The sequence below is a fragment of the Suncus etruscus genome, chromosome 20 (assembly GCF_024139225.1).
Source record: "Suncus etruscus isolate mSunEtr1 chromosome 20, mSunEtr1.pri.cur, whole genome shotgun sequence".
NCBI classification, from domain to species: Eukaryota; Metazoa; Chordata; class Mammalia; order Eulipotyphla; family Soricidae; genus Suncus; species Suncus etruscus.
Window position 1 is genome coordinate 43,846,535 of NC_064867.1, and position 137,117 is coordinate 43,983,651.

The following is a 137,117-nucleotide window of genomic DNA, read 5'->3' on the forward strand; positions in this document are numbered from 1 at the left end:
CAAGAGTGGCCCCTGAGCACAGAACCAGAAGTAAGTTCCTAGCACTGTTGGATGTGACACTTCCCCAAACAAAAAAAAAAAAAAAGAAAGAAGAAAAAAACAATCATTAAAACAAAAGTTTTCCTCTTTGCTGTAATTGCTTGGGAAATTCCAAGAATTTTATTAGTTCTGTGCCAGAAATGGGAGTAAGTATAAAATATACTTTTCTTATTGCAGATTACAATACCACAGAATGTTCTCTATTTTCCCTCATGATTAAATTGAGGTTCTTTATTTTTGGCAAGAAAGCCATGGAAGCTTTGTTCTGTTACGGATCTTGATTCATTTCGCTTCTGATGATATTAAATTTGACCCTTAAGGTCGTGTATCTGAAGATACCTTCTTTATGCTGAAGATTTTGTATTTTATATTACACACCCAGTGGCGCTCAGGGTGATCGGTGCTGGTGAGTCATTTCTAGCAAGTGCTCAGGGGATCAGGTGATTTTGGGCTCAAACCCAGATTTCCTGCAAGTACATACATACATTTTCCTACAGTACATACATACATACATACAGCTAATTTTTGTTTTGTTTTGTTTTGTTTTGTTTTGTTTTGGCCACACCTGGTGACATTTATGGGTTACTCCTGGCTATAAGCTCAGAAATCGCTCCTGGCTTGGAGGACCATATGGGATACCGGGGAATTGAACCCTGGTCTGTCCTAGGTTAGCACTTGCAAGGCAGCCGCTTATACCACCGCTCTGGCCCCTGTAAATTTTTCTTTCTTGGTTTTTGGGTCACACCCACTGACGCTCAGGGGTTACTCCTGCCTCTGCTCAGAAATCGCTCCTGGCAAGCTTGGGGACCATATGGGATGTTAGAATTGAACCCGGGTCCTTTCCAGGTCCGCTGCATGCAAGGCAAATGCCCTACTGCTGTGCTATATCTCTTCAGCAGCTCTATCTGTAAATTTTAACCACCACTGATGATTACTGCCTGAGTCAATTATTATGTTAGTTTCAAAACATAGCTTCCTTAATTGTTCTTCTATCTACATTAGCTGTATTCTATTGTTATTTCCCTTCTTCATCTATTATTTTTTCCATTCTTTTTATTTTGGGGGGTCACACCCGGCAGCGCTCAAGGGTTACTCCTGGCTCTATGCTCAGAAATCGCAGGGGCCAGGGAGATAGCATGGAGGTAAGGCGTTCGCCTTTCATGCAGAAGGTCATCGGTTTGAATCCCAGCGTCCCATATGGTCCCCCGTGCCTGCCAGGAGCAATTTCTGAGCATAGAGCCAGGAGTGACCCCTGAGCACTGCTGGGTGTGACCCAAAAAACCACAAAAATTGCCCCTGGCAGGCTCGGGGGACCCTATGGGATGCCGGGATTCAAACCACCTTACTTCTGCATGCAAGGCAAACGTGCTACCTCCATGCTATCTCTCCGGCCCCTACCTTTATATTTTATTCTTTACTTTAGGCCACACTTGATAGTGCTTGGGGACTACTCAGCGCTCAGTGCTGGAAGTTGCTCCTGGCTGTTTTGGGGGGCTAAGCAGTGCTTGAGATGGAATTTGGTACCCCAGCATACAAACCTTTAAGTGCTTCAACCCTTCAAGAAGCCTTTCTCACCTCATTCTAACCTTTCACTTTCTCTGTTCATCCTTTCACTGTTTTAAGATGTTTTTCTCCTGAGACTGGAGTGAAAGTAAATATCCACCCTGAACTCCCAACACCACTGGAGCAGTATCTATATTAAAAAGACAAACACAGGGGACCGGAGCCCAGAGCAATAGCGCAGCAGTAGGGCGTTTGCCTCGCATGCGGCTGACCTAGGATGGACCGCGGTTCCATCCCCGGCATCCCTTATGGTCCTCCAAGCCAGGAGCAATTTCTGAGCGCATAGCCAGGAGTAACTCTTGTGACCCAAAAACCAAAAAAACCATAACAAAAAAGACTCAAACTCAGACAGGGACAGAATGCCAAGAAGGGATCAGACTAGAAGCCTCTACAAGCACACTTGGCTAAAACATGGCTAATTCCATGGCATCTACTTTAACCTCAGTTTAACTCAGTGATGACTTGCTGAGATGGGCTGACTGGTTGATCTTCCAAGCAGGTGAGAATGTGGTAAGAGTTAACACAATTTGATATTTCAGTGACAATCATCTCAGCTTTCTTGGAGTGTAAATATCAAACTGGGGTACCAGGGAATGGCATAAAGAACCGGAATACATGCTTTGCATGTGGGTACCCTGGGGTAAATTCCCAGCACCATTAGAATCTCCAAAGCATCACTGACTATATCTCCCTAAGCACTTTTTTGGTTGTGATCCCAAAGGAAAAAAATATACATGCACAGAACAAAATAATGATGTTTTCCAAGGTCATAAATTATGACAGAGGTGGGTGAGGAAATGGGCTACTGTAGAATTTTTTTTCAGAGAAAAATACAGGACAAAACCTAAAAGCACACAAGCATTGTTGTATGTAGCCTTTGGAGGTCCTCAGAGCACCACCAGGTGACCTGGGGAATCCCAAGCACTGTGGGGCATGTCCTCAGGCCCTTGCATTGAACTGCTGGCCCAGTTGGCTGAGAATTGCTGGGATGGAACTGGAGCAGTGGCGCAGCAGTAGGGCATTTACCTTGCACACGACTGACCTAGGACTGACCACAGTTTGATCCCCCAGCATCCCGTATAATCCTCCCAAGCCAGGCGCGATTTCTGAGCAAATAGCCAGGAGTAACCCAAGCGTCACTGGGTGTGGTCCCCCAAACACACATACACACATCAACAAAAACAAAGAAAATCCCATACAATGAAACCTAAGGCATACATGCAACCATTTATGAAACAAACTATTAATATTGAGTGTTATAGTGATTTATCTTGGTTTTGGGCCATATCTAGCAATGTCCAGGGGTTATTCCTGGCTCTACACTCAGGAATTACTCCTAGAGGTATGTGAGGGACCATTACAGCTATACAGGATGCCAGGAACTGAACCCAGGTTGGCTACGTGCAAGGCCAATTCCCTACTCACTGTACTAGCACTCCAACCCATTGGTCTTGGGGGTCCAGGAGTATTTAGCCAACAGTGTGCTGCTCAGGTGATTTGGTGTTGCTTAGTCTAGCAATACTGGTGAGAAGAGCTTGTATGGGGTTCAAGGCCATGTTCCGCCCCTTTAGAGAAAATGTTACTGTCATATTCTTTCTTTATTCTCAAATCAAGTCTGGAACATTAAGATAATATATAATTTGTTTTTATTGTTTTATTTTTTTTTTGGGGGGGGGGTCACACCCAGCAGTGCCCAGGGGTTACTCCTGGCTCTGTGCTCAGAAATCGCTCCTGAGAGGCTCAGGGATCATATGGGATGCTGGGATTCAAAACCGGGTCTGGGGCCGGGCGGTGGCGCTAAAGGTAAGGTGCCTGCCTTACCTGCGCTACCCTAGGACGGACCACGGTTCGATCCCCCGGCGTCCCATATGGTCCCCCAAGCCAGGAGCGACTTCTGAGCGCATAGCCAGGAGTAACCCCTGAGCGTCACCGGGTGTGGCCCAAAAACAAAAAAAAAAAAAAAACCGGGTCTGTCAGGGGTTGGAAGCATGCAAGACAAAAGCCCTTCCTCTGTGCTATAGCTCCAGCCCATTAATTAATTTTAACAAAATTGGATCTCAATTCCCCCCCCCCACACCAAGTGGATTTTCCTCAAAGCATAAGGTCAAACTTCAGAATGTATTTGAATTGCTTAAGGGGCTTATTAAAACTTGAATTGGCAGGCCCATCCCAAATTGTCTCATTAGAGAGATCTGGAAAATTTACATTTCAGGCAATGCCTTCCCTTTTGTTTGTGACCTTTGCTCTAGGAAGGGCATTCTCAGTCTTTGTTCCTTTTGCTTAAGGCCTTGTCTAGGCCCTGCTGGAACAAATTTCCTGGGCAGAGCTAATGCAAAATCCTTAGAATAGAATCTGGGGCCTGTGAGGTGGCACTACAGGGGCGATTTCTGAGCACTTAGCCAGGACCGGTGTGGCCCAAAAAAAAACAAAAAGAAAAAGAATTTAAGACCTTGGGGCCGGAGAGATAGCATGGAGATAAGGCATTTGCCTTGCATGCAGAAGAACAGTGGTTTGAATCCTGGCATCCCATATGGTCCCCCAGCCTGCCACAAGCGAGTTTTGAGTATACAGCCAGAAGTAATCCCTGAGCACTGCTGGGTGTGACCCCCCCCAAAAAAGTTTAAGACCTTCACCCTAAGACTTGTCTTTGAGGAGGCTGAGTAATGGCTCACCAGGGTGGCGCATGTAGTTTGTGTCCCTGACATCGCATGATCCTCCCAAGTACCACCATAAGCTCTCCCTGATCACTAGCTGGGAGTAGCCCTTAAGAGCTACTAGATGTGGCCCCAAAAACAATGCAACAAGGAACATGAGAATTTACCGAGGACCCAGCATTTAGGGTTTTTAGTTGAGAGCAGTAAGAGCCACATCTGGTATTTGTAAATAGGAAGATTTCTTGGAACAGCTGGATGTTGCAGTGTCACCAAGGTGGATAGGTGACATGGCTCAAGAACCAAGTTATTTGAAGGATGGGCTGGAGCAACAGCACAGCAGGCAAGGCGTTTGCCTTACAGGTGGCTGACCCAGGTTTAAACCCATATTATCCCCCAAACCTGCCAGGAGCGATTTCTGAGTGCAGAACAAGGAGTAACCCCTAAGAGCCTCTGGGTGTGACCCAACCTCCCCTCCCAAAAAGAACCAAGTTATTCTGAACAGGTATAAAAGCTCTTTGTTTAGGGCCAGAGCAGTGGCGCAGGATGTAAGGTGCCTGCCTTGCATGCACTAGCCTAGGATGGACTGTGATTTGATGTCCCATATGGTCCCCCAAGCCAGGAGCAATTTCTGAGCACATAGTCAGGAGGAACCCCTGAGCGTCACCCAATGTGGCTGGTTTTTAGGTCACACCTGGAGTCTTTCAGGAGTTACTACCAGCTCTGAGCTCAGAAATCACTCCTGGCAGGCTTGGGGGATCATACAGGATGCCAGGAATCGAATCATCTTCAGTCCTGTATCGGCTGCATGCAAGGCAAATGCCCGACCGCTGTGCTATCTCTCCAGCCCTCAGTCCTAGGAGCATTTCCAACTATTGTCATAATGGTTCCTTCTCTGTCCTAACTGCACTCCTCCTCCCATTTCAGTTGTCTTTGGGTATTATTCTCATACTGTTTTTTTGTTGTTGTCTTTTTATATTGTGATGAAATGAATGCGATTATTCTATGTCTGTGCTTCCCTTCCTCCCTCCCTCCCTTCTTTCTTCAGGGGGCCATATGGAATGCTGGGATTCGAACTGCCATCCATCCTCTGTTGGTTGCAAGCAAGGCAAACGCTTACTGCTGTGCTATCGCTTCAGTTCCTCTTTCTATTTATTTATTTATTTATTTATTTATTTATTTATTTATTTATCTTTCTTTGGTTTTTGAGTCACACCCCCGGCAGCGTTCAGGGGTTACTTCTGGCTCTATGCTCAGAAATCGCTCCTGGGAAGCTCAGGGGACCATATGCGATATCAGGTTTTGAACCACCGACCTTCTGCATGCAAGCAAATGCTTTATCTCCATGCTATCTCTCCGGCCCCTTTTTATAGCTTTCTTTTTTTTGTTTGTTTTTTTGGCCACACCCATTTGATGCTCAGGGGTTACTCCTGGCTAAACATTTCACGAATTTCGTGTCATCTTTGTACGTGCTAATCTCTATACCGTTCCAATTTTAGTATATGTGCTACCAAAACGAGCTCCTATTATCTGTTCTTGAGGTCTTGGGTTGTTTCCAGATTCTGGTTATTGGAAATGAACATGGGAGTGCAAATGCCTTTTGTGTTTTGGGTTCACTAGGGTATATTTCTAGGAGCAAAATTGCTGGTCATATGGAAGCTTAATTTCTAGGTTTTTTAGAAGTGTTCTATTGTTTTCCAAAAAGGCTGAACCAGTCAACATTTCCACAAGCAGTGAATGAGAGTCCTTGTCTCCCTGAATTCGCACCAGCACTGGTTGTTCTTGTCCTTTTTGATGTGTGCCAGTCCCTGTGTTACGAGATGGTATCTCAGTGTTGATTTGATTCGCATTTCCCTGATGATTAATGATGTAGAGCATTTTCTTTGTTTTGTTTTGGTTTGGGGCCATACCTGGCAGTGCTCAGAGTTTCCTCCTGGCTCAGAAATAACTCCTGGGGCCGGGCGGTGGCGCTAAAGGTAAGGTGCCTGCCTTGCCTGCACTAACCTTGGACGGACCGCGGTTCGATCCCCCGGTGTCCCATATGGTCCCCCAAGCCAGGAGCAACTTCTGAGCACATAGCCAGGAGTAACCCCTGAGTGTTACTGGGTGTGGCCCAAAAACAAACAAACAAACAAACAAACAAAAAAAAGAAATAACTCCTGGTAGACTTGGGGAACTATACGGGATGCCAGGGATCAAACCCATGTCAGCAACATGCAAGGCAAACTTCTTACCCCTTGTGCTATCACTCAGGCCCTGTGTAAAGCATTTTTTTTCCATATGCTTTTTGGCTATCTGGATTTTTTTCTTTGAGGAAATTTTTGTTCATCACTTCTCATTTTCTGTCGGACTGGATTTAAAAAAATGTTTATTACTGGGGCCACTGTATGATTTGTGCCTTGCATGAGGCTGACCTGGGTTCAGTTTGGCATCTCCATATGGCCCCCGAGTCTGCCAGAAGTAATTTCCTTTTATTTATTTTTTTTTTGTGGGGGGGGGGTGGTCACATCCAGCAGCGCTCGGGGATTACTCCTGGCTTTACGCTCAGAAATCGCTCCTGCCAGGCTCGGGGGACCATATGGAATGCTGGGATTCGAACCGCTGTCCTTCTGCATGCAAGGCAAATGCTCAACCTCCATGCCATCTCTCTGGCCCCTCAGCATCAATCTTGACCCGCCCAGTTGCTTTCCTATTTGCACCTGCTACATTTCCAAGAATACATCTTCTATTCCAGTGGGTCCCACTTAAGTGTCAAAATTCAGACACCCTGCTTCCATCGTAACAGACATTGACAGAAATGTCCTCTTTTATCTTTCTCTCCCATCCCACACCCACACGGGACGGGACGTCCTGGACATCTGCTCCCAACTAGGGTCTCCCAGCATCTCCAACTCTTATCTGAAGGCCACATGCCTGTAGGCCTACAGCTGACAAAGGGAGGACAGAAAACTCATAAACAGTTTAGCAAAAAACAGAAACTTTCACAGGGAAAGCAGAATTCTCAAGGTCACACACTAATTGATCCTCCTGTTTGTTTTTGGGTCACACCCAGCAGCGCTCAGGGGTTCCTCCTGACTCTACGCTCATAAATCGCTCCTGGCAGGCTCGGGGGACCATATGGGATGCCGGGATTCGAAGCACTGTCCTTCTGCAGGCAAGGCAAACACCTTACTTCCGTGCTATCTCTTCGGCCCCAAATAGTAACTGACTTTTTTTTTTTTGTATTTTTGGGTCACACCTGGCAGTGCTCAGGGGTTACTCCTGGCTCTGTGCTCAGAAAATGCCCGACACTCTCAGAGAATCATATTTGATGCTGGGATTCGAACCACTGTCCTTCTGCATGCAAGGCAAACACCCTACCTTCAAGCTATCTCTACGGCAAAATTGTCTTAATAATAACTTTCATCGAACTGGAGAGATATCACAGCGGTAGGGCATTTGCCTTGCACCCGGCTGACATAGGACCAAAGGTAGTTCAATTCCTGGCAGCTCCTGAGCCTGCCAGGGGCAATTTCTGAGTGCAGAACCAGGAGTAACCCCTCAGCGTCACCCAAACACCCCCCCCAAAAAAAAACCCAAAAAAACTTTCATTTCCATGAACAGGGCAAACTAACAATATAGTCTGAGGAAGCCGATCACAGTAATGACACATTTTTCACCCAATTTTCTATTCTTAGAAACTGCTAAAGTTAGAGCTACTCTTTGCAACTAGCCTAGCTTCGCCTGGTTGTTTTTTCCTTTCAGTCTGTTATCAGTAGCTGCTGCTTGACAATAAATACTCTAGGCTGAAGAATTTCTGGGGGTTGGAGGAGAAGGAAAATGGAGCTTTCCTCCAGATATAGGTATACTTAAACTTTAAAAAAAAAGAAAAGAAAAGAAAAGAAAGCCTTCTTCTGGGGCCAATAACACAGCGGTTTGGGGTGTTTGCCTTATATGCAGCTGATCCCAGCATCCCATATGGCCCCCTGAGCCTGCCAGGAGTAATTTCTGAGCACAGAGCCAGGATAACCCCTGAGCACTGCTGGGTGTGGCTCAAAAACAAAACAAACTCCAAAAAAACTGCTTTGGCCAAATGCTCTAAAAGGGGAATGTTTTGGATTCGAGGCCCAATTTCCATATATCTTGTAAGAAGCTGCTGCCAGCCTTTGGCTTCTCTTTCTCTAGGTTTCTTTTTCTTTTTTTGGGGGGCCACACCCGGCAGTGCTCAGGGGTTACTCCTGGCTGTCTGCTCAGAAATAGCTCCTGGCAGGCACGGGGGACCATATGGGACATCGGGATTCGAACCAACCACCTTTGGTCCTGGATTGGCTGCTTGCAAGGCAAAAGCCGCTGTGTTATCTCTCCAGGCCCTCTCTAGGTTTCTTTCACCTCTTTTCCTGAGGGTTTTGACCCCTTCTGGTCCAAGTTTCCAAAGTTACTTTCCCAATGTCTGATGTCTTATTATTTCTACCAGCCTGAGCGTGTGCACTGGCCCCATTAACATCTTCCTGGTCATCTCTGGGCAACTCACACCGTTGGAAGGAGAGCAGAAATAAGGATAACACAAATAAAAAAAACAATAACACAGGGACTGGACAACAACACAGGAGCTATTTCTTTTTTTTTTTTTTTTTTTTGGTTTTTGGGCCATACCCGTTGACACTCAGGGGTTACTCCTGGCTATGCGCTCAGAAGTTGCTCCTGGCTTGGGGGACCATATGGGACGCCGGGGGATCGAACCGTGGTCCGTCCAAGGCTAGCGCAGGCAAGGCAGGCACCTTACCTCTAGCGCCACCGCCCGGCCCCCACAGGAGCTATTTCTGAGCAGACAGCCAGAAGTAAGCCCTGAGCACTGCCGGGTGTGGCCAAAAAACCAAAACAAAAACAAAAACAAAAAAAAAAACACACACAGAAAAGGCAAGACAGTCTCTCTCTAACTCTGCTGTCATCACAACCTGTTTAAGGGATCAGACATTGTCTCTCTGGTAGGCTTCCTCAAGCTGGTGAAAAGACCTCCTGGCTTGGGGGACCATATGGAACGCCGGGGGATAGAAACGTGGTCCATCCTAGGCTAGCACGGGCGAGGCAGACTTAGCGCTTGCACCACTGCTCTGGCCCCTGGTGAAAAGACCTAAGAGAGTTAGTTCCCCGTAGAATATAATTTAGTGGATATCAAACTTCACAATTCCCCAGAATATCTTCAGGGAGGGAAAGTCAGAATACTGTCAGGGACAAAAGAAGGTAATGGGCCAGAGAGATAGCATGGAGGTAGGGTGTTTGCCTGGCAATGAGAAGGATGGTTGGTTCGAATCCCGGCATCCCATGTGGTCCTCCGAGCCTGCCAGGAGCGATTTCTGAGCATATAGCCAGGAGTACCCCTGAGCGCTGCCGGATGTGACCCAAAAACAAAAAAAGAGGGAAGTTATCTGTTTACCTCTCGTTCCTCAACTTTATGTCTCTCTGCCAGCAGGAATCTCCTCTGGAGTGCAGAGTCGGGGAGCCTGGTGACCTCAGGACTCCCAGAATCTGGGCGCCTCCTACAGACCCAAGTCCTTTTTCACTTCACCAACCAGGGGCTCCTCCGTGTCTCTGAAATTCACTGGGGCCTCCAAATGTTGTAACAGGTGTGCACTTAACCAAATACACCAAGACAGTTCATTCACTGGTTTGTTCGAGGAGGTGGGCTGTGTCCAGACAGTCCAGGTGTCTGATGACATGAGCAGCACATTGGCCTCCTAAGCCATTGCGCAGGGCATTTCTGCTAGGCCATCCTTCTGATTGATGCTCAGTGTTAACGTGTTAGTTTTATGGGGCACATCAAGTACATTAAAAGATATTGGGGTGTAACAGGACAGCCCCTGAAGAGGTTGACTGATGGAGGGATGGAGAATGAGGCCCTTTTCTTCCAGCTCGGAGCACGCGTCTGCCACCCTGTCTAGCCCACGGTTCTGAGGTGAAACGGCGGGTAAACAGCTCACAGACAATCAGGCTCGTGGAAATATTTGCTTTATTCGGATGGACAAAACTGAAGTCCAAAGACTCAGATTCAGTTCCAGCCAGCAAAAAGCCCCCGCTTTCCACAGACCCTTGCTCTTATACTCCAGAGTCAGGTCCCACCCAATGGTGGGATCAGATACCAACCAATGGTGAAAGCAGAATCAGGTCCTACCCTAGGGTGGGGGCAGAATGCCAGGTCACACCCTAGGGTAGGGCACAATCACCAATCAGTTTAGGGTAACATAGTAATCCCCCAAAATATTTACATACACAACAATTCCCCCGTTTGTTTTTAGTAAACAAACAATATTGTCTACAATTATTAAAAGAAAAATTAGTCAATAATAAAAGAGCGGCTGTTTGCATAAGCGCATCCCAGGAAAATGTAAAGAAAAACTTCTAACCTAAGCACAGGGTGTCTAAAACCAGAAACATGTATCAAGGAATCAACTACAAGCTCCTGAGAAGATAAATCTAAGACGTACATAGATCTTTCAAAGAGACACCAGAAAGGTTGTGTAGCAGGCAAGAAGAAGCACCTTTTCTTTATTTGTTGTTGTTGTTGGTGGTGATGGTGGTCGTTTTTGGGTCACACCTGGCAGTGCTCAGGAGTTACTCCTGACTCCACGTTCAGAAATCGCTCCTGGCAGATACCGGCATTTGAACCAATGACCTTCTGCATGAAAGGCCAACGCCTCGCCTCCAGGCTATCTCTCCAGCTCCATTTTCATTCAAATTCAGGTAGACCAGAAAGCCCATCTTTGAGGGCATTGAACTAGGCCTTTATTTCGGAAGAAGAGGCACATACACCCTCTGCACAGTGGGGAGCCACTGCAATGATGATCAATAGGTATCTGAACTTAGTCCAAGTTCTTAATCCTGTCTGAAGTCCATAAGATGTCTGAAATTGATGTCGACTATTTTTAGATGGGAGCTTAAATCACAAACCAAAACAAAATGTTTAAGGCAGAGACCCTCCCTGTGTAAATAAACAACTTGAGGGCCCATCCAAAATGGATGGAACCTTCTATAAACCTAGTATTTTGCCTATGATGCGCCCACGCAAAAAACCCTGAGAACAGACAAAAATATCATTTAGGAAATTATAGACAATAGTATCTAATCACAAACCTAAAGTCAAGAAAGCAAAACCTTAATGTAATACAACATCGATTCCTAATATTAAAAACTAAAATAGAAAAACATTAATTACGATAGTCAAAAGAAGTGTAGTACCAAATATAACTTCAAAGGATTACAGTTATAGGAAAAACAACAGATGAAATTTCTACAGAGTTCAATACCAATCTGTAAATATGAGGGGTCTGGAACTCCAAAAAGACCGGCAGAAGACACTTGATGGGTCTGGAAAAGCAGGTTGAAGCCTTGTACAGGAGATAACATCAAGCTGAATGAAGAAGGAAGGCCAGTACAGTCATCCATGTGTTGGGGCATCCCCAAGCGTTACATCGTTACATCATAAGTTGGTTGGGCTTCTGTATTTCCTTTGGGATCGGTGCAATCTTGGGGTAGCCATTGTAGAAACGGTCAACAATAGCATTGTGTATGTGGATGGAAAACCAGAAATTCAGATAGCACAGTTTAACTGGGATCCAGAGACTGTGGGTCTTGTCCATGGATCTTTTCTCTGGGGTTACATTGTGACACAAATTCCAGGTGGCTTCATTTCCAACAAGTTTGCAGCATATATGGTGTAAAACTCCAACAGTCATGGATTTCTTCTTCCAGCCGAGATCAGGAAGCTTGTAGTTGTGGGTGAAGGAGATGGGTTGCACATGTGAAATCCTGAAAATTAAAATGTTAAGGACTAGGAAGAGAGAAGGAAGGATAAGGAAGACTAATCTGGGGAAGATAAAGTTAGGAAAAAGGAAACTATATACAAAATATGCAGAACAGACAGACACTAAACAAGACATACACACACAGACTTCACAAAAAATATGGCCATAACACTCACTCATACTAAAAAATATTTGTTGGAAAGGATCCAAAATAGAGCAAAAGAAAAGAGAATTCAGCTGAATCAACTAAAAGCTTTTTAAAATGTAATAGCCGACAATTGTTTAGATAAATCATTTCAAATTCACAAAAAAAAAAAATTTTTTTTTTATGGTTTTGCCTAGCAGATCTGAAAGAGAATTTCATACGTAATACAAACATGGACAACTCTACTATACGTGTATATCAGTATATATACAAAGTTATTGTATAACAGTAACTTTATGATAATCAATCATAGGCAAGAAGCACTGTGAAGAAAGTCCACCTAAAATTATCATTATGTCAGCGTCTTAAAACCTAAATTGAGGGAAATAAAGCAATGATGTTAAAATAAAAAGAGTGAAAGTCGTTAAATGAGTATACCTAGAAAGAAAAACAACATTAATATGATGAGAAATTTCTCTTTCAGGTGAACCTTGACTAAATTAAATTGTAAAATTTCATGATTAACTGAGACATAGAGCAATAATGAAATTAAGACATAAATCCATCCTACAAGGAAACACATTGGGGATTCATGATTTTCAATCTATATTCATTGATCATGCCTGTGGAAAGAATCCTAGAGCATTAATAGCAACTGATAAGGAAGTGAAATGATTATCTGGTGTTCATTGTAGATCTTTAAGAAGTATAAAACAGGATGTATGCTGCTGTGGATTTCACCAATGTATTAGGGACTTTTTTGATCTTCTTGTCATCAAAATTGATCCAGTGTTGTTTTGCAGCAATTTTACAGTATGAAGTACAGTGTCCATAGTGAACTTTACCATAATGGTTTGACACCGATGATAAGTTGTATTTCTTAATCTTGCTTTTATTCTCTGAAGTGAATTCCTCTAAATTGAGGTCTTCTAAAGGAAAATCTACATGAGTATGCAATTTTTTTATTTGTTTGCCATCAAAAGCAAAACGTTTCAAGTGTATTATAAGTACTGGTGGCAGTTTCCATAAATACGTTTTCTTTGAAAAATCCCTTCTATTTTTGCAACTGTTGCACAGAACTTTGAACTTTGTTGTCATTTCTTAATTCTTCTTCTTTAAAAAATTCAGAGAGGCATTCCTGTAATGTACATTTATCTGTAGATGTAACAGCCAAAGACAAATGAACAAATGTCTCATAAACCTCAGACTTTTGGTGGCAAGTGAGACACTGGAGTATAGATTTGAATTGTCCTTGAAAGAGATCATAAATAATAGATCTGTGAGCCTTTTGGTGTTCTGGACTAAATTGTTCATAATTTTCATTTCCCATGAGATGTGTAGTTTTGTCTGTCATTAGATTTACAGTAAGCAAGTCCTGATATAATCCCTCTATTAGGAACATCAGTAGTTCGTGAGGATCCTGCTGATTGTGTCCAGCAAACTGGTCATTAAGTAAACCAATTGTTACTTTGAAGCTTTCAGGGTTAATATATCTATGAAATCCATTTCCCATGGTTTTGATGAGCCGACCAAATTCTTCGGCTAATTTACCTTCATGCCCCATCGGATTTTTCTTGTTAATATCCTTTTTATAATGATCTTTATAAAAATACTGAGTTAAGTCTGAAATATTATACAAGCATTGCAATATTGAGTTCATGTAGCAAGAGTTTCCTATATTTTGGAGCCCAGTTAAGACAGGTTCCTGTCTTTCCTTTTGCATCTCGGAGTGTAAGGGTTTATCACTACCATGAGTCTCACTCATTGTATGGTGTGTGACAGCTAAATCGTTCCCTGCCCCAGAGACCTTAGTAATATTACTGCTGTTAGTGTCTGAAGTATTCTGTTTTTTCTCTGAAGGGGAGTTTGTAGTCTGAACCTGATCATTTGTGCTAGCCCGATTTCTAACAAGACGTAATGGAACCCAAAATTTCTTGGGAGGGTCATCATTTATAGAAACATAGGCATAACCCCTTCCTCTTAGGAGAAGATAGCCAGCTATCCATTTTTCATCCTCCTTGATCCAAATAGGTTTATGGGTTGTTTCTTGTCTCTGAATATCTTCTTTAAAATGTCTTTCCGGGCCAGGCGGTGGCGCTAAAGGTGAGGTGCCTGCCTTGCCTGCGCTAGCCTTGGATGGACCGCGGTTCGATCCCCCGGTGTCCCAGATGGTCTCCCAAGCCAGGAGCAACTTCTGAGCACATAGCCAGGAGTAACCCCTGAGGGTTACTGGGTGTGGCCCAAAAACCAAAAAAAAAAAAAAATGTCTTTCCGCTGCAGTGTAGCTTTCCCCTTGGGGTAAGTTAAAGTAATTTAGTGTGATAAGAGTCAAAGATAGCAAATCCGTTGGTGGTAAACCTCTTTTTCTATTTTTTTGCAATTGAGTTTTTAAGGTTCTGTGAGTCCTTTGTACAATGGCCTGTCCCCTACAATTGTAAGGAATTCCTCTGAGATGTCTTATCTGCCATTCCTTACAAAAAAAATTCAAAAGTTTTGCTAACATAGGCTGGCCCATTATCAGTTTTTATAGAATATGGAATACCCATCACAGAGAAACATTGTAAAAGAAAACTAAAAGCAGCCTTAGATTTTTGAGAAGACATGGGAATTGCCCACATAAACCGAGAATAAGTGTCCACCACAACATGAAGATAAGGTTTCCTTGGAAATAAATCTGTTTGAGTTATATCCATTTGCCAAAGTTCGTTAGACTGTAAGCCTCTTGGTTTTGCTCCTGCTATGTGAGTCTTTTTTGTTAACGGTGCACATACGTTGCAGTTTTCTACGATTTCTCTAGCTTGCCTCCATGGAATTTGGTAATTCACATGTAAACGGTGAGCATTTGTGTGTAGGGCTGAATGTTCCTCTATAGGTGATTTAAATATAGGCATTGCTAGCAAGTCAGCAGTTTTATTTCCTTGAGCCATAGGTCCTGGAAGACCTGAGTGGGCTCTAATATGCGTGATGAAGATGGGCTCAGTTCGTTTTTGAAGAAGCTGCTGTAATTGTTTAAGTAAGTTCTGTATGATCGGGTTATTAGCATTAAGGGATGCAGTGGCTATCACATGACATAAATTTACCACATATAAAGAATCAGAAACTATATTCATGGCTTCAGATACATTTTCTAATAGGTAAATTAACGTTGCTAATTCAACTTTCTGTGCAGATTTATATTTGGTATCTATGGTCATATTAATGTTGTCTCCAGTTATTCCTCCTTTTCCATTTTGGGATCCATCAATGTAAAAAAACCTTGGCATTGGGAATAGGGGAATCCCGAACAATTGAAGAAATAACAAACTGAGTTTTCTTTAAAAAGTCCCAAATTTTTCCTGCTGGATAATGGGAGGATATTTCTCCTGTGAAATCTGAGAGGGCCCTTTGTAGAGATTCATTAATTGGCAATATTGACTCAATTTCCTTTTTTGGTACTGGCAAAACTATTATATCTGGGTCAAAACCTAGTAAAGATATAGATCTGAGTCTTGCCTTGATAATAATCTCTGAAATCAGTTGCAAGTAGGGGACAACTGAGCGAGGCTGTTTGTTATGTAAATACACCCACTCCAAAGGTCCTGACTGTTGCATCAAGGCCCCTGTGGGGGTTTCTATAGTAGGGAAGATTAACAGTAATACCTTTTCTCCTGGGATGAATCTTGAGAGAAACGATTTTTGTAATCTGCTCAAGAAGATGTCCAATTCATTTTTGGCAGCTGTTGTTAAATTTCTCGGGCTATCTAAAGCAGGGTCACCCTCCAACGTTTTAAACAGATTAGATAACTCTGCATTTGGGATTCCTAGTGCAGGGCGGAGCCAATTTACGTCACCTAAAAGTCTCTGAAAATCATTAAGCGTTCTGAGGTTTTCTTTTTTGATAGAAAATTTTTGTGGACGTATAGACGTCCGGTCCAAAATAAAACCCAAATATTGATACGGTGGCATTATCTGTATTTTTTCTAAAGCTATTTTCAGTCCTGATGTTTGTAAACAGTCAGTAACATAAGAGTATAATTCCTGTAAATCTGTTTCATTGTTCATTGTGAGCAAGATATCATCTGTATAATGAAATATCATGGCTTGAGGAAATTTTTCACGAGCAGGGCTCAAAACCTTATCTACAAAAAACTGACACATGGTTGGGGAATTCAGCATGCCTTGGGGGAGAACAGTCCATTGGAAACGTCTGCAGGGATGGGTATTATTGAGAGAAGGAACTGAGAATGCAAAACGTTTTTTATCATCTGGGTGGATAGGAATATGGTAGAAGCAGTCTTTCAGATCAATTATAATTAGTGGCCATTCCTTTGGAATAACTACAGGTGATGGTAAACCAGTCTGCAATTTGCCCATAGGTATCATGGATAAATTTATAGCTCTAAGATCCATCAAAAGTCTCCATTTACCGGATTTCTTTTTTATAGTGAATATAGGTGAATTCCATTGAGAAAAAGATGGTTCAATATGTCCTAAACTTAGCTGTTCCTCCACTAATTCTGTCAGCACCTTTAATTTATCAGTTTTAAGGGGCCACTGACCTGTCCAAATTGGTTCATCAGATTTCCATTTTATTTTTATTGGTGCTGGTGTTTTTACGGTAGTGGCCCCCACTAAAAATTTTTGGTTTTTAAATCAAAAGAAGGTTCGGGCTCTTCCGGAGCTAATGGGATGTGGAATTCTGCTTTCCACTGTTTGTGTAGGTCACGGCCCCACAGGGATGGTGAAAATGGGCCCACGTGAGGTCTGATTATTGCTTTTTGATTTTCTGGGCCGTAAAATAGTATAGTCCTCGTACTCAACAGACAGGAACTCAGGCCTCCTATTCCTTCTAGGGAATACGGGATTTCCTGAAGAGGCCAATTTTCTGGCCATTCTTTATCAGAAATTACGGTAACCTGAGCACCCGTATCTATCATTGCATCAAAGGGTTTGCCTTCCAAGTGAAGTTTGATCATTGGGTGTTCATCTTTACATTTAGTAACCAGAGCCACGATTGGGTTTTGAGCAGCACCCGGATCTGTGCTTCCAAAACCTCCAATTCTAGTCTTATCTGAAGTCCCAAATTTGACATAAGGCACTATTACTATCTGGGCAATCGCTTCTCCTTTTTTAAAGGTCCATGTAACTGGTACAGTAATAACTACAATGATTTCTCCCATGGAATCTGAGTCAATGACACCAGTGATTACTGATATACCCTTTATGTTGAGGGAACTTCTGCCAAGAATCAAACCCATACTATCTGGGGGTGGCGGGCCTACAATGCCAGTTTCTAACATGTAAGGGCATGCTCCTGGGTAAATTGTAATGTCCTCTGGGCATAATATGTCTAATCCGGCACTTCCTGAAGTGGAGTGGATTAATTCCCTTATCGTGATGAATTTTCTTGGGCTGGGCTTGGTAGGATTATTGTCTGTGAACTTTGCCCCTGATTTGGAAGGGCCTGGGGGGAGGCCCTGTGGGCGTTTCCCTGCATCTGGTATGTGTGTTCTTGAGGAGCTGAATTTATAAGGAGACGACAATTTCTTTTGATATGTCCCTGTTTTCCACAATGGTAGCAGGCAATTTGCCTCCTGGGGACTGTGTTGAAACCTCTACTTAGGTTATTATTAATGAGGTTTCTGGATCTGCAATCTTTCGCCCAGTGACGACCCCTTTTGCATTTTGGGCAAAGACCTGGTTTCCGGAAAGTGTTCTGTCCCCGAGGGGAGTAAGGCATTGTTCCCTTGGTAACTGGGAAGGTTTGTACTGAGTCTAAGTGGGGTGGGGGTTGGGGTTCCACATAGACATTCCGGCAGGCATAAAGGTAATCATTCATATCTGACTTTTCATTTAATGTATTCAATACTAATCTACAGGCTGAATTTGCATTATGATAGGCCAAAGATTTTACTAGGAAGTTTCTAATCTCCTCATCTTCCACCTGTAACTTCAGAGCATCTTTAATCTTACCTACAAACTCTGCAAATGACTCATAAGGGCCTTGGGTAATTTTTAAAAAGTTTCCTCTACCAATGCTGTTAGAATCAATTTTTTCCCATGATGACAATGCAATCTCCCTGATTAAATTTAAGATTTCCTTAGGTAAAGCTGCTTGTGTCTGAATATTTGCAAATTGATTTTCTGCCATCAATAATTCATACGATAGAGTAACACCTGCCACTTGCTTTTTCATACCATCCGGACTATATAATTTAGCTTTTACGCCTTCTGAATAGTACATTTCCCATTCAGTTCGCTGTTTAGACGACAGGCATATTTCAGCGATTCTTTTAAAATCATACAAAGTCCAAGATGAGTTATGACTCCAAAGTCTTAATAACTCCACACTGTATGGCGATTTTGGCCCATTTTCTTTACATGCTCTTTTAAACCGATCTAATTCTTCCATCTGATAGGGTACATAGTTAGAAACATTTACCCCGTCTATAGGGGATAAGGCCTGATTAGCAAAATTACTCTGAATAGAGCTCTGAGACCGAGCATGTGGTTCATCGTTTGAATCTGCTCTGCTCTGCGATTCAATTTTGTGACTAGAAGGAGGCCTCCCTCGTGGAGTTAGCACTGGAGGTAGATCATTATCTGAGTCACTACTGTCAAGCAATTCACTAGAATCAGGCTTAACATTCTGAGTTGTTTTTCTTCCAGCAAAAATTCCTATATTGTTGATGGTGGGGCTGGATTCGTCAGCCTGCACCTTGGTCTGAGTTTTCGTCAGATAAATTTCCTTATTATCTATACTGGTTTTAGCCTCACCATTTCTACACTTTCTATTTCCTAAATACCAGCAAATAACTATGCTCATAATAATAATGTTAGTCAACACAGAAATTCCACAAACTATGATGGCTAGAGACACTACACTTTTCATTTGAAATATAGACCACAACCATCCAACTGCAGTGATTGTCCTTAGATCAAAACCAATTAGTTTTAAACAAAATGGAATGATCCACTTGTATACTAGAGCACCAATGCGTAAGACTAAGGGTGGTAAAATCCACATGACTAACCACAGAAACCATTTGATGGTCAGCATAGGAAATTTCCAATGAAGTATTTCACTCACAGTTCTGAGGGTCCAGGGTTCAGGTCCCTGTTCGGGCGCCATTATGTAACAGGACAGCCCCTGAAGAGGTTGACTGATGGAGGGATGGAGAATGAGGCCCTTTTCTTCCAGCTCGGAGCACGCGTCTGCCACCCTGTCTAGCCCACGGTTCTGAGGTGAAACGGCGGGTAAACAGCTCGCAGACAATCAGGCTCGTGGAAATATTTGCTTTATTCGGATGGACAAAACTGAAGTCCAAAGACTCAGATTCAGTTCCAGCCAGCAAAAAGCCCCCGCTTTCCACAGACCCTTGCTCTTATACTCCAGAGTCAGGTCCCACCCAATGGTGGGATCAGATACCAACCAATGGTGAAAGCAGAATCAGGTCCTACCCTAGGGTGGGGGCAGAATGCCAGGTCACACCCTAGGGTAGGGCACAATCACCAATCAGTTTAGGGTAACATAGTAATCCCCCAAAATATTTACATACACAACATTGGGGCTACAGTATAGCAAGGATATCTGAAGATAATAGACCATGAATACATCGTGGGAAGTTGAGCACAGCAAGGACATTGGGGGTATATGAACATTTTGATATGTTTTCACTGTGGATACAGAGAGTTTCTTAGCTTGGATAAAACAGGAAAATTTATCCTATGTGCAGAGTGGGCATCTTTTTTGTGTGTTTGTTTTTGGGCCAAACCTGGTGACACTCAGGGGTTACTCCTGGCTTGGGGGACCATATGGGATGCTGGGGATCAGACCAAAGTCCATCTTGGGTCAGCTGTGTACAAGACAAATGCCCTACCGCTGTGCTCTCTCTCTGGCCTTAGAGAGGACATCTTTTTTTTGTTTGTTTTTGCGCCACACCCGATGGTGCTCAGGGGTTACTCCTGGCGGTCTCTGCTCAGAAATAGCTCCTGGCAGGCATGGGGGACCCTATGGGACACCGGGATTCGAACCAACCACCTCTGGTCCTGGATCGGCTGCTTGCAAGGCAAAAGCCGCTGTGCTATCTCTGCGGGGCCAGAGTGGACATCTTTTAAAACTTTCCACCCATTAGTAAAATCATGTCTTTAGAGCACACATTATAAATCCATTATAAATCAAACATATCTATCATAAATTTCCATTGTAACTATACCACTGTCTCCAACTTGTATGTGGGTGATCATGGGATTTCTCAGGCTTCCATAATCTTATGATACAAAATTTTCTCACAGAAAATCTGTTTTGGGGCCCGAGCGATAGTAGCAGGTAGGTTACTTGCATTGCACATGGCCAACCCAGGTTCTATCTCTGGGACCCCTGATGGTTGGAATAATTACTGAACACAGAGGGAGATATAACCTGAGTATTTCTGGGTGTGGTGTTAGCTAATTTTGTGCCATATGTTGCAGTTCTTGGAGGATCCATGAGGCACCAGGGATTGAGCCCCAGAATCTCTGCATGCATGTATTCTAGTCCTATGAATGATCTCAATAGCCGCAGTCAATCTTTCATTTATATCTAACTGGCTCTTTGAGAAACCGGACAATAAAAAAAAAAATCAAGCAATATCTATAGAATTCAAAGAAAAAAATAGCCAAGGGTCCAGGGATGACTGGGGTGGTGGTGTTTACATGCCTGTTCTTGCTTTTGCTCAATCCTTGGCACCACCAGGCTTTGCCCCAGCAGCACTGGTACAACTGCTATGGGGAAGAAATGGTTTGGGAGATGAATCAAATGGCTGAGCTCAGGCTTTGCATGCATGCAGTTGTTTGAAATCTCAGCACCACATGCTCTCCAGAACTACTGGCAGTAGCCTCCAGAGCTGCCAAGTGAGATTCCGAATAAAAACAAAAATGTCAGGGCTGGAGAGATAGCATGGAGGTAGGGCGTTTGTTTGCCTTTCATGCAGAAGGTCATCGGTTTGAATTCCGGCATCCCAGGTCCCAGGTCTCCCGAGCCTGCCTGGAGCGATTTCTGAGAGCGCTGCCGGGTGTGACACAAAAACCAAAAAGAAAAAAAAAGGAAAAAAGGAAAAAAAACAAACCGGAGCCGGAGAGAGAGCATGGAGGCAGGGCGTTTGACTTGCACACAGAAGCTCGGTGGTTTGAATCCCGGCATCCCATAGGGTCCCCGAGCCTGCCAGCAGCAATTTCTGAGTGTAGAGCCAGAAGTGACCAACTGAGCGCTGCTGCGTATGACCCAAAAAAACAAAAACAAAAACCAACCCGGAATGGCTACAAGCATATTTGTATATTGATAAATATATAGGGAAAGTAGGCTTCTAGAATTAGTATTGAAGATCTTTACTTTCTTACTTGGAACTGTACTTCCCATGTTTCCAGATTAACTATTACGTAAAACCAGCTAAAACTCTTTTACTTGGGGGCCGGAGAGATAGCACAATGGCATTTGCCTTGCAAACAGCCAACCCAGGACCTAAGATGGTTGGTTTGAATCCTGGCGTCCCATATGGTTCCCCACCCCATGCCTGCCAGGAGCTATTTCTGAGCATAGAGCCAGGAGTAACCCCTGAGCACAGCCGGGTGTGGACCAAAAACCAAAAAAGAAAAAAAGAAAACTGTTTTACTTGATTACTTCAGTGTAGAACAAGTGGCCATTACCTGTTTGATAGCCACAGACCTAGGACGGAGCAATGCCTGGTGCAGAGCAGCTGCTCATTCCTCAAGAACCAAATGTCCTTTCTGCTCGTCGCTGCCCAACTTAGCAGGGAGCAGCAAAGTCAACGTCACACCAGCATGAAAGTCCAGCAGGCAGGGAGGACATTTGTTTGGCATGCAGAGGACCCAGGCTTGACTCCTGGCATCCAGTATGGGGCGTTGAAGCCACTAGGAGCAATCCCTGAGCACGAAGCAAGAAACCAGTGTGGGCTACTCTCCCCCATTCTCCCCTGCCCCAAACGACCACCAGCCAAAGACAGTTCCAGGCCACAGGCAGTGCTCCAGAGAGATAAGCTGCTTCCCAATTAAGCACTTGACACACAGATATTTGGTCAAAATTAGCAAACTTTATTTGAACTTCAAAAAAATAACAGACAAAAGGCAGATGTAGCTTTTGTTCTTTGCAATAAGCAAATGGAACACAACATACCCGGACCCTGACCTTGACCTTGATTCTGACCCTAAGCCTAACCTTTAGTTAAAACACCCTTTACCCCCAATCAAGTCACAGGCAAAGAGACCCAATTTCGGGCCAGGCCTGGAGTGGGAAGGGTAGGGAAAAACTGCCACAGCACAACTGGAGAACAAGAAAACGTCCAACCGGCAACGGGACCAACAGGGAAACTTGTCCCAGGAGCTACGTACAAGAGGGCCGGGAGCCCAGGGAGGCGGCAGGGGCGGCAAGGGGGGGCAAGAGGACGATGGCGTCGCTCAAGCAGCCCGTCACCCTCAGCCAGCTTGCAGCTCCGTGGCCGGCCTCCCTCAGTTCTCTTCGTCACTGTCATCTGGGCTGATGGCCGGGCTGGTGAGGCTGTACGTGGGGCTGGTGGGGGAGTACCCGGGGGAAGTGGGGGAGTAGGTAGAGCCTTTGGGGGAGGTCGGGGAATAGGTGGGACTAGTGGGCGAGTACTTGGGGGAGGTGGGGGAGTAGGTGGGGCTGGTGGGTGAGTACTTGGGGGACGTGGGGGTGTACACCGGAGAGGTGGGGGAGTAGGTGGGAGAGGTGGGCGAGTATTTTGGGGTCGTGGGTGAGTAAGTGGGGCTGGTAGGAGAGTACTTGGGCGAAGTGGGAGAGTATTTTGGGCTGGTGGGCGAGTACTTGGGAGAAGTCGGGGTGTACTCCGGCGAGCTGGGACTGTAGGAAGGACTGGTCGGAGTATATTTGGGCGAGGTAGGGCTGTAACTGGGAGAGCTCGGGCTGTAGCTGGGCGAGCTCGGGGTGTAGGTGGGCGACTGAGGCGTGTACCGTGGGCTGGACGGCGAGTAGCTCGGGGAAGTCGGGGAGTAGCTCGGCGAGGTGGGGGAGTAGCTCGGAGAGGTGGGACTGTAGTTAGGACTCGTCGGTGTGTAGTTGGGGCTCGTAGGCGAGTAGCTCGGCGATGTTGGACTGTAGCTAGGTGATGTCGGGGTGTAGTTGGGGCTGGTGGGGGAATAGTTGGGACTTGTGGGTGAGTAACTCGGGGAAGTGGGTGAATAGCTGGGTGATGTTGGGGAGTAGCTGGGGGAAGTCGGAGAGTAGCTGGGCGAGGTCGGGGAGTAGCTGGGCGAGGTGGGAGAGTAGCTCGGTGAGGTCGGGGAGTAGCTGGGGGAAGTCGGGGAGTAGCTGGGAGAGGTCGGGGAGTAGCTGGGGGAAGTCGGGGAGTAGCTGGGAGAAGTGGGGGAGTAGCTGGGCGAAGTTGGGGAGTAGCTAGGAGAGGTCGGCGAGTAACTTGGCGAGGTCGGCGAGTAGCTGGGGGAGGTCGGGGAGTAGCTGGGAGACGTGGGGCTGTAGTTGGGACTGGTTGGAGAATAGGATGGAGAAGTCGGGGAGTAAGAAGGCGAAGTGGGCGAGTAGGAGGGACTTTGGGGTGTGTAGCCCCCAGGCGAGCGAGGCTCATAGGCTGGTGATGTTGGCGAGTAGCTAGGAGACATGGCACCACCTGCGGGAAAGAACCGAGGAGTCAAGTGGCGGAGACTCACCCAAAAGGAGGAAATGGACTTGGTCCCCAGAAAAGGAACTTACCTGGTGATGGGATGTACGGACTCGAGGGGCCTGGGGAGCCCGGGGAACCTGGCGTTGGCGACCAGGCAGGAGAGTAACCTGGGCTGAAGCCGCTGGCATCTGAGGCAGCACTGGGAGAGAAGCCAGCTGCCCCTGGGGTCATGCCGCTCCCTGCAGAGGAAGAGCAATGTTTGCTCGAGTGAGTGCTAGAATCCCACGGGACAACTTTTCCAGAGCCCAAGTCAGGTCACTCACCGACACTGGGAGACCAGGAGCAATAGGCGGGGGTCGCGCCCTGGTTCCAGGGGGTCATAGCCGGAGAAATTCCTCCCATAGGGCTGGGTGCTGAGCCAAAGAACATGCCGGTGGCTGCAAAGTTGACAGTGACCCATGAGGACTCACATTTAAGAACCAACCATCCTTCCAGCCCCGCCAGGCTCTGTCGCCACGCCACGCCCGCCCCATACTCACGTCCAGCGGCTCCCAAGCCTGGGATATTGGTGGGGATCTCCATGCCGTACTTGCACTTCTCTGCGTCAAGCAGGAGGTCGAAACAACCAGTGCCAGCTGGAGCTAGCTGGCCCAGCATGATGTTCTCAGACACCCCCTTCATGGGGTCACTCTCCCCGTGTGCAGCTGCTTCCATCAGCACATCCACCTGAGGAACCAGAGCAGGAGCAGGAGAGGCCCCTGAACATCGTGTTCCAGGGGGTTCCCGTACAGCCCAGCCACCCACTAGGCAGGATGGCCAAGGTCCAAGAGCGTCCACTCTGGCAACGCTTTCATTTCTTCCGTCCAAGTTATGCTCTTACCGTTTCCTCAAAGGAGCATTTCATGAGAGGGCCGGTGTCCTGGCGGTTGACCCCGTGTCTGGTGATGGCCATCAAGTGGCCACGGCAGGTCATGGTATCGCACAAGAGCGCCAAGTGTCGGTAGTTGACATAGGAGCCGTCAAAGGAGATGACGTGGTACAGCTCCCGCTCCAGGGCCTTTCGCACAGCTTCTATGCCCAGGACCTGGCGTGGGAGCAGGGATAAGGGTCACTTCTCGGTTTCCACCATCACCCTTATCCTTAGAGGACAGCCAGAACCAAGTGGGTTCAGGCAATGAAAAAGCAAAATATCTGGCTGAGGTGCTTGCATGCACACTTCGTGTCTTCCACACACGGCCAGGAAGGATTCCTGAGCAGAGGCAGGAGTCCACAAACCCTGAGCACCACAGGGCATGGCTCAAAGGCCAACACAAACATCTGGCAGAGAATGCTTGAGTGGACAGACAGCTCAGGGATCAGGGAGTTGGTTGGGTTTTCCCACACACACCCGCAGTGCTCAGGGTCGCTCCTAGTGGTGGGAGAGACCACTGGGGTGACAGGGAGCAAACCTGGCAATGGGCAGGCAGATGCCGTACCCACGGTGCTAGTGCTCTGGCCACGGGGTCAGGGAATTGGGTTCGAGCGAGAGGGAGGTGGTGAAGAAACCCGGCAGTGGGTTCTGGGCACGCACCGTGAAGATCTCCACAATGTCATTGGACGTGGTGCGAACGGGGTCCACGTCCTTCTCGCTCAGCACCCGCATCAAGCTCACGCCATCCGTCTCCAGAATCCACTCCTGCAGGGCCTTGAACTCCCCGTCGTCTGTGATGATGATCTTCTTTTTGTTGTCTGTCTGAGGCAGGTGCATGTACACCTGAGAGGGAACAGAGCGCGCTCAAGTGGAGCCCATGGGAGGAAAGGAAGGATGACTGGTAGGAGGAAGGAAGGGAAGGAAGGACAGGGCGGCTGACCTTGCTGATCTGCTCGATGCCCTGCAGGGTCATGTCCGTCAGCATGTTGGACTCAATGCAGCGCAAGAAAACATCGTCATCCATCTTGTCCACCACCTCTTCCTCCTGAAACGAGAATGAAGTAAGAACTCCCAAATCTGATGGTCTTTTTTCCTGTAAATCGCTTTGCTTTTTGGTTTTGGCTTCCCAGGATTCTATGGGCTAGTACTGTCTGAAGTGCTCAGTAGACTATGCACTGCCAAAGCTCAAGGCACCCAGCACACAAGATTATGTGTAATAACTGAACTTTCTTTTTTTTTTTTTTTTTTTGGTTTTTGGGCCACACCCGGTAACGCTCAGGGGTTACTCCTGGCTATGTGCTCAGAAGTTGCTCCTGGCTTGGGGGACCATATGGGACACCGGGGGATCGAACCGCGGTCCGTCCAAGGCTAGCGCAAGCAAGGCAGGCGCACCTTACCTTTAGCGCCACCGCCCGGCCCATAACTGAACTTTCTCCTGGGCCCCCAGGACTCCCCCTTTCCTTGGTTTCACCACAAAACAGCCTCCTCAAAGACCTGCGTCATTTTAGGTCCCCAGTCTGTACCCCCTTGAGGTCCAGTGAAATTACTTTTAGTTCAGATATGTTTTTGGTGGGGAGGGAATGTTAGGGTGACTCCAATTGTGCTCACAGCTGACTCCTGGCTTTGTCTTCAAGGATCATTCCTATTGATCACTAAGGAGAACCTAATAGCGCTGGGGATCAAATTGGATCAGCCACCTGCAAGGCAAATACTTTTTCCATTGTACTAACTTTTTTTTTGGTTTTTGGGTCACACCGGCAGCGCTCAGGGGTTCCTCCTGGTTCTATGCTCAGAAATAGCTCCTGGCAGGCTCAGGGGACCCCATGGGATGTCGGGATTCGAACCACCGACCTTCTGCATGCAAGGCAAATGCCGTGCTATCTCTCCGGCCCCACCACAACTTATTTTATAAGAGCCTTGCGCAGCAATGAAATAATCTAAGTTCCTTTACCTCTTGCATCTTGTTTTCATCGCTATTCATGATGCGGATCCGAAGCACCAGCTTCTCTGCATTGTCGTCGTTAAAGATGCAATTCAAATCATCACCAAAACCTGGTAGATAGAGGCATGAGCAAGATCACACCTGTGGTAGTGGTTTTTGCTGCTGGCACTCCAATAGGTGCCATCAATACCCAGATACAGAAAGGTTGAAAACTGAACCCCCCCACAATCAATATTCCCTACAGCTCTTCTGGCTTTTCCTTCTCAAGGAATCCCATTCCAACGAGAGGGAAAGCAAAGACTGAGAAAGAAAAAGAAAGGAAGAACTGGAAGAAACTGAAAAAGGAAGATGGTGACGGTGGGCAGCCTACACTGGAGACAGTAACAGTAGAGAGGGAGTCCAGGATTTTTTTTTGAGGGGGTCATATTTGGCAATGCTGAGGATCAAGTCTGGGACCAGCAATGTGCAAAGCAAACGCCTCGCCCGCCCCTCTGTGCTATCACTACTGTCCCCCCCTCACCTCTGTTCAAGGTTTTATGGCCACCTCAATGTCTTGGGGCTATATCTGGTGATACTCAGGGCTCTCCTGGCTCTGCATTCAGGATTTACTTCTGGTAGGGCTTGGAGAACCACACGGGAAGCTGAGGATCTAACTGGGGCCAGCTGCACGCAGGGCAAGTACCCTACTGCCATCCTGTCATGCCGTGCCTCACTGGGAGCCCAGGACTTTAAAGCTGGGCTCACAGCATCCTCATCCTTACCAGCATTGATTTTCTCTGCGATCTGCTCCATGGTCAACTTCCGGTCAGTCATGTGCTTCCGGTCCAGTTCCACCCGCAAAAGCCAGGGTGAAATCCGGGCGACGTCGAAGTCCGGCATCTCATAGTAGACGTTCACCCATTCCTGGTCCTCTGCCACCACTGTGCTCTGGGGGTTGGGGTCGTAGTAAATGGCTGTGTTGGCAGTCACCTTCCTCAACGTCGTGTGTTCCAGGCGGCAGAGAATGTCCTGCGAAGAAAGGAATCTTATGGCACAAGCAAGGGCTCGGGCCTCAAAGATCTCTTCACACCTCCTGTTCAGGGAATTCCAATTTTTGTGGCACCAAGGAACCCATCAGTGAGCAATCCAATCCCTCTGGCCTAGAATCCTTAATTCTTTTTTTTTTTTTTTTTTTTTTTTGTGGTTTTTGGGTCACACCCGGCAGTGCTCAGGGGTTTTTCCTGGCTCTGTGCTCAGAAACTGCTCCTGGCAGGCACGGGGGACCATATGGGACGCCAGGATTCGAACCGATGACCTTCTGCATGAAAGGTAAACGCCTTACCTCCATGCCACCTCTCTGGCCCCGAATCCTTAATTCTTATTTCCTTTCTCCCCGAGATCCCAATACCCCCAAACTTACCTTGGCTCTCTCTGCATCTCGAGCCGACTGGCCCAGCAGAAAGACAGTAAGTGAGGGGGTTTTTGGTTTCTTGGAGATGTTGATGAGCTCCTTCAGCCGAGGCACTCCCAGCGTCACATTCTTGGCAGACACACCGGCATAGTGGAAGGTGTTCAAGGTCATCTGGGTGGCGGGCTCTCCCAGGGACTGTGCAGCCAGAGCTCCCACCATTTCCCCAGGGTGGGCCTACATAACAAGCAAGCGGTCAGCGTCAGAAAAGGAACAAGCCTCTCTACAGACGAATGAAACAGCCAGGCCCGCCCACAGAGGACATAAAGGAGAGGTGCTGGGAAAGCGGACTTTACAAAGTGGGGTGGGAGGAGGAAAACGGGCGTTTTGGAGGCAGAGGAAAGCATTCATTTGCCTTGCACGTGGCCAACCCCGATCCTCGGCAGTACCAGCAAAGCAATACTCAACCGAGCAGAGCCAGTAACCATCTTTAAGTGCTGCTAGCGTGCCCACTTCCTGCTCCATAAGTCTTATCTAAACATCCCCTTCCTCTGATTTTTTTTTATCAGGCCACACCTGGTGACTCAGGGGTTACTCCTGGCTATGTGCTCAGAAATCGCTCCTGGCTTGGGGGACCATATGGTCCGTCCTATGTCAGCCACATGCAAGGCAAACACCCTACTGATGCTATCTGCACGGGCCCCTGACAGTGTTTTTTTTTTGTTTGTTTTTGTTTTTGTTTTTGGGTCACACCCAGCAGCACTCAGGGGTCACTCCTGGCTCTACACTCAGAAATTGCCCGACGGGCTGGGGGACCGTATGGGATGCCGGGATTCGAACCACCATCCTTCTGCATGCAAGGCAAATGCCTTGCCTCCATGCTATCTCTCCGGCACCCTGACAGTGTATTTTTTAAGCACCTGATTTATAACTGCCTCCACCCTCAGGTACTACTATATTCTGTAGAAAAATCCAAGTTTTGGGGTCGGGCGGTGGCGCTGGAGGTAAGGTGCCTGCCTTGCCTGCGCTAGCCTAGGACGGACCGCGGTTCGATCCCCCGGCGTCTCATATGGTCCCCAAGAAGCCAGGAGCAACTTCTGAGCTCATAGCCAGGAGTAACCCCTGAGCGTCACAGGGTGTGGCCCAAAAACCAAAAAAAAAAAAAAAAAAAAAAAAGAGAAAAATCCAAGTTTTAAAAAGTTTTAAAAGCATGTCCAATTGGGGTTGGAGAGATAGCATGGAGGTAAGGAGTTTGCCTTTCATGCAGGAGGTCATCAGTTCGAATCCCAGCGTCCCATATGGTCCCCCGTGCCTGCCAGGAGCAATTTCTGAGCACAAAGCCAGGAATAACCCGAGCACTGCTGGGTATGACCCAAAAACCACACACACACACACACACACACCACACACACACACACACACAAAGCATGTCCAATTAATAGTTTTAAGGAATCTTCCCAAAGCTTTTCTTTCCTGTTTTGAGTTTTGGGGGACCCAGTGATGCTCAGGGACTAGACTTACTTCTCCTGACTCAGCTCAGTCATCACTCCTGATAGTGCTGAGGGACCCATATGGGTATCAGGGATCTAATCAGGATTGGTAAAACCTTAATATCTGTATGATCTCCCTAGCCCTATAACTTACACATTGAAGTGTCTGATCTTTCTGGCCACCAAAATATTTTTCGACACACACCATGTCTCAAAATGTAACTTTTTATTTGGTCTTTGGATCACACCCGGCGGCATTCAGGGGTTACTCCTGGCAGGCACGGGGGACCATATGGGATGCCAGGATCCGAACCACCGTCCCCTGGATCGGCTGCTTGCAAGGCAAATGCCCTATTGCTGTGCTATCTCTTTGGCCCCATAACTTTTTATTTGGAATCATATAGTATAGTCTTTTTTGTTGTTGTTGCTTTGGGTCATTCCTGGCCGCGCTCAGGAGTTACTCCTGGCTCTATGCTCAGAAATCGATGGGGCCGGGCGGTGGCGCTAGAGGTAAGGTGCCTGCCTTACCTGCACTAGCCTAGGACGGACCGCGGTTCGATCCCCGGCGTCCCATATGGTCCCCCAAGCCAGGAGCGACTTCTGAGCGAATAGCCAGGAGTAACCCCTGAGCGTCACCGGGTGTGGCCCAAAAACCAAAAACCAAAAAAAAAAAAAAAAAAAAGAAATCGCTCCTGGCAGGCTGGGGGGACCATATGGGATGCAGGGATTCGAACCACCAACCTTCTGCATGCAAGGCAAACGCCTTACCCTCCATGCTATCTCTCCGGCCCAGTCTTTTAAACTGACTTCATTGATTTATATCATATATATTTAAGGTTCATTACTGTACAACCTGACGACTGGCCAGATGGAAGGTCTCTCCAGCTCCATAACAGACATTTTAAGAAAATAAAGAATAGGGCCCGGAGAGATAGCACAGCGGCGTTTGCCTTGCAAGCAGCCGATCCAGGACCAAAGGTGGTTGGTTCGAATCCCGGTGTCCCATATGGTCCCCCGTGCCTGCCAGGAGCTATTTCTGAGCAGACAGCCAGGAGGAACCCCTGAGCACCGCCGGGTGTGGCCCAAAAACCAAAAAAAAAAAAAAAAAAAAAAGAACTTATGTGAACAGGGCCAGAGAGAGACAAGCAGCCGATTCAGGACCCAAGGTGGTTGGTTCGAATCCCGGCGTCCCATAGGGTCCCCGTGCCTGCCAGGAGCTATTTCTGAGCAGACAGCCAGGAGTGACCCCTGAGCACCGCCGGGTGTGGCCCAAAAACCAAAAAAAGAAAAAAAAAGAAAGAATAGGGTTGGAGGGGCCGAAGAGTTAGCATAGAGGTAGGGCATTTGCCTTGTATCCAGGACAGTGGTTCGAGTCACTGCATCCCATATGGTTTCAGGAGCCTGTCAGGAGCAATTTCTGAGCACAGAGCTAGCAGTAACCCCTGAGCGTTGCCGAGTATGAACCAAAAACCAAACCCCCCCCCCCCCGCACAAAAATACCCCAAACAAACAAAAAGAATAGGGCTGGAGTGATAGTACAGCAGGTAGGGCGTTTGCCTTGTACGTGGCCAACTTGGGACCAACCAGTTTGATTCCCGGCATCCATATGGTCCCCTAAACCTGCCAGGAGCAACCCCTGAGCATTGATGGGTGTAGTCCCGAAACTAAAACAACGTTCCTTGGGCTGAAGTGATAGTACAGTGCTTGCATGTACATATGGTCCTCTGAGCCCTCTAGGTGCAATTCCTGAGTACAGAGCCAGGAGTAACCCGAGCGTCAATGGCTATGGCCCCAAAACAAAACAAACAACAAAGTAACACTCCAATTTCACACCCAAGTTAGGTCACTAATTTCTTTTTTGGGGGTTTTGGGTCACAACTGGCAGCACTCAGCGGTTACTCCTGGCTCTACACTCAGAAATCGCTCCTGGTAGGCTCGGGGGATCATAAGAGATGCCGGGATTCGAACCACTGTCATTCTGCATGCAAGGCAAATGCCCTACCTCCATGCTATCTCTCCGGCCCACTAATTTCTTTTGTCACTGTTACAGTATTTTGTGAAGACCACTTTTATTTTTGTAATGTAAGATCAGCAATCCTGCTACATTAGGTCATTTCAGCTTTCCAAGGAAATCCCCAAACACAACTCGGAACCAACGTCTCTGGAGAGAGCTACTCAAGGCAACTGTGGGCACCGGTGGGCTGCTGTCAGCGCCAAGAAGTCAAAGGCAACAGGGGCGGTCAGGAGCACAACATACTCACAATGGCCTGGTTGAATTTGGACTCAATTTCACCAAGCAGCCAGTCAAAGGCCTCTCCACTGAGCCGAAACTCCTCCGCCATGCGGCGGGAGCACAGCGTGGAGCGCAGGTGGATGTTGAAGAGCAGAGTCGCGTTCTCCTGGGCCTGCCGGCTCAGAGGGTCATCCCCATTCACGATCACCAACTTCTTGCTCAACTCCTTCACTCCTACAAGCCAGAGGGGGGAAGAGATCGAATCACGCCGCCCGCAGACGCCTCGCCCCATCTTGGCACCGAGCCTCGAGGCAGGTACTCACCCTCCACCACCTTGATAGGATGCAGGTCGGAGGGGAGGCGAGGGTTGATGTGAAAGATCTTCTGGGCGTTCCAAATCATGCGCAGCAGGTTACAGGGGAGAACCACCTGCGGCAAGAATGAGGGCAAGGCAAGGCGGGCTCACAAGGCTGAGTCACCGGCTGCAGCAGCATTCCTGAGCCCGGCCCCGCAGTCACACTCACCTTGCTGTCACCAGTTGGGAAGATGACCCTGAGAACCTCCCGGTCCTCGCGCATCCGCTCGAACTCTCGTTCCAGCTCATTCTGAATGTGCGCGTTGCTGAGCACATCCTTGACCAGATCCTCCTGCAGGGTGCGCCGGAGAGCTCGCTCGTTTGTGTAATCGAATCGGAACCTACGAGGGAGGGAGCAACGACGTCAAATCACAAGTGTCACAGGACCCGATTCTGCCCACGGGAACTCCCTTGGGCATCTCAAAAGGGGATGCAGCCTACAGAACAGGGCTGTGGAGGCAAGGATTTCAGGTAGGAATTATCTTGGCAGATCATTTGTTACCGCCAATAAAGCGTAAGCTCGTGCCAGGTGGCCGCCTTTATACCACCGCCAGGGACAAGAGTGGGGACAGATCGCCATTCCCCTTCTCCCACAGTGCTGAGGCTTTCAGAGTTCAGGGGAAAGGGCTCCAAAGGATGCACTTCAGGGGCTACAACAGCAGGGTGATGAGTCTGCATACGCCAATCTGGGTCAATCCCCGACACCCCTCATGGTCCCCAGAGTTCGTCAGAAGTGATCTGGGCTCTGAGCACAGACCCAAGAGTAAAAGCCCCGTGTACAGCCTAGTGTGGCCCAGCTCCCCTCACCCCCAATAAGGGTTGGGGGATACAGAAGAGGATTCTAACTATTCTGGCAAGAACCTTCCACTCGTCACACGCTCACTTTTTCTCAAAAGCCTTGTTGGAGGGCTTAAGGGTCGCCAGATTCTGGAACTCGACGCTCTCGCCGGCCAGGCCGTCCTCGCCATAGCGGAGCTGCACCACCTGGTTGATGGAGTTGCGCACTGTGGCGTCGTACTTCACCATCACCGACTCCATGGACTTGATCAATCGCCGCTGGATGTATCCTGTGGGAGGTGATGTCAGCAGTGGGAAGAGATCAGAAGATGACAATGCCCAAATAACTCTCCTCTGTGTTTATTTTTTTGCCACACCCAGCAGTGATCAGGTGTTACTCCTGGCTTTGTGCTCATAAATTAATACGGATGGCAGGCTCAGGGAACCATATGGGAAGCCAAGGATTGATCCCAGGTCAGCGGCATGCAGGCAAAACCACTGTGCTCCTATTCTTTTTGTTTGTTTCTTGCTTTTTGGGTCACACCCGGTGACGTTTGGGTTCCTCCTGGCTCTGTGCTTAGAAATCACTCCTGGGGCCCGGAGAGATAGCACAATGGCGTTTGCCTTGCAAACAGCCGATCCAGGACCAAAGGTGGTTGGTTCAAATCCCGGTGTCCCATATGGTCCCTTGTGCCTGCCAGGAGCTATTTCTGAGCAGACAGCCAGGAGTAACCCCTGAGCACTGCCGGGTGTGACCCAAAAACCAAAAACCAAAAAAAAAAAAAAAAAAAAAAAAAAAAAGAAATCACTCCTGGCTTGGGGGACCATATGGGACACCGGGGCATCGAACCACGATCTGTCTTAGGTCAGCCATGTGCAAGAAAAACGCCCTACCACTGTGCCACTGCTCAAGACGGGCCTCCTGTCCACTCAGGAGCCTACCCACCTGATCTTCAGAAGCCAGTTTACTCGTCTTTGAGACCAATCAATGAAAGCCATGTCTATGCCAGATGAATCAATGCCCAGCAGACTCAGAACAAGGTTAGCTGCCTCTTTTATATTTTTATTTTTGGTTTTTGGATCACACTCAGCAGTGCTCAGGGGTAAGTTACTCCAGGCTCTGCGCTCAGAAATCAGCCCTGGCAAGCACCGGGGACCCCATGGGATGCTGGGATTCAAACCACCATCCTTCTGCATGCAAGACAAACGCCTTACCTCCGTGCTATCTCTCCGGCCCCCATAACTCTTTTCTACTTTGCACTGAGTCCAAATTACAGCTCTCAATCCCCAGGATGTGGCTCAGCAGATCCCATTTCTCATCCCATAAGATGCCGCTTGGAGTGCCCAGAGCAACACACACTTCTACATCCCCAGAGGATTCTAGCAACATTCCATAAAATGCCTGATTCTGAAGGCCTCACCAGTCTCGGCAGTCTTCACAGCTGTGTCGATGAGCCCTTCACGGCCTCCCATGGCATGGAAGAAGAACTCGGTGGGTGTGAGGCCAGCCAAGTAAGAGTTTTCCACAAAGCCTCGGCTCTCAGGTCCATAATCATCTTTAATGAAGTGAGGCAGGGTTCGGTGCTTGAATCCAAAGGGGATCCGCTTGCCCTCCACGTTCTGCTGCCCGACCACAGCAATGACCTGGGAAATGGCAAAAATGTGGGATATAACTAACGTTCTCCAGAAAGAGTAAGAGTCCTCTATCTTTTCTCTCTGGAGAAGCCTATATTTTCCCTAGTGAAATTATTTTATTTAGGCCCTAGAGATAGTTCAAAGGAGACCAGATTCATAGCATGGCGAATAGGCATTTATTTGCCTTGCCTACAACCAACCTGGGCTCAGTCACCACCATCTCATCACCCGCCCACCCACCACGTGGAAGTGTAAGAGTTTCCCACCTGGGAGATGTTGATCTTGGACCCTTTGGCCCCAGAGACCACCATAGATTTGAAGTTGTTGTATTCAGACAGGGATTTCTGGGCAGAGGAGCCAGTCTTGTCTCGGGCATCGTTGAGAATGCGGTTCACTTGGTTCTCAAAAGTCTGTCGCAGAGTGTTTCCTGGAGTAGGCTCCAGCTCATTGTTATGAGCCTTCTCGATGACCTGGGTGCAAGGCAGGGAGCAGAATTTCAAGGAACATCAGTCCTGATCCGAGTCCCCTAACTTCTATACTGCCTTTGCTTTTACTGACATTTAGTTCATAGTCTCAGGGACAGGCTTAGAATCTTAGTCAGTCATAAACTGCATGCCAAATTGCATTGCACAAGACCTGGGTTCAATTGTCAGCATCAACACATAGATATATTCCCTTTCCCTCCAAAATAAAAATAGAGGGAGAGGGAGATGTGGGTCAGGATGATAGCACAAAGGGCACTCCCAATGCACATGAAGACCTGGATTTTATTTCCAAGACACTATGTGGTTCTCCCTGAGCCCTGTCAGGAGTAATATCTGAGCAGAGGCATGAATCAGTACTGAGCAAAATCAGGTGTGGGACAGACGGACACCCACACCCACACACCCATATTCCCTTTTCCCTCTCACCTCTATTACATCTTGTTTGGCCTTCTTAATAGTGTTCTGAATGTCCTGGTAAGTCTTTGAATCAGCAATCGAGTCCCCAATACCAATGGTATGACCTAGAGGTAAAGAGAAACTCTGAACTCTCAAGAAACAATCCAAAAACTGAATCACAGACAAACGTGTTGATAAAAGAATGCCACACTGGGGCTTGAAGAAGTGTAACTGGTAGAGTACTTGTCTTACTCTACCAGGTTCGTTTAGATCTGAGATTCGATCCCTATGCCCCACATCAGCTCCTGAGTCTACCAGAAGTGATCACTAAGCACAGAGCCAGGTCTAAGTAAGCCTTGAGCACCGCTGGGTACAGCCTCAAATAAAAAACCAAAACCAACAAATAAAACACATGGAAAATAAAGAGGACGCCAAATTGAAGGAAAAGGAAGAAGTGAGGAACAGGAAATGGAAACGAGGTTCAGAAAGGGGGAGGCCGAGCCCTAGACTGACCCTCGATGAGCAGCCAGTTGTTGATGACAGTTTGGATGTTGGAGTAGAAGAGGCGAGTGACGTCGTGGCCCATCTCAAGGTAAGAGATGTGAACCAGGGAACCAGCTGATGTGCCCAGAGACTTCTTGCACAGAATGCCCATGATCAGCTCCCCGTTCTCCACCACCACCTGCAGACAGAACACCAGTCAAGGCTCCCTGGCTGGTTCCTATGTTCAAACGCCATCCCACCCACACAAAAACCAAGCCCTACTTTGGTGTCCCCGGGAGATATGTGTTTGTAAGGGCCACTGTCCTCATCGTCAGGATGTGTGCTGTGGGTGCGGATACAGTTGATGTGGCCCGGAATGATAAGGGAGAAGATCTGTTTGCCTGTCCACAGGGGTCGAGGCTTGAGGATGGCTGGCTGTGGGACTTTCCCGTCCCACGTGGATAGAAACATGAGGAGGTTCATCACTTCACCCTACGAAGATAAAGAGCAAAGAGATAGTAGATTAGAACTGCATGTCTCACCTCTTGGGAATGTCTGGGAGGCCATGTTGCAAGATGACAGGAAAAGCATCTATCAACTTTTTTTTTTTTTTTTTTTTTTTTTTTGGTTTTTGGTTTTTGGGCCACACCCGGCGGTGCTCAGGGGTAATTACTCCTGGCTGTCTGCTCAGAAATAGCTCCTGGCAGGCACGGGGGACCATATGGGACACCTGGATTCGAACCAACCACCTTTGGTCCTGGATCGGCTGCTTGCAAGGCAAACGCCGCTGTGCTATCTCTCCGGGCCCGCATCTATCAACTTTTAAAAAGTTATGGTACAGGGGCCAGAGTGACAGCACAGAAAGGAGGGCATTAGCCTTGCACATAGCTGACCCAGGTTTGGTCTCTAGCACCCCTTATGGTCCCCTGAGCCTGCCAAGAGTAAGCCCTGAGCACCCCCAGGTGTGGCAAAAAAACACAACAAAAACAAAACCCCCAATAGTTAACAGTACAGGAGCCAGAGCAATAGTACAGTGGCTAGGGAACTTGGCTGCAGGCAGCTAACCCAGGTTTGATCCTCAATAACAAATGGTCCCTCTAACCTCCCTACCCAATCCTCTAGAAGCAAGTACTGAGCTTATTCTTCACAAAAACAAGCTAATAATTAAATTATGGTGCAGCCAGAGAGATGATTTAAAAGGCTGGAGCACATGCTTTGCATGAAGTTCAGGCTTTGACTCCCAACACCACATGCTGGTTCCTTAAGCACCAAGTGTGATCTCTCTTAACACAGAGCCAGGGGTAAACCTCGAGCACCATCAGATGAGGCCAATCGAAAAACCACAAACCGGGACCAGAGAGATAGCACAGCAGTAGGGCGTTTGCCTTAGACGCAGAAGGATGGTGGTTCAAATCCCGGCATCCCATATGGTCCCCAGAGCCTGCCAGGAGCGATTTCTGAGCGTAGAGCCAGGAGTGACCCCTGAGTGCTGCCGGGTGTGACCCAAAAACCAATTAAAAAAAAAAAAAAAAAAGCCACAAACCAACATAAACCAATACTCACTGTGACAGAGAAAGAATTTTGAATTTTTCTAAGCCTCCCCCTTCAAAAAAAAAACCTACCCAAAGAGAATTTTGAGTTTTTAACTATCTTAAAAATTACTTTTTGAAAAAAAAAAATAAATAAATAAAAAAAAAATTACTTTTTGTCTGGGCCGGAGAGATAGCATGGAGGGAAGGCATTTGCCTTTCATGCAGAAGGACAGTGGCTCGAATCCCGGCATCCCATATGGTCCCCTGTGCCTGCCAGATGTGACCCCAAAAAATAAACAAACAAAAAAATAAAATAAAATAAATTACTTTTTGTTTTGTTTTAGGATGCCAGCAATCAAACCCAGGTTTGCTGTGTGCAAGGCAAATGCCCTACCCACTGTACTAGGGCTCCAGCTTTTCTTTTCCTTTTTTCTTTAAAAGTCCAAATAACTTTTTTTTTTTTTTTTTTTTTTGGTTTTTGGGCCACACCCGGTAATGCTCAGGGGTTACTCCTGGCTATGCGCTCAGAAGTTGCTCCTGGCTTGGGGGACCATATGGGACACCGGGGGATCGAACCGCGGTCCGTCCAAGGCTAGCGCAGGCAAGGCAGGCACCTTACCTTTAGCGCCACCGCCCGGCCCCCCCAAATAACTTTTAAGAAGTAGGAAATTGTGCCAGAGTGATAGCACAGTGGAAGGACATACGCCTTGCACTTGCTGCCCAAGACGAACCTGGGTTCAATCCCTGGTGTCCCAGATGATCCCCCGAGCCAGAAGCAACCTCTGAGCATCACTAGATGTGGCCCAAAAATCAAAATGGAAACAAAACAACAAAAAACGAAGAATTAGGAAATAAATGAAGATGAAAAATGAAATGAATGACTCATCAAGAGTACTTTTCTTAGCCAGATTCTCATTCAGATTTGAAGAAATAATAAAACTTCATGAATAAAAAGCAGCTTAGGCACTCCACAGACTCTTAAGCCACATTTAAATGGAGAACTAAAATACAAGGGCATCTTAAGACAAGACAAACCCCACAAACACACCAAAATCCCACGGGAAGGTGGCACAAAACTGGGGCTGGAGCGATAGCGCAGAGGGGAGGGTGTTTATCTTGCAAGCAGCTGACCTGGATTTGATTCCCAGCATTCCAATACGATCCCCCAAACCTGCCAGAAGTCACCCGAGCATTGCCAGGTATGTCCCCCACCCAATGATGGCACAAAACTTGTGGCAATAATCTCTCTCAATATCAGTGAATGAACTAATCACATCATTAGAGAAAGACAGGATCAACTAGAAATCTGAACCCAACAAGAAAACAAATTTCAGGGGCCGGCAAGGTGGCGCTAGAGGTAAGGTGTATGCCTTGCAAGCGCTAGCCACAGATCCCATATGGTCCCCCCAAGCCAGGGGCAATTTCTGAGCACTTAGCCAAGAGTAACCCCTGAGCATCAAATGGGTGTGGCCCGAACCCCCCCCCCAAAAAAAAAGTAAGAAAAAAAGAAAGAAAAAATTTCAATAATCAGAGCAAAGAGATTCAAAGTCAAAGGTTGGGAAGACAATTATACATGTCAAAAAACCCCTCAAGGGGCCGGGCGGTGGCGCTAAAGGTAAGGTGCCTGCCTTGCCAGCGCTAGCCTTGGACGGACCGAGGTTCGATCCCCCGGCGTCCCATATGGTCCCCCAAGCCAGGAGCAACTTCTGAGCACATAGCCAGGAGTAACCCCTGAGCGTTACCGGGTGTGGCCCAAAAACCAAAAACCAAAAAAAAAAAAAAAAAAAAACCTCAAAAAAAGCTGAGGTGGCCATACTAGAATCAGACGGATAGACTTCAGACTCAGAAAGATGATACGAGACAGCAAAGATCATTCCTTCATGATCAAGAGGTATGTGTATACCACAAAGAAGTCATACTTCTAAATATATATGCATCTAAGATGAGGGGCCAGCAAAATACTTAAAAATGTTAATACATTTGAAGGAAGACTCTGTAACACAATAGTTGGGAGACTTCAACACTACTCTGTCTCCTCTTGATAGATCGACTGGACTAATGCTCAGTAAGAAAATACTTGCTTTGAAGGACAAAATGAAAGAGAGGGGCTTAGAAGGTATACGCAGCACTTTTTTTTTTTTTTTTGTTTTGTTTTTTTGGGCCACACCCGGCGGTGCTCAGGGGTCACTTCTGGCTGTCTGCTCAGAAATAGCTCCCGGCAGGCACAGGGGACCATATGGGACACCGGGATTCGAACCAACCACCTTTGGTCCTGGATCGGCTGCTTGCAAGGCAAACGCCGCTGTGCTATCTCTCCGGGCCCATATGCAGCACTTTTTCATCTCCCAAAAGTTAAATACATAGTCTTTAGTGCACATGGAACACAAAACATACCTCGACAAAGTCAAAAGGATAGAAATCATACAACTAACTACTTTCCCAGATCAAGAAACACAAAATAGAAGCTAATCACAAACAAAAGGAGAAACAATGGAAAAACCTGGAAACGAAAGAGTTCATTACTATACAATCAGTGGGTCAAAGAGGAAATCAAATGATGCCTGGAAACAAAAGAGAATGAGGATCTAAGATACAATAACTCATGGAACACAGCAAAAGCAGTGTTGAGAGCAAAGTTCAAAGCTTAGCAAAGCATTCATTATGAAGGAAAAAGGGGTTCATATCAACAACTTGACAGCACAATTAAAGAAACTGGAAAATGACCAAAAGGACCACAGCAGAGTAGGGAGCTGAGTTCAATCCCTGGCATTCCATATGGTCCCCCGAATTTGCACTCCCATGTTCATTACAGCACTATTCACAATAGCCACCCAAGTGCCTGAGAACAAGTAAGTGGATAAAGAAATAATGGTCCGTCTACACAATGGAATACTATGCAGCTGTTAGGGGAAAAAGTCATGATGTTTGCTTACATTCGGATAAACACGCTCATTAGGGGTTAATTTCTGGCTCTGTGCTCAGGGGTCATTCCTGGCAGCGCTTGGGGAACCATATGGTACAGCGGGGATTGAACACATGTCGGCCGTGTGCAAGGCAAAAACCCTATTGCTGTGCTATCGCTCTGGCCCCTACCAACCACCTTTTAATGCTTTATCTGATTTAATTAAAAAAACAAAACAAAAAAACAAAACAAACAAACAAAAAAAACAAGACAGGCAAGCGAGGTTGGAGTGGTAGTACAGCAGGCAGGAGTTTGCCTTGCTTGAGCCAATCTGGGTTAGATTCCGAGCATGGCTTTCCCAAGCACTGCCAGGACCGATTCCTGAGAGTAACTCCTGAGCATCACTCACACAAACCAAAGTAGACAAAACGATAACAGGTCCTATTTATTTTCCAGACAACACTTGAAAGTTTCACGACATTTTAAGAAATGAAACAAGCAGCTAAAACCATCTACCTCTTTGATCCCTGATCTTTCTGAAATGGTTTTGCGATCAGTACACCTCAAAGCTTGACACATACTGGTCAGTGCCCAACAGGTCTCCTTCCCAGTTCTGCCTGTCACTCAGGGGCTCTCGCGCTCAAACTAAGTCTCTGACCGGACTACACACCCGCTCCAAGAAGACGTCTCTCTTCGTGAACTTGCGCACCGCGGTGAGCGTATCCTGCACGATGCCCATGACGGGGCGATTGCTCTGGGGGGTGACAATCATGCGCGGCACCATGGCAAGTTCCTGGATCTCTGCCCGAGTCTCCAGAGACTGGGGCAGGTGTAAGTTCATCTCATCCCCATCGAAGTCAGCATTGTATGGTGTTGTCACACTGTAGAGAGAGAATGTGGTTGGGGACCTAATAGAAGTCTGCTATATTTACACACATATAAATGAAACACAAGAAGTTCTGGAAGCGGCTAGGCCCCGTACCTTCGACCCCCAGCCCAGACTGACCTAAGGTTCAGACGAAAGGTAGACCAGGGTAAGATGCGAACCCGATGACCCATCATGGACATTTTGTGCAAAGTTGGCTGGCGGTTGAAGATAACGATGTCCCCGTCACACATGTGTCGTTCCACCTATAGGAACGAGGCATGGGAAGTCTCAGTGGAGGAGAAGAGGAAAGAAGAGGCCCAAAATGTTTCATGTATGGAAGATATTCTTTTTTTTTTGGTTTTTCAGGCCACACCCGATGCTCTGGCTAAGTGCTCAGAAATTGCCCCTGGCTTGGGGGGACCATATGGGATGCCGGGAATCGAACCGAGGTCCTTCCTTGGCTAGCGCTTGCAAGGCAGACACCTTACCTCTAGCGCCACCTCGCCGGCCCCAGGAAGATAGATATTCTAAGGCTATTTCATTCAAAACATTTACTGATCGTGTAGTCTCTTCTGGGGCAGGCCAGTGCTAGATACCAAGTTATCAGAGGGGATTAAAAGAGAGCACCACACGCCTCAGGGATCTTAGTCCAGAGAGAAAAACCATTGGATTGAATATGAAACACTGTGACCCGCTCAGCCCTGGATCCTCTTTCCCTGCTATGTTCTGCATGCCCCAGCGTTTTTTTAAATGCTGCCCTGAATTGAATGCTACAACCACAGTGAAGACAGCTAGAACGGGGAGGTGATTTATAGGGTCACCAGCACATCCCCAGCACCACAAGGAGCCCTAAGAGTCACTGAGACCAAGCATCAAGCTACTAGTCAAGCACTGCTCAAGTGGCACTTGGATGCTCTGAGCATGGTCAGTAACGGCCTAAGAAAATAGTCTTTAAGCCTGGGGCTAGAGAGATGGTGTGTGTATGCTCTATTTGCAAGAGGCTGGGGTTCAATCCCCAGGATACCTGCATGGCTCCCCAACCACTGGTCAGGGGCAGCTCTGAACTTGGCCAGGTATTGTATAACTCCTCCCTGTCCATCCATAAAAAGTCACCCGCCCTGAATCCCAACCAATAGGGAAGCCTCAGCTGACTCACTCCGGGTCAAACCCTCTCTGCCTAGCCCAATTCCACAGAGTGCACTCGACTGAGTCAGATAGGCCCTGAATCATTACGTGCCTTGTAGCCAGTCTGTAGGTGAAGGTCACTGGGCTTGGGGTGGAAGCGGAGGTCAATGCGATCGCCATTGTCTCGAATGATGTATTTGGCCCCTGGGTACTGGCTATTACCTCTGCGCACTAGTTCTTGAAGTCTAAGAATGAAAGAGAGACAATGAACCAAACACCCCCCCAAAAGCCCGTCACCCACACCCAAAGTCCCAAGCAGAATCCAAATTTCTTTTTTTTTGTGTGTGTGGTTTTTGGGTCACACCCAGCAGTGCTCAGGGGACCATATGGGAAGCCGGATTCGAACTGATGACCTGCATGAAAGGCAAACGCGTTACCTCCATGCGATCTCTCCAGCCCCCAGAATCCAAATTTCTAAGATTCAATGTTCTGCCCTCACTCAATCCCAAGTTTTCCCTAGCACAACCTCTGAACTACAGCACACCTGTCGATGTTGAAGGGGGTGACAATCTCAGCAAAGGTCATGTTGGCGGCGATGGAGCGAGGCACGCCAACCTGGTCGATGGAGAGGTTGGGATCTGGGGTGATGACAGTCCGGGCAGAAAAATCCACTCGCTTGCCCATCAGGTTCCCTCGCACGCGGCCTTCCTTGCCTTTCAGTCGCTGTTTTAGGGACTTGAGGGGACGGCCAGACTTCTGCATAGCCTGTGAGGAGACAGAGCGGAGAACACTCCAGCAGTGAGCAAGGCTCCTCTCCTCCAGAGAGTAAAGGCTACATGCTGTCCTCCCGCCTTAGCCCCAAGGCCTTTCGTGGCAGGTACAGGGCACGGGCAGTGTGCTAACTCACACGGGGCAAGCCGGGCAGCTCATTGTCTACCATGGTGGCCACATGGAACTGGAGGAGCTTCACGTCCTCAGCAATGACATGGGCGGCCGCACCGTTCTGCTCATTGCGGCGAAGTTGATTGTTGATCTTCACAATGTCCGCCAGTTTGTGCGTCAAATCATCCTGAGGCAGAACACAGAAGTCAGAACCCAGCACCGCAGTCTCTCACCCTCATACCACCCATACATGCTACCACCTAGCAGAAAGGCGGATACTGCCTAGGGAGAGAGCTGAGCCACAAGCACTTGCCTGGGGATCCCTGGGCATGATCCCCAACAAAGCCACACCACACCACACACGCCCTCACACTCCAGAGGAACGAAGACTGACCTGGTTGCGGGCCGAGCCCTGCATCACCACTGCAGGTCGCACGGAAAGCGGGGGCACGGGCAGCACGGTGACGATCATCCACTCAGGCCGGGCATAGCGAGGCTCCATGCCCAGCACGAAGCACTCCTCGTCTGAGATGCGCTTGAAGATCTCATGCACCCGCTCGGGACTCAGCAGGATCTTCTTCTCCTGGGAATCCTCGTTGACGTGCTTCCACTCGGCGTACAGCTCCAGGCCTGACCGCCTGATCCTGGGCTGATAGCGCCCACAGCCACCGTGGCCCTTCCGGGGACAGAGGACAAAGACTCCATCTCTCTCCCCATAAACACCCAGAACAGGCATTTAGTTCTGGTTTTCCCTCCCTTCTTCCCAGCATCAAAGCACCAAATCACCTTTTCTTTAGTTAAGTCCTCGTCTCCCTCAGGCTGCTCCACACCGAACTTGTTATCCATTTCCTCCCCACCCTCACAGATGTTCTTGCCCTTGCAAAGGTCATAGACGTGAGTAAGCCGCTTCTTAGGCTGTCCCTTCGACTTGGCCAAGATGTCCTTGATCTTCGGGTTATTCTGGGGACAGAGCAGAGCAGAGTCAGGCATCCCTATTCTCTAAGCGGCTGCTCCCACAGACCCATGCCAATCCCCACTTACAGAGTCCACAAGCAATTTAGAGCAGAAAAAGCAGACGCAGCGTAAAACTTTCATCGTCTTCACCAAGAAGCCCACGTGGAACACAGGTTTGGCCAGCTCGATGTGGCCGAAGTGGCCAGGACACTCCGTCATGTTTCCTGTAGAAACACACAAAACCTTCCCCGCTCAGCTCTTCGAAGTCTGTATCTTCAGGTGTCCACCGACAGACCTAGGTTATTTTTCCTAGCAGAATCAATGCCACACCCAGTGGTGCTAGGAACTCTCCTCCTGGCTTTGTGCTCAGGATCACTCCAAGCACTGCTCACTACGTCAGGGTCAAATGGTCTCAGCCGCAAGCTGTGACCTCTGTCATTTCTCTCTCCAGCCCAGATCTACTTTTTTATTTTGGTTTATTTATTTGGTTATCAGGGGACACACCTGATGATGCTCAGGGATTACTTCTGATTTTGCACTCAGAAATGACTCCTAGTCGATTTGGGGGGCCATCTGGGATGCTGAGGATTGCGGTCAAACCCAGATTAGCCCTATGAAAGCCAAACACCCTACCCACATTAGCCCCAAGAGCAACTTTTCTTTAAGGACCCTTCCTGTGTAGCCTTTCAGGATTCCACATCATTTTCCCCAGTACTCACCTGCACATGTCTGGCAGCGGCCAGTTCGTTCGATCACCCCTTGCCTTGGATCCATCAGGCCCCCAAGCTTGGGGCGGCCTCCCTCAGTCGTCTCTGGATATTTGATACCCCCTTCTGTCACTGACATTCGCTTCTGCAGAAAAGAAAAGAGAAGCCAATTAAACAATCTTTCCAACTGTTTCCAATCCTCAGCTGAACACTGTGCTAATGCCTTGAAGAATCCTTCCAAACTACTTTCAGAAAAAAGAATTTGGAGTCATTTAGAGCAGGAGTCTCAAACTCAATTTACCTGGGGGCCGCAGGAGGCAAAGTCAGGGTGAGGCAGGGCCGCAAACAGCCCATGAGCTGTGAGTTTGAGACCCCTGATTTACAGTAATAAGATTGGACGTCAGTGTACGCATACTTCTGGAGATGACAATGACTGCTACCCTGTGTCAAGTTTCACGCATACTTCTGGAGATGACAATGACTGCTACCCTGTGTCAAGTTTCTTCCAGGGGCCAGAGTGATAGCACAGTGGTAGGGCGTCTGCCTTGCACAAGGCTGACCCGGGTCACTTCCCAGCACCCCACACAGCCCCGAGCACCACCAGGAGTGGCCCACCCTTTCCACTGTCTCTATTTTACAGATTACAAAATGGAGAGGATTCAGACCATACAAGTAGAAAGAAAAATGATTTGAATCTGTTTGAATTTGCCTGAGCCCAAGTGTGGCAAAATGAGACAGGGAATTCAAACCCGCAAATTGCTTGCGGTATACTACACCCCTAAACCATTCCTGGTCGACCGACGAGCGACACTCACTTTTACCTTGTTAAACCCACGGCAGAAGCATCCCTTCTGCTTCTCTGTTTTCTAGCTTTCCTTGGCTTCTATTTTCTTTCGTTGGGTTTTTGGATCACATCTAGCAGTGAAGCCTCATCCCTCCATTCTCCCTAGGTAACTTGACCTTACCTGCAAGACCCCTCCCATTCCGGGGAGTGGTCTTGGATGGTTATATAAGGCCTTTGACCCTGGGGATTAGGTTCTCGCACTTTTTGGTCTTTGGCCAGCATGGAGGTCAAAGGGAAGATGGCTGACAGGAGTTAAGATGCAGGGATAGCTAAGAATGGCTGAATGCTTAAAAGGTTATGATCTAGGCCACACATGTGGTGGAAAGGGCATGAATAAAGTTGATGCTTCCTGATGCCTGTCCCTGGATGAGTCTGATTCCGCCGTTCACCTAAACCTGGGACCCACCAGCTGAATGGGGATTGCGGAGCCACGTGGCCTGGGATGGCAGAGAAAAATCCCTCCATCCATCCACCTCCATCCAGCCCCATCGCTAATTATTTAATGCAACATAGCAGCACTCAGGGTGCTGAGAAATCACACCTGGTAGGCTCAGGGGACCAGATGGGATACCAGGGATCTAACCTAGGTCCAACCCGAGTCAGCCGTATGCAGGGCAAAATGCTCTATCGCTGTGCTATTACTCTGGCGCCTATGACTTTTCTACTTTTTCTTTTCTCCTTATACCACAGTAATAGACTTCTGGTCCCTTCTGGTCCCCTATTATCCGGTACATGTTCAGGTCTTTGTACATGCTAGTAGTCTCTGTTCCCAAGACCTGTCCCCACAAGACAGACGGATTGCAAGGCAATATCTCAGGCTCTGAGGAGACCCAGTTTCAATCTGAACAGCACACGGTTCTGAGTAACCTCAGATCTTTTTTTTTTTTTTTTTTTTTTGTGGTTTTTGGGTCACACCCGGCAGTGCTCAGGGGTTATTCCTGGCTCCGTGCTCAGAAATTGCTCCTGGCAGGCACGGGGGACCATATGGGACGCCGGGATTCGAACCGATGACCTTCTGCATGAAAGGCAAATGCCTTACCTCCATGCTATCTCTCCGGCCCCGTAACCTCAGATCTTTAAACCCCAAGTGAGCACCATGCCAGTAATGATTCCAGGAGCGCCAGGTACAGCTCCAAAAATAAAACAATAGGGGCCAGAGACAATACAATATAATGGGTGAGGTACTTGCCAACCTGAGTTCAATTCTCGTATCTCATGGGGTAGCACGAGAACTGCTGGGTATGATAAATAAATAAACAATCACAGAAACAAAGCAGGCTGACGAGGTCCTCATTTTCCATAATGCTCACAAGATCATCTAAAGAGCAGCCAGAGACAGTGCAGAGGTTAAGTCACTGGCTGAGATCCACGTACCACAGAGCACTGACAAGAACGACCGTCACCGAGCAAGGAGTAGCCCCTGAGCAACACCAGTACGGTCCAGCCCCTCACCCGTCGGAAACAGAGGATCTGAAGAAATTATAGACAGGCCTGGTGAGTGACTTAATTTACAAAGCAAGCCACCAGTTCACATTGTATTAGGAGAAAAAAAAGTTTGCTCATCTGAGATGAAAGCAGAAACATGAATCTGGATGAAAGATGAGTCACCTAAGACCTCAGGGAAAGTCAGGAGTTTTCGATTCCTCCTCCTTGAAAGTTCATCCTCACTTTCAGAACAAATTCCGCTGCAGGCCCTGAGACGGGGCAAGGGATTCTCCAGAAACGTGCCAGACCTACATCTCCCAAAGGGGAAGAAGCACCCCATCTCCCCCAAAGGCAGCAGGGGAAGCCAAATACGATTTCTAGGGCTGGAATAATAGTACATAAGGTGCTTAATTCTCAGAACCACACGTGGTCCCCTGAACCTGCCAGGAAAGATCTGAGTGCAAAACCAGGGATAAACCCAGAGCACTGCTGAAACCAAAAATTTTGGTTTCCAGGGGCCTAAGAAAGAGGACAGTGAATGGTTAGAGGTCAACACTGGCAACCCTATGCTCACCAGGACACTGCAAGGGCAATCCCAGAGCATTGCCAGGTGTAACCCCAAAACAAAAACAACTTATCTTCCCAAGGGAAAAATAAGTAATTTTTTTAAAGGGGGGCTAAATGAACTCCAGACACTAATTGTCATGTCGCCAACTCCACTGATTCAAATACAGGTTCTGAGCTACATGATAAATGTTCCATTTGTCCCAAGACCCCCCCCCCCCCCGTAGGTATAAGATAGGGGACAATGGTAGAGAAGTGGCCAGTCTGATGGAGGTGTGGATGGGACATTTTATACATGAAATCCTACTATTAAGAGTACTATGGGGGCGGAGCGGGGAGATAGCACGGAGGTAGGGCATTTGTCTTGCATTCAGAAGGACAGTGGTTCGAATCCGGCATCCCATATGATTCCCCGAGCCTGCCAGGAGCGATTTCTGAGTGGAGAACCAGGAGGAACCCCTGACGTAGACAGGTGTGGGGGCTAGAGAGATAATGCAGCAGGGTAAGGTGCTTGCCTTGCCTTGCACACAGGTGACCCTGGTTTGATCCCCAGCATCTCATATGGTCCCCCAAGCTCACCAGGAGGGATTCCTAAAGGCAGAGCCAAAAGTTATCCCTGAGCACCACCAGATGTGGCCCCAAAACAAAACCAAAACAAGACTGTTATACAAGGGGCAGTTTATTACTAAAACTACATTCCCTTCCCGTCACACTAATTTTCTGTTCTTTTGTGTGGTGGTGCTTGGGGATAAGTTATTCCTGGTTCTGTACTCAGGAATCACTTTTTGCGGCTGGAGTGCTATGAGTACACCTGGGATGCTGGGGGAGCAAAACCAGGCTGGGTGACGGCAAGTGCCCACCCCCTTTGTTAACACTTTGGTTGAGAAGGGGAAGGGGATGGAAGCAAAGCAATCTTTTCTTTTTTGACTACATCCAGCAGTACCGGGGAGCACACATGGGACTCCCACATGCAATGCATGGGATTAGCCTCATTTTCATCAGACTGATAAAACTAGAACCCAGTTCACAAAAACATTATGTCACTGGAAGGGATTTGGTGCCATCTACTGTCGAAAGGGAATTACCTTAGAACTAGGAGTTTGTAAATTCATCAGCTAGCTGTGCTGCTGTTCTTTTTGCTAAAGTTTTAAATATCTCACTGGATCCCTATGAGTTTACTGCAGTGCCTCAACACAATTTGAGAAGAGGATACTAAATCTACTACAGAAAGCCATGTTTAAATAGAAGATTAGATTTGCTGGAAACCACACACGTCAGCATTGTTAAAAAGCACGCCAGGTAGGGCATTCGCCTTGTAGCACAAGGCCGACCTGGGTTCGTTCGATTCCCAGCATCCCATATGGTCCCTTGAACCCACTGAAGACTGCTGGGTGTGACCCAAAACCCAACCCCGCCCCCCCAAAAGAGCAAGGATGGGCATGAAAAGAGAGAAGAGATGGGATAAATAAGGCCTTTTCTTTGCTTAGTAGGTGATCCCCAGCACATACCGTTCCCTGAGCCCCACCAAGAGATCCCTGTGCAAGGAACCTAAACCACTCACTAGGTGGTCCCCTCAGCCTCCCAGGAGCAATTTCTGAGCATGGCCAGGTGTGGCCCAAAAACCAAAAATAGTGCTCGCTTCGGCAGCACATATACCAAAACCCAAAAACAAATAAATAAGAAAGAAAGCACAAGGACTGGAGAAATAATACACCTGGTAGGGAGCTTGCCTAGCATGTAGCTGACCTGGGTTTGATCCGGGGTTCAATCCGGAGCTCTCCAGAATGATTCCTGAGTGAAGAGCCAGAGTAACCCCTAAGCACCTCTAGGGGTGCATTCAAGATAGAGGAGACAAACACTACATGTGTTAAGGAGTTTATCTTGAATCCACCAGGGCTGGAGAGATAAAAAACCAACTTAAATTCAGAACTGTGACTTTCAGACTCTGTCCCACCCCATTTAAATAACTTGACGTCTGTGAGTTTCCTTTTCAGATCAGTTTGTTTTCAAGAAAACCTGCCAGTAAAAGGCTATCTTGTCAGTCCCTTCAGTTGTAGGCTTCCGGTGTCTCCCCAGATCTTTTCCACAGAAAGGAATCCAGAGGACAGATCCTGCGTGGTCGTGCTTATTCGAGTGGGGAGGGCCACCAGCATGGACCTGTGATCCCACATTAGTAATGCGTTCTACCACTTGAGATCCCTGCTGGTCTTGTTCTGTCGGGTTTGACCCCTCATCTCCAGCATCCATTGTGTCTATCATACGCAGACGCTCAACCTTTGTGTTAAGAGGGGCTTGAAAAAAGTACAGGACGAGGCAGACACCAACTGGAATTCCTGGTGCTACATCAATTCCCTCCCCAGCACAGCCAGGGATCACGCCTGACACAGAATCAGGAAAAGCCCCCGAAAACCACCTAAGAGCCCTTCCACAAAATAAAAAAAAAAGTCAAAAATTACCTAAAAAGGAAGGGGGTAAAATCCTGGTCAAACTTAGACCCCCCATATAAATAAATTCATGTGATGTGGGTTGATGTGAATTCGTGAGCTGGAGCCCTTCCTTCCCGACTCACTCTCCAGCCCCACCAACTGTCATGTCTTCACCGGGACTCCAACACGTTAAAAGCTCGCCAGTGCCTTGGTAAAGTTTTTATTTTAATTTAATTAATTTAGGGGCCGGGCGGTGGCGCTGGAGCTAAGGTGCCTGCCTTGCCTGCGCACGGACCGCGGTTCGATCCCCCGGCGTCCCATATGGTCCCCCAAGAAGCCAGGAGCAACTTCTGAGCGCATAGCCAGGAGTAACCCCTGAGCGTCACAGGGTGTGGCCCAAAAACCAAAAAAAAAAAAAAAAAAAAAAAAAAAAATTTAATTAATTTATTTAATTTTTGGTGATTTTCAATCTTTATTAAGAAATATCAAAAGGACCTAGAGATCCACACACAGTTTCACAAAGTTCAAGGGAAGGGAAAGGAAAAAAAGAACAGGCATGTTTAACCCAACAGCTCCCAAGAAAGGTGAACTCGAACTCCTGTCACCTCTCTCCACACGGGCTCACACCACACAGTCCTTTCTTTCCCAGTCACTGGGCCGCAGCCTACAGTAAGGTTCGGGAGCATTCATTCAGACATTACAGATACTTCTTAAACGTCCATCTTGTGATTCTATCTTTGTCCGGCCCTTAAAAGCTGGCCGGTTTATAGAGAAAACACTACTGCAGATGGCAACACAAAAATTTTCACCAAGCCTGCTTGGAAAACATCACAGATTTGAAGTTACGTCAGTGTTTTTCAACCACAGTGTGCCACGATATTATCTTGGTGTGCCGTGGGGGAAAAATTCCAACATAGGTAAGTCAATGTAGGCCCAGAGTTAAAGTATTTTTTTTAACATTTTCTAATGGTGGTGTACCTCTTGATTTATTTTTTTCAATAAAAAAGAAAAGTGTGCCTTGGCACACACACACACACAAACGTTGAAAAACACTCACCATACCATACTGGGTAATTTTTCATTTGAACTTTGGACAGGCCCGGGGTTGGAACCCCAATGTCATCTGTTCACGTTATAAACTACTTGGTCATCTCATCATAAAGTCCTGGTAAAATAATGTCTTTGTGCTTATTGGGTTCCCATCAAAAAGAATTACTTGATAGAGAAGTCAATATAGGCCCGGAGTTAAATTTTTTTTAACATATTCTAATGGTGGTGTGTGCCTCGTGTTTTATTTTTCCATGAAAAAAAGTGGGCCTTGGTACCAAAAAAAATGGGTTGAAAAACACCATAACTATACTGGGTAATTGATTTCATGTTTTTGCTGAACTTTGGGCAGGCCTGGGGATGGAACCCCAACGTCACATTATAAACTCCTATATCTATATCATATATAAACTCCTATATCATCTCATCATAGAGTCATGATAAAATAATGTCTTTGTGCTCATTGGATTCCCATTGAAGAGAATTATAATGTAGATAAGTCAATAGAGGCCCAGAGTTAAATTTTTTTTAACATTTTCTAATGAAAAAAAATAAAAAGTGGGCCTTGGTACCAAAACAAAATGGGTTGAAAAACACTCACCATAACTATACTGGTTAATTCATTCGTTGATTTATTCATTTGAACATTTATTTGGCATGTGGGCCGGCTCGGGGAACCGAACCCGGGTCGGCAGCGTGCAGGGAAAATGTCCCCACCCCTCCCCATCTCCGGCCGAGCCAACTTCCGGCAAGGGAGCCCCGCCCCCGGAAGCGGAAGCGCGCTTACCAGCTCGTCCGGGCTCAGGACTCCGAACTGTACCCGCTTGATGGTGCGCAGTGGGCATGCGCTGTCCCCCGAGGGGGGGCCGCCCCCGTGCATCGCGATGCGCACGCGCGCGCGGCCGCCGCGACTGCGCAGGCGCCGAGCTCGCTACAAAAAGCCAGCGCCGCCGCCGCTCGGGCGCTCAGTCCCCGCCGGGGCGGCCACCTGGAAGGACCTTCCCGGAGAAGGCCCTGAGGAGGAGGAGGCGGCGGAGGACGAGAAGGCGGGAAGAGGGAGGAGGGAGGAAGCGGAGAGGAGGGGGCTGGGAAGCAAACAAAAAACAAAAAAACGAAACAGGAAGGGGGAACGGGGTGAGGAGGAGGAGGAAGAAGAAAAAGAATAAATAATAAGAAAGCAACCGAGTCCCGGGCGGCGGAGGTGCACGGCCGTTTGTGTGTCTGTGTCTGTCTGGAGCGGAGCGGGCGGCCCCCTCTTCAGCCAACCGTCCCGGGCTGCGCTCTCGGCGCTTCTGAGGCGCGAGGTGACCGAATCACGCCTTTTATAGCCTCGGCCCAGAGGCCACGCCCCTTCCCTTCCCGCCCTCCCTTGCGCCGCCGGGGGCGGGGCCCGCCCGTGCTGGCCGGCTCGGGGCGCCCCGCGGCGGGTGGGCGTGCGCATGCGCCTCCTCGGAGGCGGGGGGAGGGGAGCCTTCTTCCTGAGGCCGTCGCTCCCTTCCCGCCTGACATGTAAATGACTTCCGGGTTTCCAGGGTTAAACAGAATCCGCTTTTATTCTACTTTGGGAGCCTGAAGGGAAGGCCTTCCGAGGTCATGAATATGCAACGGATTATTTGCGTATTCATGGATCATTTACATATGTATGTTTCATGCATATGTAAACCAATCAAGATGGCGCCGCCCAGGGCTTGACCGGAAGTTCGGCTGGTGTTATTTTGCTGAGCGCTCCTGCTGGGCCTCTGTGCTGGCAGCTCAGGGCCTGGAGTACTCCATCCTGAGCACTGGCTGTCTGGGGGAGATCATGGGACTTCCACCCTCCAGGAAAAGGAGATTTAAGTCCTGAGCTTGGGACACAACACAGGTCCCCTCTGAGGGATGGATTCATCATGGTGGAGGCATTTCAAGATTAGGATATTTTTTACCCCCCTCCTGCAATGAATGCAACATTTCTGGATTTGAGATTGGGGTGAAGAATTTGGGGGGATCCCAAGGGATGCTCCAGAGAGAGTAGGTGCAGAGCTGCATTGCATCCCTCCCTTCCAAAGAATTGCACTCTACAGAGTAGAGTGATCCTTGGTTGATGTCAGTGCAGGTCATCATCGCCAAGTGGGATGGAGGGATGGATGGAGGAAGGACCATAAATGATGCAGGAGGGACTACATACCACCAACCAAGAGGCAAAACCGTGGCTCGGTGAAAATAAAGGCAATACTATTCCCTTTCCCCACTGCAGCTGTTCATCTCTCAGGCCCTCCCCACTGCTGATGGGAAATGCCACCCTTCTGGGCTGCCCTCCCTTCCTGAACTCTGCTTATCTGCCTTTATAAAACCCTTGTATGCCCTGATCCCCAAACCCAGCCCACACATGACATCTGTCGGTTCCCAGGTAGTCTCTCTCCCCGACACCAGTTCTTTTTGGTCTCTCGGTTTCTCATGATTATATTTTCAGACTCTTCTCTTTACCCCTGCCACCCCACCCCCAACCAACCCCTAGGCTTTTCAGGTCCCACGTCATTCCTCCACCTGCCCATCCCGCTCACAGCTGAGGTTCTGGGCCGTGATGACAAAAATGCTGCCCAATACAACCCCTGCGCCCATGATGTCAGAAAGTGCCACGGTCTCATAGAGGACGTAATACTGCAGCATCAGAGCCACCACCACCTCGGAGTGCAGGACGGCACACACGAGGGCAGGGTGGGTCTTGGTGACCGCGTAGCTCACACACACGAAGGAGACCAGGGCGAGGATGCCCACAGCTCCGACACAGCTCCAGCTCAGAGGGTCGTAGGGCATCACCGGGGTCTGCAATATGAAGAGGCCTGGCACTGCCCCTGCCAGCCCCACCAGGCCAAAAAGGAAGGCCACTGTGGGCAGGCAAGAGGGGAAGTTCAGCGAGCGATAGACCAGGAGGCCTAGAGACAATGCCAGGCCACCCAGGAAAGCCAGCACATAACCCAAGGCCGTGTAGAGACCTGTGGTCCCCTCCTGCAGTGTCCCCAGTCCAGGTCCCACGATGATGATTAATCCCAGGGTGCTGCCCAGCAGTCCACACCAGTCGTAACCACTGAGCCCCTGGCTCTCAAGGCAGAGAGCAAGGAGAGCAGAACAGACCGTGGAGGAACCTTTGCGGACGGTGGCAGCGTTGCCAGCAGGTACCACCTGCACGGCGCTGTAGGCACATCCGATGCTGAGCACATTGAGCAGGGCATGGAGGAAGGCCCGGCCCCGGACGTCAGGAGGCCCCAAGAGCGGGTCACCACGCAGCTGAAGTATCAGGCCAATGGGAAGGTGTAAGAGGCATCGGCAGATGAGCAGCTCCAGCGAGGGCAAGCGAGATGCCTGGTAAGCCATCCGGGAGAAGGGGCCCACGAAGCCAGCAGGCAGGCCCCCGCCGAGCAGTGCCACTAGCAGGCCCTTGGTGGCATCAGAAGGCCAGCAGCGCTGGCTCGAGGGGAGGCTGGATGGAGTGGAGGGTGGAGATGGCTGGGTGAAATCAGGCAGGTTGAAGTAGCAGTTGCTCTCCTGTTAGGTGTTAGGGAGAAAGGAGTTCAGAGATCAGGGCAGGCTTTCTTGTTGAGAAATTGGGGGGTGGGGAGGTTTAGGGCAATAATACAATAGGTATGGCATTTGTTTTGTTTTGTTCCCATTTATTTTCTAGCTGTGCATCCCATACTGTCCCCCAAGCTCTGCCAGGAGTAATTCCTGAGTGCAGAGGGTGGTACCTGGCATGGCCCAAAAACAAACAAACAAAAAAATTATTGGGAGTTAGAAAAGGTTAGAAAGCTAAGTCTTTTTGGGGCCAAAGCGATAGAGCAGCGGTAGGGCGCTTGCTTTTCATGAGGCTGCTATAGGATGGACTGTGGTTCTGGTGTCCCATATGGTTCCCCAAGCCAGGAGCAATTTCTGAGTGCATAGACAGGAGTAACCCCTGACCGTCACCCGGTGTGGCCCCAAAACAGGAAGGAAGGAAGGAAGGAAGGAAGGAAGGAAGGAAGGAAGGAAGGAAGGAAGGAAGGAAGGAAGGAAGGGGAAAAAAGGGCCAGAGAGATAGCATGGAGGTAAGGCATTTGCCTTGCATGCAGAAGAACGGTGGTTCAAATCACGACATCCCATATGGTCCCCTGAGCCTGCCAGGAGCAATTTCTGAGCCTAGAGCCAGGAGTAACCCCTGAGTGCTGCCGGGTGTGACCCAAAAACAAAAAACAACAAAAAAAAGCACTCTCACTTTTTTTTTTTGTTTGTTTCTTGGGCCACACTGGGTGACGCTCAGGGGTTACTCCTGGCTATGCTCTCAGAAATTGCTCCTGGCTTGGGGGAACCCTATGGGACACTGGGGGAATGCTTTACGCCCTGCGCCACTGCTCTGGCCCCAATTTTTCTGATTTTTGCTAAGAGGGTAAAACTGGACCCAAGAATGATCTCTTGGTTTGAGCAGGGAGAGGCCGCCTCAGATGTTTGTGCTATGTCACAAGTTCCGGGAACATCTGGGCACACCACAGTGTCTTTCATTTGGGGGTATTTTAGGGCAGGAGGGGAAAGGGAACAGTCCAGGAGTTTCAGGACCAGGGCTGGAACTCCCTTGGCCCCCACACTCACCATCTTTCCTTGGCCTTCCTCCTCTCATCCTGGCTCAGGGGGCCTGGGCCCTCAGAGCTCCAGCTATTGTGACCTGTTGGAGTGGGGGATCAGATTGTTCCCTAGAACTTTCCTGGGGGTGGGGGGTGGGGGTGGGGGTGGGGTGGGGAGGACCACATGTGTGTGTGACTCTAAAGTTTTCTTTTTTGTTTTTTTTTTTTGGTTTGGTTTGGTTTTTGGGTCACACGCAGCTGTGGTCAGGGGTTCCTCCTGGCTCTGTGCTCAGAAATCGCTCCTGGCAGGCTCGGGGGGACCATATGGGGTGCCAGGATTTGAACCACCATCCTTCTGCATGCAAGGCAAACGCCCTACCACTGTGCTTTCTCTCCAGCCCCTGAAGTTTTCTTGATTCTTTTTATTGCTATCTCTGTGATGAGACCTCTTGGACTTCAAATTCGACTAGTTCACACCTTACTTCGAATTCTTTTTTTTCTCTTTTGTTTGTTTTGTTTTTTTAGGGGAGGCCGCTGGCTCTGCACTCATAAAATCCCTCCTGGCAGGCTCGGGGGACCATATGGGATGCTGGAATTCGAACCACTGTCCTTCTGCATGCAAGGCAAACACCTTACCTCCATGCTATCTCTCTGGCCCCAGATTCTTTTTTCTTTTCTTTTCTTTTTTTTTTTTTTTTTAAGGGGCTCTGTGCTCGGAAATGACTCCTGAGAGGCTTGGGGTGGGGTGGGGGACCATATAGGATGCTGGGGATTGAACCTGCCTTCATCCTAGATCCTGTGTTCTGGCTCAGCCACTGTGCCAGGAGCTACCACTTTTGCAAAACCCTTCCTTCTTTCCTTCCTCTCCCGATTTTAACTTGGGGACTGGGGGGGTGGGGTGGCCCTCTGGGGACTGCGGAATGTGCTCTTCCACCTGCCTGCCCTGCCCAGGAGGAGGCCTGACCTCCCTCCCTCCCTCCCCAAGGCCTCTCTGCATTCTCGCATACCAGCCAGCCTGCATGGAGATGTGGCCGTCCTCGCCTTGGGCACAGAACACCAACTGCCGGGCCTTGCTGGTGGGTGCTGTCAGCCCCCCAAGCATGCCCGATTCGGAGCCTGCACCCCTCCAGGCCGAGCTGTCCCTGGGAATTCGGGGGCTCCGCTCCCTATGCATGCATGCATGTCCCAGCCACTGCCATGTCGTGTCATGTTGTCATGTCATGTCATGTGTGCATGGGGGGAGTGAGCCGCGCAGGCAGGCAGCAAAGGGGGGGTGCGGGCAAAGGGGAATGGAATGGGGGAGGCCCTAGCTGGGAAGTGGGGGGTCAGGCGGATCTGGGGGTTCCTCCAGCTCGGTGCTCAGCTCGGTTCTGCTGGGCTGAGCTGGGCTGGGCTGGGCTGGGGGGGCCCGTTTCCGGGGGTGGGTGGAGTGGAGTGGAGTGGGGGGCCGATGATGTCAGCGGCAGCGGCGGGGCCGGGCCGGGCTTTGGGGGGGCCGGGGAGGGAGCCGGAGCCGGAGCTGGAGACCGGGCGGGCCCGGAGATGAGCCGGGCCTGGAGGACTTGGAGCCATCGCAGTCAGGTGGGCCGGGCTGGGCTGGGCCGAACCCCCTTTCTACTGCCCTGTGGGCTTGGGGGGGACTCAGGGTAGGGGGCGACGTGGGCCTGGAACCCCCAAGCCCTCCGGCGGGTCAGGTTGGGTCGAGCCTGGCTGGGCCAGGGCAGCTCGGAGGGCGATGGCGTAGGAGCCTGAGGCGGGGGAAGGGCGGCTGCTAGCGCCCCAAAATTGGGGTACAGGGGGTGCATAGGCTTCAGGGACCCGGAGACCCGATGCTGCTTGCTTTGGGGGGCCCAGGGACCCCATCTCTGCTCTCTGCGCTGCTCTGATGCCCGGAGGTAGGAGCAGGCGCCTGGGCCCAGGGCTGGAGCCCAAAGGGGGAGACGCCAGAGGAATTGGGGGGGACCCCTTGGCTGGGGGTGACAGGTTCCCCAGTCTTTGCACTGCAAAGACTATGCCCGGACGTGGCTGGGTGGGTGGGTGGGTGAGTGAGGGGTTCCTGTGTTTGGATGCCAGCCCGTGTCTGTGTCCTGGATGGCACGTATGAACTGTTTGTTGTTCATGTCATGTGTCCTGGGTGGCACGTATGAACTGTTGACGAACTTGTTTTCTGCATAGCTCGAGCCTGCTGGACTCTCTAGGGAGCCCCCTCCCCCTTGGTTTGAGTTCCATGTCTGGAGCCCTCACTGAGATGTGGGGTTCACCTTTGGGGTGGGTAGGTGGGTGGGTGGGTGGGTGGTGAGATGGGTCTGCTTGAGAAATCCAGTTGCATGTCTAAAACTCTGAGATCCTGCTGGAAATAGAAAATCCTGAGGGTCCCAGGCACTCAGAGGGGCAGCCCACTGGCCTCGGGTGGTGGAAGGCAGGCACAGGTTGTTTTCACGGGATCTGGGCAGGTTCCGTGTTTGTGACATTCCCCGCTGGATTCTTGGTGACGTTGTTTGTGGGAGCCCGTTCGGTTAGTGCTGCTGGGCTGGGAGGCAGGCTGGTTAGAAAACACTTGTAGGGCGGGAGGTGGCGTGACAAGGGCAATGTGGGCCTCAGACTCCAGAGAGCAGCCACAAGCTGCGTGTGCATGCCTGCCTTCTGCAGTGTGTGTTTTTTTTGGGGGGGGGGGGTAGTGGTGGTTTGGGGACCACACCCAGTGCTGCTTAGGGCTTTCCCCTGGCCCTGCGCTCTAGGATCACTCCTGGCTGGTTAGGGGAGCTGAAGACCGACCAAACTTGGGTGGGCCAACGTAGACACCCTACCCTATCTCTCTAGCCTCATGCCTTCGGAGTCGAGTATGAACGGTCCCGTGGGGTGACGGGGGAAGAGGGGACATGTTCTGAAGAAGGCCAGGGGAAAAATAGGGGACGGAGCAAGGGAGGGTGGTACTCGATAGATGTTGTCATGTTATGTAGCTAGTGTTTGTGCAGGGGCAATGTGTTTGCCCCTCATTTTACCCTCCCAGCACTGTCAGGGTCACAGGGAGGAGAGGCCTAGAGCCTGGGACAGAGTAGCTCTGTGGCCATGTTTACATAAAGGACGGGTGTGACTCTTGTTACTGAGATGGAAAAAAGACTCGAAGTTTCTAGTCGCCTCCTCCTGCTTTACCCACTCTGTCCCCTTCACGGGCATCTCTACTTTTTCGTCTCTTCCGTGGCACGCGCGTGCCACCTATGCGACTGAGAAGGGTCCGAGCACGGGATTTGCTCACAAGTTGGATTTATCAGAGCAGGTTTTCCTGTTGGTGAGCCAGGGAAAGGAGAGCTTCTCCTTGTCCTTTGGATTAGAGATGCCCAGAAGAAGGTGGCAATACAAAGTAGATGTAGGAGGAGAATAAGCACGGATATGTGGCAATTAGAGAACACTGGTGACTGGAGGCACTCAAGATGAGAAAGGAAGATTGCACTAGGCCAAAGCCTTGGAATGCCTACCTGAGGAATTTGAACTTTATTATGGGATGAATAAGGACCTGTGTGGATTTCAAGGCCCAGAAACGATCCTCCTGCATTAATAACTGCACGAGGCTGCATGAAGGAAGTTAAGCCAAAGACAGGAATAAGCTGTGGTCATGCGCCACAAGAACACGAACTGTGGCTGAGCTAGTTTGGAGGCCAGAGGCAGTTCAAAGACTTTCAGAGCTACTCTGAAGCTGAGCCACGGACCAGGCCAGATTTGGTAACCACCGACGGGGTATTGGTAGTGAAGGAAAGAATGAAGTCGGACAGCACGTAGCACTCAGCACCCGAGACCTGTATAGCCATTTCTGTAGCATGCTGGGTGGCCATACACCTCTAGGACAGTGCACTTGGGGAAACATAACATCTGGCTTCATATGGGCCTGCGTTTGAGGTTTATTTATTTGTGGGGGAGGCAGCTACTCCCAGCTCTGTCTGGACTCACGGATCACTCCTAACGGTGCTCAGGATCAAATGATATGCAATACCAGGGATCAAATTGAGTTAACCATGTGCAAGGCAGATGCCTTATAAACCCTTTAGCGACTCTTTAGTCCAGCATTGAATCTTTTTTTGTTTTGGGCCACACCCAACTTGTTCTGGGGGGCTGGAGCAATAGCACAGCTGGTAAGGTGTTTGTTTGCCTTACACATGGCTGACCTGAATATGATCCCCGAAGTCACATATAGTTTCCCAAGCACCATGAGGGCCTCTGAGTACCAGGAGTAACCCCTGAGCACCACTAGTGTGACACAAAATACAAAAAAATAAATCTTAGGGGCCGGCTCGATAGCACAGCAGTAGGGCATTTGCCTTGTACATGTCTGTTCCAGGACAGACCTTGGTTTGATCCCCAGCGTCCCATTTAGTCCCCCGAGTCAGGAGTGATTTCTTAGCGCATAGCCAACAGTAACCCCCGAACGTCACAGGGTGTGGCCCAAAAAGGCAAAACAGAACAAAACAAAACAAAACAAAAACTTTGTTCTGGGCTTACTCCTGGCTCTGTGCTAAACGGAGGATCTTTCTAGGCCGTGGTGGAGGATAAGGGTAGAGGACTACCTTCAGTTGGTTAAATGCAAAGCAAGTGCCAAAGTGTACAAAACTCAAATTCAGCCCCTGCGTTTTTATTTTGATTGTGCTCCTCACAACTTTTATGACCTTGAACAGAGGATATCCCTATGTTAGCCTTAGTTTCAACTATGATATTGAAGTAATAGAAAGACTTTGAGAGGGGGCTGGAGCAATAGCACAGCAGTAGGGCATTTGCCTTGTACGCGGCTGACCCAGGCGGACCTGGATTTGATCCCTGATGTTCCATAAGGTCCCCCGAACCAGGAGCAATTTCTTTTTTTTTTTTTTTTGGACAATAATTTATTGAGGGACATCTTTGAAAACAAGTTAATGCAATGTACAATAAATACTTATTAAATAAATTAACTTGAACCCAAGTTAGCTACAGCCAGACAAATGCCTTAGCCCCTTCTATTGTTCTGGTTCCAACATTTTGAATACTAATGATAATGTTTTTATAAATTTTTTCAGTGCTCTTTTTTTTTAATATATATCTTTATTTAAGCACCATGATTACACGCCAGTTTGTAGTTGGGTTTCAGTCATAGCCATTGGAAGTGTTTCAGGCAACATATGAAGTGGCCCAGAAATGGCTCTTGTCCCAATATTCGTAGTTCCTGGCCACTCATTGCTACACCCAAGATGGTTTCCTTCCTGAGATGGGACAGTTTCTGGTTAAGTTGGTTTAGTTTTGTTTTCGTAGTGCCATGACTCAAATCCAGAGCCTCACACTTGCCAGACACGGAGCTACCTCTCTGGCTCCAAACTCAACCTAAGAAACCTAACAGGCCTCTTTAAAAATCGTGGTGGTCAGCATGCAGCTCAGCTCAGTAGACACTGAGCGAAAAGGGCTGTGGCAGGTGGACAGGCCTGCCGAGGGGCTGAATTCAAACCTTTGTTAGAAGGAGGTGCAGGACTGCTACCTCCTCAAGAAGGAGAAGGAAGGCTCTAGTTTCTTCTTTTTTGGTTTTGTTTTGGGAGCAGACTTTTTGGTACTCAGGATCTGTGCTTGGGAAAAAGCAAAGTGGGGATCACTCCTGGTGGTGATTGGCAGTGGGGGGTGTTGTGTATGTAAATATTTTTGGGATTATTATGTTACTGACCCTACCCTGATCCGGTGATTGTGGCCTACCCTAGGGTGTGACCTGGCATTCTGCCCCCACCCTAGGGTGGTACCTGATTCTGCTTCCACCATTGGGTGGTATCTGATCCCACCATTGGATGGTACCTGATTCTGGGGGATAAAAGCAAGGGTCTGTGGAAGGCGAGAGGCTTTTGGCTGGAATTTATGCTGAGTCTTTGAACTTCAGTCTTGTCCACCGAATAAAGCTAATATTTCCACAAGCCTGACTGTCTGCGAGCTGTTTACCCGCCGTTTCACCTCAGAACCGTCGGCTGGACAGGGTGGCAGACTCGTGGTCCGAGCTAGAGGGGAAAGACCTCATCCTCCACCCCTCTATCAGTCAACCTCTTCAGGGGCTGACTTGCAACAGGGGGAAGGAACCATGTGGTTCTAGGTATCCAGACCTCTGCCGGAGAGATAGCATAGAGGTAAGGCATTTGCCTTTCATGCAGAAGGACAGTGGTTCAAATCCCGGTATCCCATATGGTCCCCCGAGCCTGCCAGGAGCAATTTCTGAGCGTGGAGCCAGGAGTGACCCCTGAGTGCTGCCGGGGAGCGTGGAGCCAGGAGTGACCCCTGAGTGCTGCCCCCCCCAAAAAACAAAAGAAAAAAAAATCCAGACCTCCTCTGTGCAAAGTGTAACTCAGAATCTTGAGCTGTCTATCTGAGCCTCTATTTTTTTATTTTACCCAAAGTTCCGGATGGTCTAGTACAGGCCATAGCGAACATTATTATTATTATTTTTGTTTGTTTTTGGGTCACACCCAGCGGCACTCAGGGCTGGCACTCTCTGCACTCAGAAATTACTCCTGGCAGGCTCAGGGGACCATATGATATGGGATGCCAGGATTCGAACCACCGTCCATTCCTGGATTGGCTGCATGCAAGGCAACACCCTGCCACTGTGCTAATTCTTTTTGTTTTTCTTTTTGTTTTTTTGGGACACACCCAGTGACGCTCAGGGGTTACTCCTGGCTCTACGATTTGAACCACCGTCCTTCTACATGCAAGACAAACGCCCTACCTCCATGTTATCTCTTCAACCTCCTACCCTTTTTTTTTGTTTGTTTTATTTTATTTTATTTATTTTGAGGCTACATCCTGTAGTCTCAGGGCTTACTCCTGGCTCTGCATTCAGCAGTCACTCCTGGCAGGCTTGGGACCATTTGTGGTACCAGGGATCAAACCCAGGTTTTCCATGCACAAGGCAAGCATCCTACCCACTGTACTATCTCTCCTAAATGCATCGTTATCTCTTTCTCTTTATTTTTTTTCACATGTGGTGGTACTTAGGAGTCTGTCTGGCATTGCTTGGGGCATCTAATGGGAGAACCAGTCCTCCTTCCTGCCCCAAAACATGCTCTCTAGTTAGTCTATTGTACTTTCCCCTGACTATTAGTCTCTTATTTTTTATTTTTTGTTTTATTTATTTATTTAGGTTTTTGGGTCACACCGGGCAGCGCTCAGGGGTTACTCCTGGCTCTTCACTCCTGGCAGGCTCGAGGGACCATATGGGATGCTGGGATTTGAACCAATGACCTTCTGCATGAAAGGCAAACGCCTTACCTCCATGCTATCTCTCCGGCCCCCCAGTCTCTTATTTTAGTCAGGGACTCTACCTCTAAGGTAGGGAGGAACAAATGAGATAATGCAAATGAAGCTCTGGCTCTTGGGCTTAGGGAGGCAATGGCCACGATGTCCTGCCAGGGAGTAGAAAGTTGCCTTTCTGTGGTTACCCAATTTATAGCCCAAATCAACACCAGCCTTTCCCCAGAATTCTTGATCCATCCAGCAGCTAATAGGCTGCACTTGACCCCATTTCTGGTGTGTGCCTGGAAGTTGGGAAGGATTAGACTTGAACTTTCACTGTAGGGATTAAGTCCAGAGCCTCACATGTGAGGCATGGACTCTACCACCTGGCTACATCCAGCACCCTGTTGGAACTTTTGAATACTGTCCTTTTATCTCCCAGGAAAACCCAGAGCAATCTTTTGGGAAGATGAAATGGACTGTGGAGGAGAAGCCTTTTAGGCCATCGTAACAACAAGGAAAAGTATTTTTGTCAGGGTGGAAATTGGATGAAGCACTTCTGATGGACATGAGCGGCCATGACTGGGTGTTTGGTCTTTGAGCCACACCCAGTGTGCTTCGGGGTCACTCTTTTTTTTTTTTTTTTTAATATGGAACGCTTCACGAATTTGCGTGTCATCCTTGCGCAGGGGCTATGCTAATCTTCTCTGTATCGTTCCAATTTTAGTATATGTGCTGCCGAAGCGAGCACTCGGGGTCACTCTTGATGTGTGGTGTTCAGTAATCATTCATTCCTGGCAGTTCTGGGGAGGACTATATGGGATGCCAGGGATCATGGTACAGTGCTGGAACTTAAATCTTCAGCTGGAAATGAGTTCTGTAAGCTCTTTGTGCCCATAGGAGAAGCAGCTCTGAGGTGTTTTCAGTGAAATAACCATCACAGCTTGAATTTGGGTTACCTATCCTAACCTTTGGTTAAGCCTTTATGCAAAAGATGAGATTAGGTTGCATTTCTCTCCCCTCAGCTCACCTCTTTTTTGGGGGGGAGGTGGTTAGGGCTAAGTACTTAGGGGACCATATGTGGTCATTCACATGCAAGGCAAATCCCTCAACTTATACTCTCTTTATCGCTCTACTTTCTTTTTTCTTCTACATTTTATTTAGGTTTTTGGGTCACATCCGGCAGCGGCACTCAGGGGTTACCCCTGCTCTGTGCTCAGCAATTGCTCCTGGCAGGCTCGGGGGGTGACAGGGGTTGCCAGGATTCAAACTGGGGTCTGTCCTGTGTTGGCAGCCTGCAAGACAAATGCCTTATCACTGTGCTATCGCTCCAGCCCTTTACTTTCCTTTTTATTCTTTTTTTGTTTGTTTAGGTTTTTTTTGTTTTGTTTTTGTTCTTGAGTCATACACTATTGTGCTTGGGGCCTGAGAGATAGCATGGAGGTAGGGTGTTTGCCTTGCATGCAGTGGTTCGAATCCCGGCATCCCATATGGTCCCCCGAGCCTGCCAGGAGCGATTTCTGAGCACAGAGTCTAGAGTAACCCCTGAGCACCATTGGGTGTGAACCAAAATAAGAAAAAAGAAATTGCTCAGGGGACCATATGGGATGGCCGTGTGCAAGGCAAATACTCTACTGCTGTGCTATAGATCCAGTCCAACTTTTTTTTTTTTTTGGGCCACACCCGTTTGACGCTCAGGGGTTACTCCTGGCTATGCGCTCAGAAGTCGCGCCTGACTTGGGGGACCATATGGGACGCCGGGGGATCGAACCGCGGTCCGTCCTAGGCTAGCATTGGCAAGACAGACACCTTACCTCTAGCGCCACCGCCCAGCCCCCCAACTTTTTATTTTTATTTATTGTTTTTGGGTCCATATCCTGTAATGCTCTGGGCTTTCTCCTGACTTGGATCAGTCTGGTGGGTGGGTTTGGTGGGTTATATGAGGTGCTAGAAATTGCTCCCAGGTCACAGTCGACAGCACTCAGGGACTACTCCTGGCTCTATGTTCAGAAATCGCTCCTGGCAGGCCTGGGGAAACCATATGGGATACCGGGATTCGAACCACCATCCTTCTGCATGCAAGGCAAACGCCTTACCTCCATGCTATCTCTCCAGCCCCAATATAATTCTCTCTTTTTTTTTTTTTTTTTTTTTTGGTTTTTGGGTCACACCCGGCGGTGCTCAGGGGTTACTCCTGGCTGTCTGCTCAGAAATAGCTCCTGGCAGGCACGGGGGACCATATGGGACACCGGGATTCGAACCAACCACCTTTGGTTCTGGATCGGCTGCTTGCAAGGCAAACACCACTGTGCTATCTCTCCCGGGCCCATAATTCTCTTTTTAAACCAAAGTCCCAAGCAACCAGCTCTGAGTGAAAAGTGGGACTCCTCACTCTTGGGCTGGTCATCTTTTCAGTCACCTGCAGAGACTGGAGCAAACTGGGACTTGTGAAGGAGTCTTTGTTGGTCTCCTAGTCCCTTGACCAGGAGCTATTCCCAACTAGGATACAGCAGGCCTTGCTCTATGAATTGGCCACGGCTAATACTGACAGGTGTGTGTGAGAAGGGGATCTCTGGAATATGAGATCTTCTAATAATCTCACTTGTTCATCTAATAAAAATTCAACAGTCTTTTGATATGTAAATGAAGCAATGTCATGAAAGACCACTAAAATCTTTTATTTCCTTTGAGTTGAGAAGATTGGGCCCGAGGGACTTTTTTTTTTTCAGGGGGTTATGGGACCTACACCAGATGGTGCTCAAGACCCTAACCAGGTTCTGTGCTCAGGAATCACTCCCAGTGGGGTTCTGGGCATCCTGCCAGCCACTGCAAGACAAGAACTTTACCTGCTATGCTGTCTCTTCAACCCACAGAGGAACTTTAAGAGTAATTCAACAGGCTTCCCAAGATCTAAGGAAGAGACATACACTGCAGTACTTTTTCTTCTTTTCTTTTTGGTTCTTGGGCTACACCTGGTGGCATTCAAGGATTACTCCTGGCTCTGTGCTCAGAAATTTCTCTGACATGAGGCTGGAGTGACGGCACAGCGGGTAGGGCATTTGCTTTGCACGTGGCTGACTCGGGTTCAATCCTCGGCATTCCATATAGTCCCCTGAGCCTGCCAGTAGTGATTTCTGAGCTCAGAGCCTGGAGTACAGGCGTCATCCCTGAGCACCACTGGGTGTGGCTCAAACCAAAAAGAAGAAAGAAAAAAGAAATTACTCTGACAGGCTTGGGGACCACATGGGATCCTGGAGATTGAACCTGGGTTGGCCACATGCAAGGCAAATGCTCTACCTGATGGGAATATTCATATTGCCTTTTTTCCACCCAGGCCAGCAGATCTGGCTTTGCAATTTTTTTTTTCTTCAGGTTTGGGCCACACCTAGTGGTGCTCATGGGTTACTCCTGGCTTGCACTCCTTGGAATTATTCCTGGCAGGCTTGGGAGACCATATGGGATACTGGGGATCAAAACCAGCCGCATGCAGGCCAAACACATACTCACTATTCTATCACTCCAACCCCTGGAATAATTTTCGCTTTATATTGGGGTCACGCTTGCATTGCTCAAGTAATTCTTTTTTCTTTTTGGTTTTTGAGCTACATCCGGTGACACTCAGGGGTTACTCCTGGCTATGCACTCAGAATCGTTCCTGGCTTGGGGGACCATATGGGACGCTGGGAATCGAACCAGGTCTGTTCTGGGTCTGTCGCATGCAAGGCAACGGCCCACTGCTGCGCTATTGCACCGGCCCCTTTGAGTAATTTTTTTTTTTTTTTTTTTTTTTGGTTTTTGGGTCACACCCAGTGACGCTCTGGTTACTCCTGGCTCTGCGCTCAGAAATCGCTCCTGGCTTGGGGGACCATATGAGACGCCAGAGGATCGAACCATGGTCTGTCCTAGGCTAGCGCTTGCAAGGCAGACGCCTTACTGCTTGCGCCACTGCTCCAGCCTTCAAGTAATTCTTGACTTAGGAATCACTGCTGTTGTGCTCAGGGATTGAACAAACCTTATCCATTGTACTCTCTCTCTGGCCCCATGTAGTCATTTTTGTGACCTTATAGGTTCAAGTAGATATGGCATAAATAGCTTGACAGGCTACATCTAGAGTTCTCTTTGACATCTCTTTGACATCCTCACCGCCTGAGGACATGGTTTCTGTTTCTCCACAGAACGAAGAGGCCCAGCAGAAGGGATCCACTGAGCCACGCCCGCCCCACTCCATGTTGGCTGCATTCTCAGGTGAGAGAGGGTGCAAGAAACCAGCTAGGAAAAGTTGAATCTGTGGCAGCGGGCCAGCAAAGCCAGCCATTTTGTTCTGTGAAAGTTATCTATACTTGTGGGAGCTTCTCCAACAGGGAGAGATATCTACTACTCTTGAGACTGAGATTTTGTGGGGGGTTGACTCCTAACATTCATCATGACCTGAGGTTATCCTTGACCACTTTCAGTTCAGATTTGGCAGACCCATGTTGGATTGATTGCTGGGCAGAGATAGATGGCTAACTTGGGCCAACTAGAGTTGAACCCCTAACTCTGCGTCCAGAAGTTGGCCAGCCTTCCACTTGTGTCTCCCACAACTTTTTGACTAACTCCCAACTCACCCGATTTTAGAGACCCCCCTTCACGCTGCCAACCCTCTGAGACGCTTCTCTGTCCTCCTCCATCCAGGCTGGCGCCATGCCACCCCCTGCAGAGGTGACTGACCCATCCCATGCCCCGGCTGTCCTGCGCCAGCTGAATGAGCAGCGGCTCCGTGGCCTCTTCTGCGATGTCACCCTCATAGCTGGAGACACCAAGTTCCCTGCTCATAGGAGTGTCCTGGCTGCTTCCAGCCCCTTCTTCAGAGAGGCCCTGCTCGCTTCCACTCCGTTGCCCCTTCCTCCAGTTACAGGGGCCTCAGCTTCCAACGCTGCCACTGCCACTGCCACAACTGCCGCCACTTCCTCCTCTTCTTCTTCCTCCTCTTCCTCCTCCTCCTCCTCCTCTCCCTCTTCCCCCCCTCCAGCTTCACCCCCTACTTCATCCCCACCCCGGGTCCTGGAACTGCCGGGGGTCCCAGCAGCTGCCTTCTCTGATGTCCTCAACTTCATCTACAGTGCCCGGCTTGCCCTCCCCGATGGTGGTGGTGACGGGGCCGCTGTGGCAGAGATAGGAGCCCTGGGGCGTCGTCTGGGCATATCCCGCTTGCAGGGCCTAGGGGAGGGAGGGGATGCCTGGGTCCCTCCTGTCCCAGCCCCTATGGCCACCTCGCAGTCAGAAGAGGACAGCTTTGGGCCAAGGCCAGCTGGGGAGTGGGAGGATCAGAGGGCTGAGGCCCCAGGCCCTGACTCACAGCCCCCCATCCCTCGACGGTCCCTCCCCTGTCCTCAGTGTGGGAAAAGCTTCATCCACCCCAAGCGACTGCAGACCCACGAGGCCCAGTGCCGGCGGGGAGTCAGCTCTCGAGGGTCTGCGGGGGGGGCGCTCCGGCCCCGGGGGTCCCGCAGGAGTGGACGCCTCAGCCCTGCCTCAAGTGGCCTTCCGAGGTGGCCCTGAGCACGTGGTGAAAGTGGTCGGCGGCCACGTGCTCTATGTGTGTGCGGCCTGTGAGCGTTCCTACGTGACCCTGTCCAGCCTCAAGCGCCACAGCAATGTCCACTCCTGGCGGAGGAAGTACCCTTGCCGCTACTGCGAGAAGGTGTTTGCCCTGGCTGAGTACCGCACGAAGCACGAGGTGTGGCACACTGGGGAACGCAGGTGAGTGGCCCGGAGAGCCTGAACCTGACGTGGGGAGAGGTGTCAAAGATCAGCACTCAGCAATGGGAAGAACGAGGGAAGGAATGGCAAGGTTCGGGGTGGGTCCCATAGTGAGATGCCTGCAGACCCCTGGTTTCTGTGCATGGGCTCTTCCTCGATCCCTGTAGCTCCAATTCCTGGTGATGAGATTTTTTTAGCACCTGTAGGTGCCATATCCTAGGTTGGGGGGCCATGGAGAAAAAGAGGAAGTTTCCCTTATAGGAAAGGATGGTGGACAACACAGGCAAACCCAGTACTTTCTGCATGCTGTCCTTGGTCCTTTTTTTTGTTTTGTTTTTTGTTTTTGGTAACCCCGGCAGTGCTTAGGGTTTACTCTTGGCTCTACGCTCTGAAATCGCTCCTGGCAGGCTGGGGGACCATATGGGAAGCCGGGATTCGTACCACCAACCTTCTGCATGCAAGGCAAACGCCTTACCTACATGCTATGTCTCCGGCCCCATCCTCGGTCCTTTCTAAGATCTTTCCTCTGCTTCATCCCAATGAAGTTAAGTCTGTGGTTACATTTTACAGGTGGGACGGCTGAGGCCTAGTAATGTCTCATGCTGTGTGGGGTGCTAAGCTCAGACTCATGTCCTGCTGGAAGCTGGCAGCACAGAAGAGCAAGGAGCAAACATCCGTTGGAATTTGCGGTCCAAATAGAAGACAGTGGGAGATTTAGGAAGCCGAGGCCCTGCTGTTTTAGCTCCTCACGCAGATGGCTCTGTCTCTGTTTTGTTTCCCGCCGTCCTGTCCCAGGTACCAGTGCATCTTCTGCTGGGAGACCTTTGTCACCTACTATAACCTGAAGACCCACCAGCGCGCCTTCCATGGTATCAGCCCAGGCCTGCTCGCCAGTGAGAAGACGCCCAATGGGGGCTACAAGCCCAAACTCAACACTCTGAAGCTGTACCGCCTGCTCCCCATGCGAGCCGCCAAGCGGCCCTACAAGACCTACAGCCAGGGAGCCCCCGAGGCCCCGCTTTCTCCAAGCCTCAACACACCAGCCCCTGCAGCAATGCCAGCCACCCCGCCGGCCCCCGAGCCTGGACCCCCGCCCTCTGTGATCACTTTCGCTCACCCAGCCCCTTCGGTCATTGTCCATGGGGGCAGCGGCAGCAGTGGCGGAGGGGGGGATCTGCCGGCCAGCACGGGGGGAGCCCAAGCTGCCTCCGTCATCACTTACACGGCTCCCCCAAGGCCCCCCAAGAAGCGTGAGTACCCCCCGCCTCCCCCTGAGCCTGTAGCCACCCCGGCCACCCCAGCCACAACGGGCAACCCAGCGACTTCAGCCGGGCCTGCCTCTGGCACGGAGGAGGCCAAGGGCCGGAACCCACGGGCTGGAAGGACTCTGACTTACACGGCCAAGCCCGTCGGTGGGGCTGGTGGGAGTGGGGGCCCCCCTGCAGCCTCTGGCCGAGGCCCCTCTCAGCTGCAGGCCCCGCCACCCCTGTGTCAGATCACTGTGCGAATTGGTGAGGAAGCCATCGTCAAGCGCCGCATCTCAGAAACCGACCTGCGTCCTGGGGAACTGAGTGGAGAAGAAGAAGAGGAGGAAGAGGAAGAGGAGGAGGAGGAGGAGGAGGAAGAGGAAGACAATGACACTGAGGAGCAATCAAAGGCTGGTGGAGAGGATGAGCTCTGGAGGCCCTACCACTACAAGGCCAAGCGCAAGGCTGGGGCCACGGGCCCGGCCACCGGTGGCAGCGGCATGTCCAAAGGCCGCCGGCTGCCTCGCTGGAGACAGAAGCCGGAGCGAAGGAGCTGGGAGGACACCCCGGGGGCCGAAGGCCCTTCCACGCGTGCCCGGAGCGAGCGGAGGCATCGCTGTGGGGTCTGTGCCCAGACCTTTGCCACCCTCAGGAAGCTTCGCAAGCACCAGGAGGCCCACGGGGGCAGCTCCCACAGCCCCCGGGCCGGCCGGAGGCCTTCCTCCCGCTTCTCCTGCCCGCACTGTGCCAAGGTGTGCAAGACGGCAGCTGCCCTGAGTCGCCACGGGCAGAGGCACGCCGCCGAGCGACCCGGGGGCACCCCCACTCCTGTCATAGCTTACTCCAAAGGCAGCGCCGGCACCAGGCCCGAAGACGTCAAAGAGGAGGCCCCCCAGGAGATGCAAGTGTCCTCGTCCAGTGGGGAGGCAGGTGGCGGGAACACAGCCGCCGAGGAGGCTTCCGAGACCACCTCGCTGCAGGACCCCGTCATCTCGGGGGGTGAGGAGCCCCCCGTGCTGGGCACCGGAGCAGGCGCCTACGTCTACCCTCCCGTGCAGGAGTTTCCACTGGCTCTGATCGGCAGTGGCCGGGAGGCGGGAGGTGGCAGAGGGAAACCCGGGAGTGAGGGGCCAGGGGGAGACGGTGAGGGCGACCAGGTGGAGGGCATGGGAGCTGCCAAGGTGGCCTTCTACCCTGAGCCCTACCCCCTTGTCTACCGGCCTCAGCTGCTCGCCGCCTACCCTTACAACTTCAGCAACCTGGCCGCTCTCCCCGTTGCTCTCAACATGGTCCTGCCAGATGAGAAGGGTGGGGGGCCCCTTCCCTTTCTACCAGGGGTCTTTGGCTATGCTGTCAATCCTCAAGCCACACCTGCTACTCCCCCTACTCCACCACCCCCATCTCTTCCCCCACCAGTGCCCCCCAAGAGGGACGGGGAAAGGGAAGGAGTTGAGAGAACCCAGAAGGGAGGCGTGGGGTGAGCTCCGTGCCTGGGTCTCCCCCTTCTACCAGGTTCTCCCCGCCCTGAACCCCCCTGAACCCCCGTCACTACCAGCTCCCTAGCTTCCCTGTCCCTAGGGAGCACCCTCCCCCCTCCACACTCTTGTGCAGGGATTTGGGGCCCCTGGAACTCAGGGGCCAGGCTGCTTTGTGTGAGATTGTAGTTTTCCCATCTCCTGGGAAGGGGTCTTCGGTAGTTCCCCTCTCGGCTCTCCAGGGAATGGCCTCCGTGAGGGGCAGGGCCACCCCTGCCCCTTCTTCGCCCTTGGGGCAACTGAGCAATATACTTAGATAACTAGAGACTCGCAGCCCCCACCAGCTCTGAATGTTTAACACCTCCGCCACCACCATCCATCAACTTAGGGGGAAACCATCTCTCACCCGACGACCTTCCTCCTGCTGAAGCTTTCTCTAAGCTCTTCCCAAATGCTTTCTAGCACATTCCAGTCTTTGTGGCCCAGGGCCTGGACCAGACCATTGTGATACCTGACGCCCACCGTGTCTGACTCTGGATCTCTTCCTTCCTAAGTGTGGGCTTCTGTGTCACTGTTTCCTTCACAGTGAGACGCCATGTCTTGGCTTGATGCCTTCGAATCTTCCATATTTCTCTTCCGAAGTCCTAGACTCTGGAGAAGGCCTCCCTTTCCCAATCCAGGTCAGGGTCATGTTGTGAGAGGAATATACCCTTGCTCCATGCCCAACTACTTTCCCAGTCCAGGGCAGCACCGACCTTAACCCATCTTGGTCAACACATCCACGAGCCCCAGATTCTTTCAAGGCTAAAGAGATGAGCAGATTACCTTTCCTGCCTCTGCGAATGGCCACTTCTGGACTAGACCAGTTGGGGTTCAGGAAGAAGCTCCTTATGGAATGGGGAAGGAAGAGGTGAGGAAGGGTTACTGTGCTTTCTTTCAGACTAGACCAAATAGCCAGACAAACAAAGAGGTCGAATGGGTGGGTAAGCCCAAGATTTGCACATGGCTTCCCATCCTTACCTTTTCCGCATCTTCCTCCGTGTCACGCTACTCACCAGTAGCTCCAGATGGTTTTGGGGGGCCAAAAAGCTCCCTTGGTGGGCTCCCCACCAACATTCCCTCCAAAATAGCACCTTACACCCCATCTTTGACTCAACTTCCCACACCCAAGATCCCAGTCAAGGGATGGAGTACAGGGACCTTAGTAGTCCCTAAGCCCGAATTTGCACTAGTCAACCCTCGTCAGGGGTCCCTGTTTTTTTTTTTCTTCCACTGGGGGAGATAAATGTTTGCTCCTGTTTCTCATATCTAGGCTTCCCCACTCTAGAATTGAATGGATACTTCCACCTACACTCAAAAGCAAAAGTCACAAAGTGGGGGAGCCATTTGGAGGGTGCAAATTTGAAAAACAGGAATCTGAGGAATGCACGTTTAAAAGGGGGAAAAGTTGCTAGAATAAAAACAGCAACTTTTGGAGCGAGTATGACAGGTAGGGTGCTTGCCTTGCACACCCTCCGGCCTGGATCTAACCCCTGGAATCTCCTGTGGTTCCCCCAAGCCCACCAGGAATGATCCCTGAGCACAGAACCAAGAGGAAATTCTGAGCACTGCTGGGTGTGCCCCCTACTGGCAACTTTCCCCTCAGCTATTGTTTTCTGGGGCCTGAGATGGCTCCCTGCTGGACAAATGCTGAGAGGGCGAGGTGACAGCTATTGGAGGGAAGTGAGCTAGGAGGAAACGGAGGAGCGTCCTCCTACCTCTCGCCCTCCTAGCCAATAGGATAGGATGGAGTTGGTTTTCCACAGGCTCCCTGAATGTTAACTTGGAGGAGTGCTGCTCTTCCATTCCTCCTCTGCCTCTTTGCACTTTTCTTGGTCTTGGCCACAGTCTTGAGTGAAGAGTTTCCTACTGAATGTACCAAGTTCCAATTTTTAAGGGGGAGGGTAGAAGTTTAAAACGGGAAAATGAAAAAAAAAATCACTAAAAAAAAAAATCCCACAAATCTTGTCTCTGGCACTTTAGAAAAACTGCGGAAAATACATAATAAAGAATACGTATATATCTACATACAACATATATATGTGTATATATGAGCGTATATATACACAGTGGAACCATGAAAGAAACTGAGGAAGGCCTTGGAGGTGGGGGTAGGGGTGGATGCAATGACTATTCCCTTATTTCTTTCCTCTGCACTTCTCTGAGGTAAAATTGTGCGGGAGATGGAAGTGGTGGGAATGGACCAGAGAATTTGAATGTCAGAATGGGTCAAAGTTCCAAAACCTTGGACATCAAACATTTGGGGAGAGCTGAAATGGTAGAAATTAACTTCTTTGAAAATATAGGAAAATAGCTTCTGAAATTTGGCGGTGCTGGGCAACATGCGATTGTAGCAAAAATGGAGATTAAAATATATGTATTTGAGCTGAGGGATTGGATACTGTAAGTTTCAGATGTTAGAAATGTGGAGTTCTGCAATTTCTTTGGGAAAAAAAAATCCAATCTTGTTAATACTCTTTCCCCCATGTTCCTTGCGAAGAAGGGTGATGGTGGAGTGAGAAGGCCACTAGTTCTGTGCCCCCAGCACACAAGATTTAGAATTCCACAGACTCTAGCTCTATACGTAGTGAAGACCCAAAGTTAGAGAAGCTGACAAGTATTTATCTCCACATTTGTGTTTGTCCAACTCTCTAGGCCAATAAACCAACAAGACAAAACTGTGCTCCACAATGGGACACCAGTGCAATTTTTTTGTGTGTCTGATGGATTTGATTGGACAGGGAACATGCTAACGTCCTGCAGGAATCTGGAAATTACTATGCCATTCCTCGTCTTAGGACAACCCCAAAGAAATGAATAGAAACAAAGGTTTTTTGGGGGGGCCCTGGGTACTTAATTGCTTCTGTCGTTATGTTCAAGCTGTCTACCCTGGCCTACCCTGGAATTAGCTCCAGGCAGAAAATTTAGTGCAATTGGGTCAAGAGAGATGGTACGGTGGGTGGGTAGGTTGCTTGCCTTGCACAGCGCCATTCTGAGTTTGTTCCCCATGTGGTCCCCCCAAGTTCCCTGGAGTGATCCCTGAACATAACCAGGAGTAAGCCTTGAGCCACTGCCGTGTGTGAAACCCACACCCCTCCCACAAAGAAAAAAAAACACAATCAAGTTTATACAGCCTACTGGACACAAGATCTTCCTTTTTCTGAATAGCCCAGCTTTAACACAGGTCCAGTGCACAGTGAGAAGCATGCTAACCTTGCATGTGGCTGAATTGGGTTAAGTCCCCAGCATCAAATAGGGACCACTAAACACCACCAGAAGTGATCCCTGAGCACACTGGGCCAGGGTACAGTGAGTAAGGCACTTGCCTTACCTTTAGCTAACCTAGGTTTGATCCCTGGCACCCCAGACAGTCCCTCAAGTCCACTTGGAGTGACCCCTGAGTGCAAAGCCAGGAATAAACTCTGGGTACTGCCTGGTGTTACCTTTCACCCTCCCCCCCCCAAATAAAGGAGAGAAAATACAGTGGGTTTTATCTCTTGCACATGGCCAACATGGTTTCTATTCCGACCTCATATGGTTCCACAAGCCCCGCTGGAAGTGTTTTTCGAGCACAGAGCTAGAAATTAATCCCTGAGCATTGCAGAATGTGGCACCAAAACCAAAATAAATGTATCAAGTCAACTCTTTCTCCAAATTGGGAAGAAACAGATAAATCTGTGGTGGGAGGATACACAGATAATATAGCAAGTAGGGCACTTCCTTGCATGTGACTGACCCAGTTCAATTCCCGGCACCCCATTTAGGCCCCCTATGCCCTGCCAGGAGTGAGTGTAGAGCCATCATGCCCCCCCCCCAAAAAAAAAAAAAAACAACTACAAAGTCACAGAGCTGGAGTGGTATCACAGTGGTAAGGCCTTGCAAGTGGCTGACCCAGGACGGACACGGGTTTGATTTCCAGCATCCCACGCGGTCCCCCAAGTCAGGAGCTATTTCCCAGCAGTAAACTTAAAGCACTGCCAGGTGTGGCTCAAACCCCCCCAAAAAATTACAAAACCAGAAAGGTGAAACCCCCAAAAATATATATACCATTTGTCGATCATAAACATTACTCTATTTATTATGCATATTTTCTTCAAGAAAAAAAATTCACTTTCAACTCATATAAGACACAGCTCCTCCCTGGATAAAAATTTACAATGTAGGGGTCAGAGAGCTAGCTCAACGCATGCTTTGCACGCTGCAGGCCCAAGAATGATCATGAATTCTGCTGTAAGTGGACCTTATCTTTGTTCCATTTTATTGGGGTTTGGATGCTGATACCTAAAGGAATTTATTCATGACACCAAGCAATAAACTGATAGCACATTTTACGTGAGCCCAAGGCCTAGATTCTTAGTCCCACTTTGACCCTCTCCTCTAGAGATGAGAGGACTTGATTCTTCCTGAGCAGAAAGTAGGGACAGAGAGACAGTATAGTGCATGAGGCCTTTGCCTTGCAGGCAGCCAACCCAGATCTGCCCCCCTGGCATCCTGCATGGTGCCCCAAGCCCACCAGGAGTGGTCTTGAGTGCAGAGCAGGAGTAACCCCTAAGCACCACCTGACGTGGCCCAAAATGTAATAAAAAGCAGAAAGTGCTAGGAATCGGGACCTGCTGCTTAACTCTTCAATCAACTGGCTGAGGGCTAAGCCCCAGGTCTCCCAAACTCAAGGAAAGGGGTTCTCGGGGGGCAAGTGGTAGGTGGCATCCAAGAAAATGACCAGCGTCCCGACACTCGTGAAGATGATGAAGATCCACAGGAAGAGACGGTCCACTACCATGGCCACAAATTGCCAGTCCTCCGTCAGCTGGGGGTAGGCAGAGGGCACTAGTTCCAGACCTCAGGAGAGGCAGCCTCCAAAGCACTGTACCCCACCCTGGTCCCCAACCGCAGTTCTACCTTGAGGATGAGTTGCAGAACAAAGCCCACTAAACTGTGGGCAAGGAATGAATAAATTACTAGTCTGAAAACAGCGCTGGGCCAACTGAAGCCAACTGGCAGAGAATAGATTGCTAGGGGACTAGAGTGATAGCACAGCTGTTAGAATGCTTATCTTGCACACAGCCAACCCAGGGTTCAATCCCTGGCCCCTAGGGTCCCACGAGCACCATCAGGAGTAATTCCTGTGTGCAGAGCTAGGAGGAACTCCTGGACATCTCTGGGTATGGCCCACCCTGCCCACCCCCCAAAAATAAGGAGTGCTAGGAGCAGAACTTGAGTTTTTTAGGTGCGACATTTACCGCATCCTGATCTTCCTGTTCCTGCAGCTGTCTGGCGATGAAGCTGATGGAAGAGACAACTTCCAGTAGCTCAGGAGGCAGGCCTGCAGCCCGGGTAGGGATATCGATGCATCGCCTCCTCTCAGGGCCAGGAAGTTCAGGCTGGAACCTGAGAGGAGTTTAGCTAGTTAGTTGGGCCTAGGCCCCAAACCCAACCCACATCAGTGTTCTATACTTGATCTAACTCTTCCTGATCTCATCCTACCAGGTGAGGGAGAAACCCAAGAGATTTCTTAAGGTTCTCCCGTCAGCCATGATCTCTCCACCTTTCTTCAGAATCTCTCCACCTTTCTTCCTCCCAATCCTCTAAACTTAGTTCCCACCTATTTCTGCAAAGTGGTCAGCAGAAGAATGACAATTCTTGAGGGCCAGAGCAATAGCACAGTGGGTAGGTTGTTTGCCTTGCATGCAGCTGACCCGGGTTCAATCCCTAGCATCCCGTCGCTGAGCCTGCCAGGAGTGATTTCTGAGTGCAGAGCCAAGAGTAACCCCTGAGTACTGCTGCGTGTGCCCCAAAACTAAAACAAGAAAAAAAATGACTACGATTTCCATGATGCTCAAGAACAGCATCTTGCAAGGGATTAGGTCTCGGGCCTGTGCATATCATTCTGGGAATTGGAGTTCTGCCTCTCTGTGGGAAACAAAGAGTAAGTATTACCTACCTGTTAGGTTTGGGGAAAAGAAAATCATTTGGTGGCTTCCGGATGAAATATTCATCTGTGCGCCAGCCCCAGTCACTTCCTGGAAGATCCTTGAGAATGAGGGAAGGCGGTTCTGTCATCTGGTCTTTCTCAGATTTGGGCCTCTTCAGCCCGAGGTACCGAGGGAGTTTTTGGATGAAGATCTGCAGAGTGGAAGAGGCAGGTTTTGAGAGGGGTCGAATGCTTTCAGACTAGAATGGAAGCAGTCAACCACTCCAACTCCCCTTTCTCTCTGTACCTGCTATATGTGCATACTAAGGAAAAGCAGCCACACTATTTCTTTTTTTTTTTTGGGGGGGTCACACCCGGCGGTGCTCAGGGGTTACTCCTGGCTGTCTGCTCAGAAATAGCTCCTAGGGGGCCGGGCGGTGGCGCTAAAGGTAAGGTGCCTGCCTTACCTGCGCTAGCCTAGGACGGACCGCGGTTCGATCCCCCGGCGTCCCATATGGTCCCCCAAGCCAGGAGCGCATAGCCAGGAGTAACCCCTGAGCGTCACCGGGTGTGGCCCAAAAACCAAAAAAAAAAAAGAAATAGCTCCTAGCAGGCACGGGGGACCATATGGGACACCGGGATTCGAACCAACCACCTTTGGTCCTGGATCGGCTGTTTGCAAGGCAAACGCCACTGTGCTATCTCTCCAGGCCCTCAGCCACACTATTTCAAGAGCCCTCACATGGGTGAATGGGCCAGAGAGATGGTACAGGAGTTAAAGTGCTTGTCTTGTGTGTGACTGATCCCAGTTTAAATGTCAGACGTCACATCTGGTCTTCCACATACCACCAATAATAAGCTCTGAGCACAGCTGGTTATGGACCCCAAACAAACAAAAACAATTTCTTGACTGAAAAGAGTCCAACAGGGGGCTTCCACCTTGATAGCATCTAGTCCTAGGTTTTCCTGAAACCCATGACAGGAAGAATTGATGATAGTATGGAGATCTAAAAAATCATCATCATGATGGGCTGAAGAGATAGTATGGAGGTAGGTTGTTTGCCTTGCATGCAGAGGGATAGTGGTTCAGATCCTGGCATCCCATATGGTCGCCCATGCCTGCCAGGAGTGATTTCTGAGCACAGAGCCAGCAGTAACCCTGAGCGCCACTGGGTGTGACCCAAAAACAAAACAAAAAAAATTATGATGATGAAAATGTAAACTTGTGGGACCAGAGAGATAGCACAGCAGTAAAGTGTTTGCCTTAGACACAGAAGGATGGTGGTTCATATCCCGGCATCCCATATGGTTCCCTGAGCCTGCCAGGAGCGATTTCTGAGCACAGAGCCAGGAGTGACCCCTGAGCACTGCTGGGTGTGACCCAAAAACCAAAACAAAACAAAACAAAAAACTTGCACCGAATTTTAACACCCAATTGGTCCTAATACTCAAATACTTTATTAGCAATTGGAGTTCTCTTTTAAGTCTGTAAAACGAAGATTGAAATTGTTTGGAGGGAAGAAAGATACCTGGAAAAAAAAGCCAAATACTGGGGCCGGGCGGTGGCGCTAAAGGTAAGGTGCCTGCCTTGCCTGCGCTAGCCTTGGACGGACCGCGGTTCGATCCCCCGGTATCCCATATGGTCCCCCAAGCCAGGAGCAACTTCTGAGCACATAGCCAGGAGTAACCCCTGAGCGTTACCGGGTGTGGCCCAAAAAAAAAAAAAAAAAAGACAAATACTAAGATTGAGAGTAATACAGTTTGGAACTCTTACCTGATACACCCAAAGGGGCATTTGGTGAGTGTGGGGAGAGCGGTGATGCAAGTTGAGGACTAAGACGCTAAGGATGACTGAAAAGGTAACAAGGATCATAGTAAACATCAGGTACTTAATAATGATGGGGACAGACAGCGAGGTCTCAGGTACTTTGTCTGCCAGCAGCAATAAGAACACAGTCAGGGTCAGCAAGGCAAAGATCGAAAGTCCCATCTTCTCTCCTGGAGGGCCCGGAGCAGAGAGAAGAGCACAGGATTGAGATGTTACAGAATGCAACCTCCATAGTAGACTTTTCCACCCATTTTGAAGACTCAACTACATGAGTATGACCCCACAATCATACCTCCAGCCTGGACTTATTTTTTTACAGTCTCAACTCTAGACTCAAAGATTTGCTCATTCGATCTCTCAAATATACAAGTGTTCAACAGACATCTCAAACTTGACACAATAAAACCAATTTCCTCTCCATCAACTTCTTCCATTGTCTCCCCGATTTCAGAAATGACAGTTCCATCTTTGTTATATCTTAGACCAAAATCCTATGCATTATTTTCAGTAGTATTTCTCTCATATCATATTTAATCAATAGCTAACTATATTCACTCCACTTTCTATTTTTTGTTTGTTTGCTTTTTGTTTTTGTGACACACTCAGCAGCACTCCTGGGTTACAGTAACTCTAGGGTTACTCCTGGCAGGCTTGGGTGACCATATGGAATGCTGGGCATGGAACCAGGGTTATCCATGTGTGAGGCAAACATCCTATCCGCAGTGCTATCACTCTGGCCTCTCTACTTTATTTTTTAAGATGGAAGAACCACACCTAGCTATGTTCAGGGGTTACTCCTGGCTCTGTATGCAAGAGTTATCCCTGGTAGGCACCAGGGACCATATGGGACTCCAGAGACTGAACTCGGGTTGATTGTGTGCCAGGCAAGTGCTTACCAGCTGTTCCATCTCTCCAGTCCAGCTATTCTCTCAAAATATATCCTAAAATTTGTGACTTACCATATTAACCACTTCCACCCTGATCCAAACCATTGCTAAGTTATTATAAAAAGTTATTTAATTCTTTGCTACCTTGCTAACTTTTTAAACAGAACAAATAAATTTATTCTGTTAAAATGTAAGGCAGGGGCTGGAGTGATAGTACAGTGGGTTGGGCACTTGTCTTGTACGTGGCCAACCCAGGCTTGATCTCTGGTACAACACTCTAGGAATGAGGCAAATAAATAAATAAATAAATAAATAAATAAATAAATAAATAAATAAAATGTGAAGCAAGGGGATGGATAATAAAGTAAGGTGCTTGTCTTGTACACAGCTGACCAGGGTTCAAACCCTAGCACTCTATAAAGTCCCCCAACCCAACCAAGAGTGACCCCTGAACTCAGGACCAAAAGTAAGTACAGAGCACAAATAGACATACCCCCCAAAAAAAGTAAAGCAGGGGACTGGAGAGATAATACAAGGAATAAGGAGCATGTCTGGCAGGCGTCAACTGAGGTTTAATCCTTAGTGTCCTATGGGTTCTCAGGGTTTCCTGAGCCCTTCCAGAATGAACTCCAAGTAAAGAGCAGGATGTGCCCCCCCCAAAATAAACAAAATTAATTTTTTTATATAGTTTTTTTTTTTTTTTTTTTTGTGGTTTTTGGGTCACACCCGGCAGTGCTCAGGGGTTACTCCTGGCTCCATGCTCAGAAATTGCTCCTGGCAGGCACGGGGGACCATATGGGACGCTGGGATTCGAACCGATGACCTCTTGCATGAAAGGCAAACGCCTTACCTCCATGCTATCTCTCCAGCCCCAACAAAATTAATTTTATAAATAAAATAAAATGTAAAGCAAGAGCACAGGTCTAAGATAGGTAAAGCTCTGAGTTCGATTCCCCAGTGCTAGGGCTGGACCTCCAAACCTATAGACTAGTGAGGAAGAAAAATAAAGAATAAATATCCTATAGATGCGATTAATTTCTGGTACCACAAAATTAATATATATAAGTAAAATAAAATGTTAAGCAGGTCCTATTATTCCTTTTCTCTAAACTTTGCAGTGGCTTTCCATCATAGAAACCCAAATTTTTCAATAATTTTCAAAAATATACTTGTTACTGGGGCTGGAGAAATAGCATGGAGGTAAAGCATTTGCTTTGCATGCAGAAGGTTGTGGTTGGAATCCCAGCATCCCATATAGTCCCCCAAGCCTGCCAGGAGTGATTTCTGAGTGTAGAGCCAGGAGGAACCCCTGAGTGTTGCTGGGTGTGACCCAATATATATATATATATATATATATATATATATATATATATATATATATATATATATATATATATATATATCTTTACTACTGAAGTTTTTCTTCTTTCCTTTCTCTTCCATCTCTTTAGTGTTTCTTTCTGTTTTTTTTTTTTTGGGGGGGGTCACACCAGGCAGTGCCCAGGGGCTACTCCTGGCTCTACACTCAGAAATCGCTCCTGGCAGACTTGGAGGACCATATGGAATGCTGGGATTTGAACCACCGTCCTTCTGCATGCAAGGCAAATGCCCTACTGCTGTGCTATCTCTCTGGCCCCTTCTTTCTATTTTTTTTTTTTTTTTTTTTTGGTTTTTGGGCCACACCCGGTGACGCTCAGGGGTTACTCCTGGCTATGCGCTCAGAAGTCGCTCCTGGCTTGGGGGACCATATGGGACGCCGGGGGATCGAACCGCGGTCCGTCTCCTAGGCTAGCGCAGGTAAGGCTTACCTTACCTCCAGCGCCACCGCCCGGCCCCTCTTTCTATTTTTTAAGTAACTTTGCTTTTGATCATCTTGAAACAAATGTATTCTGATCAGTATGTCAACTATGTGATGCATTTTCTTTAAATAAATTTAATAAAAATAAAAAAAAGAAGCACTAAAAATAACAAATTCTTACTATCCTTTACACTAATGTCCCTCAATCTGGGACCTGGGTTCCCAGGATGTTCCAAGAGGTCACGTGAAAATTTTATAAATGGAGTTTTGTACACAGTACAAAACTGGATGGTCAACCAGTAGGACAGGGTGCAGGGAGATAGGAAGGAAACAAGTTCAGAAGTGGCTCTCTTAGGGGCAGGAGTGATAGCTCAGCCTTGCATGCAGTTGACCCAGAATGAACCACAGTTCGATCCCCGGCATCCCATGTGGTCCCCCAAGTCAGGAGCAATTTCTGACCACATTGCCAGAAATAACCCCTGAGCATCACCGGGCATGGCCCAAAACAACAACAACAACAACAACAACAACAACAAAGTGGCTCTCTTACTATTTTCTCTTATTTCATTCAATTCCACTGTCTATTTCTTTTTTGCTTTCAGGTCACACCTGCAGGTGCTCCAGCTTACTTCTGACTGTACGCTCAGGAATGACTCCTGGCATTGTTATAGGAATATTATATATGTCGGGACCCAACCCAAGTTAGATTGGATCAAATGCTCTACCCACTGTACTATCTCTCCTCTCTAGCCCCACATTAGCTATTCTTTAAATATACAAGGCACATGCAGGGTTTTTACATTTGCTGATTATTTTGTTATGATCCTAGGTTTGAACCCTTACACTGTGAGACATGATATCTAACAGTGGCCCATGTCCCCGGACTTGCATCTCCTAAATTCTTTCTGGCACATTCTCCCCTAGATATCTGCCAAGGTCATTTTTCTCTCACCTCTTTTTTTTTTTTTGGGGGGGGTCACACCCGGTGGCGCTCAGGTTTTACTCCTGGCTCTGTGCTCAGAAATCGCCCTGGCAGGCTCGGGGGACCATATACACCCGACTGCTGTGCTATCTCTCCAGCCCCTCTCTCACCTCTTCTTCCTTGTTCAAATCTTGACTATGAGAAGGAAGAGAGAACTCAAAGGTTTAGAGATGCTTTGAATGTAGGAGGCATGAGTTTAATACCATATATGCATGATCTCCTAAATACTGCTGGAGCCACCCCTGAGCACCTCCAGGTATACACCAGATAAAACAACTAAATATTGACTAGTATTTTCTGTTTAATGACTCATTCACTGGCAATCTATTATATTTAGGGGTTTGCCACACTTTGTAGTGTCAGGGCTTACTCAGGCAGCTTCTGTGCTCAAAGATCACTGGTGGTGCTTGGAGGAACCAAATATGGTGCCAGGATGCAAGACAAACACCTTATTCCCTGAATGATCTCTTCAAACCCCCATATTATTATTTTTTTTTTGGTTTTTGGGTCACACCCGGTGATGCTTGGGGGGTCATTCCTGGCTATGCACTTAGAAATCGCTACTGGCTTGGGGGACCATATGGGATGCCTAGATATTGAACTGCGGTCTGTCCTAGGTTAGCATGTGCAAGGCAAACTCCCTACCGCTTGTGCCACTGCTCTGGCCCCTCTAGTATCATTTTTTGTTTGTTTTGGGGGGACATCTGAATATGATCAGTGCCAACAACTCCAGGCTCTGTGCTCATGGATTACTCCATACATAGTGCCAGGCTTTGAACGTAGGATAGCTATACTCAAGGAATCTTTTTTTGTTTGTTTGTTTGTTTGTTTGTTTGTTTCTGGGCCACGCCTGGTAACTTATGGCTCTGTGCTCAGAAATTAATCCTAGCAGGCGTGGGGTACCATCTGGGATGCTAGGGATGAAATCTGGCTCGACAACATGCAAGGCAAATGCCTTACCTGATGTGCATCACTCTAACCCTGTCTTTTTATATTTTTATATTTATACTTGGTGGTGCTCTGGGGTTACTCCTGTGCTCAGAAAGTGCTCCTAGCAGGCTCAGGGACCATACATACATATGGAATGCCTGGATCAAACCTGGGTCGACTGCGTGAAAGACAAATGTCCTACCCATGCTATCACTCTGGCTCCTTTTTAGCTTTCTGCTTTTTTTGTTTGTTTGTTTGTTTGTTTTTATTTTTGGGTCACACCTGGCAGTGCTCAAAGGTTACTCCTGGCTCTCCGCTCAGAAATCGCTCCTGGCAGGCTCAGGGGACCATATAGGATGACAGGATTCGAACCACTGTCCTTCTGCATGCAAGGCACATACCATGCCTCCATGCTATCTTTCCTACCCCGTCTTTCTTTTTTTTTTTAATTAAAAAAATTGTTGGTGGGGCCAGAGTGATAGCGTAGCATTTGCCTTGCACATGGTAGACCAGGTTCAATCCCCATCATCCTAAATGGACTCCCAATCCTAACAGGAGTGATTTCTGAGCACAGAGCCAGGAGTAACCCCTAAACACTGCTGGTGTGACCCAACACCCCACAACTGTTATTATTATTATTGCTTGTTTATTTGTTTGTTTTTGAGCTACTGGCAGTTTTCAGTCACTCCTGGTAAGCCACGTGCAAGGCAAGCACCCTACCCACCCTACCTACATACTATAGCACTTGGTTCTGCACTCAGAAGCTACTCCTGGAAGGCTTGGGAGACCATATGGATGTCAAGGATGGGGATGGAACCCAGGTCAGCTGTATGCTGTATGTCCTACTCACTGCACTATCACTCACCCCACCCACCAAGGTTTTTATTTTTAGATTTTTTTTTTTTTTTGGTTTTTGGGTCACACCTGGCAGTGCTCAGGGGTTATTCCTGGCTCCAGGCTCAGAAATTGCTCCTGGCAGGCACAGGGGACCATATGGGGCGCCGGGATTCAAACCGATGACCTCCTGCATGAAAGGCAAATGCCTTACCTCCATGCTATCTCTCCGGCCCCCTTATTTTTAGATTTTAATTAATTTATTTATTTATTTATTTTGGTTTTTGGGCCACACCCGGTAACGCTCAGGGGTTACTCCTGGCTATGCGATCAGAAGTTGCTCCTGGCTTGGGGGACCATATGGGACGCCGGGGGATCGAACCGCGGTCCGTCCAAGCTAGCGCAAGCAAGGCAGGCACCTTACCTCCAGCGCCACCGCCCGGCCCAGATTTTAATTTATTTTTAAATGTTGTGCTGACACCTGGTGGTTCTCAGCATTTTATTTCTGACTGCATTCAGGGATCACTCTTAGGCAACTCGGGAAATCATATGGGGTGCTAGGGATTAAGCCCAGTCAGGCCACATGCAAGGCAAGTGTACTACAAGCTATTACTACATTTCCAGCCCCAGTAGGGAATTTTTTGTTTGCTTGTTTGTTTTGCTTTTTGGGCCACACCCTGTGACGCTCAGGGGTTACTTCTGGCTATGCGCTCAGGATTGCTCCTGGCTAGGGGGACCATATGGGATGCTGGGGATGGAACCAAGGTTCATCCTGGATCTGCCGCGTGCAAGGCAAACGCCCTACTGCTGTGTTATCGTTCTGGCCCTCCAGTAGGGCATTTTTAAAGCTGTGTACGATGATGGCTTTTATTTTAATTATTGGGAGAAGAGAGGGCTCAGGAGTTGGGCCACATCCAGCTGTTCTCAGGGCTTATTTCTGGCTCTGTGAAAATCAATTCCCTGAGTCATACTGATTGATAGCAACCCAGATTGGAATGGCAATCTTTGTGTAATGTCTTTGTGTAATGTCACCCAAATAACTTAAACTCTCTTAGCCTGGGCTGGGGAGAGAGTATGCATAGGAGTTAAAGCAATTGCCTGGCATGCAGTTGACCCTCTTCAATAGGTGGTCCCCCGAATAACCCTGGGAATGGTTACCAAGCAGAGAGCTGGGAGGAGCCTCTGGGCACTATACAGTGTGGCTCAACAACCAAACATAAATGGTCTTAGCCTATTTCTTTCTCCTCTATAACATGGGAGACAAATCCATATTATCTCAAAAAAAGCATTTGTGGAGATTATCATTTAGTTAATATTAATTGTATAACCTTGGGCCGGAGAGATAGCATGGAGGTAAGGCATTCGCCTTTCATGCAGAAGGTCATTGGTTCGAATCCCAGCGTCCCATATGCCCCCACCCCCACCCCCCGTGTCTGCCAGGAGCAATTTCTGAGCATGGAGCCAGGAGTAACCCCTGAGCATTGCCGGGTGTGACCCCCCCAAAAATTGTATAACCTCAAAACAAGTCCTCAAAAATAGCAGAGTATGTTAGTACTTAAATAAAATGAACAATGTATAGGCATAGTTTTTTTTGTTTGTTTGTTTTTCGTTTTTGGGCCACACCCAGTGATACTCAGAGGTTACTCCTGGCTATGAGCTCAGAAATTATCCCTGACTTGGGGGACATTTTGGGGGGTGAGGAGGGAATCAAACCAATGTCTTTCCTAGGTTAGCCGCCTGCAAGGCAAATGCCTTATCACTTGTGTCACCACTCTGGCAGGCATTATTTTGTTTTGTTTTGTTTTATTTTGTTTTGGGGTCACACCCAGCATTGCTCAGGGGTTACTCCTGGCAGGCTCGGGGGACCATATGGGATGCCGGGATTTGAACTACCGTCCTTCTGCATGCAAGGCAAACGCCTTACCTCCATGCTATCTCTCTGGCCCCCATGCATAGTTCTCTTAACTCAATCCTCAAAATAAGCTTTTCTAGTTAGTAAAAATGATTGTCTCCATTCCTCGACCAGGAAACTGAGATACATAGAGATTAAGAAATTTGCCCGGGCCCGGAGAGATAGCACAGCAGCGTTTGCCTTGCAAGCAGCCGATCCAGGACCAAAGGTGGTTGGTTCGAATCCCGGTGTCCCATATGGTCCCCCGTGCCTGCCAGGAGCTATTTCTGAGCAGACAGCCAGGAGTAACCCCTGAGCAATGCCGGCTGTGACCCAAAAACCAAAAAAAAAAAGAAATTTGCCTAAGACACCCTTTTAATTTATTAGGCTGTTTCATAGAGAACTGTTAGCAATTATTTCTAGGAAGAGAGGTGGTTAAAGGACTCTGTGAAGTAGAGAAAGAAGGATGTAAGTGATTTGGAAAGGGAAAGTTGTTTCAACTTTGGAGTTTGCTAGCCAAGAGATGGAAGGTTCCAAAGAGTGCATGGTGTTTTATTTTTAGGGGGCAGGCCACACGTGGACATACCAGAGGCTACTCCTGACTCTTTCCAGTGGGTCACTTGTGGAGGTACTAAGGGAATATCGGCTGTGCCACGGATCTAATTGGATTGTGTTGTATACGAGGTAAGTGCTTTAAGTGTTGCACTATTCCTTTGGCCTACAAGAAACTAGGAATCTAAAGGAAAGAGTTCTGAAGTTACAAGGTAAAGAGAATAAAAGAAAAATAGATAGGCTGGAGAGATAGCATGGAGGTAGGGCATTTGCCTTGCATGCAGAAGGACTTTGGTTCGAATCCCGGCATCCCATATGGTCCCCTGAGCCTGCCAGGAGGGATTTCTGAGTGTAGAGCCAGGAGGAACCCTTGAGCACTGCCGGGTGTGATAAAAAAAAATAGGGGTGCTAGAGTGATAGCACAGTTACAAGGTAAAGAGAATAAAAGAAAAATAGATAGGCTGGAGAGATAGCATGGAGGTAGGGCATTTGCCTTGCATGTGGCCGACCTGGGTTCGATCTCTGGCATCCCATATAATCCCCAAAGCCTGCCAGGAGTGGTTTCTGAGTGCAGAGCCAGGAGTAACCCTGAGCACCACGAGATGTGTCACAAAAATAGAAAAAAAAAAAAAAAAAGTAGGTAACCAGGGGAGGTAGAATCTGAGACAGGAGGGAAAAACCTGTACCCAAATGGAAAGACTCTGGCTAAAGGAAAAGCACGCATGAGACTGCCAAACAATAGCTTGTGAGCAGGCAAACCTTGCCTGAATTAAAGCAGAGAGGGAATGAAGATGGGTTGGGTGGAGAAGGCAGTTCCCCCTCACCTGCATCTGGTGGCAGGTAGAAGACAATGATGGCCAGGAGGGTAATGAGGATACAGGGAGCAATGACGTTGACCAGGTAGAAGAGAGGCTTCCGGCGGATTATGAGGTAGAAGACGACTTCTTGATTCTGCTCTTTGCCCCCTCCCCTGGCGGTCACCACACGCTGGACCAGCCGAGACGGTTTGTGGATAATCTCCCACTGGCCGTTCTCTGGAGATAAAGGGGAGAGAGCAAGAGAAGGGAACATCGATGGGGAGCCTATCCATGGGGGGCAGGAATGACTGGCTCTGCCACATCCTAGAGTAGTGAGGGAGAGGCTGAAGAGATAGCATGGAGGTAGGGTGTTTGCCTTGCATGCAGAAGGACAGTGGTTCGAATCCCGGCATCCCATAGGGTCCCCCAAGCCTGCCAGGAGCGATTTCGGAGCGTAGAGCTAGGAGGAACCCCTGAACGCTGCTGGGTGTGACCCCAAAACAAAAAAACAAAGCATACACTATTGTGCTCAGGACTTACTTCCAGCTCTGTTCAGGTATCAGGTGTGACCCAAAACCCCCCAAAAATATGCACATATTTATATATTATTTATTTATATATTTATATAGAGTGAGGGGTGATGTGATAAGGAACTAACAGGGACACTGGACTCTAAAGACTATCTCCAATAAATTTGAACACACCTCAATTTCCACATCTATAAATACCTATCTTGTTGGCACCACAGGGTTATAGTAGATACATCAGTCTGAGAAGAGGGGCGAGGAGGGATGGTTGTAGGTGTCCTGCCCACTCACCAATGAAGGTCCCTTCGTGCAAGTGGATTTCCTGTCGCTCTTGCCCATCAGGACCAAAGCCAGTCTGCAGACTGACTTCTGAACTATCATAGCTGTAGGAACTGAACACCATAGTACAGTTCTGCCAGTCGAAGGGAAAGTAGGTGACCTGCATAGATAGGACAGTCACTGGCAAGACTGGAGGGATAGGAGAAAGGTAAGGTACTTGCCTTGCATGCAGCTGACCCGGGTTCAACCCTCAGCATCCCATAGAGTCCACGCCCACTGGGAGTTATTCCAGAGTGCAGAACCCAGAATAGCCCTTGAGCACTGCCAGGTGTGGCCCCAAAATCAATAAAATAGGGGCGGGGGCCCGGGAAGGTGGCGCTACACGTTAGGTGTCTGCCTTGCAAGCGGATGGACCGCGGTTCGATCCCCCGGTGTCCCATATGGTCCCCCAAGCCAGGGGTGATTTCTGAGCGCATAGCCAGGAGTAACCCCTGAGCGTCAAACGGGTGTGGCCCAAAAACCAAAAAAAAAAAAAAAAAAAGAAAATAGGGGCGGGAGCTAAAGCACAGTGGGCGGGATGCTTGCCTTGCATGCAGCCAATGTAGATTTGATCCCTGGCATCCCATATGGTCCCCCATGCCCACCAGAAATGATTCCTGAGTACAGAGCCAGGAGTAACTCCTGAGCACTGCTGGGTGTGGTCCAAACATGAAAATAAATAAATAAATAATGAAATAATAAATAATAATGAATCACTAGAGCTGCCAGATTAGGCCTGAAGGAGTTTGGCAGTTACTGGGGAGGTCGTAGGGCAGAGAGGGACCAGAGGATAAGGGAACACCAAGGAGACAAGGATAAGCAAAAGAAAGTCTACAGGGATGTACAGAGGACTGGGAAGATTCTAAGGGGAAAATTTGATAATATTGGAAAATGAAGGGGCTGGGTCATTTAGGAAGGCTGAAAATAAAGTGTACAGAAGAGATGGAACTTCAATCAAAGGTTAGAAGGGTTAGGTCCAGAGGGATAGCACAGTGGTAAGGCATTTGTTTGCTTGGCACGCAGCCAACACAGTACAGACCCCAGTTTGAATCCTGGCATCCCATATGGTCCCCCAAGTCTGCCAGGAGCAACTTCTGAGGGCAGACCCAGGAGTAACCCCTCAGTGCCTCTGGGTGTGACCCCAAAATAAAACCAAAAAAAAGTTAGAAGGGCAAAAGAGATTGGGGGGTAATGAGAGATCATAGAAATGCAATGGTAATGCTGAGAGTCAAGACTGTCAGAGAGAAAAGGGTTTCTAAGAGTGTCTTTAGCTTCTCAGGAGAAGGCAGGGGGAGACCTGGATGCTGCAGCTACTTCGGTAGACTCCTGGGGGCTGCCAGCGCACGGACCCATCAGGGGACACCACGACGTTAATGTCCAGAGCCACGTCAAAGTTCCCGTCGTTGCTGCAGGAAAGAAATCTTCTCCATCTAGGACCAAGCCCCCCCCCCCCCGCAGAGGGTCCACCCCAGGCCCAGCCTTTGGGGAAATCCTACTTGTTCAGGAGGACCACATCTGGAAGCCACACAGAAGGGGCTGGAAGGCGGAGGGAAGCGATGCCCTCGTGCTGCTCCGGGTCCCAGCTGAGTCTATAGTCTGTCCACTCCTAGGAAAGCAGAGACGAGGAGCTGTCCTAGGCTGAAGGACACTGAGGTACCTGCAGGAAGTCTGAGAAAGGAGAGTGAGGGAGCCCAACAGTATACATCTGGGTGGTTCTTTTTTTTTTTTAATTTTTTTTTTTTTTTTTTTTTTTGGTTTTTGGGCCACACCTGGCGGTGCTCAGGGGTTACTCCTGGCTGTCTGCTCAGAAATAGCTCCTGGCAGGCACGGGGGACCATATGGGACACCGGGATTCAAACCAACCACCTATGGTCCTGGATCGGCTGCTTGCAAGGCAAACGCCGCTGCGCTATCTCTCCGGGCCCTTTTTTTAATTTTTTTAAACTTGATTGATTGATTGGCCACACCTGGCAGTGCTCAGGGGTTACTCCTGGCTCTGCACTCAGAAATCTCCCCGGGCAGGCTGGGGGACCATATGGGATGCTGGAAATCGAACTGGGTCCCTCCCAGTTGGCTGCTTGCAAGGCAAACGCCCTACTGCTATGCTATCTCTCTGGCCTTATTTGGGCGGTTCTGATTCAAGATCCACCTGTACTAGCTGGGATCTGACCATCTGATTTCTTCTCCCCTCTGTATGGTACCCCAAATAGTGGCCTCAGTTGATGTTAAAACTTTTGTTCAGGGTCCAGACAGATAGCACAGAGGCACTTGCCTTGCAAGCAGTGGACCCAGGACCTAAGGTGGTTGGTTTGAATCCCGGCGTCCCATATGGTCCCCTGTGCCTGCCAGGAGCTATTTCTGAGCAGACATCCAGGAGTAACCCCTGAGCACTGCCAGGTGTGACCCCCCAAAAAAAGATTTTGTTTGTTTGGTTGTCACACAAAGCGATGTTCCAGGTTTATTCCTAGCTCTGCACTCAGGGGTCACTCCTGGTTGGCTTCGGAGATCATTTGGTCAGTTGGGGATCTAGTCTGGGTTTGTCACATGCCCTACCCATAGCATTATTGCTCCTGTGTTAAAACATATTATTTCCAGTGTTAACCATTTTAAGCAGGGCAGGGAGAAGAAAACAAAATTAAGCATGATCAAAGGGGTCAGAGCGTTGGTGGAGGCAGTAAGGTGTTTTCCTTGCTCTAGGCTAACTAGGATGGACCGCAGTTCGATCCCCCAGCGTCCCATATGGTCCCCCAAGCCAGGAGCGATTTCTGAGGGCACAACCAGGAGTAACCCCTGAGTGTCACTGGGTGTGGTCCCCCCCAAAAATAGCATGGCCAAAAACCAAAACAAGGAAAAACAAAACAAAACTAAAAACAAAACACATGTACTTAGGGGTTACTCCTGGCTATGTACTCAGAAACTGCTCCTGGCTTTGGGGGACCATAAGGGACTCTGGGGATTGAACCCAGGTCCATCCTAGGTCAGCTCCGGCCTCAACATCTGTACTTTATAAACACTTTTTTTAAGTTATCTTTTTTAGTTTTAAGCTACATACAGGGGTGCTCAGGGGTTACTTGTGGTTCTGCACTCAGAAATTATTGCTGGCAGGCTTAGAGAACCATATGGGATGCCAGGAATCAAACCAGAGCAGGTTATTTGCAAGGCAAACATCCTACCCTCTGTGCTGTCACTCTGTCCACCCAAATTTAAATGGGAGTCTAGAGACTTAGTACAAGGGTTAAGGCATTTGTATTGCATGTGGCAGATCTGGGTTCTGTCCCTCACTTTGGAGCAACCCCCTACAAGCAGAGAACCTGGAGTAGCCCCAGTCACTGTCCAGAGTGGCTGAAAATTTTCCCCAAAATTAAGTAAATGCATGAGAGGTATGAAAAATAAAAAACGTGGGGCTGGAGCAATAGCACAGCAGTAGGGCATTTGCCTTGCATGTGGCTGACCCAGGATGCACCTACATTTTGATCCCCGGCATCCCATATGATTGCCCAAACCTGCCAGGAGTGATTTCTGAGCACAGAACTAGGAGTAATCCCTGAGTGCCATCAGGTGTGGCCGAAAAAAATGAAAGAGAAAGAAAGAAAGAAAGAAAGAAAGAAAGAAAGAAAGAAAGAAAGAAAGAAAGAAAGAAAGAAAGAAAGAAAGAAAGAAAGAAAGAAAGAAAGAAAGAAGAAAGAAAGAAAGAGAGAGAAAGAAGGAAGGAAGGAAAGGAAGGAAGGAAGGAAGGAAAGAAGGAAAGAAGGAAGGAAGGAAGAAAAGAAGGAGAAAGAAAGAAGGCCTCATGCCAGGCAAGTGACCTATCTGCTGTACTATATCTCCAGCCCCTTGTTTTAGTTTTAAAGTCTATTTTGTTTGTTTGTTTGTTTTGGGTCACACCCAGCGGCGCTCAGGAGTTACTCCTGGATCTGCACTCGGAAGTCACTCCTGGCAGGCTCAGGGGATCATAAGGGATGCCGGGATTTGAACCAGTGTCCATCCTGTGTTGGCTGCGTGCAAGGCAAATGCCCTGCCACTGTGCTATCGCTCCGGCCTCTTAGAGTCTATTTTTTGAGGTCACGATGCAAAAGAAAAAAAGTCCAAATGTGTAGGATATTCAATCAAATTGTCCCAAAGGGGCGGCAGGACGCCTTTCCACCTCGCAGGGTCTCCTTACCAGATCTAAGTACACCTTTGTGCTCATCTCTTCATCCTTTTCGTTCTGAAAGGAAAAAAAAAATAAGGTTAAATTTTATGAGTGGGGAGAAGAGGGCTCCATGGTTAAGCTCTCCCTGGAAAACTCCCCAAGAGGAGTTTAAGATCCAAGCCCCACCCCTAGGAGCTATATTTGCTTAAGCCCTGTTTCCGTTTCAGAAGCTTCAAGTTGGCTTGACTCAGTTGCCTGAAGATGCCATCACCCGTCCACACTCAGCCCAGTCTTCCCTCAGCTCCCTTGGGGGCCCTTTGCACAACTGGATGTTCACTAAACTCTACATTTTTGCACAAGGTCCGGCACCAAGCCCCGCCCAGCTATGACCCTAACTTTCAAGTCCTTCTTCAGTCCCAGTCCATCAGCCACAACACTACTGGAGGTGCTAACCACGGGACCTGGAGACCCTCTCTGCTCTTTCTTTGACCTGCCCAAGTCTCGCCCACATATCTCATCAATCCCTTTATCAGCCTGGCATCACCCGACTCGCCAGCAGGCATTTGCACCCCCAAGGTCCCTGCCTTAAGGCCTTAAGCCACGCACCCCTAGTGGCCCATAGGCCTGACCACAGTTACCCTTGTGGAACCTCACCAGGCTGATGAGTTGTGCCAGGCTCAGGCCAATGCTGACCTCCACACGGTCCCCCACCTTCTGAGCTGGCCGCACCGAGGGGTCATAACCAGAGAAAAGTTTGTCCCGGAGCTGACTCTCTGCCTCCAGATCACTGATGCCTGGAGGACCAAGAGCATTGAGTGAAGTCATGGTGGTCAGCCACGGATCCTGGACTGTCGTCGTGAAATTATTGAGGCCCAGACTTACCCCGGGCGAGTGGCACCCCTGAAGTCCCCAGCAACAGCAGCAGCAGCAGCCCTGGGGTCATAGCCTGGCCGAGCAGCTCAACAGACTTGCCTCAGAGAGCCGCCTGGACAGTCAGCAGGGCCAGCACAGGGGAAGTGACTGGCCTCCGAAGAATGTGCACCTGTTACTGGAGGGAGGGGACAGCTATGGCGCCCACCTGCTCCGCCTCTGGGCCTTGGGCCCACCCCGACAACTGCCAGCGCCCGCCACCCGCCACTCAAGGAAGACAGACAACAAGTGCGTTGTATAAATCTTTTTAATAGAGAAAGCGAGGAGTGGATATCCAGTCCCTTGGGGCAGCGCCCAGAGATGGGTGGAGCCTGAGCAGGGATTTGTGTGGGTGAGGGGAGCATCTACCCCCCTGGAAACAGAGCCAGAAACAGAGCCTGAGGAAAAACGACCTCCTTCCTCGCCCTTTTTTTTCAGGGCCTCCTCGGTTTACTTGGCCTAAGTTTGAGCCTACTCAGAGTCTCCCTTTGGAGGCATCAGTGGGTCCCTTTTCCTAGGCCTGCCTCTAGCTCTCTTTGTTTTTTTCCTCCCAGAGAAATCTAATCAGGCCCTTTCTGGGTACCTAAAACCCAGCTATGGCTATAAGCTTTAAGGTTAAGCAGAATCTATTCGGTTAGAAGCACTAGAGGTGTAATGAGGTCTAGAGTTCAAGAGGCCTTTACCCTTCTTGACCTGACTGACTGTAGGGGTGAAGGGTGGTGGGACTTACTGTGGAATAGGTTTTCGTTACTAGGATGGTCACAGCTGTCTCCTGTTTGTCCTTTTTATTCTAGACCCATTACCCTAAAGACCTCAACTTTAAAGAGGACCTGGAAGAAATTCTTGCTGAGGTAGCTAAGTTTGCCTATCCCCCACCCTCCAACCCAGGTACAGATTCAATCAAGCCATGGTTAAGACCCCTTCCTCATCCCTACTTCCAACTGTGAGCAAGAATTCCTTTCAAAACTTCTCCACCCATCCTCATATTTTGTCTCCCTGGCAGACCTCTGTTGAGTGGCAAGAACTAAAAACTGAAAATAACATTAGTGTTCTATAGGAAGACTAAGATTTCTTTTTAACTACCTAAGAAAATCAAGAGGTGGTTCTTGATTTATTCTGAAATTATTTCCTTATGAATTATGGCTGGTTTTGTTTTTCCCTCCCATAGCTCATTCTTAAAAAATATCATTAGAGAAAGTGGGCGGTTGGGTCTAGAATATACTCTAGAGCAAATATGGCTATATTGACTTCAGTCCAATCATGGAGGGTAAGACTAAGGATTGTGTCTTCTATCCTAGAACTGAGATTCAGAGGAAGTATAATTCTTTGTGTTTTTAGAACACCGTACTACGGGGTTGGTTGTCTCTGGGATAAGAAAGTTAGACTTGGAGTAGAGAGAGAGCTCGGTGTTCTGGAGCACATGCTTTGCATGCAGAAGGTCCAGGTTTGATACCCGGCATCATATGGTTCCCCGAGGACCACTAGGAGCAATCCCCAAGCACCAGCTGGGAATAGCCCCTGAGCACCACCGGGTATGGCCCAATTTTTTTTATTTTATTAAAAAAAAGAAGAGAAAAAAAGTCAAACTTGTGGTCATTTGAGACTTGTGGTCATTCAGACCAAAGCCAACAACTGGGCAGGGTTCAAAGACAGCTTCTCTCTACTTGAAAATGAGGGGTCCCTCTGGGTCAAGGACAGAAGCCTGATGGATCCAGAATGGAGCCCGGCAGCATATCTGCATTCTAGTACAGAGCCCTAGTACGGAAATGGCCCTGACTAGGATGCATAGTGTTCAGAATGTGTCCAGAACAAGGCAGAAGGTAAATCAGGAAAAAAAGAAAACAACTCCTGAGCTCCAGTGGATCTCTAAGTCTATGCCTCAGTGGCAATGAAAAGGACACAAGACTCCAGGAAGTGGCTGAGCCTGCGCTGAGGAGTTTGAGAACTCGGTTCTGTCAGTTTGAGAACCTTCCAGTGCCACCTCAGGAAAAGGCTCCAGGGTATGTGAGTATGAAAGGAAAGAAGTGTTCAGTCAACGCTATTTTCAGTCATTCCTGCTCCAACTCCTGAGTTTGAGGATCTACAGGTCTCAGGAGTCCCAGAAATCAGTCACAGCCAGACTTGACGCTCTCAGAGAGAAGCACCTGGGGGACCTGGCTACTTGGGGCATGAGGATGGCAGCAGGGTGAGAGCAGGGCCAAGAATAGGGCTGGACGTCAGGCTGTGGTGAAGGATGGCTCAGTGCAGGTGCATGGAGCTTTGAGTCCAGGGACTACACTTCAGGGGGCAGGGGGACTAGAAGGGGAGGTCCCAGGAACACTGTGGAGAGAAGGCTCCCGGTACATGGCCACTGTGAAAGGGAAAGAAAGGAATAAGGAAGGAGAGTTAGTCAGAGAATCCTGGTAGAACCAGAGCTCTCAGAGCTCTAAAAGTATATTTGTGGGTAGGGCATTTGCCTTGCATGGGACCAGAGTTCCATCTCTGGCATACCATATTGTCCATATTGTCCACTGAGTCTAAAGGAGTGATTCCTGAGTACAGAACCAGGAATAATGTCTGAGGACCACCGAGTGTGATTCCATAAACAAAATAAATCAGAAAAAATAACAAAGGAGCCAGAGGAATAGCACTGCAGTAGGGCATTTGCCTTGCATGCAGCTGACTTGGGACAGACCCAGGTTCAATTCTCAGCATCCTATATGGTCCCCCAAGCCTGCCAGGAGCAATTTCTGAGCGAAGAGCCAGAAGTAACCCCTGAGCACCTCCAAAAAAAATTAATAATAATAAAAGGGTGCCCTTCCCTTTGATTTCACACAGGAGGATTTCCACCCAAGAGTCTGATGGTCAAAGTCTTCCTGGTGTGACCTGACATTGCAGCATGACCTGTCCACTAACACTTGTAGCCCCTGAGCTGTGTGTCTGTACACAGCTATACATTTTAACAGCTCTATTCCCCTTTAGGCACTCCACCCTTTCTTGAATCCACACTCACCCTCAAGGAGCTTGGGCACAAAGTGGGCAGCTGCCTTGGTCTTCTTGACTCGGTTTCCCTTCATGACTCTGCCTTCCTTGTCCAGGCCCAGGTACCAGGCCCGGCCGGATCGGCGCTGACGGTAGAGAGCAGAAGCGTACAGGACATAGTAATTCTCAAAGACGCACTCCTTAAAACGACACTCAGCTGTGAAATGCGGCTGAGGAGACAAAGACCAGAAAGACACACACACAGAGACAAAAAGAGACATCACTGGGCAGAAGTGAGCCCTGGGAGAACAAAATGGGCTACAAGCCAGATATCGTCAGGCTTGGAAGGCAAACGTCTAAGTCCATGCGGGAACAAGGAGAAAGAGAAGATGAGGATGTCTGGCAGACACTCGAGGGCAAGGAACTCGATTTTGAGGGGTCCTGGAAGAAGATACATTCTCTTTACTCTATCCCCCATCTCTCACCATCCCCTATCCTTAATGACTGTGGAAGTCCAGAGAAGGTAGGATAAGAAACGGGCACTAAAAAGCAGGAAAAATTGGACATTCACGGAGGGTATAGGTTAGGTCATGCAACTCATATACGAATTCTGGGTTGGATCCTCCTTTCAGAAAGAAAAAAAGGCAAACAAATAAACCAACAAAAAAAACTGGGGGGCATTTGTGGGTGGGGTTGAGGGAAAGGGATCGGAGAGAACCGTAAAGGAGGTATTGTGGGATGGACAGTACAAGATACTAGCACTGGTTGGGGAGAAGGAAGTCCTGAGCAGTGGTACCCTGCATCTATGGCGGAATGCTGTAACTGGGGGGTCCCCTTTACCCCCAGGCCACTCAGCCTCGTCTCACCGAGCTGTAGAGTAGCCCCTCAGCGTTCATGGCCATGTAGTGACCCAGCTTGGCACTCTGGATGGTGACCACGCGGAGCCCCACAGGGATCAAGTTGAAGTGGGCTGGAGGTGGAGAGAGGGGGGCATGAGTACCCCAGGCCCCCGACCCCCATCGGAGTCTCCCCCCAACCAGGCATAGACCCTGAAGAGGGAGTCAAGTTCAGTTCTGCTCTGTCCCCACTGTCCCCCTTCCGCCCGAGAACCGGTCTCCCCTCTCACTGTAAGAGCTGTTGTCCTCTGGGGTGCCCTGAATGCTCCCGTCGGGATTCGCCTGGAGGTAGAAGCCCTGGCGGCAGAATAGTTTCGTGACGATGCCTTTGAGCTGAGGCTCTGGAGGGAGAGACATTCATCTTCGGAAATGACATCTCTGTTGTTCCCAGACACATCCCCACACTTGCATCTCGGGGAGGGAGAAGGGAGGAAGCCGGAGGGGCCCGAGGCTTCGGTTCTCCAGCCCTTCGGAAGGGCCAGCTCTCTCCCTGTCTCCCTGAAACTCCTGCAAGAGCTGGGCTAGGGGTTCCTCCCGTTAGCTTTACTCCGTCAATCCGATTGATGGAAAGGGGTTAATTCCTTCCTACAGCTTAATCAGAAGAGGGGGAAGGAGGAGGAAGAAGAAAGAGCGAGAGCTGCACTCAGAGGCGAGGCTGGGGGACACAAGGAGGGATGCCAAGGTGCCTGCTAATATGGGGGGGGGCAGCAAGGTGACCACGGGGCAGAGACACCCGCCAAGGAGGGGCGGCTGGCCTAACGCTGACTCAGCACCTGCTGCTGCTGCTGCGGCTTTGGTGGTGGCAGCGGCTGCCGCTTGCTTGCTTGGCATCGCCCGGCCTTGGCCCGGTGCCCGCCTGTCTGACACTGACCCATCTGTCAGTCTGTCTGTCAGTCTGCTGGCTTGCGGGGGTCCAGCCCCGGCTGGGTGGCATCGTCTCCCTCCCCTTCAGCCAGGTAATCTAGCCACCTGGGCACGGGAGGGGGGATTGGATCGGGTCCCCCACTTTGGAAATGGAAACGGGAGGAGGGGGGCCTAGGAGATGGAGAGACAGGACGAGTTGTCACGTGCTGGTCGCTGGTCGGGTCCCTCTCCTAGGGTGGGCTGCAGTGGACCGTACCACTGCAGACTGGGTGGGGAAGGAGGGCACGAGGGAACTCCCACCCTGGACCCGGTGGTGGGCAGAGCAGGGCCAGAGGGAGTGACTCTGCCTGTCCCACCTGGACCCAGACACACAGGAGCGCTTCCAGTTCTCCTTCCCGGTGGTTCGAGCTTGCCTTAAGTCCCTGCACCCCCTTGGAGATGGTACGACCCCCCTGTCCACCCCCAGCCTCAGAGCCTACAGCTGGCCAGGAACTGTGTTGGAGTTTCTCCTCTGGGCAGAGGGTCCCCTGGGTGAACATTCAGGCGCTGATTTTAGAGTCATGGAGGGAATCGAATAGTGAGGACTGCCTGTAGGAGGACACCCAGAGGGGCGTCCTAGCAAGGACACCCGAGGGACAAGCGGGGTGGGAAGACTGGAGCCAAGCCAGGCAGGCAGGCTCAGCTGGGATGAAGCTGGGTCCAGGCAAGGAGGAGCTAGAGGACTGAGGCGGGGGTGGGGATGCTAGAGCCCCAGAAATCCTCGGGGGTGACCCAAGCGACTGGTCCAGTCCAGAACCCTGGGCCCCTCGGAGAGAGCCTGCTTGGAGGATGGGGACTCCAGACAACGGGGTGGGAGCTTGCAGCCCTGGCCCGGCCACTTGGCCGCCCCAGCCCCAGCTGTCCCCTTGCCCTCGGAAGCGAGCAAGGAGACTCGGGGCAATGGGCAGGGGAGGGGAGACCTGGCCGGGTCTGGTTCCGACCCAGCTCCCCTCTAGCAGCCTGGAAGCATCCCAGAGGGGGCCTCGACTTCCCAGGCACAGGGACCCCCGCCCCAGCCACTCACCCGGGCCACGGTCAGGCCTTGCGGGCCGCCCCCCGCAGAGTCGCACCTTGGACAGCAGGACCAGGAGCTGCTTCTGGCACAGGGACTTGGTGCCCCGGGGACACACGCGCCTCTGGGCCGACACGGGCCGGCTGCCCCCGGGCTCACGGACCTCCCGCTTCTGCCGGATCAGGCTACTGGCCAGCGCAGCCATGGCTCCCCCGGAGACACCCCCAAACCGGCAGGAGCCCTGGGCTCCCCCTGAGCAGCCTGTGAGGCTCACTCACTCACCAAGGCATGCTCCGGAGGCCCAGAGCCCGGTTCCAGCCCCACCCACAGGACTCGAAAAGCCCACAGCTGCCTTACTCCCTGGAGCTCCCCAAGAACAGCAGCCGGTGTCCCTCTCAGTGCACACCGCCTTTCCTTCTGTCCCCCTGCAGAAAACGACCCCCTTTCTGCCGCCCAGCGTCCCTCTCCCACTCCTGCTTATCCCCAAGGCCCGAGACCCTCAGATCTTCCCAGATGTGCCAACACCCCCAGGCATCGCCCACCCTGTCCTCAGAACCTAGAGTGCCACTCCGTAGCCCGTCCACCCTCCTGGGACTGACTGCCAATGTCAAGGAGGAAGCCAACCTTGGTGAGTTTTCCGAGGCCACCTTCTCAGCGGAAAGGATCCCTCCTGCCCTCGGGCCCCCCAAACTGCCTTCCACTGTCCAAACCGTCCCTCTGAAGTCGGAAGGCTTCTCTGAGTCTCTTTTCCACCGAGACACCCCCACTCCTAACAGCACAGAGTCCCGGTTGGCCGGTTGCTCAGACCCTTTCCTCACCTTGCCTCCCTCCGGATCTTTTCCGAAGTCACCTCCAAACCTGCCTTTTTTGTTTTCGTTAGTGCATCTACCTGGGATTGTCACTTCAAAACAGGGAGCATTTTCTCCCCCACTGCCCCCTAATTTTCTTGGGGGACAGCTGGTGCTGCTTTGGATCCCACGCCCTTCAATTCACTCAGCCCCCCAGGGAGAAGAGCACCCACGTTGTCACCAAATGTAAGCAAGCCCCCCTGCAAGTCAGCCAACAGGAATTCCTGCAACAGGGCTTCCACGTCCTCCCCGGGATCACCTCCAGCACCCCCTCTTCCCCGACGCCCCTCAACCTGTCCTGTCTCGCTGATCCGGTGATGCTTAGGGCTGGCTCCAGCTCCAGAATCCTCCCTCCCTGCCTCCCGGACCCCCCGGGACGGGTTGAAGGTGTCTCCACGGATGGCCAGGCCAGGTGGGAGCACTGGGCCGGATGGCTGGACCGGGCAGAGCGGTGGTGGCAGCGGCTGCGGGGAGCTGGGGCGACAGCGGCAGTGACAGGAGCTCCCCCTCCTCCGGGAGCCGGCCCGGAGGCGGGGCAGGGGGTGGAGACGCCGGCTATCAGGGGGTTGTGCGGCTGGAGGGTGGAACCCCGGGGTTCCTCGGAGGCGGTGAGGACGGTCCTGGAGGGTGGAGGAGCCCGGGAGGACCGAGCGCATGTCTTGGGGTGCAGAGGAGGAGGACCGAGGCAACTGCACAGAACAGGGCCGGGGAGGGAGAGAGGCTGGGCCTAAGGGAGACGAATGGTGGCAGCTCTGAGGATGGAGGAAGGGGCCTTTTGTGTTTTGCCCGGACTATCAGATAGATGGAAGAACTGGAGGATTGAACTGGCTGGACCAAGTCGGGGAGACTCAGCGGAGGCATTGAGGGGCATCCAATCTAGGGCAGGATTTTGGCCTCCTGGGGCAGAATCTGGCCTCTCTGGTTTGGTGACCCCCAAAATGCATCCCTTCTTGGTCTCCAAGCCTCCCTCCGTTCTTCAGGGCCAGGAGGACTGGAGCAAGGTCGCTGGAGGCTGCACCAGGGGCACAGTTTTGGAAGAATGTGAGGGCCAATTCCAGGAATGGAGTGGGTAGGAGTGGGCCGGAAAGAAAGAGGCAAGGAATCTTCGAGTGGCCTTCCAAAATAGGAGTCTTGAGATCCCCCCAAACAATCTGCTCTGTGCTCCAGAGCTCCAGCAGTACCAGGGGCCGGGTGGGCACGAAGGGGCTAGAAAGAAAGAGGTAAGGAATCTGAGAGGTGGCCTTCCAGAACAGGGGTTTTGGGGGCCCCCAAAACAATCTGCTCTCTGCTCCAGAGCTCCAGAGAAGCACTTTCCTCTTTAATGAGCGCCTCCTCGCATGCCAGCCAAGCCACCCCCCTTGCGCGCAGCCTTGGCCTCCTCCAGGGCACCTCGCAGGGCCCGGGCCGGGTCCCCACGGAGCTGGGCCAGTGCGGTCAGCAGAGTGGCGGCCTCCTGTCCAGCCAGGAGCTTGCAACCGCCCAGAAAGTAGTGGGGCAGCGCCCCAGTCTCGAGCACTCGGCCCAGCTCGTCAAGTAGCCCGAGGCAGCAGGCGGCTGCATTGGCAGGCCGGGCCAGGTAGAGTGCAGGCAGCCGTTCACATGCCCAGTATTGTAGTGTCCGCAGCAGGTAGGGTGCGGGGACCCGGGTGCCAGCCACCAGTGGGCGCAGCAGGGCCTGGGCAGCCGCGTGAGCTTGCAGGAGCGGGGCCGGGACACGGGCCTTGAGTGCCAGCTCCTGGCGGGCAAAGCAGAGGTGCCAGGCGGAGGCCGAGTGGCAACCTGGCACCAGGTAGAAGGACGGCTCTGAAGCCAGTGGGCCGGCCCACGAGTGGCTCCGGGCCCCCTCGGGCCAGCCGGCCACTGACACCACCGGGATCAAGTCAAAGAGCAGCAGACGACGTGGGGGGCCTGAAGTGGCTAGCAGGATGGTGGTGACCCCTGCGTGGCGGGCTGCGTGGACCAGGCGAGGGGCCCCTGGCACCGGGGACAGAGCCTGGGCGACAGTGGCGAGCGAGGCAAAGAACCAGGCGGCGACCTGGGCAGCACACAGGGTGGGCCAGGCCTCCCGGCTCTCGCTCTCAGATTCTGGCTGTGGGGCAGAGCCACAGTGGGCCAGCTCCGTGACATCAGCACGCTGTGTTTGCAAGGCATCGACAGAACCAGGCTCCTTTGCAGCCGGCTGAGTGGACTCTGGTCCTTCGACGTTCCCAGGAGGTTGTGCCAAAGACACTTGTGGGCCTGACTCAGTGATGTCATCATGCGGCTGTTTCTGGGAGCCTTGCACACCCCTAGAACTCTCCTGGCTTTGGCTTCTGGGAACTGAACCGCCTTCCCCTGGCACCGGGAGTCCGAGACAATCTTGCCATGTCCCCCTGACTGCTGTCCCGTCCACCAGCTCCGGGAGACTGAGCCAGGCCTTAGACGATTGAGCATCCAGTTGCAGCTCCGGCCTGGAGCCCTCGAGCGAGAACACGGGCACCAGAAGGGTAAAGCCCGCGTCGTAGTGCGGGCCCCTGGCATAGGGACCCAGGGGTGCAGGCCCCAGATCCAGGGAGCCCTCGCGGATCCCACCGCGAAGCAGCAGGAGCTCCGTCTGGGGGGGAAAGCGAGGGTCCCTGCGGTGAACCAGACCTAAAGGGAGGCAGAAGGGATCATGAGGGCAGCACCCATAGGCTGGGCCAAGTGGGTAGGCCAGAAGGGGCTCTTTCTTACCTAGCAGAGAGAAGACGAAGTCTTTGGCCTGGAGGAGGTCTGGGCCCGCTGTGGGGCCCTGGCTCCAGCTCTCCTGCACCCCTAGTTCCTGGATCAGCTGTGTTAGCTCCTGCAGCTGCGCCCCAGAACAGAAGTCGATGTCTGTCAGAGGCCTGGCTGGGGCTGGGGGAGGAGGCCCCCACCAGGATGTGCTCCCCCAGACAACAGAAGCCATGTGACTGGGTCTGGAGAAACTCCCAAATCGAAGAAGCTAGATAATCCTTTCTTTCTCTGTGAAAGTCACCCTAGTCCTCTGGTTCCGAGGCCAAGCACCCCACACTCCACACTCCACTCCGCTGATGGATTCCAAACTCAGTCTGGAAAACGAATAATTAAATGCCACCGCTGTGCTTTTCCTTCTTCTCTCCTGCGGGTTCCGCCCCCACGGGCAATGAACCTGTCTGGACAGGTGAAAAGTGGCACGCGGGCCCCTCCTACAGAAGGGCCAGTCTCTCAGGCTGTCCTTGTGGGTTGTCCTCTTACCTCTCTCCAGAAGAGGCTTAAGCTCTGTAACTTCCCTCTTGGTGGAGCACACACATGGTTTCAGTTGCTGGGAAGAGAATGGATAGAATATTTACAGGTAACTGCTTCCTGCTGCCCACAAAGCCACTCCTTTTTCCTGGGTGCTGTCTGGGTGGTTCCCCGAAGGTCCCGCCTCATAGTGAGGTCACAGTTTACTTTAGCTGTAATGGGAGTTGTAGTCTGTCTTGCTGGCAACCTAGGAGCTGGGGCCACACCCCAAGTTCTGTACTATTTGTTCTGCTGAAGAACAGACTGATGGAAGTTGTAGTTTCAGTGGAGACTAACACCTCTGTCTTTCTAAGCACAAGTAACCCAACACAAATATGCCTGGCGGTTGGAGCAGAGGATGAATCTCAATACCAATCAATAATGGAGCCATCCGCTAAGGATCAGGTGGTAAAAAGGGTTCCTATGTCCCATGCGCGAGCAGCGGAATCCTGATCATTTTGATCTAGAAGGGTTCTTACATGCAACTAAATTTTTATTTTGGGAAAAGATGGGTGCTGGACATTGTCTGACTGAAACCCACTCATGAACAGCTTTGTAACTGTATTTCTCAGTGATTTAATTAAAGAATTTATTTAATTAAAAAAAAATCTTTGGGGCCGGAGAGATAGCATGGAGGTAAGGCGTTTGCCTTTCATGCAGAAGGTCATCGGTTCGAATCCCGGCGTCCCATATGGTCCCCCGAGCCTGCCAGGAGCGATTTCTGAGCATGAAGCCAGGAGTAACCCCTAAGCGCTGCTGGGTGTGACCCAAAAACCAAAAAAAAAAAAAAATCTTTGTTGGGGTTGGAGTGATAGCACATCGGATAGGACTTGCACATGGCAGACCCAGGTTCAATTCCCAGCGCCCCATATGGTCCCTCAAGCCTGCCCTGAGTGCAGAACAGGAGTTACCCCTGAGTTCTCCTGGGTGTGGCTCAAAAACAAACAAACAAACAAACAAGAAAACAAACCCAATTCTATTTGGGGGAAGCCAGACAGTAGAGCATTTGCCTTACACATGCTGACTTGGGTTCAATTCTCAGCATCCCATTGGGTTCCCCGAGCACTACCAGGAGTAAGCCCTGAGCGTCACCAGTATGACAAAATCAAAACAAAACAATGGGCCGGAGAGATAGCACAGTGGTAAGGCATTTGCCTTAGGTACAGAAGGATGGTGGTTGGAATCCCGGCATCCCATATGGTCCCCCGAGCCTGCCAGGAGCGATTTCTGAGCATAGAGCCAGGAGTAACCCCTGAGCGCTGCCGGGTGTGACCCAAAAATCAAACCAAACCAAACAAAAACAGTGTTTGATAATACAACAGGTATGGTGTTTGCCTTTTTTTTTTTTTTTCTCTCAGAGAACTGTTTACTAGAAGGACACGCATTTCCAGCTGCCACATTTCCATTGACACACATGCTGCTCGGACACACACACTAGCCTTCCCTCCACAGGTCCAGCCCAGCGGCTTTGTCGTGGCTCCCATCCTGGGGCCGGGGCAACAACCAAACTTGGTGTGTTTGCCAGAATTCAGGCCTTGTAGGGTTCCACCTGGCTACAGCCTGAGTTCACTGAGCGTTGGCTGCCCTCTCAGGCCAGCCAGCAGGCTGTTAGCATCTACCAAGGACACGGTGTTTCAGGTTCTGTGGGTGACGCAGGATCACACATTTCTTCCGGCTTAGGCGAGGGGGATCTGTGGGCAGCAGTTCTGGAGTGGTCATATCTAGGCCTTAACCTGCAATCCATTCACTAACCAAGGTCTGGGTCAGTCTGGGATAGTTCATTCTGGTTCACTAGGTTTCTCCTGCTGATGTTGACGAACACTACTGTGCTCTTTGTCCACTGGAAGAAGTCCTGGTTGCAGAGACCTTTGGCGGCAGAAGTTAAAAATAGGCCACAACAGGGGTGGAGCAATAGCACAATGGCAGGGCGTTTGCCTTGCACACAGCCAAACCTGGACAGAACCCAGTTCAATTCCTAGCATCCCATATTTTCCCCCGAGCCTGCCAGGACTGATTTCTGAGTGCAGAGCCAGGAGTAACCTCTGAGCACCGCTGGATGTGACCCAAAAACAAAAGTCAAAGACAAAAATAAAAATACAGGCCATGAGTGCCCAGGTTTGATCTCTGTCACCCTGTATAGTTTTCTGAGCCCTCTAGGAGTGATTTCTAAGCACAGAGCCAGGAGTAACCTTTGAGCATCACTAGCTGTGGCCCAAAAACAACAATAAAAAAACTTTATTTTGGTTTTTGGACTGCACCAATGGTGCTCAGGACTTACTCTTGGCTCAGTGCTCAGGCATCACTCCTGGCAGGGCTCAGAGAACATTATGTGGTTCTACATGGGATTACATTATAATAGATATTATTGGCCAGCGCCCATGCAAGGCAAGCACTCTACCTGCTGTACTCTCTCTAGCCACCTAAGAATCCTTATCCTTTCTCTGTTTCCCTTTTCTTACTTTTCCTTTTGTTTTTGTTTGTTTGCTTACAGGCCACGCAGCAATGGTCAGGGTTCACTCCTGGCATGCTTGGGAGACCATATGGGCTGCCAGAAATTGAATCTGGATCAGCCTCAGGCATAGAAAACTGCCTATCTACTGTCCTATCAGTCTGGACCCTTCATTTCATTGTTGGGGAAACTGGGGATTGCACAAAGCAGTTATATATTAGGTTGTGTATTCACACAGATAGCAGCAGTGCTCATCTTGGATGGCTTGTATTCCCTTAGAAGCAGTACTTGCATATATGCATTCTTCAGGTACACAAGTCATGGTGGTAGTGTTCGCCTGGGTCCATGAAAGCTCTTACATATATCCTCACCAGAGGTTCCTTTACTTGACCATGGAGCATACACATTTTTAGATAAAATACCTGCTGAGGTATCTTATCTGCAATTTTTTTGTAGTGCTCACAGACTTGGCTTTGGTGCAGCCAGAAGTCACCTGTGGTGCCAGGGGTTACCGGGATGGCAGAGTATAGCTTCTTGGCTCAAGCAGTAGAGCTAACAGGATTGGATTTTCAATATATGGGACATTACAGAATTGAACTTGTGACCATATATTTGCAAGACAGGTCTGGCCACTGCAGTATTCCTTCAGAGCCCCTCCTATTCTTTTTCTTGGTGACTATCTCTAGAGAGACTTTCTCCCGAGACAAAAGAATTAAAGACATGGGGCCAGAGAGATAGCATGGAGGTAGGGCGTTTGCCTTACATGCAGAAGGATGGTGGTTCAAATCCAGGCATCCCATGTGGTCCCCCAAGCCTGCCAGGAGTGATTTCTGAGTGTAGAGCCAGAAGTAACCCCTGAGTGCTGCTGGGTGTGATCCAAAAAAAAACTCCCAAAAACAAAAAACCGAGAAACAAAACAAAAATAAATTAAAGACACATCTACAAAAATCAAAGGTCAGTGACAAAATATTCATTTTTTTGGGGGGGGGGTTGGCTTTTGGGTCACACCCGGCAGCGCTCAGGGGTTACTCCTGGCTCTACGCTCAGAAATCACTCCTGGGAGGCTCAGAGGACCATATGGGATGCCGGGATTCAAACCACCGACCATCTGCATGAAAGGCAAACGCCCTACCTCCATGCTATCTCTCTGGCCCCAGTGAAAAATATTCTAAATTTAAAATCCAGAGCTCAATTTAGGAAGCACAGTAGTACCAAGTCACTAACAGACTACTCTTCTCAGCATCTGAGAACCCCGAAATGACCCATAATTAGGGAACTAGTGGTAGGACACTTGCCTTGCACGTGGCTGACCCAGGACAGATGTGGGATAGATCCCCAGCATCCCATATGGGATCCCAAGCCAGGAGTGATTTCTGAGCACACAGCCAGGAGTAAATCCTGAATGTCACCGAGTGTGGCCCAAGAACAACAACAACAACAACAAAACTTTATTGTTTGGTTGTTGGGCCACACCCAGCAGAGCTCAGGGGTCACTCCTGGCTCTGCACTCAGAAATTGCCCCTGGCAGGCTGGGAGACCATATGGGATGTCAGGAATTGAACCGGGTTGCTCCCAGTTGGCCTCATATAAAGCAAACGCCCTACTGCTGTGCTATCTCTTTGGCCCTCCATTGTTAGTTTTTGGGGAAAAAATTTTTTTAAATGGTTTGGGGAGTTAGATAAGTTACTTGAGGCCAACCTACAGTTCAATTCCTAGTACCTAGTAGGTACCTGGATACCTGAGTATGCCAAGAGTGATCCCTGAGTGTAGAACCAGATATAATCCCTGAGCAAGGCCAGATGTGGATCCCTCCAAAATAAACAAGTTTTGGGGCTGGAATGATAGCACAGCTGGTAGGGCATTTGCCTTGCATGTGGCTGACCTGGGTTGGATCCTGGCATCCCATAGGGTCCCCCAAGTTTACCAGAATTAATTCCTGAATGTAGAGCTAGGAGTAACTCTGAGTGCCGCCAGAGATGGTCCCCAAACAAGCAAATAAAAAAAGGCAAGTTCTTTAGGCTATGTGGGAGATTGTTTTGTTTTTTTTTTTATTCCCAGGGCTACACAAGCAGTACTTGGGGGTTGCTGGGGATTGAACTCACAGTCTAGACATTGCACTCTGCCTCTTAAGTTGTACCACTGGTTCTCGTGAGAGCTTTGAAGGTGCTCTGAGGGGCCAGAGCGATGGTGCAACGGTAGGCCATTTGCCTTGCACGCTGCTGACCTAGAATGGACCGCAGTTCGATTCCCCCTGCATCCCATATGGTCCACCAAACCAGAAACAATTTCTGAGTGCAGAGTCGGGAGTAATCCCTGAGTGTCACCGGGTGTGCCCCCCCCCCAAAAAAAAAAAAACAAAGAAAAGAAATGAAGGTGCTCTGATGGCAGCAAGGGACAGTTTAGTTTCTCTAAAATCTAAAACATTTCTGCATCTTCTTGGAGTCAAGGCGGTGGCTGTATAAGACAAGAACTCTGGGAGCTTGATCTGACTGAGAGACGGCTATGTCTATTAGTGATGATGGAATTGCTCTAAATTGGGTTTCTCTAATATAATAGCCACGAGCCACACATGGCTATTTGAGAATTATGAGACTGGGAAACAGAATTTAAAATTTTCATCCAATTTACCCTCTTTACATTGGGGGAGCTGGGGAAGTGGGCACAAACCCAATCACAAGCACCAGATGTGGTGTTTAGAGCTACTCCTAGTGACGTGCCGGGTTAGCAGATACACCCAACAGTGTTGGGAGATGATGCAGGATTTCAGGAATTTGAACTGTGACCATAGTTTGCAAAGCAGGACCTCTAAGAATTGTAATATTCATGTGCTACTCCTAATTTACATTATAATGGGCATTATTGGCGAATAGCTAAAGCATTTGACAATGTAACTCTAGGGATTGGGATTGAGTTAGGCAAACATGAAGGAAAAGCAGGAACAGGGGTCATCAGATCCTGTAGATGGCCAGCACGAAGAATGAAGCTGGAGGGGCCAGAAAGATAGCACAGCAGTAAGGCGTTTGCCTTGCATGCTGCCGAACCAGGAGGAACCTGGTTCGATTCCTGGCACCCATGTGGTCCCCCAGCCTGCCAAGGGGTGATTTCTGAGTGCAGAGCCCCTGAACACCGCTGGGTGTGGCCCCCAAACCAATCAATCAATAAATAAAAAAAAATGAGGCTGGAAGGGAGGGGCATGTTCCAGAGAGAGTAGAGGGGTTAAGACCCTTGTCTTGCTTGCTGCTGCCAACACCAGTTCTTTTGGTGTTTTTTTTTTTTTTTGGTTTTTGGGTCACACTCGGCAGTGCTCAGGGGTTACTCCTGGTTCCAGGCTCAGAAATCGCCCCTGGCAAGCTCGGGGACCATATGGGATGCTGGGATTTGAACCACTGTCCTTCACCATGAAAGGCAAACACCTTACCTCCATGCTATCTCTCTGGACCCCCAACCCCAGTTCTATCTCAAGGACCACCAGAAATGACAGTGGTCAGAGAGCTAAGGAAAGCCCAAGCACTGTCCCAAACTTCCTCACCTACTGTAATGGGGATGAAGATCAGGGATATAGCTGAGCAACAAAACTTGCCTTGCATGAGTTAGGCCCTGGGTTCATTCCCTGGGTAAAATTATAAAATAGGACCGGAGTGAATGTCTCAAACAACCACAGAAAACTTTCCTCTCTTTATTCCTGGTGCATCTTTGTCCCCTCTCTGAGGTCCATGGGCCTCAGGCCACACTGATATCCCCACTCTGCTGAGTTACTGGGCATTTCTTGGCGAAGGTGCTTGGGAAAGAGAGCCTCACATTTGTCCCTGCCCACTCCAGACTGTCTCTGGCGCGCATCAAAGACCACATGACCTAGCCGGGTGCCTCTCCCAGGATAATAGGGCTTCCAGTTGACTTTGGGAGGCACAGACGTCTGACGATAGTTCTGGTGGTCTGAAGGAACTATGTTCACAGGTTGGTATACCCACTCTTGGCTTCTGGTTTGCTTGGTAGATGGCTGCAACTCAACTAGCACAGGTACCTCTGAGAAGTTCTGCAGGTCGTTACCGGCCCCATGGCTCTTGGAAGAGTTGTTCTGATTGGGCGGAACAGACATCCACGATACATGTGGCTCTGCATTCTCATGAGGAGCCCCCTTCGATACAAATGATTTCTTCAGGGACTGTGCTGGCTTTGGGTCCTGAGGTGAATCCAAGACTTGGACAGAGCCAATACCTTGAGCAAAGCCACTTGGCTTCCTGGGGTCAGGATTTGGATTGAGGTGTGAATCCTTTCGGAGGCTGGGTTCCTGTGAAAAACGAATATGCTTGAGCTGGCCAGAGTTTTTAGTAGAGACTCGTTTCTGACTGGGGTCATGATCTTGGTGTGCTCCTAGATATTTGTGGAAATTAGGGTCTTGAATGTTTTCTGGACTCCAATAAATTCCCACATTTTGGGCAGAAGCACATTTCTGTTTAGCTTCAGGGACTAGGCTCAGGCCTAGATTCTCGTGAAGGTTGGACTCTTGAGGATGGCATAGGCTCTTGTAGTCTCCTGACTCTTGGGTAGGACTTGAACCTTTACAGTGGCCAAGGGGTTGGGAAAAGAATAGATTCTTGTATATACCAGAGTCTGGGTGGTTTTGGAGGTCACTTGTTTGGGAGATATCTTGACTTTTATAGACTACAGTCTCTTGGTTTTGTTCTAGATTTCTATAGACTCTTGAATCTTGTGTACAACTGGGGCTCTTCTGACTGTCAAATTTTGGGGGGAACGGCATGTTCTTGTAGTGCGTAGAGGGTTGGGTGAGAGTGGGATTCCTAATGGTACCAGCATCTTTTATAAGACCCATGCTCTTTGAGGACAAATCTTCATGAAAGATTGAGTTCTTATGAAGGTCAGAGTCTTGAGGAGTGACTAGACTCTTACAAAGACCTGGGTTTTTGTGGAGGCCTCCATTTTGGGTAAGGTTTGGTTTCCGGGGAACCATAGGATCTCTGAAAGGACCTGGAGTCTTTTGGTGTCCAGAGTCTCGAATGATACTTTGACTTGCATGAAGTTTGGTGGACTGAGGTTGGGGAATTGTGGAAAACTGGTAAGGGTTGGGGCACTGCGAAGCAGGGCTGGGCCTGGGAGGCTTGGAGGTTGTGAGAAAGGCAGAAGTATTTAGGTTGGCCTTCAAGTGGTTGCCAGGAGGATGAAAAACAAAGGATCTAGGGGGAGCAAGAGGCAGAGAAAGATTGCATGGTGGTGACGCGTACTGCGTGTTCCGGGTGCTTGTTGGGGAATGAAAGCAAGGTTGCGAAGGTGCTTCATCCTTTGAGTAAACCAGGAACTGGGGGGAGATAGAAGACTGGGGGTCTTTACTTTTATCCTCACAACTGCAGGAATTGAAGCTGTAGTAAGAAAAGGGTTTGGACTGGGAAGAGTTAGTCTTGTCTTCAGCATCCTTTGAAAGCTTCCATTCAGTATTACCCAGTGTGGATCCCATAGAAGGCTTGTCTCTATCTCCATTATTTGGTTTGGATATTTGCCCAGTTGTATCAGAGTTCACCAGATCTTGGCCCTCTTGAGGTTTGAAGAGGGTTTCTAGGTCCTTCCTGGACATATTAGAGTTCTGGGGGGTAGCCATTTGAACTAAGTTTTGCTTTGCCCTACGGGCATCATAGACCACATGACCAGTGGAGAGGCCATGATTGACGGTAGGCAGGGTGGGAGTTAGAAAGGTGGCAGGGGTGGACGCAGGGATAGGAGTGGCAGCTGGAGTGGTCGTAAGGGTCCTGTCCAGTGACGGGGCCAGGGTTGGGATGGGGACTGAAACAGGGGCTGGTGTTGGGATTGGGGCAGGAGTGGCAATAGGATCAAAATTCAGAGGAGTGACTGGAACAGAATTTGGGACAGGGATGTGATCATGGTTTGCATGAACATAACTCTGCATGGGAGCTGGGCTATCTGAAGCCATGGTCTGAGGGGTATAGCCCAGGGAAGAGACCGAGGCACCTAATGGTGTAGGGGCTGGGTTCTGGACTGGGCAGCCAGCTGAGGTGAGTTCAGTGCCCTGGACCTTGTTAGGAATATGCTCAGGGGCGAGGGTTTTGGAGTTGTTCTGGGCCTGTGGGATGGTGTGCTTAGAAATGCAGTCTGGGATGCCACATTGTCCCTGACAGGAAATATCCTGAGGGTTCTGAGCTGGGGGGCTGGTCTGGGAGGTAGGGATCTGCTCAGCATTGGGGGCTGAGGAGTTGTGCTTGGCTTCAGCAGGGGTAGAGTCCGGGGTCTTCCTCTTCCTCTCCTGGGACAAGTTCAGTGGGGCCATCTCCAACTTGTTCCTTCTTGTATCTTGAGAAGACATAGCTTGCTTGGAGAGAAAGTTAGCTTGGGTCTTTAAGTTCAGGGCCTGTGGGGCCTCCCCAGCTCCCATTGTCCCCTCTTCCAGGAGAGCCCCTTCGTGTCCACACCGAGAGAGCTTCCAACAGTACCTACAAGCCTCCTCATCATCCATGTCTGGCTCCCAGGGATCCAGATGGTTAGAGTGCCTGAACAGGACATTTGGGTGATGATAGATGTGGGAAGAGACTCGTGAGCGCAATTTCCTGGAATTCGTGGGGTAGCGTGCACCCGTCAGATGGCTGCTCTGCTGCTTGTCTGTGGGGAAAGTGAGGATGGGACGAAACTGAGGGCCCGAGAAAGAGGATAGTGATTGATAGAAGGATGGTGAAAGACCCACCTTTCCAGGAGCCAGCGTTTTCTGGGACTACTCACCTTTGGGGAAAAAATGATGGAAGAGAATTCGCAAGGAGTTCTTCAGATGTTCCCAGAGCTGAGGAGGAGAGCAGAGAAGGGGAGAGTCAAGAAGTTGAGTGAGTCCAGAAATCCAACCTTTCTTGGACACATAATAGCAGCCCTTCCACCTCAGCCCCTTGGACACCCCAGAGCTGCCCCGACCCTGCTGCCCAGGGCCGGCCCTGACCAGAGTCACTACGTTGATCCCCATACTGAGCAAGATGAGGCTGCCCAGAATCAGAAGAATTGAGTCTCCTAGGTCCTGGCATTTCCTGGGATTGCTGCTGGAGCACGCTTGGGCGCCATGGTAAACGTGCTCACCCATGGCGGGGGTCCCCAGGACTACCTGGGTCCCCTGTTCCCCACATACTCACAGGAGCCTAGACTCCTCTGGCGGCAGTCTGGGGAGGACTAGGTCATAATGGGGCAGTGGGTGGAATCACAATGAGGAAAGGGGTAGCAAGGAGGGCCTAGAGTAGAATCTCCCTCGAACTGGGTTCAGGTGGGCTGAGCCTGAATAAATAGTTGGACGCCCAATCATTCCTTCATGACCTATGGGCTCAGTTGTTTAAACACTCGCTCTGTCTCCTCTATCACTGTCCTGGCTAGCACTGAAGAGTCCTTTGCCTCAGAGCCCTGAGGAAGGCCTGGCTGAAATCTGGAACATTGACATTCTTTCCACCGACCTCGGGTCACAGCCTAGATCTCCCAGATGTGGACTCCCCTTTCTGGAATCTGACCTCAGTCACACTGTGGAACTGAGACTCTGTGCTCCCTGGAGGTAGTGAGACTCGAGTGACGGAGCAGGGACCCAGAGATCAGTGGTTTGAAGTTTCCAAGTGCAAGATCTATTTAGTGCATTGTGGGAGGCTGGATATGGAAGCGCCCACTGGCAGGACTGTGACCTCTAAGTCAAAGAGACCCCACACCAAGAAGGGGACATGGGTTTCAAATTTCAAGAAGCTCGGGTGGGCTGGAGAGATATCACAGAGGGGAGGGCATTTCCCTTACACACTGCCAACTCAGGTTAGATCCACAGCTTCCCATAAAGTCCCCAGTCTCCCAGTGGTAATTCATGAATACAGAGCTGGAAGTAATCCCTGGGTACTGCCCAAAACCAAAGGAAAGGAAGCTTAGGGTTGGAGAGGATAGTACAGAGGACTGGACATTTGTCTTGCACGCAGCTGACCTTGGTTTGACACCTAGCATCCCATATGGTCCCTTGAGCTTGCCAGAAGTGATTTCTGAGTGCAGAGCCTGGAGTAACCCCGGAGCACAGCTAGGTGTGGCCCCAAACAAAACAAAACAATAATAAAAAGAAACTCGGTGTTGGGATCCAGACAGACTGAAGGAGTGGTGTTTCCAAGTCACAAACCAGGGGCCGGAGAAGTAGCACAGCGGCAGGGCATTTGTCTTGCACACAGTCGACCCAGGACTGATGGTGGTTCGAATCCTGGCAACCCATGTGATCCCCCAAGCCTGCCAGGGGTGATTTCTGAGCACAGAACCAGGAACATTGCTGGGTGTTGTGGGTGTACCTATTTGAGACCCTGAGACCCACCCATTTCTGGGAGGGGTCTTGGGAACCGGATAGTAGGTGTAACCTTACCTGCGAGACCCTCCCATTCCTGGGAGGGGTCTTGGAAATGTTAGATAAGGCTTGAACCAAGGGAATTCGGCCCCTTTTGGCTCTTTGCCCTTTCTGCGCTGCTGTGCGCTCTGGCTTCTGGGTTTCTGTGTTCTGGTCTTTGACCAGCATGGAGCCCAAAGGGAAGATGGCTAACAGGAAATAAGATGCAGGGCTAGCAAAATATTGCTGTGCTTGAAAGGTTATGAATAGGCCACACGCACGTGGTGGCTAGGGCTTGAATAAAGTTGTTGCTTCCTGACGCCTGACTGTGAGTGAGTGATTTCACCTGGGCCGGCGACTCGCCAACTGCATGGAGGTTGCAGAGCCACGTGGACTGGGATGGCACGGAGAAAAATCCACCGCCATCCAGCCCCATCGTTAATTATTTAATGCAACAGGTGTGACCCAGAAACCAAACCAAACCAAAACAACAACAAAATACCATTACGGTTTCTCTTAGAGTCATCTGTATTGCCCACTCCACGCCTGCTCCGCCCCACAGTTGCCCTCAGCTGTGTTTCATGTTCCTGCCCCAGTGCTGACAGGACTTCGAGGTCAAGGAGGGAGGTGGCAGCGAGTTGGTTCGCGCTCTGTTCTCCTGTACCTGCCGCTTCAGTTCTACGCTGTCATATACCACCTGGTGGTTGGCTTTAACCCCTGGGCTCCTACTGAGGGGCATGAAGGTGGGCGTGGGTGGGGGGGGCTCAGCAGGCTGGACTTCAGGCAAGGGCTGGACATAGTGGTGCTGCATGGCTGTGGTGGGGACCGAGCCCTGTTGGCACGAACTGTCATTCAACACATTGAGGGACGTGGAGGTGGTCAGGGCATGTTGAACAGGTGGCGCCTCGGACAATTCAGTGGCCCGTCGCCGGATATCGTGGGTGTTGTGGCTCAGGTGTCCCATGGAAGAATGGTGGCTGCGGTTGGGTTGACTATAAACAGGGCTGGGGAGGCTCCTCCGGTGGCAGTGTGAGGAGTGGGGCTCCTGGACCACGGGCGGGGAACTTCGGGGTAGCAGGGCTAATGGGGGCTCAGAGCTTGGCAGGCCATGCCTCCGATGCTGCCAGGATTCATACAGAAGTTGGCCCTTTGAGGGGTAAGGGGTGTGAGTTCCAGGGGCCAAGGATGAGTTATGGGGCAGCCGTTGGGGAGGTGGCAGACATGGGGCGGGCTGCTCAGCTTCCATGTTGTCCCAGACTTGGGTTTGTGAGCAGTGGGGCCTGAATTTCTGCAGTCTCAGTTCCGATTTGGCCTCCACACGCTTGGGCATGAGGCGCAGCTCGGGAGACAGGTAGAGAGAGGGTGGTGGCAGGCTGGCCAGGATGCCCCCGTTACAGCCCCAGAGATCGACGTTGGGGGCTAGGTCTACTCGCTTGCAGAGGGGCCCCCAAGGTCTCTGTAAGTTTTTGGGGCGTGGGTAGGACAGGCTCTCCTCCTCCTCTAGGTAGGACTCCAGATCTTCCTTGTCAGAGGAAGGAGCAAGCATCATCCTGTGCCAGTGGTTTTTGCTAGGGAAAACAGAGCCATTTGAGGGGAATCGCTTCCGCTGGTGGCTGCAGGGATGGGGGCGTGGGCAAGTCCCCCTTTTATGACCTCGACGTTTGGGGTAATGTCGGGGGCTGCAACGGCGGCGGCGTTTGCGTTGGCGCTGGCGGCGGCGTTGGAGGGCGAGGTCCTGGAGATAGTGGTCGGAGGAAGAGGAGGAGGAAGACTGAGACAGCTTCACTTCTACAGGGTCCAATGTGCAGTGAATGTGGACATCTTGGGCCTTGGGTGGGTGATCCTGGGGGCATCTTTCAGAAGTCTTGGAGTTATCACCTGGGGAAGTAAGAGTCCCTGAGTTCAAGGCAATTGTCAGAACTAAGATGTGGCAGGCATAATGGTTAACTACATGGAAGGGCACACCCTACCCCCCCCCCCCATCCATCTGCCATACTTACTTTTGGGACTAAAATTGTCGACCATCTTGTCTAAGGCATTCTGGAGCCTGTGCCACATCTGGAGGTGGGGTGAGGGGGGAATAAAGGACAGGCCCCCACCCCACGCCCTACCCCGCCTCCAACCAGACCAAGTCCTCCTGCCAGGCAAGTCCTGGCTGCCACCCTCAGCCCTCTTCACCTTTAGGGCCCAGCCCCAGCCATCACTGACCACAGTTGTCAGGTTGATCCCAATGTTGACAAAGAGAATAAGGGCCAACAGCAGGAGGATGGAAGCCTCAGCATCTAGGGGACTTTCTTGGTAGTCACTGCATTTCCCCAGGATGTCATACGGAAGTTGGTATTCCATGGTGGGGGGGGGGTTAGGGCCACCTGGGCCACCCCCCCACCGGCCCAGACCAACACCGGCCCTGACCTATACTGTGCTCATGCTTGGACCTATTAGCAGCTAAGGAAGTTGGATCACAATGAAGCACAGGGAGGGGAGGGGAGCTACAGGGCGTCACAGAGCAGAAGTGGCCGCTCTTATGGACTCAGCTGTGCATAGCCAAGAGTGACACCTGAGCGCCGCTGATTGTGCCCCAAAACAAAGACAAAAATAAAGGGGGACTGACAAGACAGCTGACAAGATAGCTCTAAGAGCAGGAGGAGCTATAGAGTGTAGCAGAAAAGGACTCTTGCTTTGCATGTAGCCAACCTGGGTTGGATCCCTGGCACCACACACAATCGGTTCCAGACATTAAGTCCTGAACACTGTTGGGGATGCCTCCCCTCAAAAACCTCAAAAAAAGACTGGAGTACATGGCTTGCTGGAGACTTGGGTACCTCCGGGAGGAACCCCTGAACAGAAAACTGGAGGTTCTATTGGGTGTGGCCCACATGTACACACACAATGAATGAGAGACAACTTGGGAAGCCTTCGTGAAGAAAACCTGGGAGAACGCTGACAGGGTCCAGTGAGGTTCAAAGGTCAATACGGTTCCTAAAAAAACTAGGTCCTGCTATCAGAGAGATGGATCATTTCTTTGGTAACTGGGTTTCATGTAGCCCTGCCCCCAGCCAAGACTCCCCACATCACCACCAATTGCCTCCTCTTTTTTATTCTCCCAGTCGTCTATCAGGATGGTGTGCCCCAACTTTAACTGCGCTGGATTCAGAGGCCATTGGGTAACAGTGGTTGATGATCTCCACCTCCCGGGCCAGCTCCCGCAGCCGCCGCCTCACGTCGAGGGCATCATACTCGATTCGAGCCGAGGAGCGGCAGCGGGGGGGAATCTCGGGCACAAACGCTGGGCCCTGGTTGGGGGGCAAGACCGGTGGGGCTGACGAACAGGGCTCCTGCTCTGCCTCAGCACACAACCCTTCTGCTGGCCCCCCTCCATTGTTATTGTGGCTTGCGTCTCTGGGATATGGAGGTGGGGGGTTCACAGGATAAACATAGGCCTGCAGGCCCAGTTCTGTCTGCATATTTGTTTTGGGGGTCCTCTCCACTACAGTCTGCTGGAAATGAACAGCTTGGTTATGTGGCTCGGCAGTATTTGGGTCCCAGGGACCCCAGAATCCCTTGGTGGTTTGGTAGCCTCCCCAGTCCTGGAGGCCAGGCCAGTTGTGGGAACAGAAGGCCGGGTGTGGTAGATGTGAGGGCTTCTCCTTGTCCTCTTCTGTCTCCTCCTCAGTGTCAGGGACCTGAGCTCTGGGATGGTGCAGAGAGCCTGGATGGTGACGACAGCGGCGAGTGAGTGGAGGGGTCACAGTCATTTTCACAGGATCCAAGGTACACCGAAGGTGGAGTTCAGGGGAGATCTTCGAGGGCTGCTGCTTCTCAGATGGGGAAGTCTTAACTTCTGTGGATTGGGGAGAGGTGAGAAGCTGGCTGCTCTGGGTTAGAGAGGCAAGGTGTGGGGAAAGACACCACACAGCTAAGCTATGGTCTGAGGGGGAATCGAAGGGGAAGGGGTCAGTCTAGGGCTGGGACTTGCTAGCTCACTGGGTTTCTTCCTTTCCTCCACCCTCACCCTCGGTCTCTACTTACCTTTCTCACAAATAATATGGAACATTTGGTGTAAGAAGCCACGGAGTCTGTGCCAGAGCTAGGTAGGAGGAGACACAATGACCCTAGGAAGGCCCTGGTCACCGCCAGGCATGGCTCCCTCAGCCCTCCAACGGGCACCCTCCCGCCTGGCCCCACGCTGACCAGTGTAACCATATTGATGCCAATGTTAATGCAGATGATGAGGCCCAAGAGCAGCAGGATGGAGTTGCCTAGGTCCTGGCAATTGTTGGGGTAGGGATTGTGACAGGAAGTCCACCGGGGTTGGGGCCTTTCAGCCATGGCAATGGAGGTCTCTTGGACCTGTGGGCCCCTTGGCCCCCAAGCCCACTGGACTGTTTCCTACTTGTCCCAGAAACTCCTGGGGGTAAGCGGGTCACAATGATCGTAGGACCTGCCCTCATAATGTGTCAAGATAGGCCCATGGGGGCTGGAGAGATAGCATGGAGGCAAGGCGCTTGTTTGCTTTGCATGCAGAAGGACGGTGGTTTGAATCCTGGCATCCCATATCGTCCCCCGAGCTTCCAGGAGCGAATTCTGAGTGTAGAGCCAGGAGTAATCCCTGAGTGTTGCTGGGTGTGACCCCTCAAAACAAAACAAAACAAAAAAAAAAGCTAGGCCCATAGTGGGCCTTCCAGCTTGGGACCAGTTGCTAGGTCAATCCTTTACATTTCATGCCTTGAGCTACCTTATTTTTTTAAGGACTATTATTTTATTTATTTATGTATGCATTGATTTATTTTTTGGGTTTTGGGTCACATCCGGCAGCGCTCAGGGGTCAGGGGTTACTCCTGGCTCTATACTCAGAAATTGCTCCTGGCAGGCTCAAGGGACCATATGGGATGCTGGGATTCGAACCACCGTCCATCCTGGATCAGCTGCTTGCGAGGCTAACGCCTTACCGATGTGCTATCTCCCAGCTCCCAGCCCCTCAACCTGCTGTTCTTTTTTTTTTTTTTTTTCTCCTTTGGGTCACACCCAGCAGTGCTCAGGGGTTCCTCTTGGCTCTATGTTCAGAAATCACTCCTGGCAAGCTCGGGATTTGAACCAATGACCTTCTGCATGAAAGGCAAATGCCTTACCTCCATGCTATATCTCTGGCCCCTCAACCTGCTATTCCTGTGTCTTGAGGTAAAACACCCTTAGCCCAAAACCAACTTTTCCCTTTTCTGTTTCTTTTTTTTTTTTTTAAATTTTTTCGTTTTTGGGCCACACCCGGTGTTGCTCAGGGGTTACTCCTGGCTGTCTGCTCAGAAATAGCTCCTGGCAGGCACGGGGACCCTATGGGACACCGGAATTCGAACCAACCGCCTTTGGTTCTGGATTGGCTGCTTGCAAGGCAAACACCGCTGTGCTATCTCTCTGGGCCCTCCCTTTTCTCTGTTGACTACAGAGGGCTGTGTGCTCAAACTCATTCTCCCTGCCTTTGAGGCCCCCCTCCATCTGCTAAGATTACAGCAGGCACAAGCAACAGTTAAACTTTTATATTTACAATAGTCTCTTATCTTTTGCCAGGTTTAAAAATGTGTACAGAGCTGCGAAGGGGTGGGGAGGACATAGGATTGTCAAGGAATTGTTCTGGAGAGAGAGGGAGGAACTGGGCATTGGAGTCCGTGGCTGAATCATGGGGTCCCCTAGCCCATTCCCACGACCCATTTTTGGGGGGCCATCTGTCTGACAGGGTTCAGGGCCCAGATCCCTAGCATGTAAAGGGCATGGCTGTTTGGAGGGAGCTAAACCAGGCAGGGGAAGGGTCAGAGACAAACTATGCTTCCATGGGCAGAAGTGGGAGAAGGGAAAATCAGGAGGCAAAGTTCTGGGGAGCCAAGGCCAGGGATTCTGGATGTAGGTGTCAGTGGAAGACAGCACGCCAGTCCCAACTTGTTTGGCACTAACAAACCCACCCGACACCAGCAGGCATCTCTCCTCCATTCTTACCCCTTATAAGCCTCCCTGACAGCAACCAGAGTCACCAGAGACTCTGACAATGCTTTCTCCTCAGTCCCAGGCAGGTACCATGTCATCACTCCCAGTTCTCTGCTGGTTTCTGCCTGAGCTTTCTGCTCCTCAACACAAGGACTTCATTCTGTGTCTGCCTGTCCTGTGAAACCTTTCACCCTGCCCTTCACTCCCTCTCCTCAGCCCCAGTGACTGAGGAGGGCAGGTCAAAGAAGGGGACGGGCCGTCAAGAGAGAAGCTGGTGGGACACCAGGATGGGAAGGCATCCGAAGGTGAAAGGGAATATGGAGAAAACTGAGGAGTGCGACTCGATGAGACACGGGCGGGACCCCTTTAGCTGCCATCCCCTCCCCACCAGCCCCCTCGTTGCTATGCCCTGGCCCAGGTTTGAGGGAATTCCTGGCACTCTCGGGACTCTTCCCACCTCAAACCTACCCAGTGTCACAAATGAGCAGCGGTCTGAGGACCTAGGGGAAGGCTGTCCTCAGACCCCATGAGGGCTTTGGTCAACATGCACCCCCTGCCACTCAGTAGCTCTGGTGGGAAGTGGGGCAGACCCCTCAGCTCAGGGTCCGATACCCCCCTCACCTCTCAGCTTCAAGTGTGCTCCCTCACGCCGTGTGAGGAAGAATTAAGTGCTGAGCCAGAGGCCAGTGGGTGTGTGCAGAGGGAAGTGCTGGAGAGAAAGGATCGTCTGCATGGGAAAACACACATCCACATGCAAAACCATGTTTTCATTCCGAGAAGTGCTCCCCGGATGCATGGGAAGACAATTCCCCGGCACTAAAGGGATGCTTGGATTCCCTCCGGCTCCCTCCTTCCCCCACCTTGGGGAAATACGTGTCACCTGGAGAACTTGTTTCCTTGGACTTGTCCCACAGGGTCGGGGGGGCTCAGGGGGCTGTAAAACATGCTTTGCCAGGGTGGAGGGTGCTGTGGGGCAGAGAGGGGGCTGATTTCCTTGCCATTTCCCAGGCATCACCCTATGCTGTCTGGTGGCCCAGGGTGTGAGCACACACCACTTTTGGGGTCTCCATGGGGTGGGGAGGAGGAGGAGGAGGAGGAGGGAGGTGGGAGAAGGCATGAGGGAACAGGATTCTGGGATACAAATCCCCGCAGAAATTTTTGAGGGGGCCAACATGTGTCCAGGGCGGCAAAAAAAAACCTCGCCCTGCACATGGGAAAACACACCCCCCCGGATGAGAAAGCACACCTCAGGGGCGATCCTTCCACATTTCCATACACCCAAGACTGGCGTCCCAATGCGGGGAAGCACCCCTCAGGTGTTCGAAGGCCAAGGCCCAGGCCCAGAGGAGAGCGGGCCTCCCTGGTGGGCAGAACACGTCCGGAGAGGAAGCCCAGTCCACCTGGCGCTCCTTGGCACGAGTGAGAGAGCCTCTTGCAAGCCACATCGTCCTCCCTGCCTTCCAGGCGGTGTTCCTGCCGGTGGGCTGCAGGGCTGGGGAGGGGGCCTCCCCGAGCTGGCCCCTATACCCGCGTGGTGGAGTGGGGGTGCGAGAGCGTGTTGTTGTGGCTGGTAGCAGTGGGAGGAGGGGGAGGGAAGGGCCCGAAAGGGTGGAGGGAAGGGGGCGGCGGCGGGGGCGGTCCGAGGCCACTGGGCAGCAGGGTCAGGGCCCCAGGGGCCAAGAGAGGCACGTCGTCTGGTGCTCGGCGCAGGGCCAGGCTGTAGTCGGGTGGGCAGGCCGGGCGCAGGGCCTCGGCAGGGTCCGCCCCGACGCCCCCACCCCGCTTCAGCTGCAGGGACACCAGCTCCTCCTCGGGCGGCAGCTCCCGGCCGGCAGCAGGGAGCAAGGGGCCCGCTCCGGGCACGCCTGAGCCCGAGCCCCCGGGTGGGCTGAGCCGCCGGCATCGCAGCTCCTGCCGCCGGTCCCTCTTGTAGTAGAGGGCGGCAAAGGCGAGGATGTTGAGGAAGAGGAGGGAGGCACCCACCGCCACGGTGACGCTGAGCTCCGTGGAGTAGTCTCGCGAGTCCCCGGGGAAGCGGTCGTAGGCCCTGGGTCCCGGCTCGGGCTCGGGCTCCGGCGGCAGGGTGGCGGGCAGCGGGGGCCGGCGGGTGCCGGGGGCCCCGGGGGGCGGGCGAGGCGGCCACCGGGTGGTGTAGGGCGGCAGGCGCGTGGTGGTGGTGAAGAGCTCCGTGTGCAGGTTGTGCAGGTGCGGCACCAGCTCCAGCCAGAAGGCCACCTTGTTGGCGCGGTAGTTGTCCCGCACGCGCGGCTTCAGCCCGATGTGCAGGTATTGCTTCTCCTTGCTGTTGAACTTGCTCCACACCACCTCCTCGAAGCGGTTGGGCTTGGTGTGGATGAACTTGGTGTCCTGCGGCACCGGCTGGTTGGGGTCGCTGGAGGGAGAAGGGAAAGAGCAGTGAGGGCGAAGCTCCAGTGGCCCTGGGGTGGGGATGGAACAGGCAGAACGACAGACAGAGAGCCAGGGAGACAGGAAGCCAGAGAAGTAAGAGTCCAAACTGGATGCAGAGAGACAGAGAAACAGAGAGAGAGCCAGCAGTGAGACTCCAAGATGAAGACACAGGTAAGAGGAGGCTAGGCACAGGCGGGACTAGCGCTTGCCTTGACTTGGCCGCCCTGGGTTTGAGCCTTGGTCCCCACCAGGAATGGGGGATCCCTGCACAGAACCAAGAGTAAGCCCTGAGCACTGATGGGTGTGTGCCATCCTTAACTCCCTGCGACCAGCAAAACAGGATAGTGGAGGGGGATCCACAACAAAAAGGAAAGAGAAAAACAGAGAATGGAGAGAAAGGGAGAGGAGCAATGGATTGGTGGGCAGGGAACAAACGCAGCCACAGAATGGACACACACACCCAGCTAGATTCTGCTGGATCAGATCAGTTAGAGAGAGAGAGAGGAGGGGCAAGAAGGAAGGAGACAGAGCTGGAGCCAAGCCCTGAAGGAACAGAGCTCTGGTCTCCAGCACATCCCCAGAGTCTGGCCTGGAGGAAGTATCCGGTGGGTGTTGGAGATTTAGGAAGAAAGGAAGAGAGAGCAACCAAGTGGAAGAAGGATGGCAGCGTGTGCGAGCGAGGAGGAAGGGGGCGGCAGTGTTCGCCTGCCAGAGTACCCCTCCCAGCCCGTGCCACCAGCCCCCCACCGGCCCTCACCCGGTCTTGGCGAAATTGGTCCAGTAAGTCATGACCACAGCGCTGAGCATGACGTCATTCTTGGAGAAGTTGCAGGGGAAGAGGTCGGTGGCGCCCACCATGGGCACACCGAAGACGTAGGGTAGCTCATCTCCGTGCGCTGCGTCCGCCCACTCCGGCCGGCCCTCAGCCTGGCAGTGGTGGTAGAAGGTGTAAAAATAGACGGGGGACTGGTAGTCAGCGTGCAGCTTGGCAGTGGCCACAGCCGGTGCCACCCACTGGTGGTCAGTGAAGAGTGCCAGCAGGGTCTTGCGCCGCATCTCGCCGTTGTCACGGTCGGCCCAGTCCGTGTACATGAACTTGATGGTCTCGCGCAGCACGTCCTTGCCCTCGGGGTAGCCGTACAGGTTGTCCACAAAGTTGGAGACGGTGAAGTCGAAGGCGCTGGCGGACACGCCGTCCTCGCTCTCCGCGGAATCCTCGACGAACTTGAGGCCTTCGCCTTGGTTGACACCGATGAGCATGTCGTAGTTGAGGAACTCTCCCTGCTGCATGAGGATCTCGGGGTCGTCGGGGACAACGTCGCCATCCACCACGGGTCCAAAGGCAATGTGGTAGCTGGGGAGAAGGGGTCAGATTTCACCGCCTGGTTCATTACAGAATCCAGGTTTAGCTTGCCATTAGAGACAAGGTCCCTTTTTGTTTTGTTTTGGGGTCATATCTGGCGGTGCTCAGGAGTTATTCCTGACTCTTTGCTCAAAAAATCTCTCCTCACAGGCTCGGGAGACCATATGGGGTGTCGGGATTTGAACCACCATCCGTCCTGGGTCAGCTGCATGAAAGGCAAACGCCCTACCACTGTGCTATCTCTCCGGCCCAGGGCCCCTTCTTGAAGCCTGCTTTCTTTGGGGTCAGACTGCTGAAAGTGAAGGAACGCTGCCTCTTGTCACCCTCCTCATTAAAACCTTAAGCCCCTGTGCCCTTAAGTAGACTTGGGGCAGAGGATGTTATCTGTATCTTTCTCAAGGCCAGTCCATTCTGACCTGCCTCTGGCTTAGCAGACTGCCATTTTACAAATGAAGAGACTGAGGTCCAGAGGAGCAAAGTGACTTATTCCTGGTCACATGGGTACCAGGTCCCGCTTCATGGTTCATGGTCTTGCATACTCCCTCCCCCTGGGCCAATGACAGCCTTTCCCCTGGTTCAAACCTCACCTGTTGGTGGCCCTTGGCCACTTGGCAGGTTTCCCCTAAAGCAATTCAGAGTGCTAAACTTTCTCAGGGGAGGCACCTTTGCTTAGGAAGGCTTTTTTGGGGAGAGGGGAGTGCTTTTGGGCCACACCTCGCAGTGCTCATGGCTTACTGGCTCTCTGCTCAGGAATCACTCCTAGCGACATTTGGGGTGCCAAATAAATGGTTTCAGGGATCAAACCCAGGTCGACAGTGATGCAAAGCAACTTCTTACCTGCTATGCTATCTCTCCAGCTCAGGCAAGACTTCTGAGCAAAGCAATGGCTGCCAAACAAGCCTGAAGCCCATGTTTCTTTCCACACGGAAAGCTGGTGGGTACCTGTCATTTTCCAACCTCCTGGTCACTAATACAGTGATGTCCTGGACCGGGTCCTCTCCCACCCTCGTACCGGGCGGGCTGAACGTCCTGGTCCACCAGCTCCCGGGAAGGCTTCCGGCGCAGACACTCCACAGCTTCAGCACTGTCCTCCCGGTCACAGCCCACCTTGGCCGCCAGCAGACGCGTGTACTTGAGCGGCTGGTAGTTGACGGACCAGCTGGAGATGGCGGTGCCACTCTGGGCAATAGCCTTCTGGAACAGCCCTAGGGGACACGCAGGCTTCAGGCTGGGCTCTGCTAATCAGCGCCAAGGGGCAAGGGAGGAAGGCAGGTGGAGAAGGCGGCCGATACCTTCCGAGTGGTGAGACAGGATCAGAAGGTTGACACAGGAGGCCCCTGCCCCGGACCCGAAGATGGTGATGCGCTCTGGGTCACCCCCGAAGTGAGCGATGTTTTCGCTGAGCCAGCGCAGGGCCTGAATTTGATCCAGGAGCCCGTAGTTGCCTTTTGCGGCCTGGTCCCCGGTGCTGAGGAAACCTGAGGGCAGAGGGAAAAGGGAGTTCTTGGGGGTGCCCAATGCCCTGCCCCGCGTGGGGCATCTAGGTGCGACCGAGAGGCCATTCTGCTGTTTCTGGGTTTAGAGGCACCCCTTGCCAGCCCCCACCCGCCACCCCCTTGAGACTCCAGCCCTCAGAGTTGGCTCCCACCCTCACCGAGCACCCCAAGCCGGTAGTTGAGTGTGGCTACAATGACGTTGCCATAGGCAGCCAGGACAGAGCCATCGAACATGTTTCCGGTGCCCTCCATGTAGGAGCCGCCGTGCAGGAAGAGCATCACGGGCTTCTTCCCAGAGTCCCGGATATCTGCGCAGGGAGGGAGGGGCAAGTGGGGAGGGGGGAGGACAAGGACACAGTCAATCCAAAAGCAGCACTGTCCAGCGCGTAGGCCTGATGAGGACCAGACAGGAGCTCAGAGAACAAGTCACTCCCATCCCTGGGGGGCAAGACCGGATTCCCCCCTCCCCTCCCCCTAGCTAACCCTAGCTCCTGCCAGCCTGCCAGGCAGCATTTCTCCAAAAGCCCAGAACTTCCATGAAACTAAAGGAGCGGGGAGCTGGAGTTGGGCCTCCGCAGGTTATCTACCAGGTCAAGGGAACCCCCTTTCCTCCTCCTAAGGTCCTTTCTGCTTAAAGGAAGAGCGAGCGCCCAAGTCTAGAACTGGAGCAAGAGAAGCTTGGAGGGCCCTGGCATTTTCTCAGGCCCAGCCTTTAGGTTCCACCTGCATGTGGGAGTCTGGCCCGTGGTTGCGGGGATGCCAGGTCCTTGGGTCCCTAGGGGTTTAGGTTTGGTCTTCTCCCCGTCCTAATTCCTTTCTAGGTCACCTCCCCAGTTACCATGGCAACCCCCATCCTAATTACGATGTCAGGAGGAGGCAGGGTGGGAAAGAATCTCCAGAACGAAGCCAGGGTACAGTTTCCTAGCCTCGGAGCATCCCCAGACTGGCCTGAGCGCTGAGCTCTGCAATGGACCCTTCTCTAGCTGTGTCTCCAAAGCAGCCCGTAACACATGTGGTCTCTCCAGTGTGGACTGGGGAGTGCCTTAGTCCAGAAGAGGAAGAGTCAGAGAAGGCTTTCTCAGGTCCCCAAGACTATAATAAATTCCCTCCTGCTGCCCTTCATGATTCAACCAGAGTGTCAGGGCTGGGATCACTTGGCCCACAAGCCCTCCTCTTTCTTAACTCTAATTTCCTTGCCGCGGTACTCTGCAAACAAGTCAGGGCCTGGCCTTTCTGGATAGGCTTCTGCTTGCCTCTCTTGTGTTGCTAGAATTTTCCTCCTTCCAGGCATCAAAAAAGTCACTCAGATAACTTCCTGCCTCCTGTCTCTCAGGACCTTTATCATCACATCACCCTGGCTTGTCCTTCCCCAGGAGCTCCTAGGCAGGCTGTGCCCTCCTGTGTCCTCTCTAAATCCTGTTCTTCCTTGCCCCCAATCTCCATTGACTTCCAACAATTTCTTCCCTTCAAAGCCTTGTCCTCAAAGTCCTCAGTTCTCACAATCTCCCCATCCAGCAACTCCATTCCCATAGAGGGGTCGGGTTGGGGGGGTGGGCAGGGAGGGGAAGTCAGAAAGGGAAGGAGCCGGAAGGGGGCCAGGGACAACAAGAATTCAAAACCAACAACAAAAAAAAAAAAACAGGATCAAGAAGAAGAAAGAAAAAACAACAACCAAAAAGCAAGAAGCTCTCGGGGCAAAGTCAACAAGAAAAGAAAAAAAAAAGTTCCAGTTTTGGAAAAAAAGAAAAAAAGAGAAAAATTCTTTCCACATTTTTCCCAAAATTTTGAGGTATTCAAGATATTGGGCCCTGTTTTTAAAAATTTCCAAATTCCTTAATTTGTTTCAAATGCTTGTTTTTGTTTTTTTTTTTTTTTCTGTGTCTGACAGGCTTTTGGAAATTGTAGCAGGCTTCGAATGTTTCGATTGTGTAGTCAATTTGCCAACTGAAAATTTTTTTTTGTCAAATGTTGTTTGCTCCATATTAAAATTGCTTTTTTCTCAAGCTACTGTTTCACAGTTCAAAACAGTCCAAATTTCTGTGCAGGCCCTAACCATTTTTATCCAATTCTTTTGGTTTTTGACATTCCAATTTTTTTTCCACTTTTTTTTCCCGCCGTGTTGGGCTTCTCTCGCAGATATTCTAGTGGGTCCAACATGGTTCAAATTTTGTTTGCCGTTTTCGTGATTCTTTATTCCAATTTTTAAAATTTTTTCTTTTCTTTTCTTTTTCATTTTTAGTTGGGAGAACCAACGAGGGGCCTGAGGGCTGGGGGCTTAGTTAGGGTTGTCCTCTTTCAGCAATCACATGCAGCAGCGGGGGTTTTTTAATCTACCTGTGTCTGGCGGATTGAGCGTCGCCTCGTCACGTTTTTTTGTGAGCGGACCTAAGACCGGGAACACAAAACAGAGAAAAAAGGACAATTTTGTGGGGAAAGATGGGGGGTCAAGGAAGGTGGTAAATGGGGAGGGGAGGAGAGAGAGCAGAAAAGGGGAGGGGTTGGGGGGGCAGAAAAAATTATAGCCAAAAAAAGCAAAATTTTGTGCAAGAAAAAGTAACCAAGAAAAGAGAAAAACGTTTCTACAACCCAATTTTGTTCCCCTCCCCGGAAAAAGTCATGCCCCAAAGAAAAGGCTCAATTGGCGGGGTGGGGGGCCTGAATGGGCTGAGGCCTCTCTTAAGACACTTGACTGGGCTGGAAAGGACTTGGTTGTCAAAGTGTTTGCTAATTGCTGGAAATGAAAAGTGTTAGAGGTGGGGGGTAGGAGGTGGGGAGACTGCTGGAGCCCCAACCCAGCCTGCTCCCCCAGGCTCTAGGGCGGACGGGTTGCAGCAGCGCCAGGACTCTGCTTCCCTCTGGACCATCTGGAGGGCAGAGGGTAGGAAGGGGCTCAGGAGACAGACCCCATCCCAACCCCTCGTCCCAGCTGAACTGAGAGTCCGGCAAGCCCTCAGCTCCTCACTAGAGGGCTGCAGCTAGGTCCACCAGGGCTGCCTGCCTGCCTCCCTTGCCTCTCGCCCCACCTGCATTTATTCCCCTTTCACCACATTCATAGGCCTGGCTTCTCACCCAAGCTCCCCAATGTGGGTCCAAGCAGGGAAAGGGGTCATCAGGTCTTGCCCTCCACTCCTCTTCCCTCTGCAAACCCTCTACCCGCCCGCTTCACCCTCCTCGCTCCAGACTGTTTGCCTCCCCTTTCCATCCCCACAAATGGTAAATAAACTTCCCACCAAGGGCACCAGTACCACCCCAACCCCCTGCTGGGAGGCCAAAAAGCCCCCCTCCCCTAGTGTAGGTCCAGTGCACAAAGAGGGAAGAGGGAACACTGTGTCCTGAACCTAGGATTCCAGGAGGTATTAAGAGGAACAAACTGTCCCCATAGTCAGAGATGGGCCCTTGCCCCTCCACAACGGGCCCTGAGTTCCACTGGAGGCTTCCTTCAAATGGAGGGATAGTCTGAGAAGAACTAGAACCCAGAGGCCTAAGGAGCTGTCTTCAGGCTGATTGGTTTCTCCTTAACAGCATGGAGACCAGCCTGGTGAAGGCACATTCTCCTCTGCGGTCAAGAGGGCCCCATGGAGGCCTACTGGATTGGGACTCAAGTCTCTGTGGCAGGAAGGGGAAAGGACAGCCATGAAGTCAGTAGGGGACGGGGATACAGGTGACTATTCAGTGTAGGTGTGTGTCTGAGCTGGAGCCAACGTCTCCCACCCAAGAGATCCTAGGAAGACTTAGTGACATCACTTTGAACTCTATCAGGCCCTGGTCAGGCCCACAGCAAGTGGTAGCCCAACACAGCAAGTGAAGGTGTGGCCGAGGGTGGTATGGCGGTGAGGTAGACCATTTATGGGGAGACGGTGGGTGGGCTGTCCATTGGTGATAAATGCTAAGTAGAGGGGCCGGGCGGTGGCGCTGGAGGTAAGGTGCCTGCCTTGCCTGCGCTAGCCTAGGATGGACCGCGGTTCGATCCCCCGGCGTCCCATATGGTCCCCCAAGAAGCCAGGAGCAACTTCTGAGCGCATAGCCAGGAGTAACCCCTGAGTGTCACAGGGTGTGGCCCAAAAACCAAAAAAAAAAAAAAAAAAAAAAAAAAAAGAAATGCTAAGTAGAAGTTAGGGGGGTTGAGATGAGAAAACCTACCAAGGACCACATTTTGATGGAACAGTCGAAGTGGAAACACTGGGCTGTGTGAGTTACAGCCAGAGGGCAGGCACTAGAGTAGATAGCTCATGGAAAGGGTGTGGAGAAGATGGTTTTCGGGCAGAGGGGGCCCCCGAGGGAAGGACTGTGGACTGTGCTGTATCAGTAGTCCATTAAGGTGCTTGGAATCTGAGTGGGATCAGAGTAGATGATGCTTCCGTGCAAAATGTCTGGGGACCTCTAGGAGGCACAGCTTTCCAATGAGAGTGGTAGTCAGGGGAGTTGGTGCGTTGCTGAGGTGGATAGTCGGTAACAGTGTGGGAAAAGACTCGAGTGGGTGCCTGGGTTTTTCTGTGATAGCTAGGCAAGGATTCTGAGCACAGGGACGGAGGAACGGGAGTACAAGATCTGTAGGTGGAGCGTAGGGTTGCTATGTGTGCTACATACCTAAAGGTACCTGAGGGAGGGACAGATGATCTCTAATATGAGTTAGGGAAAGCAATGTTTGAGAATTGTTGGTGGTGTCATGGATATATAGCTCAGTGACAGAGCTTTGCCTTTTGTGAAGGCCTGGTTAGATCCTAGGGAAACGGGAGATGAAAAAAAATTATTTACAAAACAAATGATAAGAAGTATTGGGGCCGGGAAGGTGGCGCTAGAGGTAAGGTGTCTGCCTGGCAAGCGCCAGCGTAGGATGGACCGCGGTTGGATCCCTGGCGTCCCATATGGTCCCCCCAAGCCAGGAGTGATTTCTGAGCGCATAGCCAGGAGTAACCCCTGAGTGTCAAACGGGTGTGGCCCAAAAACCAAAAAAGAAAAAGAAGTATTGACTGGTATGACTGGCTTGCTGAAGAGCATAGTCTAGGTGCAGTGACTCGAATATGCATTCCATTTTCGGCTAAGGGGTTTGGGGCCACACTTAGAAGTGCTCAGAGGTCACTCCTGGTTTTTTTTGGGGGGAGAGCACAGCTGGTGGTATTCACTCCTGTATGCCTGGTGGGGTTACTCTTGGCACTGTGCTCAGGAGTTACTCCTGGTAGGCTTGGGGACCATCTGGGTGCCAGGGATCGAACCTAAGTCAAACACTTTGCATGCATGGCAAACACTCTGCCTGCTGTAGTATCACTCTGGCCCTTCAGAGCTCACTCCTGTTTCTACGTTCAGGCATTCTTGTTGGTGGGGCTGGAGACCAATATGTGGTGTTAGGACGACCACGTGCAAGGCAAGCACCTTCCCCACTACACCATCATTCCAGTCTGGATTCTATGTGGTAAGTGTTCTCAGGAACACGAACTGTACCTTGGGATACCGGAGAACATGGATATGTGGGTGATAGGGTGATAGGTGATCATTTTAGAGCTGTGCAGGGCATACGCTGCCTAAAGGTACTGAAAACTGTGGCACGTGGGATGCCAGGACACACTGTCATTGTGTCTATCAGTCAGTTGGGTCCATGAGTGTTGGGTAACTGAGATTCTTGGTCTGTCGGAGGACTTGAGTACATGATGTGGGTGCTAATGGTGTGGACTCTATCTCAAGGGGATCTGGCTCTGTGTGTAACTTTGTTGGGAAATGATCTGAGGGGCTGACCTCTGAAAAGGTGCTGGAGAGCTTTGCAATGCTACTATGTATTAAAAGAACACAGGGCCTGTTGGCTGGCTAGGTTTCTTTCCCATCAAGAGGCAGAGTGTTCCGATCGGACAGATCCTGTCCAGGAGGAGCAGGCTGCAATCTGTGAGCTGAGCTCAAGTGACCCAGAAAGTTCACTGATGGGTTCACGGCCTCAAAAATGTCTTCTGGCAGGGAAGCAGGAGCTATGCTGTGAGTGCAAAGACCCCCCTGGGGAGGAACTACCCAGATCCTTCAGGGTCCGAGAGCAGTAAGCGACAGAAGGTCCTGGGGAAGGAGGAAGCATCAAGCTTGGGTGTGAGGCGTCTACCTATGCTATGACAGACGTAAGTTTGCTTATGCTGGTCTGGGGAAAAGGAAAAACCTGTATTGTCCTTGAGGTGTAGCTGCAGTGAATGTGGGTCCTTGGCCAGAGACAAATGCGAGCCTGGGGTGAGAGGGAGGACAGAGTGGGCGTGGGGAGGGCGTAGAGGTTGCCACACCGCCTTGCCTTCAGGGGCCACTCTACGTGCCCAGTGCCCGCTGTTCAGAAGTGTTCTCTGGGATTCTTTCTTGGCAGGCATAGAGGGCACATCCCCACCACCCACAGAGGGTCCACAGAGCTGGCAGGGACCCGCAACCCCTCCCTGTCCCCACCTGAGCCCAGCTCCCGGCCAAGGGGCCGCACCAGTGCAGGGGAGCGTCTGTCTATGGACATTTTGCGGGCTGCATCCCGGGGGTGCCGGGCCTGGTGTCCACGCCCTTACCGTCCTCGGTGGGCACGTAGAGGTTGAGGTACAGGCAGTCCTCGCTTTGGTTCTGCACGTAGGTGGCGGCTGCCTCCAGGTTGTCGGTGAACCACACGGGCAGCATGATGGCGGGCAGAGCCCCGTGCAGGTTCTGCGGGCAGGCGGGTGGCAGGGTGGTGGCGTTGCGCACGCCTGGCCAGGAGGCCGGGGCCTCGGGCGGCTGGAAGCGGCGGGCACCCAAGGGTGGTGTGGCGTAGGGCACGCCCAAGAACTGCACGACTGGGCCCAGGATCTCGTTGTTGAGTTCGCGCCGCACGCCACGCACGCGCCCATAGGCCGTGGTCACCACAGGGTAGCGGTCCTCCCCGAGGCTGCCCAGGTTGGGACTGCTCAGGGGGGCACCGAGGCTGCTGGGACCTGCTCCTCCCCGTTGAGCCCCCGCCAGCCCCACCAGACACAGTGCCAGGAGCCACATGCTGATCGGGGGGTCCCCCCCTCCCTCCCCGGGACCCCCCCTCGGAGAGAGGGAGAAGGGGGGGAGAGGGAGGGAGGCCCCCCTGGCCCCAGGAGGGAGGAGGGGGCCGGGAGAGGAGGGAGGAGGGCGGGCGGGGAAGGAAGGACCTGGGTTAGACTGGAAGGAGAGGCGGTCTGTTCCTCTCCATGGAGGGGCCCAGGGGTGGGGAAAGGGAAAAAAGTGGGGGGAGGTCAAGCCCAACACCTGGGGGGCCCGGGGATGCAAGAGACAGACATGACAGGCAGGCAGACACACAGACGGACGGACAGAAAGATGGGAAAAGGGAAGGGAAATTGGATGGACGGACAGGCAGACGGATGGGAATGGGGAGACAGAAGAGACAAGCGGTTAGTGACTTGGAATTCAGACCAAACTGCCCCTTTCTTCCACCCACTGGACCCGAGACCTGCCTCCACCCCAGCGGCCTGCTCCCCTCGGTAGGAACGCAGAGAGAAAAAGCAGAGGATGGGGTGAAGAGGGAATAAAAGTTTCGGGCAGAACTAGGGTGGAAGGAGGACCCCAACCTGAGCCGGCCTCCTTCCATCATCTACTTTATCCCTCCCAGGGCCTCCGGAGTCCCAGTTCCCACCTTCCGAGGAGGGATGAGGTAGCCAAGGAAGAGAAAATAAAAATACCCAGTCATTAATTAGCAGGAAGTGGTGGATTTGTTTATACGTGTTAATTATCCCCGGGCTGTAATTTTGTGCCGCTGAACCCCCAAACCCAGGCCAGACTCGGGCCCTTCTTCTGGGACCGCACAAAAACCCTGCGTCTCTTCCTCCCTCTCCCTCTCCCGTGCCCGAAGCGTTTGTGACGCTCAGGGGACCCGTTCCCCCAACCCAGGACCACTTAATTTCTTCATGCAGAAGTGAAGATGCCTCGAGAAGGGCTGGAGCGGGGAGGGGATACTGGTTGGAGGGGCAAATCCGGGGGACATATGCATGATCCTGCAGTTGGTTGCCGGGCGACGGGATGCAGCCCGCAATGTTACCTCGGTAACGGGCTACAGCTCTAACCCTGGAAGGGGGTATCTGGAGAAAGAGGGGAAGGGGTTGGCTTGGTGATGGGGGTCCATCTAGGGCATGGGTGGGGGGAGAAGCAGAAACACGGGTCAGAGTGCTAAGAGTGCTAGAGTTTCCTCTTAACCTTTGCCAGGAGGGAGAAGTCTGGATGTGGAGGGAAGTGGGAGATTGGGGGTAGACTGGCCCCTGGCCAACTGCAGGCCGGTCAGAAGCTAGTTCCAGTTCCAAACCTCTGGCTGGGAAAGAGGGGTGATGAGGTAGATCTTTGAGGGGCCTGTGAGGCGTCACCCACGGGTGGCAACCCCTTCCCGCAATGTGAAACAGCCATGGGACTCCGGACACTCCTGTTCCCTGCCAGGCCACCGGGCCCGCGTCGTTTCTTGGGGGGCAAACCCCGCTTTCTTGCTTGCTTTCTTTCCTTCCATCCTATCCCAGCTAGCTAATCTCCTCCCATCCCCTTGCCAGCCTTCCCACAAGCTGGAGGATGCTCGGGGCATCCAGGCAGGGGCCTGACGAGGGAAGAGCTGGGCCCACAGAAGCAGACACCCCGGCCATTCATTTCAGCCAGGGGGCCCCCCTCCACTCTGTCGTGTCTCCCTCCTACCCCCCCCCCCAAAGCCAGCCAGAGCTGTTTGCTGACGCGGGGTTTTCAGAGCCAGGCGCCAGTCCGCGGGTGGCTCTCTGCAGGTGTCAATTTATTCCAGAGATGAGGACATGGGCGTCCGTCCCCCGAACACACACAGACACTCAAGCCCTCTCCCTCTCTCTCTTGGGGCCCTCTTACGGTCCTGTCCCCCCCTGAATCACCTCCGGGGTGGGCTTGGAGGCTGACTCCCCGGGATGTCTCCTGCCTGCCCATGACATGACGGGCTGAGCCCCCAGGACTGGCTCCCTCCACTCCGGCCTTCTCCTGCTTGGGAGGGAGAGATACTCTGGGGGGCCCTGGCCCCCTCCTTCCTAGTCACCTCTCTCTCTCTCTTCTGCACTCCCACTGGAGCCTTCCCCCTCCACCTCGCTCCCTCGGAGCCGGCTGGCCTCTTGCAGCCCGGCTTGCTTGGCTTCTGCCTGCCTGCCTTCCTTCCTTCCTTCCTTCCTTCCTTCCTTCCTTCCTTCCTTCCTTCCTTCCTTCCTTTCTTCTTTCCTTCTGCCTTCCTTTCTTCTTTCCTTCTGCCTTCCTTCCTTCCTTCCTTCCTTCCTTCCTTCCTTCCTTCCTTCCTTCCTTCCTTCCACCTTTCCATCTTCCTTCCATCATCTATCAGGGCGCCCTCTCTTCCAATCCGGTCCCCAGCTTTCTCCCTCCGGCCCCTCTGCTTCTCTCCCTCCCTCCCTCTCCTTTCCCCCAGTCTCCCCCATTTTCTCTCTCTCTCTCTCCCTCTCTCCCTTCCTTCCCTCTCCTCCTCTCCTCTCTCTGCCTGCCCTGACATCTTCTTGCTCCCTTCTCTCCATCCCTGTGCTCTCTCGCTCTCTCTCCATGGCCGTCCAGGCCCGGCTGCCCTTCCCAGCCCAGGGAGAGTTGGGGTGCGGGGGGAAGCCAGGGCAGCCCCCCATCCCCTCCCTGCGGCGGGGAGGCCGGCCTGGCCGGGCAGGGGCGCGGGGGAGGGGAGCCGGGAACACACGGGGTCTGTGGGCCGTTCAAAGGATCATTCATGGGCCGGGAGAGGCAGAGACAAAGAGACGGAGACGCAGAGAGAGAGAGAGAGAGAGAGAGAGAGAGAGAGAGAGAGAGAGAGAGAGAGAGAGAGAGAGAGAGAGAGAGAGAGAGAGAGAGAGAGAGAGAGAGAGAGAGAGAGAGAGATCATGCAAGCAAGCGAGCGAGCGAGCGGGCAGAGCATCCCCAGGCGGACGCGCGCACCGGGCAGGCCGGGCAGAGGGGACCCCGCAGCCCCGCGAGGCTCCTACCTGGCTCAGCCCCGGGGCCGTGGCGCCTCCATCCAGGGCTCCGGGCGGGCGCGCTGGGGAGGGGGCGGCGGCCTCGGGGCCCCAAGATCCCGCAGCGCCTCGCTCGCCCGGCGGGGGAGGGAAGGGGAGGGGAGGGGAGGGGGCGAGGGGCGAGGGGTCGCCCAGCCCCGGGGGGCGGGGCCGGGATCCAGTGGATCCCCAGGCGGGGAGGAGGAGGAGGAGGCAGAGAAGGCAGAGAAGGCTCGGGGCCGGGAGCAGGGATCCCCGCAGTGGATCCTAAGAGAGCTGAGCGGGAGGGGGCAGAGGGCTTCACGACTCGCTCCGGGGCCTGGCAGCACCTGGCGGCGCGCGACAGGACCGGAGGGATCCGCGGTGCAGAGGCAGGGATCCAGCCGGAATCCTCGGGGAGGAGGGAGGGGAGAGGGACCGAGTGGATCCCCCCAAAAGGGGTCGGGGGGTGATCGAGTAGATCGCCGGGGGAGGGGGACGATCGAGTGGATCTCCGAGAGGGATGGGGATGATCGAGTGGGTCCACCCCAGAGGGGGGTCGGGGATGATCCAGTGGGTCCCGAGAAAAAAGGGGGGTGATCGCGTAGATCCCCCCAAGGGGGATGATCGAGTGGATCCCAAAAAGGGGGTGATCGAGTGGGTCCCGCCGGGGGAGGGGCGGGCGGGCGGGATCGCGTGGCTTCCCGGGCCGGGCAGGGGCAGAGCGAGGCGCGGCGGAGGAGGGCTTCAGCGGCGGCCGCGAGGCCCGCTCGCCCGGGCCGGCCCGCCCGCCCCGCGTCCCTCGCAGCCCGAGTCCCTCCCTCGGTGGCGCCGGAGCGAGCGAGCGGGCGAGCGGCGAGGAGCGAGGAGCGAGGAGCGAGGAGCGAGGAGCGAGGAGTGAGGAGCCGCCGGCCGAGCAGCCGCAGCAGCAGCAGCAGCAGCAGCAGCAGCAGCAGCAGCAGCAGCAGCAGCAGCAGCAGCAGCAGCAGCAGCCCCGGGCGCGCGTCACCGCGCCGCCGCGCCCCCGCCCCCGCCCCCGCCGGCCTCGCAGCCCTCGCCCGCCCGCCCCTCGCCGGGAAGCGCCCCGGCCGCGCAGCGCAGCCAGTCAGTCCGCGCCGAGGGGAACGGGCGGGCCGAGCGTCCCCTCAGAGCCCACCGCCCCGGGTCTGGAGGTCGGGGCGCGGGAGGCCGGACCTCGAGGGGCGGGGCCTCGCCGAGAGGACGACCCATTGGCCGCGAGGCGTGTCCATCAAGGCAGCGGGCGGGGTTTCTGAGGCGAAGGGGCGGGGCTTAGAGGTCGGCCACGCCCCGTGGGAAGGAGTGCGTCTGCTTCGAACGAGAAGAGGCAAGAAATGGGCGGGGCATCCCGACGAGAGGGCGGGGCCACTGGCTGGGAGGCGGGTGCTTTAGGGAAGTGGGCGGGACTTAGCCATTGGTCACGCCCCTTGGGGAGTGCGTCCCGTTCGAATCTGCGAGTGGGAGGAGAGAAAGGGGCGGGGCATCCTGAGGAGAGGGCGGAGCCATT

General features: G+C 50.9%; 10 protein-coding genes, 1 long non-coding RNA gene and 1 other non-coding gene across 13 annotated transcripts; 2 read left to right on the plus strand and 10 right to left on the minus strand.

Moving 5' to 3' along the window:
• Window positions 1–22,596: 22,596 nt before the first annotated feature.
• On the minus strand, window positions 22,597–52,459 carry POLR2A (RNA polymerase II subunit A). Its single transcript, XM_049766156.1, has 29 exons — window positions 51,966–52,459; window positions 44,885–45,017; window positions 44,253–44,389; window positions 43,998–44,171; window positions 43,606–43,887; window positions 43,237–43,398; window positions 42,874–43,094; window positions 42,442–42,574; window positions 41,343–41,467; window positions 41,007–41,217; window positions 36,185–36,394; window positions 35,933–36,101; window positions 35,450–35,544; window positions 34,805–35,008; window positions 34,325–34,547; window positions 33,010–33,193; window positions 32,296–32,467; window positions 32,095–32,200; window positions 31,800–32,005; window positions 28,061–28,285; window positions 27,423–27,669; window positions 26,671–26,771; window positions 25,660–25,764; window positions 25,380–25,562; window positions 24,690–24,893; window positions 24,349–24,535; window positions 24,133–24,246; window positions 23,899–24,048; window positions 22,597–23,815 (listed from the first exon to the last, which is right to left on the minus strand). The coding sequence occupies exons 1-29, from the start codon at window positions 52,056–52,058 to the stop codon at window positions 22,659–22,661; spliced, it is 5,913 nt and encodes a 1,970-aa protein (XP_049622113.1). The 5' UTR covers window positions 52,059–52,459; the 3' UTR covers window positions 22,597–22,658.
• Window positions 52,460–53,650: 1,191 nt separating this feature from the next.
• SLC35G6 (solute carrier family 35 member G6) lies at window positions 53,651–55,870 on the minus strand. Its single transcript, XM_049766169.1, has 2 exons — window positions 55,775–55,870; window positions 53,651–54,700 (listed from the first exon to the last, which is right to left on the minus strand). Exons 1-2 carry the CDS (start codon window positions 55,775–55,777, stop codon window positions 53,690–53,692), a joined length of 1,014 nt encoding a protein of 337 aa, XP_049622126.1. The 5' UTR covers window positions 55,778–55,870; the 3' UTR covers window positions 53,651–53,689.
• Window positions 55,871–57,192: 1,322 nt separating this feature from the next.
• Window positions 57,193–71,681, plus strand: ZBTB4 (zinc finger and BTB domain containing 4). Its single transcript, XM_049766158.1, is given in 5 exon segments — window positions 57,193–57,327; window positions 67,146–67,215; window positions 67,645–68,432; window positions 68,434–68,712; window positions 69,508–71,681. Coding segments are annotated over 3 exon segments (2,991 nt in total). The 5' UTR covers window positions 57,193–57,327; window positions 67,146–67,215; window positions 67,645–67,653; the 3' UTR covers window positions 71,441–71,681.
• Window positions 63,615–63,721, minus strand: LOC125998315 (U6 spliceosomal RNA). The gene has a single exon (XR_007491906.1). It is a non-coding gene; the product is annotated as a U6 spliceosomal RNA (small nuclear RNA).
• A 4,450-nt stretch (window positions 71,682–76,131) lies between the features above and the next one.
• On the minus strand, window positions 76,132–93,803 carry CHRNB1 (cholinergic receptor nicotinic beta 1 subunit). Its single transcript, XM_049766167.1, has 11 exons — window positions 93,743–93,803; window positions 93,515–93,654; window positions 92,891–92,935; window positions 90,225–90,334; window positions 90,026–90,134; window positions 88,702–88,849; window positions 87,911–88,120; window positions 79,159–79,382; window positions 77,415–77,596; window positions 76,714–76,861; window positions 76,132–76,280 (listed from the first exon to the last, which is right to left on the minus strand). Exons 1-11 carry the CDS (start codon window positions 93,801–93,803, stop codon window positions 76,140–76,142), a joined length of 1,518 nt encoding a protein of 505 aa, XP_049622124.1. The 3' UTR covers window positions 76,132–76,139.
• A 216-nt stretch (window positions 93,804–94,019) lies between these two features.
• On the minus strand, window positions 94,020–100,855 carry FGF11 (fibroblast growth factor 11). Its single transcript, XM_049766178.1, has 5 exons — window positions 99,554–100,855; window positions 97,857–97,967; window positions 97,597–97,700; window positions 96,762–96,960; window positions 94,020–96,119 (listed from the first exon to the last, which is right to left on the minus strand). Exons 1-5 carry the CDS (start codon window positions 99,744–99,746, stop codon window positions 96,049–96,051), a joined length of 678 nt encoding a protein of 225 aa, XP_049622135.1. The 5' UTR covers window positions 99,747–100,855; the 3' UTR covers window positions 94,020–96,048.
• Window positions 100,856–101,368: 513 nt separating this feature from the next.
• On the plus strand, window positions 101,369–104,258 carry LOC125997990 (uncharacterized). Its single transcript, XR_007491865.1, has 2 exons — window positions 101,369–101,609; window positions 103,106–104,258. It is a non-coding gene; the product is annotated as an uncharacterized LOC125997990 (long non-coding RNA).
• Window positions 101,708–103,315, minus strand: TMEM102 (transmembrane protein 102). The gene is made up of 2 exons (XM_049766181.1): window positions 103,102–103,315; window positions 101,708–103,020 (listed from the first exon to the last, which is right to left on the minus strand). The coding sequence occupies exons 1-2, from the start codon at window positions 103,313–103,315 to the stop codon at window positions 101,708–101,710; spliced, it is 1,527 nt and encodes a 508-aa protein (XP_049622138.1).
• Window positions 104,259–109,775: 5,517 nt separating the features above from the next.
• Window positions 109,776–113,186, minus strand: SPEM3 (SPEM family member 3). Its single transcript, XM_049766120.1, has 3 exons — window positions 113,049–113,186; window positions 112,841–112,898; window positions 109,776–112,723 (listed from the first exon to the last, which is right to left on the minus strand). The coding sequence occupies exons 1-3, from the start codon at window positions 113,184–113,186 to the stop codon at window positions 109,776–109,778; spliced, it is 3,144 nt and encodes a 1,047-aa protein (XP_049622077.1).
• A 1,813-nt stretch (window positions 113,187–114,999) lies between these two features.
• Window positions 115,000–116,777, minus strand: SPEM2 (SPEM family member 2). Its single transcript, XM_049766121.1, has 3 exons — window positions 116,640–116,777; window positions 116,432–116,489; window positions 115,000–116,309 (listed from the first exon to the last, which is right to left on the minus strand). Exons 1-3 carry the CDS (start codon window positions 116,775–116,777, stop codon window positions 115,000–115,002), a joined length of 1,506 nt encoding a protein of 501 aa, XP_049622078.1.
• A 749-nt stretch (window positions 116,778–117,526) lies between these two features.
• SPEM1 (spermatid maturation 1) lies at window positions 117,527–120,502 on the minus strand. Its single transcript, XM_049766122.1, has 4 exons — window positions 120,437–120,502; window positions 118,623–118,781; window positions 118,461–118,518; window positions 117,527–118,272 (listed from the first exon to the last, which is right to left on the minus strand). The coding sequence occupies exons 1-4, from the start codon at window positions 120,500–120,502 to the stop codon at window positions 117,527–117,529; spliced, it is 1,029 nt and encodes a 342-aa protein (XP_049622079.1).
• NLGN2 (neuroligin 2) lies at window positions 119,982–135,684 on the minus strand. Of its 2 annotated transcripts, XM_049766159.1 has the most exons (8): window positions 135,605–135,684; window positions 132,188–132,887; window positions 128,007–128,057; window positions 125,831–125,980; window positions 125,469–125,654; window positions 125,189–125,381; window positions 123,571–124,167; window positions 119,982–122,796 (listed from the first exon to the last, which is right to left on the minus strand). In XM_049766159.1, exons 2-8 carry the CDS (start codon window positions 132,642–132,644, stop codon window positions 121,926–121,928), a joined length of 2,505 nt encoding a protein of 834 aa, XP_049622116.1. In that variant the 5' UTR covers window positions 132,645–132,887; window positions 135,605–135,684; the 3' UTR covers window positions 119,982–121,925. The 2 variants fall into 2 exon arrangements, with proteins under 2 accessions (XP_049622116.1, XP_049622117.1); XM_049766160.1 differs by lacking the exon at window positions 128,007–128,057.
• Window positions 135,685–137,117: the final 1,433 nt, after the last annotated feature.

Bases quoted from the DNA above. Each gene is read 5' to 3' on its own strand.
- SPEM1 (XM_049766122.1), bottom strand. From the start codon at position 120,502: ATGACATGGTACCTGCCTGGGACTGAGGAGAAAGCATTGTCAGAGTCT. The intron at 118,782-120,436 runs GTCAGGGAGGCT...AGGGGCCCACAG, and splicing joins CTCTGGTGACTCTGGTTGCT to GTCCAAGAGACCTCCATTGC. The intron at 118,273-118,460 runs GTAAGTAGAGAC...CCCAATCCACAG, and splicing joins CCATATTATTTGTGAGAAAG to AAGTTAAGACTTCCCCATCT.
- TMEM102 (XM_049766181.1), bottom strand. From the start codon at position 103,315: ATGGCTTCTGTTGTCTGGGGGAGCACATCCTGGTGGGGGCCTCCTCCC. The intron at 103,021-103,101 runs GTAAGAAAGAGC...GCCTCCCTTTAG, and splicing joins CTTCGTCTTCTCTCTGCTAG to GTCTGGTTCACCGCAGGGAC.
- CHRNB1 (XM_049766167.1), bottom strand. From the start codon at position 93,803: ATGACCCCAGGGCTGCTGCTGCTGCTGTTGCTGGGGACTTCAGGGGTG. The intron at 88,850-90,025 runs GTCTCCCCCTGC...CTATCTATGCAG, and splicing joins GAAGTAGCTGCAGCATCCAG to GTCACCTACTTTCCCTTCGA. The intron at 88,121-88,701 runs GTGAGTGGGCAG...CTTTATCTCCAG, and splicing joins GCACGAAGGGACCTTCATTG to AGAACGGCCAGTGGGAGATT.
- NLGN2 (XM_049766159.1), bottom strand. From the start codon at position 132,644: ATGTGGCTCCTGGCACTGTGTCTGGTGGGGCTGGCGGGGGCTCAACGG. The intron at 125,981-128,006 runs GTAGATTAAAAA...CTCCCTGCGCAG, and splicing joins GCTCAATCCGCCAGACACAG to ATATCCGGGACTCTGGGAAG. The intron at 125,382-125,468 runs GTATCGGCCGCC...CGTGTCCCCTAG, and splicing joins CCTGTCTCACCACTCGGAAG to GGCTGTTCCAGAAGGCTATT.
- POLR2A (XM_049766156.1), bottom strand. From the start codon at position 52,058: ATGCACGGGGGCGGCCCCCCCTCGGGGGACAGCGCATGCCCACTGCGC. The intron at 43,095-43,236 runs GTGAGTTAGCAC...GTCTCCTCACAG, and splicing joins AGCTGCCCGGCTTGCCCCGT to GCTATGCAGAAGTCTGGCCG. The intron at 33,194-34,324 runs GTGAGGCCTTCA...CACCTCCCACAG, and splicing joins TGTGAAGACTGCCGAGACTG to GATACATCCAGCGGCGATTG.
- FGF11 (XM_049766178.1), bottom strand. From the start codon at position 99,746: ATGGCTGCGCTGGCCAGTAGCCTGATCCGGCAGAAGCGGGAGGTCCGT. The intron at 97,701-97,856 runs GTGAGAGGGGAG...CTCCACCTCCAG, and splicing joins AGAGGACAACAGCTCTTACA to CCCACTTCAACTTGATCCCT. The intron at 96,961-97,596 runs GTGAGACGAGGC...TTGTCTCCTCAG, and splicing joins AGGGGCTACTCTACAGCTCG to CCGCATTTCACAGCTGAGTG.
- SPEM2 (XM_049766121.1), bottom strand. From the start codon at position 116,777: ATGGAATACCAACTTCCGTATGACATCCTGGGGAAATGCAGTGACTAC. The intron at 116,490-116,639 runs GTCAGTGATGGC...CCCCACCTCCAG, and splicing joins GGATCAACCTGACAACTGTG to ATGTGGCACAGGCTCCAGAA. The intron at 116,310-116,431 runs GTAAGTATGGCA...TTACTTCCCCAG, and splicing joins CGACAATTTTAGTCCCAAAA to GTGATAACTCCAAGACTTCT.
- SPEM3 (XM_049766120.1), bottom strand. From the start codon at position 113,186: ATGGGTGAGCACGTTTACCATGGCGCCCAAGCGTGCTCCAGCAGCAAT. The intron at 112,899-113,048 runs GTCAGGGCCGGC...TCTCCTCCTCAG, and splicing joins GGATCAACGTAGTGACTCTG to CTCTGGGAACATCTGAAGAA. The intron at 112,724-112,840 runs GTGAGTAGTCCC...CTTTCCCCACAG, and splicing joins CCATCATTTTTTCCCCAAAG to ACAAGCAGCAGAGCAGCCAT.